Raw genomic sequence first — 144,179 nt, 5'->3', positions numbered from 1 at the left:
TTTCATAAATTGCAATGAGACTTTAGCTTGAGAAAAAGAGGATTTAAAGACCACAAGGAAACTGAAATTCATGTTTCTTTTTATGAAAAGTGGATTGGTCATTTTGCCTGCTTTAGAAACCACTCAAATATAGTGAATCAATTTGTGTAGTTATAGGAGAAACCATAAAATTATTTAGAAGGAAAGTAAGAGTGTTGTAAGGGGAAAAAAGAAGAAAAAAAGACCCAAACAAACTTAAAAATACATTACTAGTATCCACTCGACAGTATCTAACTTTTTGGAAACTCTTTTACGCTTAATACATACTACTGATTTCTTTTTAGGCTGAAATACTCTGTGCCCTTGAAACAGTTCTCTTCAAATCTCCATTTACAGAATATGGCAGCACAAAAGAATTTGAGAAAAACCTGGAAGGTATCTTAACTTGTCAGTCCACTAAAAATCTTTGGTACAAAAACAAACAAACAAACAAACAAAACCCAACAAAAAAAAAAAAACAAACCCAAAACTTTTTGGTTTAGGGTGTTATATACTGCTTTATATTGCTGGAGTACCTGAAGGGGTAGCTACCTGGAAAAATACCATTTATCCAGCTTGGATCCTCAAAATATTACAGAAGCATTTACTCAGAGAGCACATTCAGAATGAGAAAAATGAAAGTTCTGCATTGTTCATTGCAGACTTACCCGAACTGTTACTGGGCTGAATTCATGCATCACCATGATATATGAGATGTTACCATGAAGTCAGGGACAAGACTCAAGAATACCAAATACAAAGAAGTTAACTTTAAAACACTTTAGGTATTATCTGGAAGCCAACAGGTTATCAATGACTGAGAAACCTAAAACAAATACAGAGACAAGTTGGAATGAGGGAATCTTCCCCTTACAAAAAAAAAGGCTGAAATGGAATATGATTATATTTTATAAATTAAATGAAGCTACAAGCACTGGAGAACAAGAAGATCTATTCAAGTTAGAGGCCAGTTTTGGCACTGACATTTTCAGATTTCACTTGAAAGAATATTCATCCTTGGAGATATTCAAAACTTGATGGACCAGGCCCGGAACAGCCTGATCTAGGCTGGCCTTGCTCCAAGTGGGGTCTCAACCAGATGACCTACAGAGGCTCCTTCCAGTCAACTATTCTAGGATTCTATTTTAAGGTTTATAAGTATTAAAGCCAATGGTTTTTAGAATAGCCTTATAACAGAAGGAATGAGGATAAGAACTTCACTGTGTCAAAACAGTAAATTCAGGAAAGAGACTGTAGATGACAATGCCATCAATAGCAAAGAGCATGACTCAATGCCCAAGAAGGTCTCTTCCAGTCTTGTATTCCTAAAAAAGATGTTAAAAAAAACAATTCCAGAACAGCAGATATTAATATCCAACAGACTTATTCATTTCACTGCCATCTGGCCTAAATTTCTTTCCATTCCATTGAATTACTTGCATTAGTAACTGGCAAAGGGAGACTTTCCACACAAATGCTCTATGTCACTATGATTAGTTCAGCTTTTACACTTTAAAAAGTCTGGTTTTTGTCTGGAAAAATGTGAATGCTAACTTAACAGCTAATACCTGTAAGGCAAGGAAAAATAGTAAATGGTAAGATAGTGTCTGGACAGATGCTGTTGAGGAGTTCAACTTAAATCACTGCAAGGCCAATATATTTTATGCCTATAATTGCTGCTCAAAGTTCACGGTGGCATTTTGCTGATGTGCCTAAAATAGTCTTCATGGGTGCTGTTAGAGTTGATTTGACAGTAGTTAAGGTATAAGGGGCAATGATCCAACTGAATGCCTGTCCGAGTCATTTTGATAAGTGTACAGCCTGTGCAGAAACTTCTTAATTGCTCCAATATTCTTCAGTTGTTTCTGTTCACAGAGTGTATGAGAAAGGTCATCAATCATGGAGTATGTGAAGTTTTTATGTTTTGCTTGCTTAACAAAATACATTTTAAAGAAAGTAAAATCAGTTAATAAGAACTTAAGGAGGTTATGATGTTCCCTTTCCTAAGAGCAAATTTGGAACATGAATCATTTAGTATCTGTATTACAGGGGAGGCACATGGTTAGTACTAAACCTTGCTCTTACCTTACTCTTGCTTTGCAACAGAAAACATTATCTGTCTTATTTAGATGTGATAATAGTAGTAAATAGATCTACAGTAATTAAAAACTTGTGATATACTGAAAGGGGCAGATTACCTGGTTAAGCATGAGACAGGATGCCAGGAAATCCCGTATTCTTGTCCTGGGCTTGCCACTGACTCAAGCGGATTTGGAGAAGCCATTTAGTAGTTTTACATTTTTGACTAGCCATGAAAGAACACAGCCTACGTATAGCGGTATGCAATACGTCTGTAGAAGTCTGAAAACACAGAGCAAGTTCACAGGTTTAAGGATGCTGTCATCACTGCCACATGACCAAGACACTACTGGCTCCTAATCTGGGGGCAAAAAGAAAGATAAGCCTAGGCGCATGTCACTTTTTTCCTGGCTATAATTCAAATATAGCTGTGAAGAAGGTGACAAAAAGGTTAGTGGGTTGACTTTATTTCACTGGTCAGTCCCTTTGCTTTGGAATCATCTTGGTGCATCAGAAGGTACTTTCACCCCATGAAAGATACCAGGTCTGAATCTGACCCTTTGTATCTAATACTGTGTACATTTCAGGTCATATCAAGGTTGCTATAGTAACAAAAAGATTTGTAATGAATGGCAGAAAATTCAAAAAATATGATGTATGAATCCTGCATAGTTTGTTGACACTAAATATTCATTGCCTGAGGCCTATATCACTTAAAAATTACACATTTTTGCTAAGAAAGAAATTGAAACCTTGATAAAACACTTAAAATTTTACAGAATATTCACATTTTTTCCACTTGCTGCTTTTGGAAATACTTATTTTTTTATACCATCTCCGGTTAGGGAGCTCTCCCTGGTTCTGCCAGTGGGGATTTTAAACAGAAAGAAATCTGTAATTTATGTAAAAAGATAGATGACATTAACCTCTACCTTCCCACTTCCCCTTTATATTTGCCCTTCCCGTCCAGTCTCACATTTTAAGAACTTCTGAGATATTACCTCCAAAGACTCTCAGTTTTTAGCATTTTTCTATTCCCTAACGTTAAGTAGCCCCAAAGCTAAACTTTCATTATATTGCCTTTTGCTGCAAATATTTTCATATCTGCAGTTACAATGTTTCAACCTCAATGCCTTTCCTTATAAGCCAAAAACATACCACTAAGTTCTTTCCCCCAGTCTTTATTTGATATAGTAACAGATGGATCCCAAACTGTAGAAAGACACCCACTGACTTCAAATCTGTAAAGTTTTAAAGTGCATCTGTAATCTGCCAATCCCCACTGCTTTCCACATTCCTATGGAAAATTATAAAGGAGAGAATTTTAGGCCCCTGATATAAGCATCCTGAAAAATACCCCTTTCAGCTGTAGGATTTCTTCTCTAAAATGAGAGAGAAGTAGTACCTGCACATTACCAGTTTTCCAGCTGCTAACTGCAGTTATGAAAGTAGAGATTGTGTGAGTAGGTGCAACCCTGACCTGATGGTACTGCACCTCCACTGCATCACTCCTCCCTGACACGAAAATCTGCCCCATTAAAGATCTTATATTCTCCTTCCCCATTTGCTTCTGCGTCAGCATCCGGCCCCATGAGAAAACCCACAGCACTACACACTGAAATTCCTGTAACTGCTCAAGAGAGCAATTGCTTGGTTTTTGGGAAAGGAACTCTTATCTGATGTTTGAATACGAATAAATGAAAAGCTTCAGCATCACAGTGGATTAAAATTGTGGTTTATATGTGGAAAACTGGAAAGTGTCCCTTAATTCCTGTATACATTTATCAGCAGTTCTTTTTATGTGCTTTTCAGACACTGACTCATCTAACAGCATTGACACTGGAAGAGGATTACCAACACTTTTAGAATGCATACTGCATTTCCACAACTGCAGGATCAGGTTTACTATATGATAAACAACAATGGAACAGTCTCAAGTAGTTTTATGACAGGAAGAACATGGAAGTCTCCCCCATTCCACAATCAGTCCTAATTAATTAGTAATATTTCATCTCTCCTTGCAATGCAGATGTAACAGGCTATGTGTTTTTCTATTAAACTTCGCAAATACCTACATAGTTTTCTCCAAAAGATACTATTTAATTTGTTTCATTTTCAGGACAGGAACTATTTTTTGAAGAAGTATCCTGAAAGTCACTCTTAGAACTGGCTTTATTGTTCTTTGGACTTGAAATATCCTCGGGAGCATTGTGAAATAGTGCAAGAGAAAGAGACATTTTCATATCTATAAAGAAATTCTACTGAATAGGAGATATGGTGCATTTTTGTTCCTCTGAACAAAATAAGAAACAGAATTATGTAATTGGAACAGATTCAATGCAACTTTCATTATACAGAGACCAGATTAAAAAAATTATGCATATCTGGAAAGTCTGGTGCAACAATTGTTTCAGCAATTAAGGAACCGAGGAATTTGCTATAGTCATTGACAACTAGGAATAACAGACACACAACATGCCTTCCCGTTACTCACAGCTGTTATTACATATCACTAGGTGATAGCAGCTCCACTACTTACTATGATTCAGGATTATCATATTGCTGGCATGTGCAAACACAGTTTTTCAAATTCTACTCTGTTACAGCTCTTTGATGAGTTTTGCAAAAATTTGGATTCTCCTGCACATTTTTATATTAATAACTGCTGTAGTCCTGTTTCTATTTGGATAATATTATATTAGTAAGATAAATGATATTGAGATGAACATCCAGACCTTTGTCATGCAGGGCTAAGAACTAATTATTAAAATAATGGAGGTCAAGATCACCTAGGGTTCACTCTTGCCTCTTCATGAGTTAATTTTAAGGACTGCAAGTCGGAATGTTTGATGACCTGTGCTCCAGCTGACTGACATTCTCTTACATGAGTTACATCCACTCTATTCTAGACACCGAGTAGTCCTCATAGTACTTCTTTCAGCAATATTAGAGAAAATGTTCACATATCCACCAAGATTAAGCTGATGGAACAAGGACCACAGATACAGGGAGTTTGGTTTTGGTTCAATGATTGGGCAAAATATTCTATTGTACCATAATATCTCCTAGTTCTTAAGTGAGGATACTTGTCCCTCTCAGCTGTGTAGGAAAACAGAAGCTATTCTGATAGTTTATTAAATTTGAGCATTCCTTTCACTAGCAAACATTTCTGCTTCAGAGCATTTGTATCTTGGCCTATGCTATTCACAGGAGGCACTATTTATTTTTAACTTTACAAACAAATAATTACATTTTTTAAAAGCTCTTTAAAATATTATACTGGGTTGAACTTTGCCTCTTGGCTGATCAAGAATGTCACCTAATTAAACAGTTTTGTGTTACTGCCATAGGCTTGGCAAGAAATGAAATAAACAAATACCAAGCAATTGTATTTCCATAAAGTGCATGACAATGCTGACTTCCCTGCATTTAAAGAAAGAAGTCATTACTCAAAGCAAAGGTGGAAAAGATTTTCTTTGAATTAATGAAATTTTGCATTCTACACCAGAAAAAATAATGTCAAGCATAGTTGGTAGAAGGTGATCTGCGTATAGAGGTGAGTGAAGCCACATTCTGAGGGAGATATAAAAATTCTGTCAATTAATATTTTTAACTTTTCTATGTAGATGGCAGTTTAACTCAGGGATCAGTGCCAAATAATTTACATGTATTGCAGGATAACATGAATAGATGAAGAGTGGAGAACAGCATCAGAGAAAAATAGAAATGGCTCCCACTACCTACGTAAAAGCCAAAACAGTCTAGAAGAGAGAAAAACAATTCATTGATGTTCTCTATCCTGGATAGTGCACGGAGGGAAGAAAAAAAAAAAAGAAAAACAGAAAAAAAAAGAATTTTTTTCTGCATCCATTTCTAGACATGCTGAAAAGCTTATTTGGAGAGACATTTGGAGAGGAAATACCCAGTGAATTCAGAGGCTATTTCAGCTATAGGTCTATGGATATCTACATATAAGTTTGAATCCCCAATTAACCACACCAGCTTTTTGAATCCTCTATACCTATAGGGACTTGCCTACAATCTCATCCAATATTGAGACAGTATCTCATGCTGCTCTTTTTTGTATCACATCTACATATGCAGCATATGGTGTTTCTAATCTAGTTTTTGAATTTTCAAAACATCGGGGCTTACTCCCCGAAGAATGATCCAAATTAATCTTCACTTGTGCTCTCAATTCTTATGGCAACAGAAAGACATAACAAAAACAAACCTCTAATGCATGTTTTATCTGTGTTTAAAATAACAATATTCACTTTTTTTTCCCTTTCCATAACAGCATCACACAAATGTTTTGAAAACTTGAATAGCGTTGTTTTACGTATTCTTACCATAGTGCTTAAAAAGAACCAGTCAGGTTCCCAACATGGTTAAGATGTTATCTCATATTTAAAAGGTGTAACTGAGCAGAGACATTTGGCATAAAGATACACCTCCCCCCCCAAGTAAAGTATTATACATGGCATTAACAAGAAAAACTATAGCACTGGTTATCTGGCTTTTACCAATTCACTGCAAATAATCTCTTAGCTTGTCAAAACCATAAATTCTTATTGTATTCCAGAAGCAACTTCGAAAATTCTTATTCTAGCAAAGAAAACACTTCACAGTCAATGTACATTGACCTGCATTGTTTCCTAAGACTGAAGATTTTAACAAATGCTCCCCACGTGAAGGCAGCACCATCATGTGTTCTATTAGACAAAAAGGCAAAGCCAAGCCAATAGAACCCATGGAAACGTTGCTCTCTGCAGTTATGGTTTGTAAACAAACACCAACAGATTCCTTTGGTCTGAGTGTTTTATCAAACAATGCTAATATCTGAATTGCTGTCCTGTTGGAGACGTATGCATCTGAAGCATGCCTGGAGATGAAAACAAAACGTGGATTAACCCTTTCAACTCTGCAGTCATTTCAGTGCTAAGAAAGTTTCTGCCTTTGCAAGACTACCCTACCTACTTAATACATTCAAGATGAGGATTTGTAGCAATAGCTTGACATACTAAAGGAATCTCGACACCTCTGCAGCAGCCCTGGCAGCGAAGCGCCAACAGATCTAAAGTGTCAGACACTGCTATGCCTGCATCTCACCTGAAACCTTCCCTCCTGCTATGGAGAATCCCCTGCAGAGATGCAAGGATAATCTGCTGCTGCAAAGCCCTGCTAGCCTTGGCTTCCCTGCCTCAGCCCACCCTTCCTGCCCTCCCCTTTGCATCGGTACTGTGTAGTCTAAAGGGAAGGGCTGGGATAATACATTTCAGCTATACAGAAAAGAATGCAGCAATGACCAAAATGATTAGCAATATTAGTGTGTGGTATTTTCTCAACACCAAGCATTTTAAATTCATTATCTCTTACATTTTAAACAACGTTATCATATATAATTACTATTATTATTGCTTTAGTTAATTCTCTAGTTAACTCATGCTTCAGTCAAGTCAAAATTTTACTTGATAATTAGTCTTCTATTCTACCTATTAACCTCTTAACATTTTTGCAAGTAGTTAAATACAAAGAATCTGTTCTTTCTTCATAATTAGGAAGAATTTTAGTTTCAAGTCCAACCTGGGCCAGCAGGGGAGCTCAACAGACCTTCAGAGGTTTGTTGGAAGTGAATTTCAGTCTCACATTCAGAGAAGCAGAAGTAACTTCACATGCAACAGCCTGCTGCTCCAGTGCAGCAGTAAAATCTCATGACAGATCTTTTGCAAAAACACCAGTAAGTGATCTCCCTATTTACTAACCCTAACAAAAACATGTTTTTCACATGAAGGAGTCAGCAAATGAAGTTATTTTTCACTATTAACTATGAAGGTCACAGGAAATTGCAGAGGTTCACAGGCAATACCTCAGAGAGATTTTGGACAGATTGAACTTCTGTTGTGCTGGCTGCAGAGAAGAGAAGGGATTCCCCAAAAAAACTTTCTATCAGATACCTCACTGACAAGTACATCAAATCATAAAATCATTCCTCTTACTTGCATTGGATAAGTAAATGGAAAGAAGAAACAATATTACGTGATCGGTCATTACCAACCAGCATTTGCAGCACTGACTTTGCAGCAAACCCCTTCCACAATCAACAGAATTAGAACAAAATAAACTGCAAACTTTGAGTAAATTATACTACCAAATGAAATAATTTTGATCTTTTTGTGGACATTCTAGAAATGGAAAATAATTTATTCGCTAACGTCCTTGAATGATGAATATTTGGATTTATTTCAGAAGGAATCAAAAGAGTCAGAGAGTGTGTGAATGTAATGAATTTTGTTGCTGATACTGGGTAGCAGTGCAAATGGATCATCTTCTTCTTGCCCATTAATGCTAATGCATGTGCATTGAAAAGAGAATATAATCCATAATATATGCACAAAATCTGCATTATTGTTGGTACAAGAGTTACGCTTGTCCTTGGGCTTCAGTAATATTCACTGCTGGTGCTCTCTTGTTTAATAAAAGCTTCATTATTTTTCCTTTTAATTGAATATTTATACTTCAGAGCAGCATTAGTAAGACCATTTTCAACTTAATTTTTACTGTAACTCAACTACCCTCCTGTTTATATCTCTTTAAAGATGAGTGAATCTGCCTCCAAAACTTGATAGGAGCCAAATATGATTGCTTTTGAAGGTTCAGAAAAGTTGAAAAACTTCTCTTATGAAATAATTTTCTAATTTCTTCACTTCTTCAGCCTTGCATAAAAGATACAAATATCCTGCTGAAGGAAGTGATTTCCAAGAATACCACTTTCCATGTAGGCAAAATTCTCACCAACATCAGCTGGGCCAAGATCCTACTCCTTAAAATTTCCCGTAAAACAGATTAAAAATTAATAATTAAAACAAAACAAAACAAAACCCCAAACAAACAACCCAACAAAAAAAGAGATTTCCAGATCATGTTTCAAGCCTGAGAGGATTAGACAGATACTACTATATGCATTCAGGTGTTTCCCTTACTATTTTTTATGTCACCTGCTGTGTGTACTGTATCAGTTTTCACTGGTGCAGCTGTAACAAGTGTTGCCAATTTAAGGTTGTAGGATGCTTTTCTCTGCAGAATTAGACTGAATTTGGTAAAGCTGATCCTTCTATGAGAGATATTACTCACATCTGTCTGTCGTAACTGCACAGGTGCAGTTACTCTGATTAAATAGGGAAGCAGTGTTTCTGGAAGAACTCAACCATTCATGGAAACGTGAATATCCACAGTATCAGTTTAAAAATTGCAGCAATAAAGCTATAGCCCTAGTTGTTACCTCATAGATATAAAAATGACAAACATATGCATTCAACAAGCACATTTCTAGCTTGTCCTATTCCTGCTGCAGCCCCCAGAGCTCCACTTTCAACCGCAAACTGCAGTACTCTGTCACAGTATCCAGAGACGACTTGTATGAGAGTCAAACTTGCTCTTCCAGGAATGCTTAGCCAGGATAAACAAAACCAATGAGTTTTGCTTAAAAAGCAAAAAACCCCCAAGAATTAAAACAAAAACCCCAAGAATAACAGCTAGGATAAAAAGGGAGAGACCATTTTAGAGTTGGGAATACAAAAAATATGAAGTGCTACTACACACTTCAAGCTTTCCTCTGTCACCAATATACTATTATTTAGTAGTTAAAGTTGAATTTCTTACATGATTCTATGACTCCAGGAACTGGAACATTAAAAACTACTGGTCCTGTAAACACTGTCTGGTTTTCTCCCTGCATGTGCCCCCATCTGCCGACACATGCAACATTTAGATGTTCTACAGCATACCCCTGGCTTGCTCAGAGCAAACCCAATGCAGTGAATAGAGCATTAGCCATGGCCTTTGCTGCTTTTGTTTTATAGAGAGAAAACTAGCAGCTATTTCTAGTACCTGAATGCAGAATCTGCACTAAATTGGAAAGGCCACAAAAATGAGGAGTTAGTCTCAATAAATAAAGATTTCAAACAAAAAAAACCCCACTATTGGCAACATACAGAAAGAAAGGAAAAATCTGTGCTTGTTCTTCCTGTTTTGTCAGACCTACTAATTACAAATGGGATCTTGATAGTCCACAGCAAACTTTTTATTCTATCATAGTCTTCAAGCTAAGGTGGAAATGCACTTCGGCTTGTTCTAGTCTCATTTTCCATTCCTTATTCTTTTGCAAAACAAAATTGTTGTTTTCTGCAACAACAAAAAAGTAAAATGTTTCTGACTGTACAGGGGAAAAAAAAAACCCTGATAGAGCTCAACAATTCATGGGCAGAGTATGCCATCTGGGAAAAGTGTTTCTAAAAGCAACAGTGGTTGATACATTCAGGTGAATTACTATATGGCTTCCCCAAACAATTTTACGTGTTTCCTTTCCTCCAGTTGAGGTACCCCAGGGGGAAGTGTCTGCATTTGGTAACAAGTAAGTATATCAAGTAGTGTTTTCACCGATTTCCCTATATAGATTTCTATTACAAATATTCTATAGCAGCCATTATTTAACAATTCACTCAATGACAGGTAGTCACCTGAGCCAAATACCTCCCATCTGCTGAGCTCTTCCAACTTCCAGCTTGTAAGTCTTAGATGGGAACATTTCATTTGAATGCTTTTCTAACACACCTGCACAGTTAAATTGCCTTGGTTTCTCTCCTTGGATGGATTTGGAAACAAAGAAACAAACAACCCCCCCACGGCACACCCCAAACTGTTCTGAGTGTAGGGGCAGGTTGAGACTGATGTTGCAACCGAAAGGGAACAGGGTGGTGGAGGGAACCTCCAAAATAAATCTTAAAAATTAAATTATTTTCAAGCTACTTAAGTATTGCTTCCTACTCAATCATAATGCTAGGTTCGGAAAGGACTCTGAACATGATTGTGTCTTGTGATATGAATTCAATTTTCATTTCAGGTCCCATAATGGAAATGACCCTAATTCAGATTCTCTAGAGAAGATGTTTGCCCCTTGTCATCAGCTTAGATTTAATTTAAGAGAACATGAAAAAAAAAAATTAAAAGGTATAAATCACATCCCTGTGTTTGCTGTACTAACATGATTTGTGTGAGGGAATGCTGGAGAAACAAAGAGCAAAGAGAGCACTTGAAATGTTTTGACTGCAAAAGCTTGCAAAAATGTTTTTTTCCTGTCAAAATAAGATGTTGGTAATAGCCAACTTTCCTAAAAATGAGACTTAAGGACATAATGGCCACTATATAAATGAATGGGGCAGTTGGATCCTTGCAATTTAATGGGTAAGGACTCCAAGATTTGATTCCCCATTTTGCCAGAGTATAAAAACAAGCCTAACAGACAAGAACAGATTGTTTTTCTTAAGAAATTAATAAAACCACCCCAAGAAAATACAAGCAAAAGCCAGGTGACTTATATTAGAGGAGAATCACATGTAGCAGTTTTGTGCTTCATCATAAACATCCTGTTCCCTCTATTTTCTTCCATCATATTCCCCAGATAAAGCCCCAGCTGGGCTCTCCTTCCTTTAGGCCAGGCCACAGCTCATGAGGTGCTGCAAAAATTTTACATGAGTGGAAATTTTACTAGCAGAGAGTGGTGACACTTTGCACCAGGTTGGTGCAATAGCAAGCAGCTCAGTAATGCTAATAAATTGACCTCAAAGCTTGAAGGGCTAGTTACTTATTTCAGTTACTCAGCACATGAAAATCTGAGGCACATTTTTGCATGGTTATGAATTGCAAAGCTATACAAAAGTCTGTGAAATTCTTCTTGTGCTCTCATATGCATGTGGTTGAGAGGGCACATACATGTGTAAGGACATAGTCAAATGTGCTCTTATCAATCAGGTTAAATAATTCAGTTGTTCAAGGTCTACTCCCTCCTTGAAGATGTTTTTCAGCAACTAAAACGACATTTGGTGACCGATTGATCTGCTAGTCATTCGGGATGCAAAATAAAACTGGTTTGCTTCAAATATCTCCAATTGAGCACCTCTGTGTTTAGGAGTGTGTACCTGCATAAGCTATAAGAACAATTGGTTTAGTGAGGGAAAACAATAAAATCTATGTGAGCACAAACACCAGAAGGGCAGTTAAATGTTTTAGTAGGTATTAATCCCACAAACAGCAGAACCAATGTTGTATTTGCACAGTCCTCCTAGAATCTGATTGTCAAGAGCTCCTGTATTGTGTCTTAAATTGTGACATTATTAAAAACAGGGTGACATTCTTAAAATCTGCATTTAGATGAATAAATACAGGTTGAGTGGTTGCACTTGAGGCAACCATTTTGGGAGAACTCTGTCATGATTTTTTTTCACTAGCAAGTTCCAGTTCTTACTCTCAAGTTTAGCAAAAGTGTACCGAAAGGATGCCAACAAACACACAATTAGAGATGATCAGAGTAATCAAATACAAAAAGTTTTGATTCCTTATATTGCTACCTTAAAGTAATACAAATGAAAAATCATTCTGGTACCCCACTTCCAAAATACATTAAAGAGAATAAAATCTCCTTCCACAAGCTTCCTGTCAGTAATAAGCATTCTGTGCCCAGATGTACAGCACAGTAACACAATTTATTCTATTTAAATGTAAAAAACATGTACAAAATGCAGCTATTACCCAGTTGCTGAAAGGTATTTTCTCCCAATTCAAAAACCCTTAAAGATGTTTTAGGGCAATTAGTTAACAAGCAAGTTCTGATTTTCAGATTTCAATGAATGCAGGCAGCATTTTAGAAGTAAAATAGGAACATTAAGGCCCATCAGCATAGGTGTGACTTCAGGGAAGGTGGATGGCTTTTCTCTTCCACATTTCTGCTGGAGTCTCACCAAAAGGGGAGGGAAAGAGGCATCAGAATAGAGCAGTTTCTTTCCCCAGCAGCACGGGGTCTGCCCATACTGCTTAAACCTCCTCTCGCTGATGAATTTAACAGTTATCCTTGGAGGCTTAAGCCATATTTGAGGTCTCCTGTCAGTCAGCTGTGTTCCCATTATGTCAGGCAGTAGCCAAATCTCCAGGGCGGCTTTGCAGTGGCTCTACAAGCCTGCCATTTATTCATGGCATACTAGCAGCTAGATTATTTCTAAAAGGTAGCCCTTATGGAACACAGTCCTTATTGATGGGAAAATAAAGTTGACTGGCCAATACTGAAGTATTTGATTGTGTTCAATATACAAGGGACAGAATACACACTTCCATGATATATTGTGATTAGTCTCGTATCCTGCTAAATGACAGTATTATATTTAACTCTGGTCAAATAGGGGTGGGGTGGAGTGACATGGTGTTTACAAGTATCTCAAATGAATATATCCCTTTAGAAGCACCAGGGTTATTTTAACCTCTCTTTTCCCACTATCACTCCTCTTAGGTTTGAGTTAGCCCTTGTGCCTTTTCGGTGGGTGGCAGAAGCACAGACAGTGTCTGCTCTGAATACAAGTAACACCAGTTCTGTTCAGCATGAAGTTCAGTGCAGATCTGTACAGATATCATTTACTGGGAAAGTTGATAAAACACTTATGAATTTGTCTCCCAAGTACGAATTGAGATGAAGTCTTTCAACACATGCTTACAAGCTTGGCTACTGATATTTTCCATTTAAAAAAAAAAAAAGAAAAAGAGAATTTAAAGATGGCACTCAGTTCTCATAGGCTGCTGTTCCAATGCACAAGGAAAACAAAATACAAGTGAAAAAACATATTTGTAACTGAATAGTACAGAATAAAATAATAAATTGCATCAGACAGTGTACAAGTCACTGTCCCTTTCTATTAGTGGTAGTTGTAGGCAGACCCAATGTTACAGAATGCTTCATTCTGCAGTTTTCCTTTAGGTGTCACATAAATTAGCCAGAAAAAATATTTAACTTTCCTCAGGAACAAGCTGTCTTTGTCACTTTGTCTTGACTTTATCTGTGTGCAGTAGACTCTGCCTGAAGAATTCTTGAAGGCTCCTCAACATCAGCAACAGAAGCTTCTCGCTTCAAATCATAGTAACAGCAGTGCCCAACTTAGCTGGCAAAACAGAAGGAAAACTGTCTCAACTGCAACGTTCCTGAGGTCTACACTATGAAATCCTGGATGCATGAAAAATAGGAGGATTTTTCCACTCTCCCATTCCAATGGAAAGCCAGGGAGAAGTGACTGAAGAACAGAAATTTTTCAGTGACTGGTTTTTTTTTAAATAACAAATATCCATTTGTCAAAACTAAAAGTATTTACAGAAATGCAATGACAACTATGAAATGTTTTGGGGAATACAATTTGTAACAACTTCAGAAGCTTTTCTTGTATACCAAGTTCTTGCATGTCTTTGCAATGTTATGAATAGGAAAAAAATATTGAGCCAGGCTTTTATATAGTAAGGTGAACATAAAAAACACTGAGTTAGTACTATCTTACTGTGATTCAAGACAATTAAAGTCGTTGAAAACATCCTCACAGAAGTGAATGATAAAAAGGATCTAGATGTCTCTGATGAAAGGTGTTTCTCATTGAATCAGATATGAATGTTAAGAACCTTTAAAATTACCCTTTAGAAAGTAGTTTCAAAAAAAAAAAATTTTGGCACCCACAAAATATAGGTAATTCTGACTTAGCAAGACATCTTCAAGTACATTGGCTTTACAAGACTAATCATTCATCAAAAGAAGAGGGCTTTTTGGGAATGGATTTGCAGAGCAGGGTGTGTGGGTGAGTGGGGGCATGCTCATGTTGATGTTACATCATCACAATGTGTTATTTATCATGTGATGTGTTATCATCACAATGTGTTATTTTAGTTCTAGTATAATGCTTCTTCTTAGAAAAATGTCAAATACAAGATTTTTCTTGCAATTATAGTCTGTTTCAATAGATAAAAGGGATTTGTCTTAACAAGAAAGGAGTTTGTAAAAGGAAAAATAGTCTCCAAAGTTTAGTATATATACTTACATACGTCTGTATAGGAATATAAGTGGCAAAAAACCCTATCTGAACATTGCCTCCTTAAAACAATACTGTATTGACCTGAAATATTTCAAATTGTATGTACCTCTATGAGCTAAGAGATGACCAAATGCATTATTTATGTGAGTACATTCCAAAAAGGACTTTGAGCGAAAAGACAAAAAACAAACACTTGCAGTTTCTTCACTCTACTTACTTAAGCATTCATTGAGTCAGAACCTGAAAGACTACTACTCACTGTTCACACACGTTTCAGATGTAGAAGACCTAAGTTAAAATCTCTACTAAGTATATGATGCAATAAACTCTGACGGCAGCCGCCCACACCCCTGGTCAGTGCTCTGCACACTAGAGTCTTTCTTCTGCTCTCTCCCTCTCATCTTCCCCACCCCACAGCAGAACAGAGTTCAAACCCAGTACAAAAGCTTAGGTTTCTCTGCAAAAACACTTATGTCATTCCATCTGCCGTGACAGATGCACTGTCATCTTGGCAGCTAGCAAAATGTGGCAGCTACAAACAAGGCCAGAAAGACACCAACATGAACCATGTAACCTTCCACTGGTCCATGTGCCAGAACATAGCAGTGTGTCCTCCAAGTCCCAACAAATTGCACCACAAATTCAAACCTTATAGCCTCTTAGGCTACGCATTTTAAGTGTTGAAACAGAATACATTTAAGGGACATACTGAAGATTACTTGATGATAACAGCCTATCATACAAAGACAGGCACCAAATCTTACAGTTACCCACATACTGTTTTAATGCCACCTGCTAACATGTCAACATTTTACTGTACGCTGAACTGAGATAAACAATAGTGACCAAAATCTAGTGTTGGGGGATACACTGCATCAGGATATTTGTATTTCAATGATCTGGATTGCATTACGTGTCTAACAGGTAAAGAAGTTTAAAGTGAACTATGCATGCATGTGAGTAATAGGGGTTAGGAAGAACACTCCCAGCAGCTCACCCCACACCACCACCACTGGGAATAGCTTGCTCTGTGCTATTGCTCTGTTTGGAGGCATTAGCAACCAAAAAATTACCCTCTCCACTTAACTGCTTGCATGAACATTGTTAGTTCCTTTTGTGGCTGGATTTTGGATATACAGAAACCTATCTTTAAATACAGAGGATCTACTGCGTTTGAATGAAAGACCTTTTGTGTGCGACGATCTATGCGTTAGATGCACTGTTCAAAAAATTGCACATGATAACTGGGGTATACAGGAGGCTTATTTCAGCTGAAGCTGTTTTACAAGAAGCATTTTTTTTCTGATTGTGCTCCACTTCGACAGTCCATACATAATTTAAAAACAATATATTTTCAATTATTTTGAGCTCCCTAAACAAGAGAATTTTTATGGATGTTAAATATAACCAGGTAATCATTAAAATGTTGCTTGTGTTGCAATTTTTTTGCAGTTCAAAAGCAATGTTAAAATTTCTTAGTAGTAAATGAGACCTCTAGGGAGGAGTGGTTAGAAAGAGGTTTAATCAGATTTTCCAGAAGGAAGAGGAGGAAAAAATCCAGCAAAATAGCCTTCAATTTTCCTACTCGTTTGTAATCAAAGTCAAGCCCAATAACCCATCCATACTAAAGTTATTCCAACAGCAGTATGTTCCTAATTTCATGGAAAAGCACTGTCCAGGTGAAGTTAACTGCAGAAGTGTTTGGGCTGCATTGTCCAAAATGTTCAGGTTTGTATTTGACATGACCTCATTATTACTAAATTAAATCAGAGCCTTGTAGGATGTTTTAAAATGCCTGCCAGAAGTTACTGAACTGACAGCCTAGTAAATCATATCTCAGTGACACCTCAGTAAGAAGTCAAAAGAAATCGGCTTTATCTTCCTCGACTAATAGTTCGGTGTCCAAACTACTAGTAGGCTGCAAATATTGTGCATGCAAAAATACATCATCTATCAAAGATGGACAGACATGTTGAGTCTTACAGTTTTCTTGTGGGTATAAATGATTTTCTCTTTAAAATCCTGTATTCACATTTAGCATTTCCTGGAAGTTGATTGCTTTTTACTACAGGGGAAGAAGTTGTGCATCATGCATTCAGATCACCTGCTGCTCCAATTCTGAACCACCAAGTTTTCTCTTCGCGGTTCCCTTTTACATTTTTTGGGGTAGTATTTTCAAAAGCACTGAAGTATTGAAAATTCCTTGGTTGTTGAAGTACTTCTAAAAATGCTTCTTTTTTCATTTAAATGGCATTGATGCACTACGAAAAGCTTGAGATAAGCTCTCAGTTTTCACAGCACACTTTGAGGCTGTTAGATCTCCAACCTTGTGAAAGAGTCTTATTTGCTCATAGGAGCCCCCTGAGACTAGAGAGCATTATTTAAATAGATGCAACACATCCAAGAATTTTTCTAGTTTTGGAGCCTATGCAAGTTTTCTTATCTCCGCTTTATGCATGGGTATATCAAAAGCCAGATATGTTAAACAGTATGTCTTCAAAAGTCTGACTCAGAGAATCCCTTACCTCTTGGTAGTATTAGACACACAAAAAGTGTGCAGCTATTTTCTTATCCACAGTATGAATGGTGAACTCCAGGCCTTTGCTGTCAAACAACTTGATATAGTCAACCAGTACTTGAAAGCAAAATACACTTTTAAAGAAATAAAAGAAGGAAGAAAAATTATATGAATACATGCCAAAACACCTCCTTGCTGTCTCAGCATATTTAAGACGACAGCTTTTACCTGCTTTCTTCAGAAAAGGGAGGAATTAGGAAAACATATCTTACGACACATAGTAACATGGTGCATAAATTACATTTTATGTATTCAGGGTTAAGCTAAACACAGGGGGAACAAGAAGTGGCTCCACACTTTCAGAGGTGTTCCTGAAAATCCTACAGTCTTTATGCAAGGACTGTGCTTCTGCAGGGAGGGAGTTTTGTTTCATTTTCCTCTGCTGAAAATGAAACCTCTCTTTCTCTGAAGAAAACAACCTAACAGCATCTTGATTTTGAAAAGTTATTCAAACTGCAATTCTATGTGCCAGCCAACACTATTATACAATCATGGGGCTTTGCGTCTACCCTGTGCTTTCTTGACATTTAAAAGCAAGTGTGTAGGAGTATTTGGCCAAATTTTACAGATTGTATTAAAACAAACCATTAAAGACAAGACCAGCATTATTAAATGAATGCAGATATATCAGGAATGCCCTCTTAGCGTGGAACTCTCCATTTCTGTCACCTGAAAGAAGAGGAAGAAAACATGAGCTCCATGAGACAAGATGATTGTCAGGTTGCTCAGAAGATAAGAGATAAGCGTTTGCTGTCAAAATAAATTAAACTGTCTAGAGTTCCTATTAATTTGTTTCTTGTACATTGAAGGAATTACATCTGAGAGGCATTCAAAAGAAGAAACCTGATCAACAATATTAATTTTGGTGTGTAAATAGCTTGAGGATAAACAGTGATAATCTCCAGAGTCAGCAGAACAGTTTTATTTATTTACTGAAGAAAACAATATATAGTTGTATAAAGCCTACTCGTAGCAAATTAATTTACACTTGATGAAGCGCATATGGACTTCACTTATCGCCAGTGCTCATCGCTATTGGTGAGCGCCCTTTTTAACCACACCACACCCCCTTCCTTTTAGGAGAACAAACCAGAAGTGGCAGAATTCAAACTACCACTGTAACTCAGATCCTTTTTGTAGCGTTTGCCATTTTACATGTGTATTTCCAGGTAAATTGTGTAAGAGGACTCAGTGTGCCATCTTCTATTTAAAGAAATTATTTCTAACCAAAAAGTCTGCCAAATTTGAGAGAAGGAGTAAACATTTTATTTGGTGCAATCCAAAAATTGCACAATCAGGTATTTTCACATCATTTTAATGTTTAAGCAGTATATTGGCACTAATTATCATCACAGAATTTGACAGCCAAATTCTCTGCTGCCATAAGCAGTGGCATCGGCTTCTGGACTACATTACTTCTGCTGCTGTCCAAGCAGGGATGATAAAACACAGAACCAAAAAACAGATCCAAAAATATATCCAAAGTCTAGGTTATTTAATAGTTTTAGTTTTGCTTATCATATCCATGAATGATATTGATGAACTCTATCAATTAGAGTCAGGAAGTCACCTTCTTTTCCAATTATTTCCAGACAGAAAATTTTCCAGGCAAAGAAATCTTCATGCAAACACACTTTTCTATATCTATGTACTATTTCAAACAGTAAGAATTCTCTCTCCTATGGAAAATTGATGCCACCATTTGACTGAAGACGTTCATCTGCTAGCAGGATGGTCAAACTTCTCCAAGCATGTTATATATGTCAGAACAAAACTTGCAGTTAAAATTCTTCCCATTTTTTAGAATCCTCTTCAGTGCTTTCCCCTATTGAACACAGGGATCATAGTAGACATTTAGTCCATTACATTAGCTGTTGCCTTCCTCTCTTAATATTGCATTGGTAAATTTGGTGAGCATGAAATGTTCTCGTAAAGATTCCCAGCAGTGACACTTGGCATTGGGATTTGCTGATGTGAAATCAGCTTTACTACATGCACTCAGTTTTAAGACTGGATCTTATGAAATTAGCTGGAGATATGCCCTGCAGTTTCATGCTGGTTGATTTATTTATTCTTTAAAAAGCTTAACACACCATTCTGAAAAGTAATAGTCGGCATGGCAACTTCTTACTCAACAGATCTCTTCTCTGTGTGCATTCAATCAGTTCTGCTGACTAACTTGCCAAAACCAAGTTTTGCTGGTCTAGTGTTCCAAGTCCCAAGAGCATACCTGCAACAAGCCAAGCTAAGGTGTATTGGGTTTGCGTGGCAAGGTTTTGGCAGTGAGGGGGCTACGGGGTGGCTTCTGTGAGAAGCTGCTAGAAGCTTCCCCTGTGTCCGACAGAGCCAATGCCAGCCGGCTCCAAGACAGACCCGCCGCTGGCCAAGGCCGAGCCCATCGGCGACGGTGGTAGCGCCTCTGGGATAACAGATTTAAGAAAGGGAAAAGAAGTTACAGAGGAGTAGCAGTTGCAGCGAGAGAGAACGGAGTGAGAAGATGTGAGGAACAACTCCACAGATACCAAGGTCACTGGAGAAGGAGGGGCAGGAGGTGCTCCAGGCGCCAGAGCAGAGATTCCCCTGCAGCCCGTGGGGAAGCCCATGGTGAGGCAGGCTGTCCCCCTGCAGCCCATGGAGGTCCACAGTGGAGCAGATCTCCACCTGCAGCCCCTGGAGGACCCCACGCCGGAGCAGGGGGATGCCCGAAGGATGCTGTGACCCCGTGGGAAGCCCACGCTGGAGCAGGCTCCTGGCAGGACCTGTGGCCCCGTGGAGAGAGGAGCCCAGGCTGGAGCAGGTTTGCTGGCAGGGCTTGTGACCCCCCCGGGGGACCCACGCTGGAGCAGTCTGCTCCTGAAGGACTGCACCCCGTGGAAGGGACCCACGCTGGAGCAGCTCGGGAAGAACTGCAGCCCGTGGGAAGGACTCACGTTGGAGAAGTTCGTGGAGGACTGTCTCCCGTGGGAGGGACCCCACGCTGGAGCAAGTGGGAAGAGTGTGAGGAGTCCTCTCCCTCAGGAGGAAGGAGCAGCAGAAAGAACGTGTGATGAACTGACCGCAACCCCCATTCCCCGTCCCCCTGTGCCGCTCGGGGGGAGGAGGTAGAGAAAATCAGGAGTAAAGTTAAGCCTGGGAAGAAGGGAGGGGTGGGGGGAAGGTGTTTTAAGATTTGGTTTTATGTCTCATTATCCTGCTCTGATTTGACTACTAATAAATTAAACTAATTTTTCCCCAAGTCGAGTCTGTTTTGCCTGTGATGGTAATTGGCGAGTGATCTCCCTGTCCTTATCTCTACCCACGAGCCTTTCGTTTTATTTTCTCTCCCCTGTCCAGTTGAGGAGGGGGAGTGATAGAGCGGCTTTGGTGGACACCTGGCGTCCAGCCAGGGTCAACCCACCACATAAGGCTAGACCCATTTCATACTGAGGACAAGGGAAATCTCAATTCAGTGAAAGGATGAAGAAAAAGATTAGGAGGTCAGGATAGGAAAAGAGTATTTAGGGAGGAACTGTGAGGAGTGGACAGAGAGAGAATTGTGAATCAGGGCCTGGTTAAAACCCAGAGTGAAGACATTAGAAAGAGAATAACAAATCTGGAAGAATGTATAATTTAAAGGAAAAAAACAGAGGTGAGAAACAAAGGAACACTTTATTACATTCTTCAAATACAGTGATAAACCAAAGTGACATATATCTATCTATCTAGCACAGAAGAAACAGGAGAACTGGAAAGAGAAAAAACAACATGCAAAGAGTCCGTAAATTATTTTGCAAGCTATGGTATTATTTGATAGGAAATTTAGTGCTAGAATGTTACAACAAATAATCCAATAAATATTAACATTACTATCTGGGATAGAACAAGCTGGGATTGGAACATATACTGAAGTTCATGGAGGGCAGGGAAATGCCTAAAGCAGGGCTGATGCTGTGCACCATTTTGGGGAGAGATGAAAAGAGCCAGAAAGCTATCTTCAGTATTGTAAATGACATGAGTTTCTGGTATTCCATTTGATGCATATTTTAGAGAGATAAAAAAGGCCCCTCTTCAGCAGTAAACTCTAGTCTTGGTGCTGAGACAGAATGCTAGGGAAACAGCTACATATGGGTAGCTGACTGCAGAGCTGGCTTCTCTTCTTTGCCTTCAGGGATGCTTCCCTATCGATGAGCACCATTTATTTTTCATCTAGCCTCAATGAGCAGAAAGTGATATCCTAAACAGGCAGTATAATTCGTTCCACTAAGACACAGAAGATTTGCTCCATGAGTACTAAGGGTTATACTCCTAAATTACCTGATTTAATTTTTATTTTACCAAAAATCAGGCACCTCAGTGGAAATAAGGCAGTGAATGTAAGTCTCCTGAATGTCTTGCAGAAAGTTTTTTCAGGCTGCGAGTATGACCTGAAAGGACCTGTACAGTTACAACTGGTGAAACACTACAGTATTTGTTTCTATTATAATGGAACTCCTGTATTTGATTTAATACCACTTAGGACTCTGTTTAATCCTTATTTCTGAATATTAGAACAACTGTTAGCTATCTGTCATGTTAATAGGAAATAAATGCTTCCCATGCTTGCACGAAATTATAACCTAGATAAACATTTTTCTAGGAGTTGCTATTAGAAGACACTGTGTCCTGTATGTTATGCGCTATGTTACACTGTTTATGGTGTTAGGTGCAACTGAAACTTAAAACCACAGGAAAAAAACCATCCAAAGCAAGAAAGAGTCATATGACTTGTCTTCAAAGCTCATGTTCCAAAAGCAAGCTGGCCAATAGTAGATTTTGTAAACAAGCCGTGAGCCAAATACTAATTCTAATGTACTTGGCAAAAGCTTGTAATTGCAAAGTATATTAAAAAAAACTCAAAATCATTAGGTGTATGTATAGATGTGTGCATGTGGACTGTACCTAAAACCCACCCAAAAATAGTGGTGTTATCACTCAATAACAATTAAAACATTAAGGAATTTTGTGTTATTATTTTTAATCAAACACTAATAAGTCATCAGAAGACATGTAAATGGCTATATATGTGTGTATGTATATATATAAAAATGAACTCATGCTTCGTGAAACAAGCCCCAAGATGTAAATCATGTATCTTTTTTAAACTTTCTAATTTGTTTTGTAATTTTTGTAATCCATTTTCTCAGAATTGAAGCAGAAAAAAGCAGATATGGATAAAGAACAATGAACCTAAAATAATTCATATCGAGCCTCTGCTTAAAGAAAACAATTCAAAACTCATTTTGAGAAACATGGAGGTGTTGCCCAAGTTTTACCTTGTATGTCAAGCTGATTTGATATTTAACATTCAAAGTAAACCAAACAGTGCAAACAAGCTTCCTTTAGAACTGGAGATGAAAAGTAGATAGAAGCTTATTGATTCAACGAAACTACTATTTTAGTACAAAGTTCAGGTTTAAACTTCAACCAGAATGACTGCAATAGGAAAAAGGTTATTTATTTAAAACATACACATGAGTTTATTTTTTGGGGTGAGAGGGGGTGATGACAAGTTGGGGACACATGAGTGGTGAATTCTGATTTTATCAAAAAGGAAAAAAGTGGGGGGAAAAATCCAAAACACCAAACATGAGAAAATGCCTTTTCCTTAAGAGTCTTTTCTTCTATTTACTTGACATATCTAGACCAAATTTGTTTGGATGAGTTCTATATAATAAGCAAGCCCTCAAACGTTTAGCAGCTCACCTTGAACTGCTTCCTCCAAACTACCTGAACAGCTTTGCTTCTTGAAGGCAAGGAAGCAAATGCTATGAATTTGCCAACATTGTAAGTTTCCAAGGGGAGAATGGGGGGCAAGAGAAGGAGGTTAGTCTATAACACTCTGATTCTAGCAAGATTTTAAATTCCACTGCTACCAACTTTACATGCAACAGCCAGAAAACAAACACACAAAAAAACCCAAACCACAAGGCCTACCAAAGATATCAGTACCCAAAGTTACAGCAGTGAATAAGTACTACCTATAAATTGCTCTGCTGAATACAATGACAAGTAATTTAGTGTTATGAATCAGTAAGTACTTTCCACATAGGAATTATTATTTTTAATGAAATTTCCTAAGCTGGTTATGTAGATATCAGGCTACAGGACTACCTGAACACGGTAGAGACATAAGCAGACAATTCGATCATCATTGCAGCACTTTCAAAGTCTTTTTTCTGGGTACGGATTATACAGACGCAGAAGTACTCCCTCTCGCACAAGCAATTTCAGATGGAAACACTGCGGAATGCATACAGAAAACCCAATCACCCACAGATTATTTCAGATTCAAGTTGTGTGTTCCAAACATTGATTCACTCTATTTTTCAATTTTAGAGCAATATATTGGTTATTTAAAAGGCGAGAAGTCAATGTATGCATATCTATGTATGTACAATCTGTTTTAAAAATCTTGCTCAGAGAAATGAAACAAATTGAAACACTAAACCAAATGTAACACAACTTAAGCATTACTAGATTTCTTGTCTTTTCTGCATAACAGTGACATAAGTGGGAGTCACTGGATACGTGTGCACTTGAGTAACTTGGCAGATACTCGCTCTAGGCTTAGTGTCTGACACAAAAATCTCACAGCCCTCCCTCTCAGATGTTCTTTAAGTTGAGACAAATGTCCATGACAATAGAGTTCATGAAAACTCAAATAACAAGGACTGGAATAGTCCCTCCTGAGACAGGTCATTGTTTCACGGAGTTCACGGCCCACACTTTACAATAGATGGCTAGCAAACCTTGCATTTCAAGAGTTTGTTTTGCTTCATATTTAGAAGGCAAGTGTTTTCCAATTCATACTGTCCTCTTTTGGGTCTGTACACAGCAGAACACAATAGCTTTCAACTCCCAATTGTGGATCAAAAATTACTGACAAATAAGAACATATGTTCAATATTACACCTGTGAAAATGCACAATATTAAGTTATGAGTTGTAGTATCAGAAAAATTAAATCAGTTTATGCATAAGCTGGAGAAGATTCTAGCAGTTTTTCCTGTATACAGTTTTGAAAAAAGCAACATGAGGAAAATTACCAGTGCATTACCAAGTCTTTCAGCTTCCCACTATACTCCACAGTATATTTCTCAAGAACCTAGTATGCCCTGTCAGTGCTACCCCAAACTGGCAGCTATATTTCTAATGTACAATTGCCAACTCGGCGAGATAGAGCATTGGAAAGTCAATGAAAGCTATAGGTACTCATCAGTCCTCAAGAACAAGTTTTAATATGAATTTGCACACAAAAACCATGATATATCTTCTTGAAGAATGAAGTCTGTACAGGAAATTATGGGTCTACACATTTGAAGAGCAGAATGACTGCCCTGACAACAACATTTTTTTTATGAAAAAAAGGTAACAGAAGGGACAAATTTCGTTAGCAACTAGCACAATGGGAAAGTATTTTGGGAATCAAAGTCCATTTCAAAGAGAACGTAACCTTTTGTACTATCAAATTCAGTGAGGAAGGGGGTAGTCTACTGAGCAGCCATCGACAGAGCAATTGAAAGCTGACACAGGGTCAGTTGTAGTAACTTCTGTATCCAGTTTGCCTCAGACAAAAATAAATTTCTGGCATGATTTTTGTGTGTGTGTGCATGCGCTATATTTACTGCTTTTGCTGCTTACTTAGGTCCTTTTTCTTTTCATACAAGGCATATATTCTAGACACAAGAAGATTTCTTCCATTAAAAAAATAAGACAGCTAGGCATTCCAATCACATTACATAGAAACCTGAGATATGGACAGTAAATAATATTATTTCAGAGCTTTCAAATCTATAAATGAAGGTTATATATTCAGCTCCTGTTTTAAGAAGATAGGATAGCTTTCTTCACTACTTCTCTTAGTGCTTCTGAGATTACAAACAGGGAACTTGTTTCCTGAGCTGCACTGCAGTAAAAAAAAAAAAAAAAAAAAAAAATCTTTTAAAGGTATTGCAGTATAGAAAGAGCATGCCTGATCACGTGGCAGGTTTTGTCACTAAAAATTTGAAGTGAACGCAAAATTCAGGAATGGTGGTAATTAGAATCCGTCACATAGGTCACTGCAGATCATGCCAGATGATCTTATCAAACCACTGAGCCCCAGTGAAGCAGAGAGAAACAAGAACTCAAAATGAAGAACCAACTCCTTTGATGAAAAGCTCTTGGCCGACCTAAAATCTGTCAAGACACCTACAAGGGAGGACTGCCTGTGTAACTTCAGATCATGTGCTTAACCTTTAATGACTTGCTCACAGTCTTAAATTAACCTTTTCAGTATTTTACCTGGGATTGATGCCAGACTAGTCCCTAGATCCCTGGACACTTACCATTTAAGGCTATTAATACTTATCTTTTAAGGACTTCAAGGCTTCCCCAACCCCTTACCCCTATTCCCCCCCTCCTCGGGTTTTTTTATTTGTTTTAAATAACAAATGATACTGATTCCAAGAGCTTTCAGCTTACTCCTACAACTAATTTGGTCCTGCTGATTTAAACATGTTCAATTTTACCAGGCTTATGCCTCACTTTTTCCTTTCCTAGAGATGGCACGTTTATTCATAACGTAATGAGAAATGCACTCTTCACCATTGGATATAAAGGACTGAAATAGCAACTTATACCTTTGCTTGTTCTGCATTGCTATTCTTTTTCCTTTTATGGTTTGTTGCTTCATTTTAGAACAAAAAGTGCTGAAACCAAGTATCCACAAAAAACTTCATTCTATAAAGTTTACTCCAAAATTATATCACAGACTAGTTATAGCAATGTTACAGACTAATTACAGCCATTATTGTAGAAAGTTTTGCTTTTTCCAGGGATCATCTGCTCCAGCAAAGAAGGCTACCAACCAAGGGCAGCCAGAGAAAAAGGACACCCTAGTAAAATAGTTCAACAATAGGTAGATAAAATATGTGAAAATAGATTGTAACTAGCATATATGAAAATCTTAAACCACATCTCATTAGGTATTTTTGCTTATGAAGTGAAAGGAACAAAAGCCCATCTGTTAAGTAATAACCTATTGTTCATGAAATACATGCATATTTTGTCTGATTAAAGTGGACTAATTTTTTTGAGATAAAAAGAGAGAAAATTTGGAGTGAGCCACAGAAGACATTTTGAACCACAAGAAAATAAAACAGATGTAGCCAATAATGAGATTGTGTTGTAACCAGTTCTATAACATTATTGCTGAACTTTCCTAAGAGACTACAGTGCTTACACTGCTTACCATTAATAACACTAGAAGAAAATCTTACGTTAAAATCAGGCAATTAAAAACAGAAGTCGCATGCAAGGAATAAACACACTCCTTTCATTTTAGATGCTCAATTGCCAATCGAGAAAGATTTTCCTAACACATACACCTGAATTGCCTCTGTAAATTTTCTGCATAGTTAGAACATGTATCTGACCACGTGATTAATCTTGCACTACCCACAGTGTGTCAGACAGCTAGCGATGCCTGAGGACACAGACAATTTATTATTTTATGTCCACATTTTAAGCAAGCACCTCTATGTCCTGGTAAAGACAGAATCTTTTCTAGGAAAGTTCCTTCAAATCCTAGCAGCCCTTTCGAGGTTTTGGAAAAACTTATGTCCTAATTGGGAGTGGGGGTGGGGAATACAGTGTGGTAAAGTAAGATATTGCATGTTTTGAAATGAAGATTAATATTTGCCTTATGAGTTATTCAAAATTTGCTTCCATTTTTGAACAAACTGGTTTTCTGATTAAGCTCTCCTCCACTAGAAGAAACAAGTTCAAACAAGTCAATGTGCAGCATCTCCTTATTGTGTTTTGCTTCCTTTTTGTTCAGGCACCTAACTTCAATGATTAGATGCAAACGAGCAGCCACATTTGATGAAGAGGAATCTGTAACTGAAAATTCTACTTTCAGAACTGAGTACATGCACAGATAAAGGTTAAGTCCAAGACCAAGTATTTCTTTAACCCATGGTGTGTTACAATTTTACCTGTCTGCCTGGATGACTGCTTCATTTAGAAAGCTTAGCACTCTCATGTTTTTAGATCTGCAGACATTATCTTTTCTCACTCAAAATAGTGCCTATACAGAAGCTCAAATTACTCAGAATAACCTTCTCTTGCCCAAACAAGGTGTATAATTCATAGTTCATCAAGTATTACAAACCAGCTCTATCCATTCCAAACAGAATGGGACTATATTGCAGTTTGGATGACTTGCATGCAAGGGCTTAACCGCTCCTAGATGTTGAAAATACATTTTGGCAAGTCAATTAGCTTCTTCCCTCAGTTCTTCCTTCACTGAAGACCGATAAATACTGCCATAGCTTGCAAATATATATATTTTTAAAATTATAAATGCAGTTATAAAATGTGAAGTGCTTATGGACTGTACTTGGAAGAAAAGAGGACATAAAAATCCCTCAGATAATTTGGATTTTATCACTTAAGTTTGTTCTGTTCGGGACCTATAAAAACCATATTCAACAAAAATGGAAGAATCTTAACCTTTACAGTCAACTAGACAAGTACATTGCTGTTCACCTGACAGCAGTGCTACCGTGCCATGCACTCTCAACAACAATAATCATTAAACAGTCATTGTTCATATTGTCTAAATGCCAGCAGAAACATTACCATGCTTTCATTTGATCTGACAATGTATCACCTGCAGGTATCGTCGTATCTCTCAAAACAAATCTCAAAGACAAGTTCAGGGTTATGAATCATTCTTATAACTAGATAAATACTGCCCTGAATATATCTAACAAATACAATGCACCATATTAAGACATGTGTGGGCTGAGGACTGATTGGCTTCAAAATAAGATGTATTTTCAAATTACAAAATGTATTCATTGTTAAGACTCCTGTTATTTTAAAATATCACAGTTTTCAATTATTTAAAAAATTTTACATGAATGGGATTCTCAAAAGCAATCCATTAATCTCTTCTAGATCATAACATTCAAACACATTTAAAACACAACGTAATCAAAATATAAACACCTTATTAGCCAGGTCACTAAAACTACAGTAAGCTCAGCAAGATATCTCTCTTAGGTTCCATTTAATTCATGTTCATCTACAATAAGCAAATTATTGATTAGATGTAGGCAAGTTATTTATATTATTGTTGTTCAAGAGAATTTCTTAAATGCAGCCTGTCATCCATTATCTCACAAACATTCACACTTCCATATTCTATATGAATGCTGACAAAAGGACTGCTTTGTCTTTGTCAGACTGCAGCAAATACAGAAAAGCACATGATAGTGGTCTCATTTTGTAAAGAGAGAAGCAATAACATGATCTTGGCTATTAATAAATCCAGTCTACCAGTCTTTCACATTACATAAATAATTCCATTCCATTTTTATCAAACAGTAAACATGAGGTGGTGTCCTGGTTTCGGCTGGGGTAGAGTTAATTTTCTTCCTAGTAGCTGGTACAGTGCTGTGTCTTGGATTTAGTGTGAGAATACTGTTGATAACACTCTGATGTTTTAGTTGTTGCTAAGTAGTGCTTAAGTTAAGGATTTTTCAGTTCCCCATGCTCTGCCAGCAAGCAGGTGTGCAAGAAGCTGGGAGGGAGCAGAGCCGGGGCAGCTGACCCGAACTAGCCAAAGGGGTATTCCATACCATAGAACATCATGCTCAGTATATAAACTGGGGGGAGCTGGCCAGGAGGGGCGGATCACTGCTCAGACATCGGTCAGCAGGTGGTGAGCAATTGGATTGGTGAGCATCACTGTTGGGGTTTTTTTCTTTTTTTTTAATATTTCTTTTCATTACAATTATTTTATTATTATTATTATTGTATTATATTTTATTTTACTTTAGTTATTAAACTGCTCTTATCCCAACCCACGAGTTTTACTTTTCTCCGATTCTCCTCCCCATCCCACTGGGAGGGGGGAGGAGTGAGGGAGCGGCTGCGCGGTGCTTCGTTGCTGGCTGGGGTTAAACCACGACAGGTGGAGAGATGAAACTGATGTTTGTCAAGAAAGGATCAATGAAGATGAAAGTGTTCCATTTATTGATTACTAGATGTTCCTTTGAATTAAAACACCACTAGATGTCTCGGTGTTTAAAAAGTAATGATTTGCCATTTTTTCCTGTAGTGTGAGATAGTTGCTGGATGAAATTTTCCTTTAGCAAAAAAGCACGTATTCAGGAGAAGTTATGTGTTTTGCTAATTCACCTTTGTTAAGCTGTGTTCTAAGTTACTGCTGTCAAAAACATAGTTCAGTTTTATGTAAACACTTGAATTGGGAATCTATGTGTTTGACCCAAAACTAGTTTAAAAGATTTGCTCAAAGTTCTTTAAAACCATATAAAAACTAAGACACCCGGGCTATCTAATACCATGGGAGTTTTATATCATTTGAACATTCAGAAGATAGTAATATGTTCAGTTCCTTGTGTAGACCTAAATAGCACCTTGTGGAGACCTATATAGTTAGAATGATGTAGATAATCTTTGATTTCATCCCTCAGACTCCTTCTGTATTTGGTCCATTGATATGAAAATGCATTTCTGTTTAGGTGCTCAGCTCACTCCCTCCTCTTAGGGGTCTGAAGGAATATTTTGTATGAGCAGATCTAAGAGTTCTTCATGCCACGGTACCTCTTAGAAGTGCCATCTGCTCTAGAAGAGCATGAGGGGGGGGTTTGTACCAATATTTACACACAGTAATTTTAGATCAAGTGGTAAAACTCTGTCACAAAACACATACGTGACATGGACTGAAAAAAGATCAGTCAGGAAATGCTGGAGTTACTGCCTAGGCCATTTGCAATTTGTACTGAAGCAAGATGAAAAAAAGAGAAGAGATCATTGTGGTTTAGTTATTCAAGTCTTGCAGTTTTGCTGCCACAATTCATTTCCTTAATTATACTGAAAATCATTTGCCCTGAGTGTTAACAGATTTTTTTTTTTTATATTTTTTTCCAAATGGTAATATATGTAAAAGGCCTTTGGGGCTTAATGAATTATGTAACATATGTTTTTCCTTCACTAGGACTGGAGATCACTTGTGGAAATTTCATAAATATAGAAAATTATTATTATAAGAACTTGGGGAAGTCAGGTTAGTAAAGTGCCTGCTCTGCTGCCCTTTTTTTTTTAAAATTCCTCATCCTTGTTAAACAAACCTACCCGACAAAACAAAAATGGTACAGCAAATCCAGTATGGCTTTTAGATCACACTGGGGAGAAGACTTACATATCTGTAATAGCACATCAATATATTCACATATTTTCAAGGATCATGCTGCACTTCCTGCAAATCTGAGAGCTAGACAATATGTGAGATTCTGAGATGCACATATAGCAGGGAAATAAATCTGGAGAAGTAAGCAAAACAAATGCCAGCAACCCCCATATCTTGCAATTCAGTCCCCTTGTAAATATGTCTCCAAAAACCTTTTAAGACCACAGTTCCTTCACAAACTTTGAGTCTGGAAGCTTTCTTTATTTAAAAGGGAAGCTTATCGTTCTGCATTTGCATTAAATTATAAGAGCTAGGGGCTTTGAGAGAACTATGGATAAAATTAGAGGAGACAGAAAATAAAAACTTGTGTCTTGATATAAAAAATGGGTACCTAAATGCTATTGTTATCAGCATTTAATCAGAGATTATACACTTTTCTGGATTTTCTATCAACACTAGAATTCCTGGAAATACAGCTTTCTGACTAATCATCAAAACAGAGTTAACTTCAAATGTCTCATGCTCTTTTTCTGCTCTACAGTATCCCAACTTCATTCTTCCCAGGAGGTGGAACATGTCACGTAAAGGGATGCACAGTCAGGGCAGAGGCATCTGCCAGTAAGAACAGTCACTTCAACAGCCCAGACTACAACTCCCACATACACCTTTATACTATCGTAGTACCAGAATGTTTCAGGTTTTACGTGAAACTTTTCAGATTTTGATTTCCAGTGAAAAGGCAGATTTTTAAAGTAGCTCTATCCACAGGTAACGATAAGGATAATTGGGGGAACTTTGCACATTATCTCATTGAGTAGAAACAGCAAAATACTACTCCTCTCAAGGAGACAGAAAATACATACAAATTCAAAACATACAAAGGCCTGAAGTGTCAGAGTTTTCAAATCTGATTGTGACAGTATCAGGCAATTGCAAGCATTATGTTGAATGCTACTCACCGATGCAATTATGGAATGAAAAAAATTGATGTTTATGGGCCACAGATAGTGAACTTCTGCTAGTGCTCCCTTCCTTCAGTACTAGCAACGATAACTACATGTGGATAAGCACATTAGCTTAGTACACTATATGAGTCAAAAAAAAAAAAGTCTTTCAATCTCACTGAGATTTTGAAACTGCTAGACTAGTCAACTGCTAGACAAAGGCATAGGAACAGAAAACGTTTAGTAAGGATTTCCTTTCACCTGAGATAATTCTGGTTTTATAATTTAAAAATCTGTGATATTTAAATACTCTAGAAAATAACCAAAATGAATGATGAAATGTAACAAACAAATTGCCATTAAAAAAGCAAGCTATTTCAGCTGTATCAAGTTCAGCAAGATTATACTTTCTCCATGACAAATTCATCATGGATGTGAAGAAAGTAGAGTTTGAAAGTAATACCAAGTAGGTCTCAGGTGTTGCAAATAAGGAATGAAAACACGCAAGACGGAAGAAAAAGGGAAACACTGTAGCAACTGAGACTAGGTGGGGTTTTTTTTCCCCGAGTTGCTTCTTACCATTGTCCTGAAGACATAAGCGGTCTCAGCATAAGACCGCCTCAGTGACTGGTACCCACTGGAGACATGGTATGTTTCCCTTCTCAGAACTATACATTTTCCCTAACTCCACATTTATAGAATGGTTAAAACATTAAACACTTGTAACAGTCACTTTAAATACACAACCTCTTCTTTAAAAAGGCAAGGGACCATGTTTTTCTCTCTGGAAAACAGAATTGATTGGTGTTATGGTAAGTCCCAGTCACCTCATTTTTTCTTTCTAATCTCCAAGGACCTTGATGTTGTACTTAACTCAACTTACAACCTATCCCCACTCCCCAAGAGCCACACATTTTAAAGCCTATGAATATTTGTTTGTGCCTTTAGTGAACATGCAAAAAAAAAAAAAGCTTAATTTGCAAGTGTCATGAGGTTCATATTGTCACTTCACTTTCTTAATATTCTTAGTCTTGCACTTGTTCATTCTACTGTGCTAATTACATAAAAAACACTCAAAAATAGCTGTGCAAATGAAGCTGCCTATGGGAGCAGAGAAAAGGAAAACTGGCAGGATATCAGCAAAAACATATGAAATAAATAATACAGTGCATTCTTGTGTTCTCTCACAGTAACTGGACACCAATACTTTAATCCATTTTCACAAAATCTCGGCAAAGTTTGATTTTACAGCTCTGTAAAGTCACTCTCATTTCCAGAAATCCTCTCTTGTCCTCACTCCCCCAGAAGAGCAATGGCCAATGAGCTGGATTATCATAAGTTCAGGAATCAAATTTACACAGCTCTGGAGATGCAAGTAAAATGAGTATTGTATCTTCATTTCCTTTGTGGCACTTTATCAACCTCTTCCTCTGCTGATGGTAGAAGTCAATAAAATCCTATTAACACTAAGATCTTGTATTAAGTTTGACAGTTTACAAATTGCAGGGGTTTTCATTTCAAATATGAGCAGCTTGAGATACTCTGGAGTTTCACTGTATAAAATTGTTAAAGTTTGAATAAAGTTGATAAAATAATTTGGGTGCATTTTTTCCTCTCCTTTCAAAGAGGGCACCAGAAGCAAATCAAACAAAAAAACCCCTATAAACCTTCCTGGGAGATTCACATTAGTCTAACCAGAAGATCAGAAGAATCATAACAGATCTATATTTAGAGCAAAACATTCACCTAATCTCTCCGTGGGCCTGATCCAACTGCTATTTGAAAATAACACAGTCCTTCCTATGGACTCCACGGGCTTTGTATCAGGCTCTGTTGCTCTCTGTAATCACAAGTAACCACTCTTGCAAAATGAGCAACACATCCTAAGAGAAAAAGGCTTAAAGCAACTGGACCTTTAAATAGGTAAATAAATAGAGATACCAGCAGCAGGGATGGAGTTGGCACCTGCAGAAACAGCAATCAAGGGTATGGCTGACCAGCTGGTAAATGAATTAGGAATAATGCCAGAACAAACTTGGGGACAAATCTAAAGCTATTGCTGCAACTGGGCAAATTGCCATAACTTCTGCACTTATCCACCTGGTGATTTAAATTCCTGTTAAATATTATTTGAAGAAAACAAACACCAGTCCCAGCTGGTGTTATTCTTCCAGTACTAACTTTCTTCATCGAAGAATGTTCTCTCAGAGAGGAACATGGTAGCAGAAGGCATTTAAGCAAGATCTAGAAAGCTCTCCTAAACAAGAAATGTAAATCCAAAGCAGGTGACTGGAAACATGAATGAAGGGAGAAGGGAAAAAGGGACCAAATTTGGCCCAATTTCAGGAAAGCATGCAAGAATATGCAATATACAAATCTCAGTGATTTCCTGAATAGCCTAGGAGGGTAAAAAGGCTACGTCAAAAAAAAAAAAAAAAAGGCAACTGGAAAGTGACAATGTAAACAGTAGTAGAGGGAAACGTAGAAGAAAGTGGAAAGACAGAGAAATGTAATAACAGCAAAAGAGAAAACGGGGTGCAGGACACTGATAAGAATCAGCAGAGAACGAGGCTAAGCAGAGAAGAAATAAGTGAAGCAGTGGCTAAGAGGGCAGCTTCCCTTTACACTGTTGCTTTAGCCTTTTTTTAAAAAAAGTCTTTGGCCTCATTTGACATGGACTGGGAGCTGTGGAAAAGTTGCTATTAGAATGAATGGCAAGTAGAGTTTAACACAGCTTGAGGCTGGATTCTGATATTCTTTTCAAAACCTTCCCTACAGTACCATTTCTGAACAAGTCTGAAATATCCTTTATTCCTAGTAAAAGATAGTGCAGAATTACGGGTTTTGGGGTTTTTTTTGTTTTTTTAAGAATAAGGACTTCCCAAATATTGACCCCCCCCATACTTTGATGGCTTTGAGATTCAGGGAGAATCCTCACTCAAATTTCATTTCTAATTGTCTTTACTCTTGCTTTTCCGCTTAATGAAGGAGATCCGTTCAAAGCTTTTTTTCTTGTTTTGCCCCTTTTCTTTTTTTAAATACACTTCTCTTAAGTATACAGTCTCAAAGCCTGTCAAAAATTTAGTACTTACTGGACACCCAAAGGATATGGATTCTTCTGATTATGGATTAATTTACTGAATCAGGATAGCACCACTCAAATAGATGATCCAATCAGAAAATAATTACGGGTTTTATATCAAGTCCCTTTTCAATACCAACAATTCAAAACATCACAGAGTTTGTGGCTATACGTAGATTCCTCAGATCACCACTCTCACCACATAAGACAGTCTTGGACTGCTCACAAGACAGAGTGGGAGGCTTTATTTTGAAGCAAACATTGCCTCTAGTAAGGATGCTTGTACACAGCAATAACTTGCCAGCGTTTAAGGCCAGAAGCATTCCTAACACCCACTTAGAAACATTCAAATACATCTTTTTTGCCTAGAAACTGTACTTTATGACAGAAAACTTTTCCTGCTTCAAGTAATTATGTCCAGATATGATACCAGGTAGATCATATTTAGCCATCTATCCATCACACTGACTATATACATATTCACATATACTAATAGTGCATCATGTATCCATGGACACTCTAAAGTTTCTGCCCTGACATCTGATGCTGTCTACTCTTGTTTTGCTGTTCTTGAGCTCAGGGTACAAGGACAGAGTGGCAGAATTCTGTGAATTCAGCACCACAGTTAATTTATTAGCACTATGACTTCGCTGTTTTAAGTGGTTAGAAGTACAATCTTGCAGGCTTAAATTTCCCCCTAAACAGCAGAATAAAAAGATGCCTTTCTATGGCACTTAGAGAAAATAATCTGCTTATGCAGGCAGAATTTCAGAGGTGAAAACTGAACAATATATGTAAGTATTTTTTTTTATTTGTAATGGATGACCTGTCTAAATTGCCAGTTAAAGCTTAGAGTAGGCCAAGTGAAACCTTTATACTGCCAGTCTACACCCCAGTACCAACCATAGTTAAGGTCAGGATTCGAAAATAAAAATCATAAACTCAGGAAAATAAAAGCATCTGAAAGCCTTTCTTCACAAAACATTGGTTGAGATTTGTACTATGTCACCTGATCAAACCTTTGCATTCAAAGGTACACATTCAACATGTAAGATCTGGTGAGCCACATTCCTTTACTTTAGGTACAGTGTATTTTTGAGCAACTGATGCATACTGAGAATAGATTGTGTTAAGTGCCCAAATTTCTGAAGAAAGGAAGAGATCTTAATATTGTTCCCCAACCAAAACTGAAATAATTGTATGCTGTCAAGTCAGCAGTGAAATATAAATACAGTGCATAGGACTAACCTTCTCTCTGCCTTCTTGTGATATCGTTATGAGTGATGCATTTTTAGCTTTATATCAGGAGACATCATCTCAACATCCTTTGGTATTTTACTGCTGTGCTGACTAACAAAATACAGCATGTGACCCCTTTTATTTTCTGGTTCATCAGTTTTATGTTCTTATTTACTTGCCATACATTTTAAATCTGATGGTACCCAACACAGGCAGCTCAGAATATGCTGTATTTAAAAGATATTGGCTCTCAGTGTCTTTGATTTCATAAAAGCCTATTTTCAGAAAATTGGCTGTGTACATGTGTATTTTTTTAATGCATAATGTAACAGTCAATCAAACAAAGGAGAGGCAAAGAAGACAGAATTACAGATTCTTCTGCGTTTTCCAACCTGGGGAAACACCCCATTGTGCCCTTGCAAAAGTTTATTTTGTACGCTCTGCTGGAACAGGCATGGACTTTGTTTCCTTGCTGCAAAACCTGACAATGCAACGGCCTCACATCGAGGGCCAGATGCTCAGCTAGCACAAAATGATAGAAGCTGATTCATCTTCACATCTGACTGTGCGTGCATCTAATTGCACTCCTAAGTTCTACCAAGGAGAGACAAAGTCTCCAGCATGTTCCACTATTCTACCAAACTCTGCTTTTGCTCATCCTGTGATTTCAAATGATGCTGGGAGGCCCTAACTGCACTGTTGCTTTGCAGTAAATGACAAATCAGAATCTTTTCACAGTTTGTCACTATCATAACTTGAATGATTTTGCTTCACTTACCAGAGTAATTGATTTTGTATGATAATCAACAACTGTCATATCAACCGCTAGACTTCTTACTGTTTAGCAGTGTCCTTCTGTGCGTGGCTGACAACATACTATTAGGTTACTAAAGAGGTAAGAGAGTCATGTTTTCAAATGGGAGAGAACAGTATCTAATAACTGGTTTTTGTTCTTCTCACTGAAATAGTTAGCATGTTGTAGATACCTCAAAATAACGAAGTTGAGCCCAAACCACCGTTTCCTGCCATTAATCATGTGGACCTGGGAATAACTACCACTTACAGATGGAAAGAAACTCCACACCAATCAGAAAATTTTGCTACCTGTAGATGACAAACTGTAACTTCAAAAGTATGATTTTTTTTTTAATAAAAAAATTATGAAATAAAAGCTATAAGTATACTTCAAAATTGTGGGGTTTTTTTTAAATTAAATTTAATTTAAGACTTTATTCTTTCTTCATGGTTAGGCTTTTTTATCTATACAACATATATTTTATTAGAATTTAAGAGAAAAGTGTGTATTCAAACAATCTCCATCCTGTCTAGATTAGTTGATTAAATGAAAGCTTTTGTTCCATGTGAATCTAGTATGTTGGAATCCTTGACTTTATCTCCTCTATATAATAAAAAATAAGAATGTTTTATAAATATAGGCCTTTAAAAGGGAAATACTCTGCAAGGTAACAGAAAAGTATTTAGGTATATATCGGCCTGCCTTCATTTCTTAGTTTTTTTTTTTTTTCCCCACCAACACATCTCCCTCCTCAACCAACAGAACTAATTTAAGTCTTTGACTTCCTTAGCCCCTTATGTTTTCACTGATTCAGCAGGAACACTGTCAAACACCTGGTGCTTTGCTGTTCCTGAGTAGTCCAATTATCACTTGGATTGCATCAAAATTAGGTTCTTTTTACAAATGGCTCAGCTGCCCTCTCTTGAGATTATTTTCATGCTCAAACAGTGGCTCTCGAACAAGGGGTGGCGCACGATGTAGCTAAAGCAAATTTCATCTGCCTCTCTTTTTGTTTTCATCTTTCCCAGGCTTACAACTACGCAGAGTAACTGAGCCTGGGAAACAGAGGCAAATAGGAGCAAAGATGTGAGAAGCTGAAACACAAAGGAGACAGAAAGCCACCATTACAGAAAATAAGAGACAACAGGGCAGCTCTAAAATAGCTGAGAATCACTGCAGTAGAACTGCAGTACAGGTCAATCTTCTATAGATCAACAGCTAGGGGCACTGTAGTTCAATATACTACTTCCCACTGCCCCTTTCCCTCCCTATACTACTGTCAACGTAGGCAACACTCACTAGCACACAGCTCTACTCCTCCCCAGATGCTTTCCAGCAGTAATCCTAAAAGTGTTCAGAGAAGGACTTTACCCTTATTCTAATCATGCTGTCACATATAACACCTTAAGGCAAATACAGAGCTTGTTCCAGGCTGTCATGTAAAAATCAGTTCTGGCTACTAGTCAATATAGTATGAACAGACAATGGCAAACTTTTCTAAACGTGGCATTATTTTAAAATATATTTTTTCCACTTAAAAAAACTCAACTACTTTATCCAGAATCAGTTTTTAGAGGCAGCTGATGATCTGAACAGCATTCTTCAAGCAAACGCTAAGTATAACTCAAACACGTTTGTCAACAGAACAGAATGTGCACAAGACAAACACTAACAAATAACTCAGCAGCCTTAGGTTACCTGTAGCACTTCTTTTAAGCAAGTCTCATCAGATAAGCAAGAACAGTTTACTGCTGGAATTGGATAAAATGGTAAGGCATCTAGTTTAATAAAGTGTTTATGTTCTTGATCAAAATATTATATTAAAGCTGTGGTCAGGTTAAATTGAATTCTTTAAAAGAATAATGAAAGAGATTTGGCCACAGTACTGAGAAAAATGATTTCATAATAAACCAAAGTACAGAGAATGTATTTGAGGTAATGCTAGGAATCACTAAATTCATGTGCTTCTCCCTTTAAGAAATACAATTTGCTATTACACTAATCTGATGCTTTTAGTTTTCTTTATGAATTAAATTGTCCTCTCTTTAGAAGCTCAAGTTCAATAAAAGTCTCCTCTAAGCATTAAGCAGCCATAACATTTCCTCATAAAAACACTGTCTTTTCAATCTGAAGAGACTTTAGCCTAATTTGAGTAATACACAAAGTAAGATAGGCACAGGAATAGTTGCCCTAATTTTCTCTAAAACAATCAAGATAACCAGCCATGACAATTATGGGGTCGCTGGAGTTATGAAATCTGCTAATCTGAATATCAAGACAAAAATCAAACAACAAAAAATAAACTATAAGTTTGTTTTTAGATATTTGCTATATTTGTTTTCAGGTATTGTGCTGGGACAGGCTAGTTAAATCCTATCTGTGAGTTCACAATCAAAACCTCTATCTTAACTACAAATACAATTAGTAAAATGCTGCCCTCAGAAGCCTTACATTTTTTTAAATCTCAAACCATTACAAAAGACTTTGAGGCTGATATTATAGAACATTCAAATACTTATTTCAGGCTTTGTCCATAATCACACATTTTGTTTGAATAACTTCAAGTATAGAGCTCATGTCACATCCAATGATGTACTACAATAGCCACTTTTTTTTTCAATTAATTTAACTCTCCCATTCAGTCATTTTGCGTCCCTCCCCCGTGACTAATTATTTTTGAGGCAACATGAAGTGTATGAAAATCATGTTACACAAACACTTTTCAAAGTATAGTGGACAGAAGAAATGATGCCACTGACAAAAGTGAAAGGCAAATAATTATCCAGAAGTTAACCAATTATCTCGAATAAAAGCAAACTTTAGTTTCTACAAAATACAAATTAGATTTCTCATATAGAAATATTTCTCTCTTAGTCATAGTAGCAAAAAGGACCTAGAAAAAAAACCCTGCAAAATAAAAAAAAAAATCATTGGAAAACCAATAGTTATGCAAAATAACTTTATAATTTAACACAATGCTGCAAATATTAAGAGCGCCATTCTTCTACTAAACTCAGTGGAAGTTTTGCTACTTCCACCCCCACCCCCCCAACTGGAAATAGGAATAGAAAAAAACAAACAAAAAAACCCCTGTACACAGGAACTCTTATATAGCCAGTTTGGGCTATTAGTAAAACAAAGTTTTAACCAAAAAATTCAGGGCTTTTACTATGTCCCTTTAGGAGTCCATGTCTATTTAGGAGTGTACTTCAAGAAAATTTTACATAATAATACAATATAAAATGTGCAGCAAATATGCCGCTTGATAAAGTCACCAGCTACAGCAAGTTTTTGCTTATCAACAGCTATTTTACAACACTGACCAGGATTAAAAAGGCAGCTCTTGTTACAAAAGAACATCTCTGCTTTCAACCTCTATTCCCATATGTTTACACTATCTGTTCAAAGACCTATTAGATCTAAACTCTTTGATATATGACCGGCTACTTCTGCACAGCTTTTTGTTAACCGAAATTTAAACCCAGTAGGGAAAAGAACAAATCAGTTCTTTTATCAAGTGTTTTCAGTATCAATTTACTATGACCAGGCATGTTCTTTGCTTTGTTTTTCAGTGCTCCAGTACATCATGAGTTTAGAAGAAGGACAAGTGAAGAATAGAATTCAGCTCTTTACATTTTAAAATTTATTATTTCTGAGTTACATAAATATGAATGATTATATTTTTGAACAAAGATTCCAGTGAAAAGTTCTGGACACACATGTTCGATATGGATACTTATTTCTCCTGACAAATACCACTCCTGAAGTGAGTGCCAGTCTGTTGGGACCTGTTCACAGAGAGGTAACTTCTGGATTCACATCCTCCTTATGCCAAATACTTAATTTTAAGAACCAAGAAACAAGCTTCAGATTTAGTTCAGACATCTACCATTTATACAAGGAATGAGAGGTACATTACGTCAGGAATTAGTAAATAAGAAACATCCAGCAAATCTTCATTCATTCTTTGAATGAAAAGAGATAGCTTCTCTTTCAAAACCTAAGAACTCATGAATTTTGGTGTGACTATGCTTTGTTGTGTGTACAATATCCCAGAGACAGCCTAGAATGACAATATACTACTACATTTAAAAAAAAAAACACAAACAAAAACCACCAAAAAAACCACCCCACAAAACCAAACCACCGCCAAAACAAAAAAAAAAACAAACCACCTCCCCCCCAAACTCTCATTCCAAAGCCTTATTTCAAAATGAGAAAAGTAATCTTCCAACTTAAAGGCAAAAATAGAATCAGGATCTATGCAGAGCTGAGAAGTGGGTCTTAAGTATACATACACAGTATTAACTACCAATCACTGACAGTGTTAAAAACAAAGCCAAACACTGACCAAAAGAGTTCTTCAGTGCATTAAAATTAAAAATTCTTCAGTATTAAATTTAGATTTTGTTTTATTAAATAAGGTGCAGTTCTGACAGCAAAACGAGCACTTAATATAAATTGCTTGTCTTGCCAATAGTCCTAAACCACATCCACAAAACAGCATTTAAAACCTGTATTATTTCTTCACGAAAGGGGTCCTCACACAGATCTCTCTACCTCTCAGCTCTGAATTTTAATTGAGCGGAGTTCTGCACACTAACTAAATGATGCATGAATGTGTATAGTTTCAAAGTTCAATTTCTCCAATCAAAAATCCAGCAGGCACTGCCAAAGTAGGCTGGGGGGGGGGGGGGGGGGGGGGAGTTAAACCAGCATCTGCTAATATTAAACTCAGACTTTGCCACTCCAAACAGAATTACAAAACTTCATCTAATGACAGAATAATTAGGCATACATAAAGCAATCATTGGCACATTGTCAGAAATAGAGTCTTTAGAAAAAATAAAAAAGGTACAAATATCAGCACTTTCACTAGCATTCACTAAGTCTCTAGCTTTTGCTTCCCCTGACTAACTCCAATCAATGAGTCAACTGCAGCAGGTCGAAAGCAACTGTGATAAAATGCCACCTTATGAAGTAACTGCCTTCATAGATCTTACCAAATGAGTCATAAAACTATTCATCAATATCACACCTTGTGCAGTACAGCACAGTTATGAGGTAACCTCAGGGAGTTCTCTGATCAGAAAAGCTTACTCTGTTATTCCATTTGCAGGCTATAAATCATGATTTCTTACATTCCGTACCACCATTAAGTAAGGAATGAAAACCTCCACTATCATTAGTCGACAGCTAACAAGGCATTAACATTTTCATTAACAGTGTTGACAAATTCAAATTGATTTTAAAAGCTCATTTGCATCATATCCCAAAAATGTGAAGTAGAAGGGAACAGCCTGACAACTTGATTATATGCTATAGCTTAAATTTTTGTTTTTCTACGTGTGTATAGATGTGAAGTATACATCACATCTGGTTATGTTCTAGTGCCCTCAGATTTTTAATTTGCAACTGCTGTATTAAACTTATAAACTTACGGCCAGCAGCTACGTGATGTTCCAACTTCAACTTGCTTAAATAACTACTTACCACCAATCATAAAAGATGGTACATATAAAGGAAATGCCAAAAACTTTGGCTTTTTTTAACCCGAGGAACAGAGAAAAAAGGGAAGAACATGGAAAAAAATGACAGTATAGTACTCAGATAACAACATCAGATATGCAACATCCAGAAACACAAAACTATAGTCATTTCAAAATGTAGAAATCCCATTTCATTCCAGCTTGGAGTGGCCCTTATAGAATATTAAATTACCTCTGACAGCAATGACTGTTCTCCATTACTGTTATCAAACTTAAGATTACACAGAAATTATACATCAAAAAGGGTATAATGAGGAACACTGCAAGTGCAGAGATAAATGCTCTTGTGCACACAAAGACCTGAAATATGTAAAGGTGATAGCCTTTGACTATATTTTGCTCGTGAGAGACCCCAGTCTGAGCCCTCATTTCACCTATACTGGACTAGAGACAGGAACTAGTTCCTCCCACACTTTATCTCCTGGCTTTTTGGATGGGTAGAACGTTTTTCATGGAATTAGGAAGCTACTGTCCAGGGTCAGTCCTAAAGAGAGACCTGCATTGCTATTGACTAAAAATTCTAGACTGCCCATGTTCAGCGCAAACTCATATTGTCCAAATTGGGTGTGCTGTGCTTTCATTTGTCTCTCTAGAGGAACACACAAGCAGGGATCAGCGGTGCATTTACCTTCTCCCATTTCCATCTGTAGTCATCAGGTTCAAAGATGAAAGAAAAACTGATACTAATTAAATGGGCTTTGAATTAGACACTGCTTCCCCAGAACAACTGCTTCATAATTAATTTCCTATAAATTAATCTTTACAGTCAAAGCTAACACGCTTCGCCATTTTGGCAGCAGGAAGCTGAAGAGCATCCAGTGCATGGTGTGGAAGTTTATATCTTCCCCTCACTGAGTAAAAAAACCTCTCAAACAGACTTCTCTCTTTCTGGCTCCACTGACAGTAACAAGCAAAGGCTTATCTGCGCTGCCTTGCAAAGCACATATAATGCTTTAAGATTGCACCCATAACATCTATGTCCCTTAAGCTGGACAAGTTCTTATGTAGGGTGCAGGACGGTACAAAAAACCAAAACAAACAAACAAAAAAACCAAAAAACCAGAAAAATATGTTTTAAAATACCAGCAGCTCAACATACTATTTGAAGATATTTCAGAGGATTTATGCCAAAAGCAATGTTCTTGATAAATAATCAGTATTCATTTGAAGTTTCTGATTTTTTAATATTCTTCAAAGTCACACTAGTAAATCTCTTTCAAGATCCAGACAGTTCTACCAGAACTAGCCAATTCTGAAGTGTTTATTTCATACTGGTTTCCTAATTGCTTCAATTTCCAAAATTTTTTTCCTAAGTAATCTTCCAAAAAATTACTTTTTTAAAAAACACTTCAGAAATTTTAATTTTCTATTTGCCAGTGCTTCTGCACCATGCAATCTTATATATGTTGATATTTTAATAACTTACATAAGTCAGTGTGTGCCTTTCCTTACATTTCTGTAATTAAAATTAATAGGATCCTTGCTAAAACTGATTTTCTGAAACTGCAAGGGATAAATAATTTTGGAAGGTAACTAGTTTCTTAAGTTAGCTGTCCATGTAATCAGACACAAATTTCAAAAACTACACCTTCCCTTTTCTTAATGTATCCTTAGGTAATAATATGCCTTCCTCCCACCCACCCCCAAACCCCTGTAGTTTCAACAGAATATACAATGCAATAAAAATAATCCAAGTTGTTTTTAACTTTTTGCTTGAGACTTAGAAGGAAGACTAATACAGAGTAAAAACGAGTGGGAACACACTAAACCCCACACTGCACGAGTTTCTCAAGGAAACACTTGGAGAATTAGCCAATAAAACTCAGATTAAGATATTTGAGACTGTAGAGATACTGCCAGCTGGAGCTGAACTTCTAAAATAGCAAATGTGTCTATGTGTTTAGGTATCCAGTTGTCTTTAAAAAAGTTGGCCCACAGCTCTGAGTAAATTTTTTTTCTATTTGGACTGTCACATTTTTGAATACTTTGGAAGAACTTCAGCTGTAAGGTCTACATGGCAGTATTTTTCTAACGACAGTGAAATTTAAAAGGAAGAAAAGTTGTGCAGAAACATGAACAAAGACAAAACTTCACTTAAAGAATAAAGTATTTTTTCAGCTAGCTCTAATACTGATTTCATTATTGTTGACTACTAGTCCTGCCTGGCTTATAATACAATTTGACACACGTAATTAGTGTTAATGCCAGATGAGAAACAATGTCTAACTAGTCAGTTATTTCATATATATGTACACATACAGACACACATTATTTCTCTATATAAGGAAATGGTGCCTTAAGTTGTCCCAAAAAGTAAAAGATCAGGTCTACTAAAATAAATTAAAGCAAAAAGAAATGACAGATTTTTCCAGAAAAACTGACATGGACTACCAATTTATTTTTTTAAAGAAGCCATTCTCTGTAAAAAGGCTTGTAATGATTAAATAGTAATGTAAACATATGAGACACATAGTTAATTCTGATCAGAATCTCTGAGCTCATGGATCAGTTTAATGCCAGCTGCCCCAAAATGTTTTCCATAACTTGCAATGCATCATTCCTCCCAACAACTCCTAGATAAAAAACAAGTACAGGCACAAAAATAAATTATATACTGAACACACATTCAGTTTGGGTGCATAAAAAGAGCGTTTATGAATTACTTTCTCTGTAGTAAATCCAAAGTCTACCTCAATTCACATCATTTAACATTCAAGAGAATGAACATTTTCCCAGATCTAACTTGCCATAAAATGGAAGTATCTAATAAAACTTGAAGAATTGCATGTTCAACTAGTTAGAGAAATACAGATCATCTACATTGGTAGATTTACAGCAATCTGAGACAAATAACATCATTTGTTAAACAAAGACTTTGCAGTCCGGGATTTTTTTATACCTAAACATTGTAGGAAAGCTGCTGCTAATACCTGTTCTACAGCCATTAAATTGCCTGAGGTACAGTCAGCCTCTGCACATGCTCCATGGTCAGATTTACTTAGGCTCTAATCAATATGTTCCATGCATCTTGTCTATATTGGAGCTCTTCTTATTACATGCTCAATTGATTCACTGAACAACAGCAAGCTGTAAAAGTCTGTACTCCCATGGATAAAGCAGATGTTGTTCTGACCTCCACCCACTGGCTCAGATAGCTATTTTTCTGTCTGCCTTCAGCAAAGAAAAATATCCCAGCTACACATTTTGCCCTTGAACAACAGATATTACATTCATTATACGAAAGTTCTTGCTAACTTTCCCTTTATTTTATTTAAAAAAACCAAACACCCACACAAACACCCACCATGAAAATCATAGTAAACCACTTATTCCTAAGAGTTTTAGAGAAATATCCTCTATTTTGAAAAATCTGAAAATTTTGGAAACATGCACACCAAATTCTAGAAGGCAACACTAAAACAAAACAAAGAGTCAGTTTTCTGAAATTAACCTGTAGACTAACACAGAAATACCACCATATTATGAATGCCATGGAATGATATTGACCTAGGAAAGCTTCTGTTACTTGAATTAATTGTTATCTTTAAAATTAAGGCAGCATGAAAAGCAGAAATAAAATCCATCAAATAATAAATGAAAATTGAAACAAAAAATACCCTTCTTGGGAGAACAAGGCAATCTGATAAAAAACCAGAAAAAAATTTAAGCAGGAGGTACAAAAACGATCCTAAAGATAGCAGTGATAAAGGAAATGGAGGTATAAAGAGAGAATTGTGATCTGAAAGGATGGGATATTGCTTTTGAGAATATCTGATATAAAGAAGACCAAGTTGAGATATTGATATCTCAAATATTCGTTATATTTAGAAGACTATTTAATAGGTTAACCTGAATGCTGGGAAAGCTGAGGGGCAGACATAAAACACTAAGATCTCCCAATACACACATAAAAAGTGAAAGAACTTTTAAGCACACTACTGTGAAACAATAACGCCCATATCTGCACTACAAGGGTCACTGCTAGTATCTTTGAGTGACAGACAAAACAGATCTGTGAGAAAAAAAAGGTTTCTAAGACAACAATACACGAGAGAGCAAAATACATGAAATTGCGTATCCCTATTAGTATCACAGGATTTAGTAAATACCTTACAAAACTGGATAAAGTTTCATTGCCTTAAAGAATTTGTGGTCTGTTTACACCAAGACATACACTCTCCCAGTCAAAATACTGCTAGCTAAATGCTTAGTACCCACAGCAATCTCCCCAATCCATCTGCTGATTCAAGCAGAGCAAACAATTCCAGAGATGAAAAGCACTCACCAGTTAACTTTAATAGGACACCTGTGAACTTAAGGACTTTACAAGAAGCTTGGCTGTTATCATTAGTAAAGTACTTAACACAATTCTTTACCAGATCAGGGTTTAATTCCTGACAGATTTCTCTTACCATGTTTGAGGAGTTTAGAGTATCAGGCAGTTATTGTGCTAAAACCAAACCGAAGCATTTGGTTAGTGGCCTTTCTAGGCTGATGAACATGACCCAGGTACTTTAATTCCATTTATTCAGGATTTAGGTTTAAGCTTGTTTCTAGTGAAGTCAATGGAGTTGTACCTGTAAATATGCATTTCAGGCCCTTGCTTCTCATTAAAAAAATCATTTGATAGAGATAAAATTAGAAAAAAAATAATCTGGTTTCTTCATCCCTAATACATATCGACAGTATATTCCTTTCTCATGTGTTTTGATCTGTCTTCTATCAGATCCCACTGTGTCTCACCCTTCCAGCTTCTAGAGTACAGAGTATCTAATGTAAAGAATCAGAGCACTTTCACCTGGTGTCTCTGCAAGGAACGAGTGCACCTGTGAAGATTCTGGCCAGCAGGACTAGGGCAGCGATCGTCCCTCTGTACTCGGCACTGGTGAGGCCGCACCTCGAATACTGCATTCAGTTTTGGGCCCCTCACTACAAGAAAGACATTGAGGTGCTGGAGCACATCCAAAGAAGAGCAATGAAGCTGGTGAAGGGTCTGGAGCACAAGTCTTACGAGGAGCAGCTGAGGGAACTGGGCTTGTTTAGCCTGGAGAAAAGGAGGCTGAGGGGAGACCTTATCGCTCTCTACAGCTACCTGAAAGGAGGCTGTAGTGAGGTGGGTGTCAGTCTCTTCTCCCAGGTAACAAGCAATAGGACAAGAGGAAACGGCCTCAAGTTGCACCAGGGGAGGTTTAGATTAGACGTTAGGAAAAATTTCTTCACCGAAAGGGTTGTCAAGCATTGGAACAGGCTGCCCAGGGAAGTGGTTGAGTGCTGCCATTCACAATAGGTCTCCCTCCAACCCTGATGGAGTAGCAGTATTAAACACCAGCCAGGCAGGCTGGCAGCAAAGTCTTGTGGCTTTTTTTTTTTTGTTGTTTTTTTAAATTGGCTGGAAACAGAAGTGCTGAGGTACTGACAGCCTGACTCCTGTTCTTACCTCTGCTGTCAGAGTGGTTCCAAAGTATGTATCAATATGGTAATAGGCACTTTATATGTATGAATATAAATATATACATAACCTCATCAAAATACCTCACCATCCCTGGAGGTATTTAAAAGACATGTAGATGTGGTGCTTAGGGTCACAGTTTAGTGGTGGACTTGGCAGTGTTAACAGTTGGACTCAATGATCTTAAAGGTCTTTTCCAACCTAAATAATTCTGTGATTCTATGATTCTAACAATCTAGCACTACAAAGCCAATGGAACAGGAAACATTATTTTAGGATCAAGGTGCCTCACCAGAAATTGAAAGGAAGTAAATGGTAAAATATAACTGCCTAAGTCTTTCTCTGACGAACCCCGTACTTAGATTCCCCCCCCCCCGGATGGCTACAGTAGTTTCATCTATTCCTTAGCTATTGCATTATCAGCAAAAGAAAAAGAAACACACTGCTACAATTACTTGTCACTCCTGCCATTTCTCAATGCTATTAAGTAGTTCTGTGATTCATTCAAGTGGGCTGTAGCTTAGATCAGGATGTGAAAAATAGTCTTGTCTTAAGCTTAAGAAAATTCTTGTGTTTACAGATGACAAAATCCAGGTTCCATCTCTGGAACATACATGTTACTCCTTATTAAATTTGAGAGAGAATGTCTATAGTTGCATTATGTTCCTTCTGCAGGTGTAGGTGTAGATGATCTTATTCACTCCAGTGGAGGATTAGAGAAAGAAGTACAGAAGAAAAATGTATAGTTGAGGATATTGCGGAAGCAATAGGTATAATTATACTGCCTGATGGGATGTTTGTCACTTTTGCCTTGTTTAATGTTGCTACAGAGATATAAATGCATTTTTCCCCTCCACAAAACATTTGGAGCATTGATGTTTGCTAAAGACCAAATGAATTTTGGTTTAATAAAACCAAGAGAGTGGAAAAATGAGTGAAAAATCTTCATTCTTTAGATGTTCTTAATCTCTTGCACTTGCATTAAGCGGGGGGGGGGGGGGGGGACGGGACGGGGACGGACCCAAACCGAAAACCAACCCAAAAAAAACCCAGAGAAAACTGGGTTCAAGGGGATGTTAAAACATCTCTTTCTATACTACGCGTATAGAAAGTAATGTAAAAGTCATGTCTGATACTATTTTCAAACCATGTTCCCTAAGCTTTGCCAGAGTGTGCTCTAGAAAGAGCACAAGAATTGTTAGTAGTTTGGAAGTATGGCAGATGAAACAATAAACCCAAGGAAGTAGCCAGGGCCTGAATTAGAAGAATGGAGGGGTTGATGAGAAGATAAAATTCCTAAATACACTAGTCTCTGCTTTTGCTTTGCATTTTGACACACCCTCTGTGGTCGAGTTGAAAAGGTTATGATTTACACTTAAGCCATGAGAAGAAAGATTTCGCCTTTATAAGATGTTACAAATATATATGCCATGGACAACTTGCCATCAAGTTGCTACATTTATCTTGATCTCTTTAATCTCCTGTGCTTTCCCCTGAGTCTGTGTCCGTTAGTCATCTTGCACTGTTCATTACATTATAATCTCTTTGTGACAAACCCTGTTCTTTAAAAGCAAAGACAGAGTTCAGTGAAATGAAGGCCTGACACCTGGCTGAAGTCTCTCTGTGCTATTGCATTTTAAACAATCATGATAATAAGCAAGATGAGATATGTCTGAAAGAAACTTGATAACATTATAGTAGTTTATACATTCTGTTTCTACTCACCTACTATTTTAAATTAGAAGTATCATATTTAGTATATTTGATCTATTCTCTGGATTTGAAATGGCATTAACTGATGATTCTCCTTTGATTTTTTAATTTTTTATTCAAAGGACAAATGGCTTTTTCCAGCTGGGGTCAAGAAGGGGAAATGTTCCTTTATAGAGCAAAGGGAGAAGGAACTCCCAGATAATTACTTATTATTCTCTTGTCAAGTGCTATCATTGTCCTGCCTACAAAGTGAGAAGAGAAGCAGCACTGAACTGGCATTTTACGATAAAATAATAACTAAAATAATAATTGATACAGGGTGGGATGTATTCTTGAGCTTTGTTACAAGATCTGGGGATCCAGGGACTCTACTTCAAACCCTTAATCGCTTTTGAAAATAAGTCAGTATACGCTTAATTATCAGGAAATTAGTCATGAAAAACAGAGTTCTTTTCTATTTAAACTTTCTAATTTAAAGGATGCACTACGCAAAAGAGATCATACATAATTTAATGTAATTGAAGAAGGGAATTAAAATACAATTTTCAACTCTTCCATCTAATAACACTGCTCTTTCAAGCTCTGGGGATGTTGTTTAAGCCAAAGGTGGTGGTTTCCTTGACAATTGTAGGTAAGAATAGATACCCTTAAAAGAAATGAATAGAATAAGAGGGCATGAATAAGCAGCATTTACTAAATTGAGGGTTAAGGAAATTATAAGAGATCCCTGAAGAAGACTTAACATTGAAGATATTATATTAGAATGAAGAATAAAATGAAGGTTAATCTTGATAATGAAGGACTTGAACCCAGAGAAAATGTCATTATCAACATGTTAACATGTGCAGAGTTGGGGTGAGAATTGGATGGCTTGAGACAGCCAATGATATATGTAGCTTTTCATCTGCTGCTCATTAGGACTAATGTAAAACTGCTAGTAGAGAGTGGCTGCTTGAGAGAGAGCACCTTTGTGAAGGTGGCAGTCTATTCCAAGCGAAATGGGGATAGGAGAGTTTAGCAGACCGACCAATGGCTCCCTTATAGTACCCTGGGGAATAGGTTTACTTTTTGGTGAAAGTTGTTATTTATTTTCCAGTTATTAAAAGCCCTGACCACAACTCTGATCTAATATAAACATTAGCCCATTACCCTGCAATGCAGACCAAGCTTGAGAAGACAAATACTGACAATTTTAAGAACAGCAAAACACCACAGGCCCTAACAGATACCTGACTAAAAAGCCCTAGATAACAAAGTTTTACAAGCAGCTCATTGCACCCACTGTGTGTAATCATGAGGCAGTATGGAATACTGTTTAATTCTATTAATAAACAGCAACATTGGTCTTAACTGTTATCAACCGTTATCTTTGAGCTGGAGTTCAAGGATTTCTTGAAACAGTAGGTGTTATCTGTTTGAAAATTGTTGTTGTTTTTCTGCAAATGTCCAAGTGAAATCTTCATTTTGTGTCCAGTGACTTGCATCCAATTTCTTATTATCTTGTATTTTGTTCTCCATTTACTGCTGAGTTCACAAGTCTTACTCAGAGAAGCACCTGATAGGCTCATATGAAAGAAATATGAAAGAAAGGCAAGGAAAATGACTTGGAATAATTGCACCTTCTGTGTTTCAGTTTAGGCTTTATATTTTGGAAATTTGGATATTTATGAATAAAAGCTGAGGTTTTGTTAAAAAATGGCTAAGAACTTTTAAGGTTCTTTTTGTGCAGGAAGACACAGAACAACCTCACTGCTGTCATGACTGTGGAGAGCTCTGGTGGTAGGTCAAAGATTCACAGTGAAAGGATGAAGGAAATAAATGGACTCCACTTGAAAATAAAAAAAATAAGGAATACTTTTGTTAGAACAAAGAAACACCAAAATTATATATGAAATTAAATTTGAAATTTAACAAATGCCTGATCAAAGAAATGCTAAGCCTGAATGATTAAGATTCAGCAACAGAGGAAGACAACAAAAATATTAGATTTTCAAGACTGGCAAAATCAAATAGGTGTATGCAGTAAGATCTTGGATAACACAAAATGAGCAACTGGCGAGGAAAATTGCCTATCGATTGCTTGCTTGCTGTTCTGTTCTGTGAACTGGAATTATAAATTATTGGTCTTTTAAATTCAATGTTGTTTCTTACCTTCCTTTTCTTTTCCTAAGATTTTTATTGCATTTTAAAGCAGATTTGTGGTACTCTGACATAGTTCCAGTAAATTGAAGCCAACCAGGAAGATACTCAAATATTTCTCAGAAGTTTGAAAATATTCTTTCTGGCCTTCCTCAGTAAAATACATGGTATAATTTTCCCCACTTTTAAGAGGAATTAAATAAATTCAGTGTCAAAAGCATCATCACTTATATCTTTAACTAAGTTTATAAAAATTCTTTAAAAAAGGTTTCATTGTTATGATTTTTTTGATTATTGATGAAAGCCTCTGTAGCTTAGAGGAGCTTTGCTAGAGAGAATGATATTATTCTTCTGTTGTACTCTGGTCTCCATTTGACCTAATATATTTCTATTCAACAACAGCAACTATAAAAAAAAAAAGGAACATGACAATCAATTGATTCTGAAAACACACCTACTGATAAGAAAGTGTTTCTGCGTATATATATATATATATTGCATTGTCAAGCCCCATTTTCTGTTAAAAATACATAGGCAGTGCTCTTTGCATTCTGCTGGAAATCAAATAGCTTGTAATGTTTGTGCTATTTGGGATGCAGTTTCTGTATCTCTATTGCAACATCCTTTTAACTAATCATGTGAGTTGAAAAAAAAATGTTGTTCTGGGATTTACATCAGTTATTTTGGCCTGCCAGGTTTATAAACAGCTTGCAGTATGTCGCAGTTTCAAGACAGACCTAAGGTAACAATAAACGTAAAATTTGTCTCCGTGCCACTCATGGTTTTGACTTTGGAACACAATGCAACATACACTTTTGGCTACTTGAGCAAAACCACTGTGATTTTTTACCCCATGATGTTAAAAACAATATAATGCAGTCTTGCATTTCAGTAATGCCCTCTCTAAAAAGTGCCTCCAGATATGGCGTGGGGATCATTTTTGTGATCAATAAGAGATATAAAATTAGGAATCTGAGGAAAAAGGAACATTTACAAATCTCCCAAGAAGCCTATAAACTAAGCATATATTATACTGAAAAGCAGAAGTGGTGAATAAACATCTTTGGCTTCTACCAGTGCAGTGTCCCTAAATCTCATGATGAGAACAGAGAAGGGAGAATATTCCTTTGACCTGCATTCCTGCAGTAAATAGGGCTCCTGGCTTTTGTCCAGTAAACAGTGCACTTCTCCCGATTTCTGATGTTTCCCTTCATTTCTTTGTTAAAATAAAAATACTGATTCTGAAGTTTTTTTCTTTTCCCAAACCTTTTCCTGACTTGTTAATCAATATTAGAATTAGTTCAAATTTGGAGAGAATATATGAGATAATTTGTAATTTCTGGTGCACTGTTCGTTACTACCTAGTGAGCGCTCCTGAATTATATCAGGAAGGAAAACATACAGAACTCTAATCATTTGTAGAAATATCTGTACAGCCCCTTAAACAGCTTTGCAACTTGGTGATGGACTCTTCAAAAAAGTAAAAGAATACCACATTAAGATACATACTAAAGCAGTGATACTTTCACAATTTTAATTTGGCAATAACAACACAATTCTATTAAAAATCCTTTTGAAGGGAAAGCTCTGCCACCTTCTATTGAATAGTACCTGAATTCACAAAGAGACTGATCTGAAATCTAGGAGTGAGAAAACTCAGTAGTTTTCTAGGCTTTTTTTGAAGCCTTCTGCTAGGATGGATATATCCTTGCTATTGCTTCATGGCATTAGAGCAAGGACACACAGCATGGACTACTTACAAAAGTGGAGTTCATTAATATCTGTCTCATAGACCCTACCCCATATTTTTTATTCACATTTTTAAAAATAGTCTTTAGAATACAGACACAGAAAAATAACTGAATTAATACTGGCAATATCAGAGAAGCATCGTAATAAACTGGCATTGCTAAGATAGTGAAGATGGGAGCTAGGACTCCAAAAAGCCTTTAGAAGTTTGAGATTATTGTCATGATCAAACACTTCTAAAGCTATTGGCAACTCAGGAAAAAAAAGAAAAAAAAAATCAAGGCTGACTCGATTGATTAAGTTCTATTGCAAATTTTGATCATTACTGGCCATTAAAATGGACAAAACCTTTCCATCTCAAGAACTGGCAACAGCAAAACCCTAATATCTCAAATATAGCCTTTTCAAGTAATTTTTGTCCAAAAAAAGAACTTTGTCAGGACCTTGACTGTGCTAATTAGGTCTTACTGGCCTCCACTTACACCGCTGCCCATGGGTCCAGGGCCATCAGTCCCTGTCTCAGCAACACCACAGGTGTGCTGGTCTCAAGCTCAGCCACAGCTAGGCCCTCCCTAGGCATCGGCCTCGCTGAGCCAGGCTCAACCTGTGGGCTGATGTCCCAGCCTGGCCTCGTCACCACAAACTTGCCTGGTGACCTGGGCTTTTGGTTGAACTCAGCTAACATACTTGACCTGTCGCGGCAGCCCCGTTATCTCCCTCAGCTCCCTGTCCCTTGGGAGCGGCCAGCTCCCACTGTGTCCTGACAATTAGCTTTCAGTTTAAAATCTTTTGAAAAATTATGTTCTCATTACCATTAAATTTTGCACATAACATTTTCTGCATTTTGATAACGTCACTGAAACAAAGTGGGGTGACATGCCTAGGCTTTAGACAAGTAAGAAAAGGATTTCCGAATGGAAAGAGGTCAGTTTTATTGTACTTATGGCCAAGAATATATTTCCTTAACACAAAATAGTAGAGAACTACTTTGAATTTCAGAGTAACATCCTAACAAGACAGACCAATTTTCACATTCACTCCTATATGCTGTTTTTCATGGACCAGTGACAGATGCTTCACAACAAGGACTATGAAATAACATCCCAATTATATACTATATTTAACTGTCCTTAGAGAAAATCTTCTAACCTGCAATATTATGGGTCAAAAATTTTGGAGTTTCATAGCTCAAGCTTTCTAAACACTAGTCATTCTGGGTGGAGTTTTAAATGGTATAAACTGAAACATAGCTTGGTTTATTGTTTTTAATGATGTGGCAGCGTAGGGAACCTATGCAATTCAGAAACTGTTGAGTACCAGAAAGATAAAAAAAAACTTTTAACAATGATACAACTGCCTTGTAATGATCAAAAGTGTTGTCATGGATCAGATTGTGCCTTCACATTCTAGGTTGACCTCTTTACTGATCTCACCAGGGAGCTCTACTCAAAAAGGTTTGTGAAATATCCCGGCCAACAGCAAATTAAGATGTTCTACCACTTAATTCTATACCGGCATCTTAAGATAAGCCATATTACCCGTAAAAAATTGTAAAGCAGTATGAATTCTGCCCTTATTTGTGTCTGCTTTTTCTTTTTTTTATATATATATTTTGTATATTTCTGTTTCTTCATATCTGAGGACAGTAAAGCTTCACTGATCCACTGTGACCATCTGGTGTTTTCAGCAACACAAAAGACAGGTGAAAGCAGACTTTTATCTGAAGCAAAGGCGGAGTCTAAATTATTGATACCCGTCCTTTATCAGTGACATGAGAAACAGCAAATAATGTGACAATTCCAAAGCGTAAATCATCAAAACAGTAGCATTCTGTGATTAAAATCTTTATAAATTGCACTGTACTGTTTTTGAAATTAATAAACTGCATGGGTGCAATTAAATATTTAAAAACTGTGAAGAATCTGCAAATATCACTGTCCCTACAGGTTCTTCAAGTGCATGGTTCACTCTATAGAAGTGGAAGGCAAATCCTGTCATTTCAAATCATATATGTTCTATTTTGTCTACAGCATAATGCATGAAGATAACATATGAACTAGCCATTCTTTTAAAACTACACAACAGGATATGAGTATGAGAATTGTATAATAGAGGGGTTTTTTTATTCCACTGAACAGTGGCAAAGGACAAAGAGGATTAAATATCCATTTGGAAAAAAAATGAACATATTTTTTCCTCCAGAGTACCTGGTTAATGAACAGAATTGATTTGAAATCCAAGGATAATTTTAATTCTCTGAAATATATAGTTTTTCTTCATCATTCTTAATAAAAAGATATTCAAAATAGGACACCTACAATACTTTTACAGACTAGTATTTTTAAAATTCATTTGGATGTAGAATGCCCATGTTCAAACACCACTTCCCAAATCAGAACAGAGATGCAAATTTCAGGCACTCAATGAGTACCTTGATCAGAGTGGTCTCTAAAGAAAATGTAACTAGTTCACCTCAGGACAAATACAGACAGATCTTCCAAATTCTCCTGTATCATGCAACCAAAGATAAACTGAAGAGATACTGTGATTGACTACAGTACATAACTGATGATGAGTTATTTATCCAATAGCCAAGTGATTAAGAAGATTCAGTTCCTCATCCTCCTCCTGGTTTATTTCTTCATCTTGAGACATTTAGTACATCTGTTTTGATGTTTTTATTTAATTTTCTAACATTTTTCTTTAAATAAATGCTCGAGCGGGTTTTCCAAATACTAACTGACAATATGTTATCAAAGAAGGATTGGATGTAGGAAGAGGTTCATAATTTATTCAAATGTCTCTTTCATTTAGACTTGAGGAAAAAAGCATTAGAGATCTGAACTGCATCTGACTTCCATAAAGCAAAACCTGGTCATGTTTTCCAAGTGTACTGACAATGCTAATCATCCATTTTCTTGCTATAGTGTGATTTGAATGGTCTAACAGTCAAAACATTTTAAGAGATTGAAGATTTAAATCAACCATACTTATTGAAAAAAGATCTCCTGAAAACCAAATTTACAAAAGTGGTCTTGTATTGTGATAAGTAAAGTCTATGTAATTATTTCCCTTGAATTCTCAAGGAAGTAGTTCTTTTTTCTTTACAGAGGAATAAAATTCCATAAAACAAACAGACACTTTTCAAGTTATATTCTTTTATCCCACAGCAAAAACATATGTCTTGTGTTGAAGAACAATCTTTTGTTTAATCTGTCTCACCCCACTCCCACACTTATTTATAAATCTGCCTATTACTTCTTCTAGAAAATTGCTACAATTTATCTTTTACTCTTCCTTTGGTTTGTAGAGTTCTCTTTTGTTTTCCTTCCTTAATTACTTCTTGCCTCAAAAAACATAATTCCCTCTTTTTCTGTTCTTCCCAAATCTCTGATATCTAGATATCAGAGTCAATGGTAGGTCATGTGAGACCACTTTTGTGCATTGCTTCCAACATCAATGACTCTGCATTACTCATTCAGATGTAATGAGCTCCTACTAACTTATGTTCTTACTTCAGTACTGATAACCACACACAGCTTTTCAGAATAGGGACAGATGTCTTGCTTCTGCTGCCTCATCTCTTTAGAATCCTTTCCCCTCTGCCTCTCTGGTCATCTGTTTCCTTTGACTTGAAACCTGCTTTCTCATACAGTAAGAAATTAATGTGTATTGAACATTCTGAAAAAGATGCTTCATTTTTATCTATTATTTGACATGCAATTGCATGAGCAAAAATTTCATGTAGCTGCTCATTCTGTTGTTTGCAGTTAGCGTGATGACTTATGCACACAAATTGGGCAACTGTGTAAATTCAGTATCTTAAATGTATTACTGCCATAATATTTTTTGTCTTCTACAGCATATACTGCAAGTTTTACTGGTATTGACAAGCTGTAAAGTGTAAAATATGCAAAAAAATACATCCAGAAGTTTGCAACCCTGCCCACCTACGGCTGCCAGCATTTTTAATTTGCTTCCTCCCCCACCCTGACAAATCAAGGTATTCAAAAGTAACAGATAAAGAAATTAGGCTATGTAAAAAAATTTTTTTAACTGTAATTCATGTACTCCTAATTGTTAGGAAAATCTTGGAAGTATTAAGTGATATAACTAAAGTTTCAGAAACCAGAAGGAAAACAGAAAACTTTTTTAAAGGTTAAATTTTGAAAATCCAATATTTTACTTCTGAACATGAGGCTTACAATACTGCAAAATGTCAACTCTAAGCCGCAAGAATAAAGTCAAAACCAAAAAATTCCTCTCTCCAAAATGATCACTGATAAGGCATCTTTCAGCTTATAAGAATGAATGTATTTTCAGGCTATGTAGAATGTTGCTAGCAGCCATTAATATGGAAAATGCTACTCATCTTCCTCTTAAAATTGTGTGTTTTGAGTCCCCCTCCTGAATGCAGCTGCCACTGTATTGCAGGGGAAGAGGCAGGTCCTCAAGCAGCAATACTTGGTGGGTTATGGTTTTCATTTTGTTTGTTTAGTTTCTAATTTTGGATTCCTTCAATCCATCCAAAACCCAAATGACAACCCTTGTGACTGAACCATCAATTTATTAATTTTTTTTCACTCTGTTGCATTTTGCCTATACCATCATGACTAATTTGTTTTAAAATCATACCCTTGTATTTCAGATATTCTGTTAGAGCAGGTAGGTTTTAGTATTTTCCTGTACTATATTATTTACCTGTCCTTTCAGAAATATGCAGAGCATAGCTGAGATAACAATTCCTGTATTTTCTCAGCAATGTTGTTAACATATGATAGACGATATTTGGGCTTGGGGAACGGGAGGAGAGGAGGAGCACTGCAAAATATTCCTTATGTTGAAGAAGTCTGTAGAGTTCAGCAGATATAAGGAAATATTCCTTAAATTGTAAGTGAAAATAATCTGTCATTTAAGTGTGTGACAAAAGAGCAAGTCATTATGGGTTACTCTTGTTTAGACTAATCATAGGAAACAACTTTTCACACTGACCTGTCAGCTATCACTAACTACTTTACTAGATGTTATTTAGCCAGGTAATTTTGAGCTCTGAGCAATGTCTCCACCAACACAAACATGACTATCCAGTTTTTCAACAAATATCTGAAGTTTTCAGCAGCTGAAAATTATTGATTTATCTCTCTCTCTCCTTAAAAAAATTAATGCAAATGTGCAGTTAAGACTCTCAGCATGCTGGAAATAGTGAGCAAGCGCAATGTCTTTCACTTTATCAGCCATTCCACCATGGAAATCTTCACAAGTGTTGGATAAAAGTTTCCTGCTATATAATAATTGTTTACAGCAGTGTTCAATACATAGGAAATCCACCTTATATAGTATAACAAACATCCCTTCTTTGCTCCATTTAGGAAAAAGGCTAGGATCTCCTGTTGGTCTGAAGTTCATATCAGTTTTATTCATCATCATGAATGGTTTTAAGTTGATGATGTTTAATGAGATCTACATCATTCAGACAGCTTTCAAGCTGTGACTCAGCAAGACTTCACCAATTCAGCCTTTCTAAACATACCTTTACCTTCCTTTCTGTGACTACTTCATGACACATAAATTAATGTTTCATTGAGCTAATTGGATCCTTGCAGCTCTTAATTTTTTGCAGATATACTATTTTGAAAATAAACCATGAAGCTTCATCTTTGAATATGAAAGCAAATGTTCATTCATGTTCGTTCTATTTATCTGCTCAAAGTAATGTGAAACTACATCTCTACCATGTGAGGGAAGGTACGAGCTCTTTACTTTCTGGTACTCCAATCTAGATATTCTTGGTTCGTTAAGTCAATTTCTGTTAATCAGTATAAACAGGCGAACCCATGCAAATGATTTACTGGGCCCAGAAAATGAACACAGGTAAATGTAAGTACTTTGCTGCCGAACCTTGCACTTCCATACACAACCATCACATACAATGGCACAATTCACACCACTTTGTGTTTCTTCTTTTTTTCCCCCCAGTTTTGTAAGGTATTTGTATCCAATATCTTTTAGGATATGTCTTCAAGGTGTATTCTGTAGACCAAGTACAAGCCTCTGTACATGCCTCAAGCTGCCTGGTTAGGAGTCAGTTCTGACCCAGAAGCTATGGAAGTCACGTTAGCACAGTACTCAGCTCAACCTACGTTCACATCTCAGTCTATTAGGTTCAGCAACCAGCTACCTGCATGTGCCCAACTTCTGATATGTAGTTGGCTCCCATCTAACTGACTTCAAGCAACAGTCAGATCAAGTCAATGAAGGCAGAGCTCTGTTCTGTTTCCAACGTAAAATCCTACCTTGGGATATGGAGGAATTTAAGAAGGAAGTCTTTGATTTTAAGATGATATTCCTTCTTTGATATGATATGCTTACCTGCAGAACAGTCTGCAACACTACTTGTTCATTCTTGATATAAGCAGACTATCACTTCTCCTGCAGGACAAGCCATCTCTGTTCAGCTCTGGACAATGTTCTAACACAACAAAACCATACAAATCTCCTAGCTATTTTTATAGTTTGTTGACACTTTGTGAGCTGGGAAGACATTCTGGATCTGCCCGAAACAAAGGAAACCCATGTAGACAATTGTCGGGAAAAAAACAGACTGACAGCTCTAACAGACAGATGGAAGTCTTCACAGAGAGGCATCTGAAATAAAATTTACACCCATCATCTTCACTCCCTTTGTTTTCTAACATAGACAGAACCACCCAACTCACTGTGGCACGTGATGCAAATAAAACACATACTTAACTGCACAGCATCTCCCTATATTTAGAGACAGGAACAAACATAATAGCCAGACTTCTAAAACAGGCAAAGAACATAGTTGACTGGGCTCTAATATCTGCTAGCGCTCAATCCACTGGTTTCAGTATTTTACTAAACAGTATTTAAATCAAGACTGTATTAACAACCATAATCAGTGGTCTAGTGAAGAATTTGTAGGATTTTCTCTTTTGACCTGTCATGCAAGATGTTAGGCTGGATGACTGTATTAATCACTTACGTATCTCAATCTTAAGCTTTGGAATTACGCCTTTCTGAAAACTGCATTTTAATAGTAAACATTTTTCAAACTGTCCACAATACTCACGTTGAGCCCCCAGTTTTCGTAACTTTGTGATCAGTTTGGCAAATACTTCCTGTTCTCCAGACAAAACTACTAGGGATTCTAACCATCAAGAGCACAGAAAATTTGTTAGCTTTTAAGTCAACTAATTGAATCACACATCTTTCTTTACAATTGGGACTTCAGAGTAAAGGTATGTCCATTTCAACAAACTAAAAACAGTTCATGGTGTTCCAATGCTTGTAAACAGAGCTACCATTCAAGAAAGGGAACAGCGAATTCTGTATTTCAAGGGTGTCTCAGCTCTCTGCATCTCCACAGGAGTAAAGAAGTTAGCAAAAACTTTTTCATGTCCTGAAAAGTTTCTGCTGAATAGCTGTGTATAGAAACGTTAGGTCTCTAACCTTCCTCTGAAGAGAGCACTCAGCATGATCCACTGCAGCATGAGAACATTTAGAATACCACTATTCTGAAATCCTTCATATGCTATACTGAAATACTTCAGATGTTATGCACAACAGCATAGCTTAGGAGCAAAAATGTTTGCTGAATAAGCAAAAGTATAATATTCAATGATCAAGAGATCACATTGAATAAGTAACAACTTCACATAAAATTTGGAATTCACTTTAGTCACTGTAAAATCTGAGAAGCAAAACTTTTTTCTGCAAGTTGAGAATTTGGTTCATTTTGATATAACAATGCTTAATGGCATACTCCCCCCCCCAGTAAAAATGTACCAATTTTATGAAAGCAATAGACTGTTTCTGAGGTAAAACTGGCTGAACTAACAGTTTTCCAAGCAGAGTGTTTTAGAACCATGATAGAAAGAGCCATCTCCCTATATTTCTGAATAGAGCAAACCTGATGCCTAGAAAACACAACATAGAAATATAAAGTCCATAATTTGACAGTATTCTGTTAAACTCCATTGCAAAGTATGCTCCTTGGCATATTTGCAGGAGATTTTCATACTCCCATTCTGCACTCTTACCAATTCTTCAGAAATGTTTCAGATAAGCCTTCAGCTGTCCAAAGCCTTTGTAGATCGAACCTTTCTCCTACAGAGTATTTAAAACATACAATGAAATTAACTAGTGAAAGACTTAGGGGTTCTTATCCTATTTTTATTGGACAGATGACTGCATCCCTAAAGCCTGGATCATATTGATCCCAAAAAGCTGTTCATAGGTGAAGGCAGTAAACTGATAACAGTTCTTAGGATATGTGGCTTGTGCACACAACAGTGCTACAAACAGGCAAAAATAAAGGTAGATTTTTAGGTTTCTGTTTTTAATTGCTACGCTAAGTCTCTATGCAGTTTTTTCTTACTATATCAGTTGGAGAAATGACTATATTTAACTTTTTTCCAGTCTCTTTAAAATGTAATGCATTTCAGAATAGCATTGACAACTTTGTAGTTACATCCCCAATTATCAAGCCTTTAAGATATATATACATATATATATACACACACACTGGTGATTATAAATGTGATTTCACTGTTATCACAATCAAATGAAGAACATGTTCCTAGTGCAGGATGACATAATGTCTGCTTTCTTTTCAGACACTATAACCTTAAAGGTACTAGCAAAAAGCCTGTCAAATTTTTCAACCGTCTTTTGGCCTTCAACACTCCTGTTATGACATCAATTATCTTTGATGGCAATTTAGCTTTTGTATGTCCTAAATAATGCAAAACACTAATAGAACTCTCTATCAGCAGGGAAATTGCTTTGGGGTTTTTTTGCTGTGGAGCATCTCTGTCTCTTAGAAGTATCTCTTTTCATTTCAGTGCTGAAAGTCATTCACTATTGTTTCAGTGAAAAATTAATATCCTCCATGATGTAACAATCCTTCAAGGGAGCAGAGAAGAATACACATATACTAAAAGCCACTATATACTTGTCATCCTCAAAGGATTGCAATGCATAAGGGACTGGCATCTTTTCATTAGCACTGTACCATCTTATTAAAGAGATATGTCCAGAGACAGTTTTCATATAAAATATTCAACTTTTAGGATCTGAAGGCATTCCCACATTTTTATGAGTCAAACTTCAAACCAGTATGAAATGTATGTTGAGTACTTTTGCAATACTGTAAATACTGTTCCTCCCCCAAAACTCTATCAGAATTTTTTGTTTTTAGTAACACAGAAGAGGAACAAGTAGCTTTTGGGAAACTATTGAAAGACAATTAACGGAGACATGGAAAAGGCTACTCACTGATACATCTAATGAAACTACAGATGTATAAGGTAGACTAAATCATAACTTCTGGCTCCTTGGTAACAATAAGATATACAAACTTGGGCATCTTTCCACATGGTTAGGGAGCGTTAGCAGAGCTGCATCCTTTCAAATCTGCTTCTGAATTTGGTTCTTGAATCCAAAGTTTTCTTAAGTCTGACAGAAGAAACACTGAAGAGGGGTAGTTTTTTTCATGGTTTTTATCAGCTTTGCTGCCCTTTCACAGAATTCAATGGGGTTTTTTAAATCATAATTTTCAAACCCCATGAGGTAGTACAGTAACATTTCTAAGCTAAAATATTTCAAACTTCAGTATTCAAAGTATTATACAAATTAAAAATTAAAACCTTAAATGTATATGAAAATCTTAGATTAAAAACTATTTTTATGTTTTTTTAATTCTGACCACTTAATCAGACCTAATAAAATGCAGTTAACAGTAGAAGGTGACATTCTTTAAACCAGCATCACAGGATCACATTCATCTTTTTATTTTCCTTTATAACCTACAGAAAGGAGCTATTTTATTGAGTTGTTTTTTAAAGAGTCTCCGTTGTACGAATACCGCTGTGCTAGCTACAATCTCATCAACTTGAGAGCTGTTCTTCAGACACTTCAAATGTTCGTAGTGTAAACCATCTCTTCCCACATCTACCTGCCAGATGACTCAAAGCCTGAACATATTGCTAAAAGTCTGGCTAACCTGAGTATTACAAGTAACATTTGTATTTATGCCTGAATGCTCATATGGGAAGAATGAAGTCTACTATTCTCTATACACTTTGACATACTATCAGATGTACTTCCTTGTTGCATCACTGCATAAAAAGGTGTCGATCAGAAAATATTTGGTTACTGGAAGGTTCTGAAAGCTCTGATTGACTTATGGTCCAGTGTATCACAGCAAACCAGATCTTCAGATACACACAGTTTTTCTACAGTACACTACATTACTTTGCCTATTTTAATATGATTAGTTTTCAAAAGATTTCACACACATTTGCAATTTAGATTGTTAGAACAAACTGACATGATGTCCTGGTTCCGGCTGGGATAGAATTAATTTTCTTCCTAGTAGCTGGTACAGTGCTGTGTTTTGGATTTAGTGTGAGAATAATGTTGATAACACGCTGGTGTTTTAGTTGTTGCTAAGTAGCGCCTATCCTAAGTTAAGGATTTTTCAGTTTCCCATGCTCTGCCAGCAAGCAGGTGTGCAAGAAGCTGGGAGGGAGCAGAGCCAGGACAGCTGACCCAAACCAGCCCAAGGGATATTCCACACCATCGAACATCATTTCCAGTATATAAACGGTGAGTGGGGGAGTTGGCCAGGAGGGGTGGATCACTGCTCAGGCATCAGTCAGCAGGTGGTGAGCAATTGCATTGTGCATCACTGGGTCCCCCCCCCCCCCCCTTTTTTTTAATATTCCTTTCATTACAATTATTATATTTCATTGTTTTATTGTTAGTATATTTTACTTTAGTTATTAAACTGTTCTTATCTCAACCAATGAGTTTTACCTTTTTTCCCTGATTCTCCTCCCTATCCCACTGGGAACAGGGTGGGGAGTGAGGGAGCAGCTGTGTGTTGCTTAGCTGCTGGCTGGGGTTAAACCATGACACATGATTGTTAAAAGGGTTTTTTTTTTAATTAATTTAAAAAAAATCATAATGCAAATCATCATTAGCAGTTTTCAGTTGCATTAAAATATACCATAGACATTGTTTGTTCAGTCTTCTCTTTCCAAATCTGCTAATGGATTTCTTTGACAAATCTTAAAATGGCAGGTTTTATTTTTGGCCCTTGTTAACACACTGAATTCATCAAATTCATTCATGTGAATGCAACGTATTTTCAGAATAAGATAATGTAACCTCTATTTTGGAGTTTTGAAACTTTAAATTACAGGAATATACTAGTAACAGTTTGCTAGAGCTCCATAAGAAAAGACAGAGCTAGCATAAGCAAACCAAGGAATATCCTCTTTATGAGGCACTCTCCTAGACAAGGAGACAGATATTACAAGTTCCTCTGCTCCAAGCAATCACCTTTTCTGTCAGTATAGCAGATCAAATGAGAAACAAAGATACAGACTCTTGTTAACACTTGAATCATTGGTGACACTTGAGCTTTAACCAAAGGTGGGTACCAATCCATCCTATTTATTGAAATCTGCATAATCACAAAGCATCAAAATATTCAACTACAGCAATCAGAAGTCCTCTTTTAACATGTGTTATTTGCAGCAAGAGCAATATGATACAGCCATATTTTGCAGGATTAAATCTCCACTCTGGAATGATTAATGAATCAATAAAACCTAACAAAAACTAATTTTAGGGGGCAATACTTCAAAAAATTATGTTCACAACGAAAAAAACAGAAGTAAAACTAATTACCCTAGTGCAGTATTCCATTTAGCTATAATTCTACAGTCATTTAGTATTGTTTAATTGTACAGTTAATGAATTTAAATAAATTTCATAGTTTATTTCAACTACCAAATTTATTTACTCATTTAAATTGCCCGTTTAAAAAAATGCAAACAAATTCACAAACATACAACTCAATTCACATATTACTAGAATTACATTTGTTATCTACATTTTTGGAATTTCTTAATTGTTAAACAACTACTTCTGCATTTTAAGATGCTGCTGATGGAAACTACTGTGATTTTTTTTTTTCCCCAGAAAATAAACAGGTATGAGTTCTACATGTACACGTCCCTCCACAAATTGAAATCATTCTACCAAGAAATCCTAAACTACCTATAATATTAATTTCTTTTTCTCCTCCCCACCCCCCCCAACTTATTTGCCATCCAGTGGGGGTTTTGTTTGTTTTGATTTGGGTTTCTGCTTTTATTTACTTCTGGAAAAAAGGAACCTTAACTTCACCTGCATTGATGTACACTGGTTATATCTCATCCTTTTCATAACACAATATGCAATTCAATTTCAGCTCTTTGCAATGCATTGGTCACTCTACTGTATCAACAGTACTACCTAAATGGTTATTATTTAGGGCCACATTAGCCACTGTTCTACCATTAATCAGCTTCCTTCTTTACTTAATGTTTCCCCATATCCTATCGCTCTGAACAGAGGTCTGAAAATAGCTGGCTTTTATGCAGTGAATCACTGGGTGTCCAGCCCTCATTTCTGTACGTATAGATCTAAAGACCAGGTATATTTTTTTCCTCTATATATACTGTACTGATCCAGCTATACAGAACTCTTAAAATAGTATTAAGTTGCACGTAAAACAGCCAAAAAGACTTTTTTTATTTTCACAATAAGATAAAGCAACTTAATGTAAATCTAAAGGAACCTTTCAATTTAAGCACATAATAAAATACATATTGTGGATATTTATTCAGCACATGGCACTTCTGAGACTCCTTTGTGCCCTGATTTTTTTTTTTTTTTTATTAGAGTGCAGCTAAGCAGTATGCTTTATATTCTCACCAATAACTTCAGTCCTTTGGTTTTTCTAGGGAGACAACCTGACCCATGAATCTGCATATATAATCTGGCTAATGTCCACACTTGCCAGAGCTAGCACATTCTGGACAGTATGGCCACATCCACATCACACAGGATTTGACCAGGTTCTCTTTCAACCCCAGATGCTGCTCCTGAGGCCCTGAGACAGTTTTTTTTGGTGTGGGTTTCAGTTCAGAACGCTTGCAGATTACCAGTTTGAGAGGTTTCTTATTGACTGTGCCATGCCTAGGTTCAACAGAGAGAGTTAGTTGATCGGGAAGTCTAGAAATAAATTAGCAGTAGACTAGGGCCTGGGAGCAAAATGAGAGTCAAATTTACAGCCTAGGTACATTTATATAGTACTGTTTTGAAAAACCCAGGGAGCAGACAATCAAAGAAAATACTAGCAGTTTGGGATCCTGATACTGAAGAAAAGTCTTCAAAGAGCAGTGCCACTCTCCATATCCTTCCCAGATCCCCCACATTAGGCACTGATTATTTACAAAGCAGACAAAGGAGGCCTTTGAAAGTATAAAAATCCTAAGATGACCTGAACAAGGGTTTCTGCTCCCAAAAGTACATCTGATTTTTCTAACTATATCAGATGTTCCAATAAAAGAGATTTCCTCTTGTCCTGTCAATGACCTTTAGATCATAACATCTAAAGCAAAATACCACTGGAATGATTCAGTTCATCATAGTATGCCAGTATTCAATCTCCAATCTTTCTATTTAGGTGACAAGAGGGGGGTTGGGGGGTACTGTTCATTTTAGCCTTCACTTTAACCTTTTTTCTCTGTTAGGTGTTATGTGAAAACAGTGCTCTTTCAATGTTTATCATGCTGTTTTGTATTGTGTTAGTCCCAGGAAAGTATTTCTATACAACATACTCTCAAGGGTTATGTGTGTTCCCAGACTATACGTTTGCCTACAGCAAGCACTTTAGGGAAGTGATGATGAAAAGGTGAAGGAAAAACAGGAAGACTTGAAGGTATGAAAATAACACAGTCCTTGAGGAACAGGTAAGTCACAGGCTGAGGTTCACAGGAATTTTAACACAATAAGGCAAAAATACAGAATTAAAAGGATTGAGGTTTAAAGATATTTTTCAAGTACATAAGGAACAAGATGCTGACAAAGGAGAGAATAATGCCTCTGAAGGACAGCAAGAAATATTTACTGCTGAAAGCAATAAGTTTTAAAATTAATTTTAAGAAAGTAAGATGTGCAATAGATACAGAGCAACTGCATTTGGTCAAGTTTAGATTATATGAACACCAAGATTATATAAACACCAAGTTTAATCCTTTTCAATGCCCAATCTATAATATCTCCAACACAAGATCCCTTGCTAGTAGTGGGATCTAGCAGCATCCCATAGGAAGTCAGATGACCCATTTTCAAAGAGTTAAAAACTGCTATGCTCTTCAGCATACAAATACAAGCAGTATTAATAAATTCTATGCTCAGAAAACAAGTAGAACCTGAAAAACCATATGTTTTAAAAACTGTGGAAATTCAATTTTTTTGTTCTTTTATCTTTCTTCTTCACTTGTTTTTAAGTGTTTGTTTGGGTTTTAAACTTCAGAGTATGCTTGGGTTCATGCTTCATGCTTTTCTCTGCAGCCATGACAGCCAGATACTTACCTGGAAAGGAAGCTATGATTCATAGTCATTTAATGACTCCTGAAGGTAAACCTTTAGGAATATCACCAATTATTGCAAGACAAGAGCTAGGAGCCTATAGTAATAAACATGTATTTCTACACTTACTAGCTCATACAACAGATCTCTTACAAATTCCTTAGTTTTCTTTTCCTCTGTTTGAGAAATGCTGTTTGCTTTGTGGTACAGGAGTTGCTACACAGGTAGATCAGAACAGATAATGTAAAATACTTGCAAAATTTTAAGCATTTGCTTCATTGGTGTTCCTGACTCCAGTATTCATTTCCTAGAAAAACTCTAATGAACAGATATGGGAGGAATATTTTTGGATGTGCTAGAAAGTGTTCAAACCGTAAATACGGAGTTGCTTTTCTGTGAAAATTTCACACTGTTATCCTATTTCTAATTGGAATAAAGTTACAACATGCAACATAAATGACCAATCTAGTCAAATATTCCCAACTCACTTACAAAAATGCATTATAAACCAATAATTGTTGATACTGAAGTGTATGAAAAAATACTGCAAGCCATTTTTGTGAACAGAAATGGAAGGCATAAAGACAGTTACTTGTCAGGAATTACTTTTCCACAGATACTAGCATGCATTTAAAACCCCTTACCTGCTGTGCAGCAGCTAGAGAGTGAAAGGAGAAAGAAGTTAAAGATGGGCTTGGAGCATCTTTTGTAAAAGACCTACAATTGATGGCTAAAAAAGCCTAAAGCAAAACAGAGATATTTTCCTCAGGGTGTAAGAGTTCAGCTGGAAAGGGTTTTCTGAGATTGGAGCTGGGCCTTTATAATCTTCAACAGAAACTCAGGATAAATTTGAAGTGAGTTGTGGTAGAAGGGTAAAATGTTGTCATACAACCAACCTTGGGAAAAAAAGACTTCAGATACAGGCAAATTTCATCAGTGTTAAAATAGACATAGTACAAAGCATACAAATATTTGTCATCTTGTGTGTGTTGGTGTATTGCTTAAGTTTGCATTTTCTGTTTGAAAACTTGGAAGAAAGGAAATTAACAGCAGGTATTACACTGTCCCTTTTACTGACTGATTTTTTTTCCTGCAGCCCTTTCAAAGCAATAAAGTGTTTAAAAGCAAATTGGAGAAACCATATATTTCTATGACACCTTGATATTACAACATTGCAGTTCCACAGAGACAATTTTGGACTCTTAAAACATCTGTGTCTGTTAAAGGCAGCCATTACTGACTACAAAAGTTCATTAATTGAGCTGAGCACTCTGTTCACTTTATTTGCAGGACTCTGTACAGTGCTGGCAAATCTATTGCAGCAGTTCAGTACCAGTGCCACTAACCACACTTCCAAAAAAGCACTAGGGATTTCTTCAGCTTATTCTCAACAAATACAGTTTGGATGATCAGTAGCACTGTGGCTATAGGATGACCATTTAAAATGCAACATTGCAATGTTTTTTCGAGGAACTCATCTTTGTAAAGAGAAGCATATAAAGTTAAAGATATATTTTAACCTATCTCCTACCTTCAGCATGTTAAGTAAGTGCCTTAGTCAAATCTAAGCACAAAGGACCGTGAACTTCAGGTGAGCAAGATCTGTTCATGTAAGTAAATTTCCTTGAACTAGTATTTTGTTAAACTTGACATAACTTTCTATATGGACAAAATTACTGAAGACATCAGCAAGAGTAAGAACTTGTAAATAAGACTGAGAAAAAATACAAGTCAGGTATTGGTGAACAGCAGTTATCCTTAATAACCAGTGTACAATCCATTATTAAGAAAATATATAATTTGATTTTCTCCTTAACAGTACTCAGTTACCTCATTAAGGTTAATTGAGTTTTACACTCCTCTCAACCCCTTTTTTCTTCTTTAATGAGAAAGGGGCAGAATCTCAAAACACCTAGTTCTTCTCCCATTGTATTCAAGAATCAAAAATTATGAGTTATTCCTCCTCTCCTGAAGAGCACAGTTCAAATTTGAGAGAAAGCTTCTTATCCTTTGGTGTTAGAGGATTAAACTCATCTAAAATCTTCAAGAGAAGCGTCTGGTGAAGCAGCTCTGAAATCTCAGAACTGCACATTCAGTCCACGACAGCACTAAAAGATTAAAATTCAAAATTGAGAAGACCTAGGATACAAAGTGTGCACATTTATCTGTGGGCATTATTTAGAAGCCTGTTTGAAGTCAGCTGATGACTTTCCAGTTAATATGATGAATTTTAGAGTAGGACACATGAACATATGATACAATAAACATTTTATACAGTTACTGCCACACCTGTCAGTAAAATGAGAGTTTCTAACCATTCATTCATGTGGCTCAAACCAAATCAGCCCTGTTATAGGAAGAAATCTTAAAATAATCCAAATATAGACAATCTTGTACACATGAAGACTGTTGTAGCCTCGGTAAGATGCTGTATATTTGAAAAATGTTAACATTAAGTTTTTGATGTAGGTACTATCCTGATTTTACGCTAATTGAACAGAACAATTTTTGCTGATAAAATTAGGTCAATGATATTTAATTGGGCCCATTAAACCAACTACAAACATATTAATAATTTGTAAACTTCAGTTACCAGATCTTTCTTCATCTCAAAGTTCCTTGGTTTTGTTCCATTGCCTCACCTCCTATCCTGCAATCCTAGTCAACAATAAAGACTCCTCTGTCAACACCTCTTTCAAAGTTTCACCCAGTATGCATTGCTTCTCCAGTGAAGTGAAGACAAGATGATCTGGGGGTCACTTGACATGAAGCATATGAACATAGCTGAGCAAAGGACTGCAGTTAGCTTAACTAAAATTGTATGTTTCTTTCATTACGCAGTCTGAACATCCTACTTCAATCTTGATAATATACCAGCATTATAAGTCTTGACATTTAATGTAATCATATGTCATCACTATGACTGACAACCATAATTGTCTACCTTAACTTAGTCTCCTTCTACAGCCAGTAAAATCACTTTAGAACAATCTTTCCTCTTGCCTTTCAACTGTCTGTTTACTTTCATCAGAACTTGAATATGCTTGATCTTGAACTTTCTCATTATCATATATGAAATTTATCCTAGGTCTTTTAAGTGTCTTGGATAAAAACATCATGCTACCAAAAAACATTGAGAGAACCATGGATACTAAAGAAACACTTGTACCATGCACATCTTTTCCTTTTGAAAAAACTCCAAAATCTCCAGAAGCACCTGAATCAAAAACAGGCTATCAACAGCTATCCATAAACACAGTTCTCATGATTTTAACTGTTATGCCTGTTCACACTTTAAATGAAGATTAAAAACATCAAAAGAAAGTACATCTTATCTTCAGTTACTCTAAAATTAGTACAAGTTTTCTTTTGGCCAATATTTTCTCTCTGTTTTTTTAAAGGAGAAGGCTTACAGTCCTGAACTCCTAAGTAACGTGTAAACATTTTAAGGTGAAAGAGGATTTACGAACTAGACTGAGAGTCTCAGATCTCTTAGTCTCAAATCAAATTACAAGTCTAAAAAATGTAACCAAGCTATTGGTACTCAAGATGCATGAAAGTTTAACATTAGAAAAGAGCAGTGAATTATGATAGTAAGAAATTAGTTTTGATGTTGTACATCTGTTCCTTTCTAGTTGTCCTGTTATGTAGGAGCAATGTCTTAGAACTTTCAAATGTTATGAAATTTCTACATATTTATATTTTGGCTTTCATTTCATAGCAGCAGCAGCAAAAACACCATGTAATTGTGCTCAGGTATATGGAATCTAGCCAGCAGTTGTCCACAAATGTTTCAAAACTCTTTGGTACAAAATTGTCCCTATCTGTAAATCAATTACAAATCAAAGCATTGTGGTCCATCAAAAGGAAAAATTTCTTCTGATCAACTTAATTTTTGTTAGGATATTTAACTCCAGCAGAAATATGGGGCATTATATCACATGAGAATTAGGTACCTGAAAACAACATGCCTTTTATCAAAAAGTCAGTTTTGATTATTTGCATGTTATTTTTTATACCCCCACCATTAAGATAATTTCTTTAAAGCTCTGGCCTCAATGAGACTGTTCAGTGGAGGTCTGAGTGACAGAAATGCAACTTCTGCATGCGTTTTTTTGCCTGATGTGACATGATATACTTCCACTCTTTTACCAAGTACCATGTCATTTCAGAGCTTGAGAAATGGATACAATGTGGATATTGTATCCAAGAAGCAGTAAGTATATACAGATATTAAAGGAAACAATCTTGGAAGAAAGGCTCAGAAGTAAAAATTTAAATCTGTCTGAATCAATACTTTTCCAAAGTATTTTGGACTTGCATGTTTATGTTAAATACATAGTGCAAGTGATAATAAATTAAAAATTGCTCCTAAAAGTTCCACTGTATTCTATTTCTTATTGAAAGCTCATAAATATACCTTCCCAAAAATATGGTATATATGAGGTATATGATTTCATTTCAGACTATGTTTATATTACATTTCTAGCTCATAATTTGATTTTTCCAGCAGCTTTCCTCAAATTTATATGACCTTACAGTGTACACAGAAAAAATGTTCTAATTTAAAATGATCTAAATAAGTTTCAACTTTACACTCATGGCCATATTCAATATGAGCATGCCTTAACTCCTGATAGTGTCTGTTATCTGTAAAAAAAGATATGAGACCATTTTGGTATAATCTTTTCCTAGACTATTAGTCTCAGAATGTGTCATTTTTGCCAGCTATCCAGCAGCAAAAGGCACATGGGAATAACTGCTTTTTTCTAATCATTCAACCATTAAAAATTAGAAGAAAAGCTGGTTTTCTTTGAGTTATGAAGATGCAAGAGTAGATCTTCATAGTGTATCTGAATGTTGATATTGATTCCTCCTACTGTTCCCTTCCAAGGATGAATTTTGTCCATAACTATCTCCTATAATAGATAATGTACTTAGAAGAAGGTTTGGTCATAAATCTTTAAGCTTTTCAAAACAAATGCTTACACCATTAGATCTCTACTCCATAGATGCACAAGATATTGCAAAACATCCTTTCATCCATAATTATTTTGCAAGGTTTTTTCATTTGCTCTCCTGCTCTCATGACATCCTGTTAAGAAATAGCAGTTACTTGAGAACTTTGAATTCCACACATAAAATATCTAGATCAGAGGGAGAGAGGAGGGTTGGGGATTTTTTTAGTTATAATTATACCCTTATAGAATGATATGCAGCATTGATATTCCTTCTTAGCAGTTATCAATTTGACCTCTAATGAATAGAACAGATTTATGGGAAACTCATTTAGGAGTCAGGTTATGACTTCAGTGATTCATACTGGCTGATAGCTAACAGCATATACTGAACTATTTATGAGAGCTCTAAAAATTGAACTTCTGCACTGTAAACTATAGTATACTACAGAGACAAGATGGTTTGGGTAGTATTTACTATTAGCTGTTCACAGGAACAACAGGAGAAAGCTGTGGTCAGTCTCATTTCCCAGAAAGGTTGGTTTGTGCCGAGTACTCCTTTTTACACAGTTACTACAAGAATGCACAGTAAATGACAACCAGTAGGCAAGTATCAAACTCTGAAGGTTCAATATAACTACTAATTTTATTTATAATTGTTATATAACAATTAAAGTTGTTTACTGTAGTATTATTTCAAATACTTTAGCCAAACAGAGATCCAAAATTCTAGTTAACTATTTGCAGAAAAAAGTAGTGGTTGGTTCCTTTTTCCGTTCATGTTGCAGATTGATGCATGCACAGTGTGACTGCTTTCTATACTCTCCTCTACCTAAACTTTCCTGTGACAATAAACCAAATTGTCACTTGAGTATTCTTCATATATATATAATCATTTTGTATACGTAAATAAGCATATACAAACACAAGAGCTGCAAATATAAGGAAGCATGGGTTCCTACAGATTTGTGGCCTGCATTCCCTACTTTTCCACAATAGCCTTAGCTACCTACCTACCACATCCCCTAGAGGTCACCCAGGATCTTATTTTTCCATTGCCTACCAACATGCCTTGACAGAAGGGAGCTTTTACTCACCTTTCTGTATAAAAACGTGCTAAGAAAAATGTAACAAGATATGACAAGCAAAATCCAGGCTTCTGGTTGGATGCTGTTCTTCATGCTAACAACTCACAACCTTTCATGAAAGATCTTCAGTGAGTGCTTCTTTAAAACAGTGATGTTTCACTGTGTTTCAATATTTGAACTGGAATAAAAATTTTAAATATGCTGAGGATCAGGAGGAAGTTGGAACTTCTAGATTTCAGTTCAGTCTTTTCCTCAGTTTCCCAAGTGTCCTTCAGGTTTCTGCACTACTCAAGATCTTTCTTGTAAAGTAGCTCCTGAAGCTGAAATTTCTATTTTCATCAGCAAGCCCACTGCAACCTGTGAGATACAACTTTCACGAGTGGTACCCAAACTGCTCTAAAACTGTATTCAAGCTGGCCACTCCTGACTGAGTAGAGACTAGTATTTTCACCAAAGGCTTTAGTTTTTCTCCACTGCCTTTTTTCCTCAACTCTAGAAGTACAAATAAATACATCTACTTTAAGCAATGCAAATGCAGAGTTAGTGGCATCCCATGTGGCAGCAATGCACATTACAAGACAGGCTTAAAAAGAAAACTTCAGTTTTCACTGAAAATTGATCAACTGAACACTGAAAATTGTAAAAGCGCTACTACCTTATCCAGACTGAAAATATACTACTGTCCTTTTCTAATAAGATGTTTAGAGTGTATTATTCATAAATTGCCCTAGAGTAAAGTATGACGGTTAAAAAAATGAAAAAGTTATTTATTATTGCTGTAGAAAAATTTGAGACCTTCTGGAGGACGTGGCCCCACTGAAATCACTGAGAATCCAATTTTTATAAAGTTTTATATTAACTACTATGTCATTTTCTTACACAGAACCACCTAGATAGTTCCAGTGAGGGACTGGAGCCCTAGCTCTGTGCTACTGCTCAGTCTTATAAAAATTAAAAACCTACCTTTATTTATGTGAACAATCTCATTGATGTCTCACATGCAGAAAGCTAAAAGATTGATTGATTCATTTTTTTTATTTTGAAGCAAGATTAGAACTAATGCTAATTCACTCCTGCAGTATTATTCCAGTTCCTGTTATAAGAAAAATACATTATATTGCATTTTTCCAATTGTGAAGTACAGAAATAGTTCCTTATGATAACACTTTAAGAGCAGAAGAAAATCAGTTTCAAAGTTTTCTCCAAATTGCACAGCAAAATTATATTTGATCATCTTGCAGGAGCACTTTTTCTTCAGAACAGAACAGCAAGATATGCACACAAAAAAGTGTGCAACACATCATTAAGGAAAAATTATTCCAAGTACTAATCAGGGGAAGGAAAGAGATCGTTCATTAGCATGAATTGGGTAGACCTATCTTTCAACAGTTTCTGTTGTTTTTTCTTCAGAGGGAGATAGTGGAAAGGCATTAAAGATTACTGACTACCTGTGTATTTGTTCTCCTTTTTTCTACTTCAAACACACACTGACTCCTCTATACATGTTTTCCTGAGACAAGCTACAGATCTAATGAACTGCTCTATTTTTATTTCCTTTTTGTGAGAACGTTCTTCCACATGAACAGCTTTTTTAAAAAGATAGTCTTTTTAATTTCCATTGTTGGAAAATGTGACAATTACACTATGTAGACAACTACAGCTGGATTCAGAGCAAAGTTACTTTGAATATTCTTTGTATCCTGAATTCCTTACTCCATTACATACTAAAAGTGCTGTGGGAAGATAACTATAGTTGGATCCAAATTCCAATTTGAGACCCAATGTAAAGCATCTTTCCAAGAATGCATAATTAAGCAGCATTTGTTAGAGTCAATTTGAGTGCATAAATTATTGAACATAGGTTAATTTTGGTTGGATTAAAAGCACCACCTGTTCGCTCCTATAAAAAAGTACCATAATTTCTGTTTCAGTGAAGTATTTAATTCTTACATATTTGGTTTCATCCTTTCAGTATGCAGTTGGTTTATGAATACTTCTCAGTACTGAGAGAGTCAACATGTGCCCCATTTATTTGCTCTTCACGTGCCTGATAGTGAAGCACTACAATTCCAAAATGTGCTTTCCAGGTAGGGAAAGCAACATAGATCAGAGTAGCTCAGACATGTACCAGTGTGTGTAAAGGCTTAAATGGCTGCAAGGCAAACTGCTGTTCATCAATGAAGTTCAGAGCAGCAGTGGTAGTTACTACTTTATATGGCAGCTCTTGAGATGCAAGACTTAATGACTGCTAGAAAACAGCTACTTACCAAAGCCTTTCACAGCAGTTGTAGCATTCTGCTCTTCTCAATAGCTGTTATATACCAGACTGCTGTGGAAAATGCTCCTTTCGCCTTCTCATGTAGAGTCGTTTCCAAACGACAAGCTTAAAAATGGTTTTACAACTGTGAAGTTTAAAAAGTGGCTCAATAGACTGCAGTGAGTCACAAGCAATCACTATAAAGGTTTCAATGCAAATCTTTTTCCACTAAATCTTTCATCTCTGATGGTAGGATGAACCCTTGACTTGCTTAGCATCTGATGACAAGACATGAAAATTCACAACTTTGGAGGAGGAACAGAGGATTACAAGTCACCTAAAAATCTATGTGGATCCACAGGACATGGATCCTGTGGTACTTTTACCCCATTGATTTTGTAAGCAGACATTCACAGCCATACCTTAAAAAACAGACCTGTCATACTCTATCATTTTTATCTTTAATTAGGGCAGAGTGTCTATCCTATACAGTCCTGTGTACCTGAAAGAAGCTATTCTATCAAGGTACAGGGTTAAAAGTTTATAAGGTAACATTTGTTGAAATAAGCTGTTCAAGGAAAATATTCATAAGATGCAGTTTGGGGGGAAAAAAAAACCACAGTGGAAGAATTTATCCAAGAAGTTCTCCTTTTCAAAGTATTCTAGGGACACTGTCAGTTCTTAGAATAAGATAAAGTCAGTTGTAGACACTACAAAAGCATTACTGTCAGCAGCATGAGATGTTCAAAGGAGAGATACATTTAAAGCCTTTCAATGTAGGGGGCACTGTGGGAATTCTGTGGAGGCTGGGATCAGAGACACCCTTTCTCTTCTTCTAGCTGTTAAATTTAAAACCCCAAGTGTTCAATTTCATCAGTAGAGATGTTGAAAAAGGAACCCATGAAAACAAGCCCAGCACAACAAAAGCAAGGCTGCAATACATGAACACAGTGACAAGGTAGCAACAAGATTAAAATGTTGCTCAGAAAAGGAAAATAGTAATTTTAAGTTCCCAACAGAACAGAGTGAGAGCACAAGGGAGCATGCATGTGTAGGAACCCTCAGAGTAGCTGGCAAGGCACCCCATCTTCCTCCTGCCTTTTTTCCCCCTCCATCTTTATATCCAAATTTAATTCTACATCTTGAATGTTTAACTGGCAGAGAAGTACAAAGAAAGTAAAAGCTGTATGAAGCATGTGTATGACAGAAGTAACAGGGACACAAATGCAATGAGAACTAAATTTTGAACAAAGGTGAGTCACTCAGTTTTTCTTTGCAGGAGTTTGGGCCCTTGTGCTTAAATATATTACTGCAGGTAGCTTTATTGCCATAAGCTTAAACTTATTATTACAGCTCTGGGACCTCAGTCTGAATTCAACAAACTGATATGTAAAGTATTGGTCTCTCAGATCCCAGAAGTCTTGCCAGAATTACATATCCTTATTCATAAAAACTCTGTTATCCCATGGAATTCACTTCAAGTCATGATCTTCTAGAAACTCACTCAGCTGAACAAAGAGTATAGACCTTTCTTACAGTATGTGGTAGGGACTGGCACTAAACACTAAAGATATGTGACTCTGTGATATCATCCTGTAGTTGTTCATGCACAAAATTGTTTTTCTCTTTCACTTCCCTCAGATCCAGACCTTTTGATTTTGGTTTGATGTGCATATTCAAAAACATAACTGTGAAATCTACTTGGTTTCACCTGGCTTGAAGTCAAAACCAGTCACTTTTATACACTTCCCATAACACTTAGAAGCCTGTTCAGGTGAGCCAATCTTTTCTTCTTGACCCTCATGCAAGTTTCCAACTTGTTACTGAATGGAATGCAAACCTCATTGATGTAGGAGGCCTACACAGCCTCCAGTTACTCCAGGTCTAATTTACCTAATCAGCACTACAGCTTACAAGCTCCAGCATTTGTAAAGCATTTACCACCTAGTTAAAAACTGTATAGTATGTTTGTTAAGAATATTTTTATTTCTATAAGGTACCAGGAGAATATTTTAGCTTTTTTCTTTTGATGTCAAGTGCTATCTACCAAACAAATCCACACTTTTTTTTTTAATTCAAGAGAATGCAAAATAGGTGGAGAGACTGCATTTGTAGGTTTATGATTCTTATTTAAGTAGCTGCTTACATAAATCCTCAGGTATGTATGATTAATTATTTGCTTTCTAATCCCTGTTCAAAAGAATGCATCTGCTTTTATGTTAAATCAGGTTTTACCATTCTTTTTAAAGCATTTGACAAATTAAAAATGCAGACACCTGTACATTCAAAAGAATTCTTGTAATGCTATTGATAATCATCTGCTACTTAGCACGCCTTTGCGAAAGCTGCGATGAGCTGTCACACATTATCTGTTTGCTATGATATTTGCCTTGGAGTTAAGTATATTTTCCACTAAGGTTTACAATCATGCATTTCACAGGGAGAGACTGGCATTCCAAGCACTAACACAGATCTTTGATATTAGGCTAAAAACTTGGATATTAGTAAAAAAACTAAATCTATGGGAACATACTAGAAGTTTAACCATTATGTTTAGAGAATCACCTAACCAGCCAGCCTATGAAAGTTGTATTTGGAGTAAAAAAAAAACCCTTGACAAGGCAAATTTGCGTACATGGACAAGGCTACTTAGATGAACAGTCAAGACCTCCCTAAAAAATACTTAAGTCCACTATCCTACAAACCTAGTTCAAGATGAAAAAACTATTAGCTTAAAAACACACATACATCCAGACTTCCAACTCATGCAAACCATTCTGTTGATTTCTTTTAGCCATTACCTTCCTGAGCTGACTCAAGTTCACGGCATTTCTAATCACTGTAATCCAAAAACAATAGCTGCTCCAGCCTTAGAACTGCTTCTGCAAAGGCCAGCAAGCTATCTTCCAATCTAGGCTGCCCTGAGCAGGAAGCCCTTTTGGAGTAAAGGCCCTAATTATGATTTAGTACATGTTCATGAAGAGACACATGTATGTAAAATACTCTTGCAGCCACATAGCCTCCAAACCACTGGAGGCTCAGAGAGCATTTGTGGACTTTTTCTAAAAGATATTCTAGATAAAGTTATATCAAGGAATTTAAGTATTGCTTGATACCATTTACTTTGGGGGAGTTATCTTTAGCCTGAACCAAAAAATCAGGTCTAGAATTAAATCCCTTTCAAAAGTCTTCATATTTAAGCCTTGAGACTGACTTTAGAACCTTATCTATGCATTAAGTGCCCCAAAAGCCTGTTCCTTGGACGGGTAGTTCCCTTGTCTTGTACTTGGATGAGACAAGGCTGAACCTCACCTTTTCCTCAGCAGAATGCTTGAACAAGAAATGAACTGCCTATTGTAAAGTGTTGCAGTCATATCATGCAGAAGGTAAATTTCTGCTGTTTGCAGTCAAACTGCATGCTAGGCCAGCGTAAGACAAGCAAGGTGCTGCAGAGAAGTACATTTACTAGCCATTTTATCAGGTGAGTTATCTTTCAGAGGACATTTATCACTCTGCTTCTTCCACTCAAATTCATGCTGGATGTTGATGTGAATGTTGTCATCTAACAACCACAGAAGTGTAAAAAAGAGATTGATAAGGACCTAGAAACATTGTCTAACCATCTCATATCCCAAGGCAGAATCAACTACGTCTAAATTGAAACTCCATACCTGAAACATTGTTTGTATCAATACTTCCTAGCTTCTGCCTAAATTGGGACCTTTTGTATTGGATTTGGGTCATGAAGTTTTCTTTAGTACTTAATTAATCCACCTTTTATTGTGCTTCATTATCTGAAATAAATGTAATACTTGTCAAACCGTTAAGTCTCCTCATGGCACATGTAATACAAAGGCTTGTTACATCGAGCTCACTGCCAGCAATAACTCAACTATTTTCCATTCAATTATAGAACACACTGATTTTCCTGCTGAGTCACCTCAAATTCAATTTCTCATTGAGAATTCAACTAAATTACTCGCCCATGAATTAACAATGCTGAATGCTAACACAGACATTGAATTATATTACATTTCAGTGACTAGAAGATGTACTTGCAGCTGACAAGGTCTGCTTCAGTTTTTTCTTCTTTTCCAATTTTGACTTACTGATCCTGCCTTTTAAATACAACCCACAATCCTGGATATTCATAGTATCTAACCACACCTGATGAGCTATGAAAATTAAGCTGTAATTCATTAGAACAGTATTTCTGGCAAAACAGAAATAACAGAAGATTGTTATCTGCTACAGTATTTTGAACATATTTACAGTAACTCAACTAAAGATGCACACAATTGAATGCAATTGTTACCCAGAAATTTCAAAAAGCAAGATGTTTAGTTTTGGGGTTTGATTTTGTTTTTATTTAATAAAAATTGTCTACTTAAAGCAAATTCTGTGTTTACCTCATAGTGGAAGAGAAACCAAAGACTTTATAGCTGCATGTATATTTCAGAACAGTTGAACCTGTGATGGCCTATCTTGCAGGAGATTTTCTTCTGAAGAAACCAGGAGAACAGGCATGGAGAGCACTGCTGTGTATATCAAAGAGCCTCCAATGAGACTGATGAGGAACTAAGACTATGGAGTACAGTTGATTAAGTCTGGTAGGGATTTTTCAGTTGCTATCTATTTTACACTGGAGTCATTAGTATATAGTGCTGATGATTACTTGAATAACAGTAAAATAATACACAGGTATTGAGAGCTTGAATAACAATAAAATAATATACCGGTATTGAGAGCTTAAAACATACTTGTCCATTAGTATCAGCAGCTTTCTTTGGTAATGATGTCAAATTCGGGGCAAACAGACTAATATATGGACTTTGCATTTAGTTGAAAATTCCAACAAAATACTCTGCAACAGCATTTGCTGTGTCATCAAAATTCAAACATCTTTGCAGAGTAGCTCAGTTTCAAGCAGAAAAAACCCACCTGGCTTCCTGGCAGTTAGCCCAGTTACACAGTTTCAGTACAATTGCCTAGAAATTGTGGACTCTAGAGTATTTGCAAAGAATTTCATGTTTTAGTTCTCCCAAGAATCAGACAAGATTTCAGAATACTGAAATCTGAGACAGGGATATATATTGTACACAAGGTTAGCCAAAGTTAATTATTCAAACAGGAATTTTCAGGCACAATTACTAAGAAGGTACATTCACACATGCAGTTCCTCAATTTCTAACTACATTTCCCTATACTGTACATGAAAAGTGCATTTCTAAATAGCAGAAGAAATGTGCCCACAACATACTGAGGAAGTCATTCTTCCATATAGATTACAAATGCAGATAACTTCAAAAAGAAAACTAGAAACATTTTAAAAGTGTGTATGGTTTCTTTTATGTTAATATTGTTCTGGATTTTAGCATATTCAGCCTCTAAATAAGTTAGTGCCTGAAATGCTTTATCTGCTGCATTCTTAAATTAATGTGTTACTATAAATGGCTAAAGTACTATTTTTAATGACATTTAGCAATAGATGTCAAGACATGTTACTGCTGACTATGACACTCCTTTTTGTACATTTTCTGGCTTTGTTTTCCTCATGGCATAAACTCTCTTTCCCTGTTCTTACTCCTTAATATTAATGGATCATTTAGTAATCAGAGAGGAAATTCCAATCTATTTTTATTGGGGTTTCAATTTTAATGGGGGGATCTGCAATTTTAATAGTTTAAGTACATTCTTCCATTCCTAGTTCTGGTTATATCAGCTTTGCTTCTAAGTGATATCTTCCAATACAGGTAAGTCATTGATACAATTCTCCAGATGAAGTTAGAGTTGAAAGCTGGGTTATGGCAAGAGACTCCAGGACCCATTCAAGCTACATTATAAAATGGATCCTTTAAGAGCCTGCTGTTGATTCCAGAAACCAACTTAAATACTGTCTGCATGGGTAGCTGCTACTAATACGCTGAACTGGCAACCATCTCTGCTCCTACCCTGCTGCAATAGTGTTGGCAGAGGTTCCCAGAGCAATTGATCTTGGAGATTTCCAGAAAACTGGTAAAATAATAAACAAATACATGAGCAAAATGCTGTTAATGCTACTGTCCAAACATGGATGTGTACCTATCAGAATGTCAGCTAAAATTGCATAGGTCTTAAGCCAGGAGGTAGAAAAGTAACGTTCCATCAAGATATATCTTCTTGTGGTCTTTCTGCATTCAAGTATTACAAGCTTGTGAGTTATTACAAATGCTGGCACTTGAGGACTGACTAAGCTTGTGGGAACGATGTACTTCTCTAGATGATTACCAACCATTCATCTGGCTAATGTGAGGCCAGATCTGGCCTGACTGCCTGGCTCAAGGGAATATAATTAACTCTGCAGTCAGGTTGCATTTGCAAAGCAGGATGAGCCCCAGGAAGTGCACGCATATGAGAGAGCGCTAATGCTGCCACCCAGCGTACAAAAATGGACTTGCAATTAAAATCATTACTTTTTTCTTATCAAAAGTGTGTGCATATCAAACACCCTCTTATGGCAATCAATATTAAAAAATAGAAATACACATAAATGGATTTTAAAAATTCCCCTACATCTGTGACCAGTTGAAAAATGATTCCTTACATTCTTCCACTGAAACATCCTCACCAGTAAGGGCTGACCTTAGGAAACCATGTTTGAAAACAGCTAAGTACATTTAAGTATTATTGATTGCACAAGTAATAGCGCCAAAAGTGATTACACAGTGTGGTACTTAAAAAAATAATTACACTTCAGAAAATCAAAATTAATTTGTACACTTCTGCTACACTTTTAAAGTTGTTGACATTTCATTGTAGTGCTCCTAATGAAATGAAAATTATTAATAATTGTTTCTACTTCAGTGTGACAAATGTCATTTTGGTTAGGATGTGAATTTGTCAGTACCTCATGAGATCACTAAGTTGACTTTTGGCTCATGTAAGTATTTGAAAGGGGGGTTATTCGTATTTATCAGATGCAAGTTTACACAGGTCAACCATATTACGATCAATATGTATGCTGATTCCTAATCGTGAAGCATCTTGTGTGGTGCAGCCCTCTTTTCTTAGTGATTACTCTGAAAAAGTGTAAAAACAATGGAAAATGAAGTTGCCTGGATAAAAGATAAAAATTTTTCTTCTTCAAACCACTTTAACAGTGAAATAGTATAAAATAAACTAGTGCAATTAGCATAACACTAGGGCCACTGCCCGAAGTATCATTTCCTTTTTATTCCCCTACCAAGTAAATTTAGTCTTATTTTGCCATATAGTGAATCACATGGTTCAAGTATAGAAAATTATCAAATGAATAGCAAGAGTGCTGAGTATGAAAAAAGAGATCTACTGTGTAAAGTAAATCATATTATGCCTCTGTGTTTGTCTCAGACAACATACCACTCCTGTAAACAGTTTTATAATTAGTACAAATAAGATAATTAAGCTTTTAAAATACTGCAATAAAAATACCAAAGGCTCTTAGAGTACTTTAAAAGCATTAAATAATTAAAATTCACACAAACAATATCTGAAGACCCTTACTATTCTAATTTTATAGTTAGGTGAACTGACAACCAGATCATTTGTCTAGGCAATTACAGCAAACAAATCAAAAAGCTGCAAACAGAGTTTTGGAAGACCTGTCTCCAGGTTGCACAGACAGTTCTCATCTACAGCCCTCAGCTTTGACAGGAGTCTTTGCCTCAGGACGCCCTATCAAGATTCAAGTTACTTTCCAATAGCTATCTAAAAGTGCATAGAATGAAACATCTGGGTTTTGACTATTTAAAAAAATCCATGATAAGAATATAGAGCTTTCATTATTTGGAAAACCCCTTACATTTTGCACCACTGCCATTAATTCATGGATGGACAAAAGTGGGTAATTTCTATCCAAAGACCAATACCATTGTTTTGTCTCAGTGCTGTTTGAGCAGTACTTTCAGTCATATGAAAATGATTATGTTAGGCTAAGATAACTGGCCTGGATATGCAGTGGTTTCCTCAGAAAGAAGTATTATCAAGAGCCAGTTTTGTAAAATCAAAGCCTCATGCAATGATGGCTGTATTAATATTTTAGAAGTTTTCTCATTTATCCAGAGCTTATTTCACTAGCTCTGATTGATGATAAAATCTTGGTTGTAGATGCCACACAGAATATAGGAGCCTGCTAGAGATCTGCTTTGCCTGTACTTGGGGAATGGGTACTCCTGCCTTTCCAGTTGTTACTGTAAATCCAAATGGCATATTGACAGGTTTGAAAGAACAGCTTGCATAAAGCCACCCATTCAGTAAACATATCTTTGTTTACAAAACAAACAACAAAACAAAACCAAAAAAAGTAACAGCATATGTTTTTAACACCTTTCTCCTAGATCTGGGTAGAATTTTTATTCCTTTCTTAACATTGCTGGCACATCATCAACATGATATGCTTTGATCTGATTTCTATTATATTTTGTTTGCAATTAGAGACAGCAAAGGGCTATTTAAGGAACTTATTTTCTCAGAGATACAAGCAGATATTCAATATGGTGACAAAAACAGTTTAAGTGGCCAAACTACAGCAGCAACTAAGCAGCCAAATAGTCTGGCACAGCCAGCTATCTTTTGATTGTAAGAATGATCCACTTCTCACCCATTCTGATAATAAGCTGTTTCACTTTCAATAGATACGCATAAACCTCCCCAAATAAAATGCTTGCCTCAGTTCTCCCTTTACATTCTCATCAGTAGCTTCCCACTTTGACTTTTTAGCTAATCAATAAGTGAAAAAGAAAAATTAAATAGACTAGAAAGTTACATTTTTATTTTCATCTTATGCTTTCTTCTTTTATCCCATTCACCTATAAATCTCTGGTTTATCCCTGTTCAGTGTTATCACACTCATGATATTTAGATTGGTGATGTTTATTTCTCCTACAGTCCCAGTTCTCAGGCTGTTAAGATTATTTGAGAATCCCAACTTCAATTTAAAAATCCTTATATTGCTAGCTCTCAGGTTCCGGAGAACAGTATGAAAGTATGACTCAGGTGTACTCTAAAAGCTCTATGTGAAAGGCAAAGAAAAGGTTTATTCTGAACAAAACAAAAACCAGAGAGTACATTCTTAACGTATTCTCAGAACTGCTTGTTGGAGATTTTTTTAATTGCTAGGTTTCATGAAGCAATTATGTGTAAGTGCTGTATTCTGATAATAAACATGTATTTTATACAAGTGTCACAAACCTGGTGCAGTGTGTAACAGGCCTAGTATTTCTGAGGAGCACTGTCGGGATGAGCAGAGAGTTGATATTAAATGGCTAGTAAAATCATCTCACTTGTATCACATTCTCATAACAGTGATGGATAAAGGGTGACAAAATAGGGTAGGTTTTGCTCTAGTGACATAGCCCACTTGCTCACACAAATTTTGCAACCTGGCAATGCTATTCACATACAGTGTCCCCCACCAAAATCACCCTTGAATTTTCATTTTGTCCTTGGGGTGATTTAACATGCCCCTGTCCCTCAGGAGACCAACAAACACTCCACAGGAAAGAATACTCCAGACAACACTCTTATGCATTTCCCATCACAGGAAAATAACTGCCAGGGCAATATCTGCTTTGCCCTAGCTGTACCAAACCTATTTGACAGCACTACCTTTACCACAGCATAGCTGTACTGAAGAATGCTCCTATGTGCTTTTCTACAATAAAATCTAAAGCATCACCTGAATTTTTGCTTAATCAATGCACTCTAAGTAGAACACTGACTGAAATTACAGCTGGCTAGCAGCCTCTCCCTCTCCCTCCCCCAAGAGGAAACCCTCTCAGACTTACCTCAGCCAGCTGCTCTCACTTTCTGGGTAGGAATTAGCCTGGTTTCTCCCTCCAGGATTTATAGATGCAGAGACAGGGGAAACAGGACATAAAAGGGCGGGAAATCAAACCCCAAAGAGCTTTAGGGATAGAGTAGGGGTTGCTTGTGCCAGTAGCCCTCACTGCTGGGGGGAAGGGGAGTTCCCACAGGCTGGGGCCTGTCTGTGAGGAAGTGCTAACTATATTCCCTCAGGTGCAGCTCCAGCTTTGGCTGAGTACCAGCTGCTTCTAATTCAAGGGAAAGTATGATTTTTTTTTTTTTTTCAGAACAGTTGTTGCTATTTACCCCATTACCTCACAGGCTGTGAGAAGGTAATACAGCTAAGAGTCTCTGTGGGGGTTCCTGGGGGCTAGCAGGGGTTTCTCCTGGTTCTAGGCTAGTTTGAGTAGGCCAGGCCAGGCCTTGCTGAGCCACAGCCTCCTATGGCTTGGTTGTTCAGCCTTCAGCCATACCTGTGTGTGGTAGTGCCCTAAATCCAGATGACTCTGTCTTTGAGCCTAGCAGACTGTAAGTGCTCTGTTCCTGGCTGACACGACTGCAGTGTTCCTGGGGAGGGTGTGCTGCCCCAGGGGGTGTTAGTGGTTGGGGGTACACACTGCTGTGGGCGAGAGGTAGGCAGCCAGAGCCCTCAAATATTATATCAGGTATTTGTCTGGCTTTTGGTAAGCCTCTGCCCTGGGGGAGTTGGTTTGTGAATTCCTGGCTGTAGGCTGCAGAGTCTGGAGAAACAAAGGAGTTTGGATTTTGACCTAAAAGCCCTGGTTTCACCAGCCCAGAGAAATAATACAGATGGTGGTTGCATGTCCAGTTGCATGTCCAGTCCCATGTGTGGCTTGTAATGCTTTCAGGTAAGTCTAACTCTCACATCCTCCTTGCAGAAGGTATTGGTCCTGGTTTCAGTTTGCTTCTAAAGGAGCTGAGGTGTGAGGGAAGCTGCTTTTGTCTGTAGCTGTGTTCAAAAGGGGTGTGTATCTGGTTTATTCTGCTGAGTGTGGAGCACAAAATAAAAAGAAACATATGATTTTATTTTAAGAATTGAGCTGTGTGAGAAATTTGAAAGGTAAAAAGGCCTATATTTTATCTTCTTAAAAGCTGTGGCCTGATAAGCAAGAGGGAGGGGAAAAAAATCTAAATTGCCACAAATGGGAGACAGGTAGACAGGTGCTGTATGTAGTATTGCTGTTTCTCTGGTTCAGAATTGCTTTACTTTCTTGGGGTGGTTGTTCCAGAGTTTGCAAAGAAGCTTTGAGCTCTACACAAATGCCTATGTCTGGAGAACTTACAAGCTGGTTCACTAATTGCAGAACGGGGTGGAAAGGTTACAGTTAGAAAGCTACAATATAGGCAGATCTGCAAATCTTAATTGTACTTTAGTTTTATTCCTGTTCAGGCTACAGTTGGAATATCATTTAGAGGTTAGTATATTGCTTAGAGGTATGAATAAAAATCTTTAATTAACACAATAGCAAAGAACTTTGGTTTCTTATTTGGTTTGAAATAAAAAAAGCTGGTTAACTGAGTAATGATATATTCCCCTGAAGTGAAAAATTAGTACCTTACTAATATTTCTCTCAAAACCTCTTGATTTTAAATTAAGAATAGTAGTTTTGTGATTAAATCCCTGGGTAGAAATTCAGTAGGTTTGAGTTCCATTCTCAGATCTGAGCCAGACTCATTATGTGACCCTGGGTTATGTGTTAGTTACCAGGGCTAGCTTTTCAGCACCCATCTGCTTTTAATTATGAGTACAGTGCAGTTGAGATATTGCCAGTGGGACTAGCAGGACTTTTTCCATTAGCTGCAGTTGACTTTGGATCAGACCCTTTTATCTGTTTGTTTCCTAAATGTATATGTATGGAGAACCAGGCTCTCTACTAAACTGGGATATTGGAAGAGTGTATTAATTAGCACTGTGCACTGCTGAGATATTATAGAGAAGGGAATTGTATAAGTAGCTATGTAGAGAAACACATTTATTACAATAAATTAGCATCATGTTAATACTACTGTCCTGTTTTCTTAATCTGTTAGGGTAACAATTTTGCAACTTTCTAAAGTTGTCTCTAAAGTATGAGACACCATCTCTTAGTTTTAAAATCTTTAACTTTCTATGCCTTTATGAGAAGACAATAAAATATATCCAAATATTTCCAGTTATTGGAGTGAAGGATTTGAAGAGAGCTTAAGTATTTTGGAAGCAAAAAAAAGTAATTTGAAAAAAAGAAAGAAAACCAAAAACAGGAAAGCAATTCTAGAGTGTATCTTCCTGTTGTTTAAGACAGGGTCTGGTTTCTGCTATACAAAAAGATACTTTAGAGTTTCCATGGTTTACAGCTTTTCCTTTCCAAACTTAGGACATCTATATATGAAGAAACTCATTGCATGACTACTGCAAGAGCAGAGAATGTGGACAGCAAATTATACCTATTCCTAGGTGATGCAGGTTTCGAGAAATTCCAGAAGTTAAATTTTTACCACTTTCTGAAAGGTAAAATTCATTTAAGTGTTATTGACAAGCTTTCGATACTCCTAACTGCATGTAATAGCTCTGGTTCCTGGGATGAAGTGATTGGATGAAAAATAATCTTTAAACTTTGTAAACTACTGTTGTCATATGGTACTTGAAGAAAAAAATTACTTTGCTACAAGATTTCTGTTGAAGGTGTGGGAATTTTATTTCTGTCTTCAAGCTGCACACTTGACTAGACAGAATATGGTAAAATGCAACTGAGCTGAAATTTAGCTAAGTAGCAAAGGTGCTTGTAATGATTGGTAATACATGGGCATGGAGCAAGCATGCTTTGTAAGGTCTGAACAGCTCCCTGGCTTTTCTTACCATCACCTTGAGACAGGCTACAGCAATGAGCCTTCTAAATTAAGTGGCTCTATTTTGGGCCAAAGATTGGCCCTAGTGACACACCTGTAGTACCTTAAGAAGGCAGTTTGATTTGCATGCCAACATCAGGTCAGCACCTTCTAGGCTATCTGTTCTCTCCTGAATGCTCTGATTAAAAAAAACAGTGAGGTAAAGTTCTAGGCTATGAACGGGGCATTTGTTTCAGGCTGAGTTCAACAACATTTGTTAATGAACAAAACTGAAATTATTTTGTGGGATTTTAATTACCTTGAGTATTTATTCTCTTACTACTTAATTTGCTGTTGCTTTTTACTGTTTACTGTGTAATGTTTTGTTACATGGTAAGTATTTCAGTGTAGTATGATGAACTGGTACTGTTACATCCATGCTAGAGAAAGCAAGTGTGAATCTCGTTGTGTGAAGTGATGAGCAACTTGTAGGGTGCATTCCAGTTCCTCCTATGTATAAAGTCCCATCAGTCTGATGGGTTGGATGAAGAGAGAGATAAAGTAAATTAGGAAGTAATGACTGGAGGAAAAAATGTATTAAGACAAGTTATTTTCACATTTAGGTCAGGATCATTATAACCAGAATCTCAGGAGGCATTATTTTAAGCATTAGTGTATAATGCAGTACACTACATTAAGTTTTATGTACAGCAGTTGGAACCTCAGGATGACTACTGTAAACTTTCCATCACTGCTAGTTTTCACAATGACCTTTTATCTTCATTAGGCAATACTCTGAAATTGCTTTAAGTATACCAGTATGGATTCTTTAGTAGTGTAAACTAGAATATGTATTGATGTTAATGGAGCCATTCACATTTATTAGTATAAATTAGTTTTAGTATTCTCTCACATCATAAATCATAATGGACATCAGGAAAGTCATTTGGCAGCACTGATGTAAAAACAGTGAAGATGAGAAAACCATTGACTCCATTACTCAATGTTTAGTAGCAGAAATGTGTGTGAAGCATGTATGTGTATATGTATTTCCCAAGCTTCACCTTTACATGATATGAAGCAATGAATGGACAAGAACAGGGACAGAGGAAGAGTGATTTTTTCATCACAAGAAGAGGACAGCATTCACCACTGTCTGACCCTTCAGTCTAAAGTCTTTCTGTTCTTTCTGGTTCTTGCATTTGTCCTACATGTAAAAATTAGGTATAATGACACTAATCACCTATGCATGCACATATTTTGGTTTTGTCTATAAAGTGTACTTATAGCTCAGGTAACGTCTATATTGATGAATAAATTAGTGAATTGTGTTACAAGGTCACTTCTGGCTGCTACGTCATGACATCTGCTCATAGAGTATGATAACTATTAGTCGTGGATTATTTGAGAAGTAAAATGATCTTTAGATTTTTAGGCTCTAATTCTAATAGAGAAAGTTGTTGGGACAGGAAAGGATATCCCAAATCTAAATCTGGAACCCCTATTGTTACTGACAACCAGATTAAATAGTTTGAATTTTTGAGGTGTTACTGTAAAACAAATGCATAATACAAATAATTCATAGGTAAATGACAGCTAGTCAGGCAAGCCGGAACATCTGTTTTATAGTGAATGAACATCAAACACTTCTAGCATCTAGTGCTCTATTTTTACGCAAAAAATCCATACAATATTGAAACCCTTTTCATGCTGCATTTTGATGACTCGTTATTCCATATTGATATCATACAAAGCTGTGATTTCCTTATGTATAAAAAAGACTTGCTGGGTTTATTTGTCAAGGGAATTTGTAAGGAAAACTTTTATAGAATATAGAAATTGTGAGATAGCAGAAACTATTTAATCATGGCGATGGCTTCTTCAAGTGATTTTTCTTTGTGGCAAACCAAATATGTATTGTATTATTTGTGGATCAGTATATCTAATGTCAGTATGCATTTCTGTTTATTGACTCATTTTATCATGCTGAACTGTCACAAGCTTCTTATTAATCTGTCTCTGAAGGATCAAAATGCTTTAATAAATAAGTTAGTTCCTTTAGATCTTAGGCTGAAATGGAACTGTTACTTAAATGTACTGTGACTTTGAGTGAAGATACCTTTAGAGAGATTTGAAATGGGAGCATGTTATATAAATCTAAGACTGACAAAGGAGAATGCATCTTTCTCTTAATAGCCAATTAGGACTCAAATAAAAAAAAAATCTAAAAAGCCCTTTTCTATACAAAATGTGAGACTTCTTTGTTATATGGTACAATTGATTTATCAAAGGGATAATTAATTTTGCAGTTTCATAGTGAAAACTCATTGCTTGTGTGGACTATTCATTTACATGAACAGATTGATGTGCTTTAAAGTCCGTATACATAATGTATGCATGTATGACACAAGGGCTCAGGAAGGTGTCCACTTTTCATTGCTATGAAGAGACACATGTAGTTAAGAAGTTGAATTTTTACTTTATTCAAGGATATGAAAGTGCATACTACTTTCTTCAGCTGGCAGGGACAAAAAGGAGGGGGCCTGAAGGAAAAACAGTCCTTTTAGCGTCTGCAAGACCTTATGTACTTCCGCAGAGGAGAGCGAGCGTACTTGACTAATGGCAGAAAGCTAATTTTTTGCATAGTCAAAATAAGTGTGCCCTTCTGAGCGAAGAGCAGGAAATGCTTGGCTTCTATCAAGGGATCAAAATGTCATGCAAGATGCAGGAGTGGTTGATGCATGCCATTTCAAAGGGGAAAGGCATTTGAAGAACAGCATCAGATTTAAGAAAAAGAAATGAATTAAGATCATCCATGTGATATTGTCATTGGTCACTGTAATACAACTTCAGGTTCCTTGATAGTTCTCACTATATGAACCTACAAACCTTTGAGTGTGAACCCACTGCAGCATGACCAAGTCTTTTATTGTATCTGTGTACTAAGTTAACCAGTATTCCTGAGTATACATTTCACCATTTAAAAGAATTATACCTTAGATCTTTCCTTTTGTTGGTCAAGTTTTTTAGCTGGCGAAGATCTTAGCATCAAGAGTTTATTTTTTTATTTTATACATAGGTTTGGAAAGTAAACACCCATCTTTATTTGGAAGTCCCTGAATCTTTCTATATATCCCTCTTAATTTAAGAGTTGACATGTCTTGAGTTTAACATAAATATTTTTATTGTATGTAATGTTGGTTAATTCAGCCTTCTTCTGGAAATGCCCCACAAGTATCAGAAGCTTGTCTTTTTGTAATAAACTGGTCTTTGATATTATACTCACATTGAAATGTTTGTACTAGTTAGCAAGTCAGATAATTTTAGATGAACATCCAAATGTGGAAACAGAATTTTATTGATGTGTACAGCTGTGAACATATTGCAGATGATCATGTGTGCATAGCCATGCCTGTAAAACTTCTCAGTATCACTTCTGAAAAGCAAGCCCCCAATGGCTGAAATTAATTTGTTTTCAAGCGCAAGTGTATGTGTTTGTGCAGCTGCAGAAGAATGCCTGTTGTATCCAGTAGGGGCTAGTTTGCACAGACCACCCATCCATCAGTCTGCTTCCTTAGAAATGTTAACAGTTTGGTGCTACTTTCTTTCCCTTAAATCTTAGCATCAGTCCATGATATTGTTACAGTACATTACGTGGCTTTTCCTCTGTGCCATCGTATATTGCCATTGGGAAATGAAGCGTAAAAAGGCTGCCATTAGAGCACATCATTAAATAAGACTGCATGAATTCCAACTGCTGAACAACTGATCAGTTCCATTTTGAGCCAGAGAGATCTTTTATCCCTATTTGAGTTCTTTTAGTAAAAAAAAAAAAAAAAATCCATGTTTTAGTGGTGCCTTTAATTTCCTTTAATTTTTCTTTTAGAAATTGTGCAGTATAATATCAGTCCCTATCTTGTAAAGGAAAAGATCAAAGCACACCAGAACTTATGTGCATGTGCTAAATGTGAGAAAGTTAGAAAGTAACTCCCAAGTGCTGTAAATTTTCTGAACTCTCTGAAAGTAATTCATGTTGAGGGGTTGTTTTAAGATGTCCTCTTCTAGTTGGATGCAGAGACAGTCACAATTGTTCAATTAACTGCAGCAAGAACAACTGGATATACCTTCCACAGCATTTTTTGGTTGTGCTGAAGTTGTTCAGTTACTGTATTCAGTTTGCTAGTTCACTCATTTTGAAGCTTTGGTGTTTTGCAGTGGTGTATTTATTAAGTTCTTCAACTATTTGTCTGGTAGCCTATTCCACAGAGACTGAAATGTGCATGTTGTAAGAGTAGATCATCAAGAGTAGATAGTGTAGACAGGTATGCATACAGGTATGCTTAAGCACTGACTTTTCTGGGGTTTTTTCTCTCCATGTTTGAAGATGACCTGAGCTATCTATATCCTCTGGCTTTCACTTAGGTGACCTAGTGTCACTACTTAGTCAATAGCAACAAAGTCAGTTGTACTGCATTGTGGCTGCAACATGAAAAAATAAATAGCTTCTTTCTCTGATTGTATTTTAGCATAGCTACAATAGTGAGCTAAGTCTGAGACAATCCAGCATAGCCTGGAGTTGTTTGAAGAGTTGGATGGTGCAGGGGAGAGTTCACACCACTAGTGGTATGGCTAAAAAGATCTTTTCATGGTATGCCTGATAAAACGAAATGAGCAGTAAAATTGAAGTGTTTTGCAATAGACAAAACTGACTTCAGAACTGGACCCTAATTAAAACATTTTTCTTTAACAGCATAGTAGCTGAAAGGTATATCCATAAGGCTATAATACATGTAAAATGCGTATTGAAAAAAAAAAAATCAAGCTATGATGTTAAGACCTGTACTTGATTTTTTTTCTTAGTTTGGACCTGTCCTTGCATGTATCTGGGACATAGACATCTGCCAATTGAATGCACACAGAAGCCTATGATTAGTTAAATACAGATTTTGCTGTTTAAGTAGTTTCTCTTTGGAGATGTTTCACATAGACAATTTTGATTCAAATCTATGGGTTTTTCAGTACCTTAAAGTTCTTCAATGCTGAAAATAAGAATTTAGTATTAGACACCTACATGAAGAAACTGGTTTCAGTGAAGAGGGTATAGCCTATAGTGCTACATTGTTAGTGGTGGCACAAAATTCATGCTTCTCCTTAAAAACTGAGAACCAGTGCAATGTCAAATCAGCTTCTTCTGTAGGTAAACATGATTAATGTCCTACATCACTGAATCATTAGTGTTTTGGCAAACATAGATAACATGTATCCATAAACGATTGTTTAACACAGCTCATAGACCTCAAATTTTTATCTCTGCTTTGGAGCAAGTGAACGTTCACCAAATTTAAATCATTCACCAAAGGATTAAGCTTCAAACATGTAATTTAAGCTAGACAAAAAGGATTTTCAGGTGTTTAAGTAGTGTAAATTAGGTAGTAGCACTAAGGGTGACAAATGAGTCGCATTCCACGCCACTGATGATCATTAGGTCACTGTGTACTGTTAGTTATTTTGTCATGAAGTGTATTGTGACATTTTTGACCATGAAGACTGTGGATCAGGATTCTTGCCAAAATTACTGTACTTTGGAACCCTAAATCCATCTTCTTTCATGCTGCATGGCAGTTGTCTTGTTGCATTGTTGATGAGACCCAGTGACTCAAGAAATAATAGGAAGTAGGGAGCTAGTAGAATATTCTCTTCTCAAAAATTCCAGCAAGTACTTAAGAATGTCATCTACCTGTCTCCTGGTCCTCAGAATGAGCTTATCACAGTAATTAGAGTGCACAGCAGTTTGTTTACTAAAGTGAATAAGGTTACAGAGCTGCTGCTGTTCTCAGATACCACTGTATCTTTAAAATATCCTTACGTTTTCTTTCTCATAGGTATCATCAAATAGAAAAGCAATTCACAGTAGTAAAATAATGAGTATTGAATGCATTCTAATGGAATACTGTGTGATTATGGAGTTAAACTAGGTGATTTTTGAAGTAAATAGTTACCAGAGGCCTAATCCAAGCTTCATTACTGGTTTCTGCCTAAGTGATCATCAAACAGTGAAAACTGCTGTAGAATCCTATGACCCTTGCTTTGTCTCTTATGGCTGGGGAATGGAAGGTCCAAATGTTAGTATGCATTCTCAAGGGCTGTAGTAGAAATATAAGCCCTTTCTCACTGTGGGAGAATGTAAAAGCTGAATATATGTGAAGTAGTTTCATTATAGTCCTCCTGAAGCCAGATGGTTGAGTTCAGGTAAAACCACTCTACTTTTTTGCTTTGTAAACCGGTCACCATTCAATTAGAGTCAAATTTGAATAGATAGTTTTCTTTTGAAAGCTGCAATATCTGTGTCTACTTGAATTGCATTCACAGGAAGAAAATCTAAAGCTCTGCCCTTGGAAACTCTACCTGTTCTTGTCAAAGCAGAATTTGCAGTTCCTAGAATTAGCATTCACATAACTTGAAGGACAGAAAGTCTGCATCATAGTATTCCTTTTGCTTTATGTTGATGCTTCCACTGATATTTTTTTTGCATATTCTCTCAAATGTATCATGATGTTTCACATCAGTCAGAATTCTTTCACAGTTCCTCACTAATAGCAATCCGTCCACAGTCTCCTGTTGGATTGTTTTGCAACCCAGTCTTATGAAACCACATGCTGCATAAGAAGCTGTCTAAAGGAGGCTGCTGTCTCCTCTGAGGAGAGCAAATAGGCCTTTTTCACTAAAGACAGTCTCTCCATTTCCTTACTAAGCCAACTCCTTTTTTATCACTACATGCATGGCTTCATCTTCACTTCAAGTCAATAAGAAACGTCCTCTTGATTTTGGTGGTTGGGAATCAAATGCTGAAATTTTAAATTCCTGTTTGAAGGTTTAATTTCTTTGGAAAACTGTATTAATTTGGGTTAACTTGCCAGTAACCTTTTCAAAAACCTTTTCCCCATTTACCCACCATGCTGTGTTCATTGTCTGCATTTTGTTTCCTAGCTATTTGTAAATCTATAGCAACAGCATTAGGATTCTTCTCTCGCGGAATCACTATTTTCTCTTCAACATCTGATGTTTGTACACTTGAAGAGAAAGTACTGAGAGAAGTAGTGATACACATTGGACATTCAGTCCCATGGTAGGCTACACATTCTATCAAGCTTAATTTGAAAACAATTGGTTTTTTATGGGCACAGCGAAGTTAGTATGAGCTGGGATTTTTTGTAGCACAGGAAGAAGTTTGAAGCTTGAACATCAACAATACTTGAAAAATAGTTGAAAGTTAAATACCAGCAATACTTGAAAAATAGTTAGTCTTGAAAAACAGTTAATAGTATTGCACTACTTGATGTAATGTAAGACATAGAAAGTTGAGCTGGCTTGTGCAATGAGCCTGACTGAACAAACAAAATAATCTTTTAGACATAGGGAAACAGGTACTACTTAAGGAGTCAAAAAAAGTTGGCACCATGGAGATGACAAAGCTGTAAGATGTGTTTTGTTACAGAAGATGAAATACTGTTTGAAGTGGAAGCTGTATCTGTTGACCTAATCAGAAAAAGCAGCTACCTAGTCAACTTCAAGATGATTCTCTCTAGTGAAAACTTCAAAGAGCCAGGAGGCCATTTAATCTAGATCATTTAATAGTTTGGGTTAGAGCAAATTTACCTCAGATTATATTTAACTGAAGCTCTTGCAAAAAAAACCTTGGAGGATGTGGGTCAATGTTTGATTGTATAAAATACATTAAATATTAAGGCCCAAATCTTGCCAGTTAGGTACATGGCTGCTAAATTTAAATGTGTACATAGGTCTGAACAGTCAGATACAGGAAGTTTCTTAGTAGTCCAAGCCTGTCCATGCAGAAGTTGCACCTAAGGTATCAATGCAAATGACAGGACATGTACACTTAGTTCTGAGCACTTGCCAAAAGGAATGCTACAACTGGTAAAAGATTTTTTTTAGAAGTTAAAATAAACTGGAACTGAATAGTATAATTGACCAACACCACCTCTACCAATGTTCTAATAATTCCCAAACAAGAAACAAGATCTCTCCTGTATTTCCCTTGTTTTCTTTGTTGCTTACAATCTCTCCAGTGCTCTGTATTCATGTTTCATGTTATAGAAATTCCACACCTTTGTCTGCCTTCCAATCTAAAAACTGATATGAATTTAATATTCTTTCTAAAAGCTGTGTAATCTTGATGAGAGGTATTTAAATGTCTGCTTATCTGTTTCTCCTTCATGAAGATCTTCTGCTGTGTGAATGCCTCTGAAATGATACCTTGTTCTTCCAATACTGACACATGAATCAATGATCTCAGATCAGTGAAAAGACACTGGAACCAGTTGTTCTACTGTCTTTGATCTATTCTGCAGCATTATAGTGCTTATGAGACTATTTATGCCTATAGATGTCAAGAGGACCTGCCCATTTTGTCAGGCTGTAGCAGAGTATTGGTAATGTATCATGTGAGGCTTTTGGCCTTATCTTCATTGTGACAAGAAGTTCTGTGAACACTCTGAAGCTGGAGTGTAATACTACCCAAAGAATGTTATTCTTTCTGTGGAATGTTGCATTTATTAATGTTTGTCCCATAAACAATAAAAGTTATTGAGGCACAAAATACATTTGTGTGAAAGTGCTCATTGCTATGATATTGAGGCAAAAGGAATATATTCTGGATTCACAGTGATATATCATTATTATGACTGTTGCCTTTGTTAGAACAAATATTAGCAGAGGTTAAAGGGAAAAGAGTGTAATTCAACCACATCTACAATGTATGCAAGGTATTTAAATTGAATCTTTATTTTCGCTGAACATTTTGATCTTTTGGCATATGAAAAGTAACTACCATATTTTTTACTATATGGAAAGTTCCTCTTTAGGGTTTAGAAGGAAGCTGCAGGAGAAAAAAGATGGTCCATTGTTAAATCTTCAAAGAAAAAGATTCAAGGATGAAAGCAAAATTGAGATACAAAAGGTGTTTTAAGGTATTTAATGTTTCAAAATGTAGTTCTGGCCCCTGCCTAGTGGCCAGTTTCAAATTTACTGTGTAAGAACGGAAATTTCAAAGGTGATTTGGAAATGCCTTTTTTCCTGCATTAACTAATGTGAGGGCATATGGCCCTTTAGTCTGAACATATGGCACTAAAAATATACATGTGTGGAGTGCTTTGTTTCACAGAGTCACATTTTTCCTTTCATTTGTTTCTGAAATCAAAGTTTTTGTGTTCTTGAAAAGACTGAGCCTGTGTAATGTCATGCTTTGAAATACTGTTCTCTTGACATTATAAGACCATGAAAGGTAGAACTTTGACTAACTGTATTATTCCTTCACCTTAAAGAGACATTGTCAAGTTTGCTAGGCTCTAAATATCACCCACCTAGTTTTGTTTCCTTTACCTCTTATTCTATTACAAAGCTTATTTGATTCTTTTCTACATACAGTGCTTCAAAGCTTGCTTTTCTTCATAAAATTAAACAAATAAAAATCCAGAAACTTATATTTCAAGTGACTTCTGCATAATTCAGATCAATGTAGGCAGGTGACTGCAGTGTGTAAACTTCATTTCAACTGACTAGTGCTTATCAAACAATGAGCAAAACTGATTTAGAATCAGTTATGTCTTTTGATGTGTGGATATAGTGCTGATCAAAGTCAGTGATAGCTGTTCATGGGAATCCCAGGACAGGCTTTGTCCCCATTAAAAATATATTCCATTACAATAATTGTCAGACAACCTCCCTCCTTCTTAAGTGAAAATAATTTTAATTTGACGCCTGTAAATCACAGATGCAAATCAAAAAGCCAAAATTGAAACACATACTTTTGTTTTAAAACTGAGTGTCTCCATCCAACAAAACTAAATCCCTAATGTTTTAATTACCTATAATGATCTCCTTCACAAATATTCTGTTTATTATGGCCCAGAAAATGGTCTTATTGAAAACCATGCAACCACCTTTGTGCATAATAAAGTCAGTATGATATATACACACACTCTTGCTCAATAGGTTCTGCAACTGTGAAAGATACTTATTTTTAATCAATCCCATTGTCACCTTTATCTGAATATCTAACTGAAAGCGCGGTTTAGATCTTGGTACTTACCTGAGTTCACTTAAGTAAATAGCTGTATACAGCTGACAAATTGGTTTTTACTGATCAGAAAGTTGTAAAAGCTCAGTTTTGCCCATACTTGCTATATATGTTGAAAATGAATTTTGGAAACTTAATGTGATAAGAAAACTCCTGACCTCAGTAAAAACCATTTTCTGCCTAATAGAAACAGGAAACGCCCAAGGCTTCACTTTGAAGTCCCTGAAACCCAAAGATCTGCATGAGTCTAAAATATCCAGAGTCCTGTATAAATACAATTATATACCTCAGTGTCTGTGGTAGGCTTAAGTTCCTGGCTGAATATGTATTAAATCAATGGTTAGAGAACACTATGCATTTCAAAAAAAATGTGCCAATGGGCCGATCTGTGGAATATTCCTTTCCCATTGCCTTCTTGAATAGCCAACCAAGAGTGTTATTTGCCTCAGTGTTTTTTGTGAGAGTGCATGAATATTGTGTTTGATGGGGGAGCTCCATGATTTGCCAAGTCTTTAAAAAAAAAATCCTACCAGCGGGATGTGGTTTAGGGAGTTGTAATAGATAGGCAGACAATTGAGAAATTAATCTCATTTCATAAATTACAGATTTACTCCCAGATTGGAGGGAGCCTTACCACAGTTTAGTGATGAATGAGGAAGAAGTAGAAACAATCTTCTTTGGTTCTACTATCTAAAATAAAATTGAAGTGACATTTTTCAAATGAGAATACATTGTCTGCTGCTTTGTCTGGTTCTTTCATTTCAGCTTTGTTAGATCTTTTGTTTCTTTGATGCTCAGAATATTGCACCATTTGGCTCTAAAACCTACATTAGAAGAGCATTAATTAAAGGCAGACACAGTGCAATGGAGACACTGTTAAAATTATGCTTGAAGGTACAATGTAATTAATTTTGTACAAGCGAAACATAAAAGAGAGAATGAAACCAGAGGAAATAGCAGCATATCCTCACAAAATGGTAATGAGAACTACAATTGCAAATCAGACAAAATATGAAAGGACATATGGAATAATTAGACTTCAAGAAAAATCAAAACAAAGGGTAACCTGCTAAGTGCTCATAAAAATTAAGTGAAGAATATATAATTAATGTTCAAGGTTCTTGGGTTTTGTTTTGGGCTACTTCTCTGTGGACTGTAAGATTTGTATGAAGTATCTGCCAGTAACATGAGGATGTAAATTTTACGTCATAATTTCCTGACAGGTATGTAAAGAATTGAGTATATAGCTTCACTTAAGAACAAGTTCTCTGTTATAAGCTCTCTAAGAAGATAATGGGTTGGGATCTGGGTTATGGTTCCCAGGTTGAAAATGAGGGCACATGACAGTATTAGTTAATTATGTCTGTATAGTAGAAGAAAAAGGCTTTAGGAAACTGCTTTATTTTAGTTGGTCATTTTAAGTAACAATTAAACTTCTCCAGTTCTTTTTAGAACCCATGTAGTTCACTTTCAGTTGTAAGTGTTCTTCAGTAAAGCAGTTTAAAAGGTACAAAAATGTAGCTTGAATGTTCATCCTGTACTCTTCCAAAGGTCTGATGGCAATCTTTTAAGTTTAGCATAAAGCAACATAAAACAGAATGAAAGATTATCGTATATTTAAAGATCTCTGTTGCACATGATGAAATTCTTTTGATGGCTGGGATTGCAAAATTGTTGGTTTGTCTGCAGAGCTTTCATTCTAATTGTATGGAAATTATGGAAGCTGTTTATATGTTGGGATGACCGTTACGTTACCAACTATGGAAGGACGGTACCACTTGTGTGTTAGTGGGACTGGATTATAGATGATTATCAAAGCCTTTGTTTTCTTCTGCTTTAGGTTTAAACAAAAAATACAACAAAAGTGTCAGAACATTGTTCCACACATACACCCACACCCATTTGTGTGGTGGCACAGTTTAGCTCCATTAAAAGTTATGCAACATATGGGCTTCTGTCATCTGGGAGAAAGCAGTGCTACTAGAAATTCTCCTAGCAAGTACTTCAGTGTTTCCATTGCTGATGAGCAAACATAGTAGATGTTTATAATGATTGAGGGAGAAACTCTGAAACTTCTTTTAAAACATTGTATGGATTTCTAGTACATTGTCTTCCTGAAGACTGTATAGATTATAACTTGCCAATTTCAAAACTTTCAAAAATGTGGTACCTACCTAACTAGATTCTAATAGTTGCGTTTTTTCATTTTAAGTTGGGGGTCCTCTTTTTCATTGTCTGGATAAGTCAGTTTATTACTGTCCTGCAATTCATTAGAACCAAAATGAAAAATGGACATTAGGAGCCAGTGGGAAGGATTTCTAGGTGAGGATCAGCTGAAGTATTGTGCAGTCCTCCAACTGTGGGTTAGAAAGGTGCACGCTGTTTTCTCCAGAACAGCAACTGAATAAGAGCATTCCCAGGTGATCTAGAAGGCTTCTTGGAAGAGTGAGATCATTAATTGCCCACAACTTGAAACTATGCACAAAAAGCAAAACTGATCCCTTAACATCCTGTGCGATGTTATTGGCCTTTCTACATTTCTAAAGCTTTCTTAATTAGTCACAAACTCCTGAGCTTGAAAGCGATGTAATTTATAGCATAATAATGCCTTCTCTATTGTGTGCACTTTGTCATTTGTTGGGATTTTAAAGAGTTTTAAATAAATCCAGATCCATTATTACCCTTTTTTAGTATTATATAGTACAGTGCAATAAACTCATTTAAAATATGTTACTTACAAGGTGGTCTGTGTTTTGCAGCAATGCAAAGGACAATATAGATTTCAAAACAGAGTATGTTTTAAAGTAAAACACATTGTACTGTTTCCAGTGTGTGTAATTATATTGGCCAGTCCATACTTTTTTCTCTGAAATGTCAAACCACACAATTTCAAAATCAAACTAAAGGAAAAATACATACTGCATTTTTTTGGCCTCCGTGACAAAACTCTTAACTGTTACAATGCAAAAATGTCTGATTAAAAGGAGGGCTTTATGAAGTGTGGTATACAGTAAAAATCTGAAGATCCTTGATCTCCTAAGTTGTCTATTTTGTCACGATTTGCACAAAATTGTAGGAAGATAGGAACTTCAGAAGGGCAGAGAATGTTCACCCATTAATTTTTATAACAACTTTAGAGGCAACTCATTTAACTGAAGTTTAATCTTTATTGCAGTGTCAAGACTTTCTAAATTGTCTGCTATAGTAATTATCAATGCGTTGTTGGGCAGTTATTTTTCTTAAAAAATATCTTTCAAAGTTGATTATTACACCCATAAAAATTGTCCTACTAAGTAGCGTAACCCTCCAAGATAATATATTCTTTACAGCTTATTTCTACAAATATGCTCCTGTTGTTTGGATAAAACATATGTAGGAAATTGATTCTCTGATTCGCTTCAGGTTTCAGTTTACAGGATTTTTATTAAGAGCAAATTTTGTCTCTACCAATTAATCTTTGCAAATTTTTTTCTCTGCTACATGAATGCTCACAGAATTTTGATAACAAGTAGCTCTAATTCATTGCTTCATGAAAGGGCCTTTTAATCTGTTATGTTTTACACTATTTCCCTGAAGAAACCTACTGAATTTCAAAGCAGTTATGTTTTAATGCCATACAGATAATATTTTGAAGGGTAAATATATTTTGCTACTATTAGTGATGGGGGAATATCTCTTCCTAAAAAAATGCCGCTCTTAGTGTTGCACTAAGGTTTTACAGACCAGTTGTGGAAAGTTATGTGAAACTCCGGTCTTGTGCAAGTATAATCAGAAGAGCTGGATTGCAGGGGAACATGCCTTCACCCATGTCTCCATTCCAGCCACATTTGAGAGAGATATTTTACATAGCCTGTTGAATTACACAATAAAGGCCGTTAGCTTAAATAGCCCTCTAAAATTACACCTTTCTTCATTGCCTCTAACCTCCTGAATGTGCTAGTGCTTCGGTGGCTGCTGCTATTGTGGAATCTGAGATGCAGAGAAGGATTATCTCCATGTTACAAAGTTGAGGCAGAGAAACATGAAAGACATCTCATGACTTCAGAGCCTCTTTTGCCTAGCAGAGTGTTAAATTCTGGCCCTCTGAATATTTGAGTAATGCCTTTACTACTGAATGATTCTTTTTGTCTTCACTGCGATTAAGCTTAGAAACAGTGTATACTATTTCTGAAGTGTATAACTGTGTGCAAAAAAACTAGGTATTTCCTTACATAACAAACCCATAATATTTTGAAAGCCTCATCTACTGTGAAACTTTGAAGTAGATGAGCAATTTTTATTACACCTTGTAATTTTAGCTTCTAGCTCATGTAATTAATCTTTTCCTGTTTTGGCAATCTTACAGTTATGGTAACAGACTTTGCTAAAGAAGAATTTCCAAAGTAGACTACTTACAAAAAGTAACGGCAGAAAATGTATTTTCGTTATTTCTCGTTAAAGTGGATGCTTGTGATTTTTCCTATCCAGTAAGGAAAATCCAGCGTGTCCAGTGATGAGGGCATGGCAAAGAAAGCCACACCATTGCAGCTGATGGCATTGTGTTTATCCTAATTCAGTTTCTCAAGAGCCCATGCCCAGTTGCTAATGCAGTTGTGTGATGTCTTGTAGAATTCTTCCAATGACAGTTTTCATTCATCCTCTTGAATTAACAGAAAGTGAGTGCTAAACAAGCAGCAATATTATTGCTGCTGTTGAATAATACACTCACTGAAGCAGCTGCTAAAGGCAGTGTCAGTGGGGAAGGTATATCAAGCACAGTACTCAAAATTTACTGTAGTCTGGTCTCAATTGAATTTCTCACTTCATTCAAAGAAATATGCTTCACAGAATTCAGAGAGTTACGTGTCTTCAACATTGCAGCTTGTTTCAAATTAGGGTGGTGTTGTGGCCACCTGTCATTACACTGCCAGCTACTATTAAACCATCAAAGCAGTATTTTAGTTGCTTTGATGTAGACTGGAATTGTATCTACTGCTGAATGATGATGAGATTAAATGTTACAAATGTATCCAAAGGGAATAGAAGCACTAGTCTACTCTTGATCCACCACAATTTAGTTTTAAGTGTTTCCTTATGTTTCTATTATTACTGATGCATTCCTTTGTATTTATACATGCTAGTACAGCAGAAACAGCCTCTTGGAATATCATTAAAAAGCTGCCATTAACAAAGTCTTTCTTATTAACGTGGTGTTTCATACATCACAACTTCCAGAAATAGATCCGTAGATAAGATTAAATGTGATTTCGATTTGTTTTGGTTTGGTTTGGTTTTTTATTCCTGGGAAGACTAGCTAAATCAGAAAGCTCTAGAAAATGGATAGCAGAAATGTTATTTCCCCCTTTTTAAATGAAAGTCTGTTTTTTAATAGATATGGAGAAAAATACAGAAGTAAAATGAAGTTCTTTTGTTCAGGTTTGGTAGAGAAGTCTAGCTTCTACTTGAAACTTATTGACTACATTCTATGCCGTGCCTGCTTGGTCAGTTAATATTCGAGTATGTTATTTAGGCTTGGCCCCAGGCATCCATTTTATCCTTTGACAGTCTATGAGTGCCCTCTTGCCCACAAGTCAGCTTATATCAGACTCCTTTTGAGGATACTAGGGCATCCACAAGGGCTGTTCCCATTGACACTTCCTGGAAAGGGAAGATGGAGTAGCTGGCAGCTCAGACTCTCCGCAGAATAGATAAGCATGTCTGAAAAAATGGACCAAATGTCAGATGTACCTCAGGTTTCCTCTACAGGATAACAGCATAGCCCCAGAACCACCTTCCAGTGCTCCTGCACGTGGGTAAGGTAGACAAGTGATATTCTGTCTTTGAGACAGCCTTGAAGGACGGCACTTCATAGTGTACAACAGCTAGATCTAATCTCACTCCAGTGTCTTCATCAGGACACTGATTTCATGCCTTTGGAGTTATTAAATTAACCAGGAAAGTCCTTAATAAACTTCTTGGGTAAGGTTCCCAGAAGAAGGTACAGATAACTTCTGTCAGGGAACACTGGAAGAGATGGTCTACTTGCCAAGTGTAAAATGTAAACCAGAAGCCTAAGTGTAAAACAAGACAATAGAACAGGATACAGGAGCAATACAATCCTAATTAACATAATAAGCATTGTTATATCAGCATGTGGTTGGCCTGAACAAGATCAATATTTTTATGCAGTAAGTCTTGATCAATATTTTATATTCAGATTTTTACAATAATTTCAGATTCAGGTAGTTATTAAGGCAGATTGCTGAAATTTTCCCCAAAATCAGTGTGTACAAATCCTTTCTGTTTTCAGATTTTCAGGTTTTGATAACAATTCAGTCAGGAATTTCAAGATCACTAAAATTAGAGTTGGCTGTACTGTTTTGCCACCAGCCAGTTTGGTACTAATGACAGCAGACTTTCTGTACATATGTAAATCACTCTTGGATTCACTTCCATTGTACAGGTTTTGACTACTATCCACTAACTTAGACTGTCAGGGGAATCCTTTCTGAAAAATGGAGTTTACATAAAAATCCACTGAAACAATGGCAACTGTATAATTTACCTGCAGAATTATATGGTGACATCTTGACAGTATATTCATACAAGATCCCTTAACATGCCTGGAGTAATGTTGGTAGCAGCCAAAATAGTAATACTCGGACCATTGTTATTGGAAGAAGTGCTGAGAAGAGCATTGGTATGTTTCAGCAGAAAACATCTTTTCCCTCAATGTGTGAAATTTTCCCATTTTTAGGGCAAAGAAAATGGTCTTTGAAAATTTTGTGGCTACATGGAGAAAGAACTAATTTTTTTGAGATGTATATGAGAAATCTGGATTCAAGGTATAGATTCAGACAGGGTTTTGAACCTTTATCTCATATGAGCATCTGGTAAGTTTCTCTGTCCCAGACTAAATACTCAGCTTGTTATAAAGTAAGGAAAACTTCAGCAGGAGAGACTGAGAGAAATGCACTTTACATCGTAGTGGTGAGACTCATACACAAGTGTAGACCACAAAACATTGCAGGAGAGAATTATTCCAAATCTGAATGGTTCTGACTGAACCCCCCACCACCACTGCAGTAATGAAAAAACAATTTTTACAAATTAGCTTTCATAGTAATAAGATAATTAAACTAACCAATTCACAGAAGCAGCCTTTTAGCTGTTCCAGAATTGCTTTGTAGCCAAAAAACCCCCCCAAATCTTATCTGAATATGTATTTGGTATTTATTTGAGCATGTGTCTAGACCCCGACCATGGTCTAATGGTTCACGTCTTCCTAGCAAATATAATTCAAAATTGGATGCTGACAGCTCCTTCTTCTGGGAGTGCTACCTGCATCCGGGTTAATGGAAGGAAGACATCCATTAGTATCTAATGCTGGACTTGATGCTTTTAGCAGAAAATCAGTCTGAGATCAGAGCCAGCAAACATCTGGCTTTTTGTTTGAGGAGAAATTAATGTTGTATAATTACAGAAGGGCAAAGATCCAAAGAGAAAAAGAGAGAAGAAAAATACTACTATAATGAAATGTCTGATGCTGCATGATGCATTTCCTTTTAGATAAGCAAGAAAATTTTTGAGCTCAATTTCATGTTTCAATGTTTCTGATTTTCAGCAAATTGCAATAATACAAAAAGGTTAAGTATAGGCTTCAAATGAAGGCTGTTTTTATGATTAGGAGTATAGAAAAGACAAATATGTTTTTCTCTTGTTTGTTTCTGGCTGATTGCAATAAAATGTAGACACAGAGCTATTTCTATTTAGACATTTTCATTTTATTTTCTACAGCAAGAGTCAAGTGTACTTCAAATCACCCTTCCAAGTAGAACATCTACATGATGTTTCGCAAGTGGCAACATTTTAATTGTGGTAGGTCATGGAAATCTTTCAAAATGATACATGAATAGGACTAAGCAGTTCGTGCCGTGCTTTGTCTAAGTGGATTCCTCTCAAATGAAAATGGGTCAATTTAAATTGTGAAAAATTAAGAATTGTCATTGACATCAGTGCAGCTTCAACCTAAGTGTTCCTGATTCAGTACAGTCCAAAACAGTGTGGACAAGATATTTAGGGCTAGATGAACTGGATTTCCCTATGAAAGTCTTGTAACTGACTTCAAAAGGATTTGGAATGGTTGTCTTGTAGTGAGGCATGTAATCATATATCTCAAACATGCTGAAGTAAAGATATGATTTTACACAGATCTTTGTGTAAGCAGCCTGCAATGGGGTGCATCTTTTGTGAAGGTGGTCAGTGCCTAATTCACATGTGAGAGGAGCCTATGAGAAGCCCTATCATTATTTGTTTTGTAGAACTACATGGGAACTGAAACTGTAAAGTTGCATTTGCTTTTGAAGAAGAAATAAATGAGTTAAAATATCTATTCTGAAAAAATGTGTGGCAAAACCTCATCACAATTACATATTTAAAAGGAATAGGTGTGAGTTTAAAGTAGTTAAAACTTGTAAGATGGGAGATTTTTAAAACAAATTATCTCAGATTTTCTTAAGCTCTACATAGGATTGTCATCAAATATTTTTCTTTACAATACAAAGAGATAAGTAAATTCCAGCTGCAAAACTTACCCTGTTTACATTATCCTGAGGTTACAAGAAATCTCGATAAACAGTAAATTTTCCTGCAAAGGTTTAAAGAGTAATGTTAACTGCTGCTACTGTCTTTTCTACATAGTTAGAAGCTTTAGTCTGTTACTTATACAAAGGATAATGATGGTCCATCCCATAATTCCCTAGGGCAGATTTGCATGGTGTACTAGATAACTGATTTTGTGCAAGAATCCCAGGTCTGAAAACATCGCCACCACTCTAGCACTGAAAGGAATAAAAAATAAGCTGTGTTTGTCCTTAAATTAAGGTGAAACAATGCCTTTCTCCATATAGAGTAGGCTTAGTAGACCCACTACTGGCAATTGTTGCATGTACACATGAAGCTAATGAGCAGTATTAGGAAAATATAAAGGACCTACTAGTGACTAACTCTTTCCATAGAGACCTGTGGAAGGCAAGCACGGGTATATGAAGTGTTTCTCATGTATTCCAGTGTAGCAATCAGGCTTCTGTTCAGAGAAAGCATTTAGTTCAGCTAGGGGTGGCAGGCGGTAAAGATATTTAATATATACATATAGATTTTATACCAACCACAGTGGGGCCAATCTTGTTGCCTGAGCTTAGGAGTTACATCAGTAAATAATAAGCAGTATCCCTTGGACTCACCCAATCTTTAATATGGCTCTGTTCTGCTACGTGCTATATTTTAACCATATAGATATTTCATCTGTGTTTTCAAAATAAGTAAATATGTAAGAAAATGAACAGTTAGTCTCAGTAGCCCTAATCCAATGGGATTTTAGTATTTATGTAATTTACAGGAGGAAAAATAAAAAATAGTTCATTATTTTAAACAGGAAAAATAATGACTCCTTTATGAGAATTTAGATTTCCTTCATTGCATTTACTTTCCCTGTATAAGTCTGGTATCTATGGCTCAACCACTGTTGAAAATAAGGATATCTGATACCTATATTTTAAAGTAAGACAGAAATTCACTGCTTGCTCCTCCTCATTTCCACTTCACAAGAGAAAGGTTTTTTGAGTTTCTTTTCACAAATTTGATGCCATAATAATGTCTCTTTGGATAGCTCCAGTCTATTATGGCCTTCACTTTAACAGTCAAACTCAGCCTTGAACAGTTTGTTTGTTACCCATCAGTAAAGCTTATACAAGTGTTCAACTGAAGTGGATATATTTTCTCTCACTACGGAAATCTTATCACTATTTAAAAAATGTAAAGACATCTTGGTGTACTAAGACCTTGCCTGAATGACTCTTTTCTACAGTAAGCAGTGAATGTATGGTATACTTGAAATAATGGTATTTAAAGGCTAGAATATTAGCTGCTGTGAAGGCAGACAATGGAAGGAGAGTGCCCTGGTTAAATGAGATGTTAGCATAAGAAAGGTGGCTCAGAGCAATGGAAATGTTAGGAGATTCACACTATTCTGCTCGCTTCATGATGTAAGGCTTCCTTCTTACACATCATCAGAACTAATTTTGATTGTCAAAAGAAAATGTGTTGCTTAGTAGCTATAGGACAGTTGTTCATGAGTGATGCATGGCCTCAGCTGTTGAGCTTTCTTACCCTTTTCTGGGATAATGTGGGTTTCTCAATCTGATGTGATCTCTGCTATAAAATATATTTGATTTTCTCACTTTGAATGGGAAAGATATTTGAAAAGAAAAGTCCCAAGTAGCTGGACTTTAGTAGTGGGTCTGTCATATTGAGTTCCTCATACTTTAAGAAAGCTAAAAATACGAAGAATAGCCTGCTAAAACTAGGGAATTTCAAGTTATTAACCAATAATGAGAGGAAGAAAAGGCTTATTATCCAAAAACAATGGAAATGTGTGTAGGTTAGGCATTAAAAAAAAGGATTTGTGATAGCTGGAGAATAAAAAAAACAATGGGTTGTCAATTTTAAAGCATGATAATGAACAGAAAAGTAACTATAAAAATGACAGCTTAGTGCCTTGTATTCATTCCCTGTCAGTGACCTCCATATCAGATCTATAGCATTTACAAGTCAAGATTTTTGTCACAGTTGTACAAACTGAAATGTACATCTAAAAATTAAGGTATGTTCTTCCTGCTTCATATTCGGATTGATGGGACAAAGTGAAAAATGCTTTGTGTCAGTTTTCCAGTTTGCGGGGGTAGAAAAGGCTGATTTTTTAGATTTATTTTTTTTTTTTTTTTTTTTTGGTAACCAGGAGGTTATAAATGACTATAAAACCTAGAAGGTTTTTGTAATCGCTAAAACTGGAAGTCAGAATATAGAGTCTAACAACCAGGTAGAAGGGAACAGAACATGTATTTTAATTGCCTCACAGGAGCAAACACTAACCAAATGTTCAGTTGATATAACCAGTTTTATTTACATCTGTGTGTGATTAAATCTGCTAAGGCTCTGGTTTTTTGTTTTGGGAGGTCAACTATAAAATCTTAAAAAAAAAAAAAAAAAAAAAGTCAGAAGATTCAAGTGTTAAGAGATTCGGAGACTCAGCTGCTAAGGATTTTGATGCCTGCTTCTTCAGGAGATCTGAAGCCTGAAAGTCTTCAGCTACATTGTAATCATCTTCAGATCAGTAATGCTTTTTTCCCCTGTCTTGTTCCAGACATTTTTACCACCTTGCATATTATAAACTGTTCATTTTTGTTCACGGAAACCTTGGATTATAAATAGCAATACTCAGCACTTTTACTTTGGAGTAAATTGTTGGGGGAGAAAGAGTCGTGGCAATTTTAATCATATTGTCAAAACCAGAATAAGCTAATGTATCAAGTTGAGAGTTTTTCCAGTTTTATGACATAATTACTTGTGTATTAGGCCCACAAAAAAAATAATAGCTCTGCAGTAACAATGTTTTTAAAACTTCATTAGTACTGTTTGCCTTAAGATAAAATGAGTAATTATCAGCCCATTAAAAACTGACAGGTAACCAGTTACAAGGAAGACATTGTCAAGTTATTTCAGCTAAGTAAAATCAATCTTTTACTGTTATTCTTAATTAAGGTAATTCCAGCTTGGCTCTTATGTAAAGCTCATTTGGAATTCAGAAAAAATAAGCCTTGGAAAAGAAACAATACTGCTATAGCGTACAGCATTTTGCAACTGAATAGTTAGTAGTTAATTGTTTATGGCCATTCATAATAAGGTGTAAGGCATCAGATGACAAATGTTTCTGAAAATCTTCCCATTTTATTTAGGCACTCTATATGAGCTAGAATTTTGAAGATCTGGCTACATGAGTAGATTTATGACTGAGGGCTGCCAAATTCTAAAATTTTCAAAAATCTGGTGTTTGAATGTGGGTGGGTTTCTTTGATTCTGAAAGAACTAGAGACTGGAAATGAGCTACCACTAATGCGTAACACAACATCAGTGACTTCAGTCCAAATTTGCATAAGTAGTCACTGATTACACTTCCAGCTTTCATAATGCTGGACTTCTACTTTTGTGATGAAAATAACATGACTCCAGAATTCACTGTGAATGCCTAATGCACATGCCTTAATGTCTAATTTTCAGCACCTACCATAACTGTAAACTACTTAAAAATGGAGATAAATTAATTCATAGCTAAGTTGTTGTAAGTATGAAGATACAATCTGTGTCTCTTCCAGTGGAAGCTTATGTTTTAATTCTTGCCCTGAGTTTGTTCCATCTTTGAGATGTGTTTTATAGTGTCTAGAGTAATAAACAAGTAAACAATATCTCATTTCTTAAATGCTGGAAAACTTTGTTTACATAAAAATCACATGATTGGGTTTTTAAGTCATTTTATAATAAAACTAACTCTTGCATGCACTTGTGTGGAAGGGCCAAACATTTAACTGGATGGAGGGATGAATTATTTAATGCAATGCTTGGGTGACTGTTTCAACCCTACACAGCCTGCAGAGTGCAGTCAGAAGGAGAGAGCTCTGCCAGGGAATTGTGGCACAACAGTTGAATCCAATTTGGAGCTTACTTAAGGTTGTCAATGAATATTGCAGTATCATGGATGAAAAAAAGCATTACCTGCTCTGGTATGCAGAGATTTCACAACTTGTTGGAATAAGTGGAAGAGCTACATATGCGAACTCAAAGATGATTTTACTTTGTTTCTCGTGGAAAGAAAGTAGTTACACTGGTGGACTCTAGATTGTAGTAGGAGACTCGGTGAATAGGTAGATGTTGGTATAACTAGAAGCACTTTTCATAGGACAACAAAGCGATAATGTACATGTAAAAGGTTTATGCTTGAGGGGATTAACTTTTTTTTTTCTAATATAAGATCAATGATCCTCTTTCACAATATATTACGTGTACAGAAAAAAGCATTTAAATATTTTGGGGTTTGGCAACCAGTTTGACTCTAAGACTTCACAATCAGTATGCTACTATATTATTACATTGCATGTTAAATAATGTAATTAGCATAATGTATAGTTCATGATCTTCACAGCAGCTAATTAACAATTTTGGGTTTATATTTAAAAGTATTTCTAACTTATTTTGTCTTTCCTTCTCCCCCACCCCTTGCGATGCTGATGTGTTTGCTTGTTGCAGCATATTCTTTAGCATTTGTCTTTATTCTGTTATTTACACAGCACCATGTTCAGTGAATCCACTGGGTCTTCTGTGATGTAACATATATCACTGCTAGGAAGCTTTCTCTTCAAAATAATTATATTCATGGATAATTGTTTATTTTCAGAGACTGTTCCATATTGTGTCTGCTTACCCCCAATCTAATTTTATTTTGATGGACTAGAATATCAGCCATGCTGTTCTCAAGCCTGAAGTTAATGTATTCATTAGTTATAATTGCTTCCAATGTGTCCTCACCAATCTTAGTCTTCTGGTTACTTAATGATTCTGATTGGATGTTCAACACTTTTATCTGGGTTAATTTACTATTCATAGTACAATGATGGATTATTCATTTTGTTACCCAGATTACAACTGTAAATGGAGTTATACATCATCAATGAGAGCACCACAGAATCATTTAGCTAAAAAATACCTTCTGGTTATCTTGAAGCAGCAAAGATAGTCACATAAAAACTTTGTGGCTGGCAGTGCTTCCTGCCCAAAGATGGCTGAATTCATTAGCCTGCTATGAATTGCCATAAAATTCTGTAAATGCTACTTTTAAACACTGTTTTATGTGCCTAAGTGTGCCACGTGCATATAAATTACGTTGAGGGAAACTTAATAAAATGTAAAACTAAGTGAATGGTAGTAGGGAGTTTATAAAGGGCGGTGGATTGGATCTTAGAACTCTGAAACTCTGTTCAATACTTTGGCGGATTTAAGGAGGTGAAAAAAACATTTAAACCTTTAGATTGGAGCCACAGAAGGAAAGATGCCTCAAGTCTAATCACTATTGTCATTAATGTAACAAGCCCCCTAGCTATAGTAGTGCTGGCAGCTGATCTATTGAAGATATATATCAGACTTATTCTGGACTAGTCTGTATTGGGTTTCAGAGTAATATGTGAGCACCTTTGAGTGATGTAAGTAGTATCTTGCAAGTATGTTTTGGCATTTCTTGCTCTCAGAAAAACAGAGCTTTGTACTTACTGCAGAAGATGGTGAAATTGTGACATTTGTTTATCTTCATGACTGAATTTTTTTTTTTTTTTGAGATTGAAGATTTTATAGATTGAAGTAAGAAAGAAACTAGTTGACTGCAAGATCAGGCTCAAATAAATGTGGCCCAGGCAGTTTTGAATCCAACTTAGCTTCTGTGAATTGTACAGATTAGAGTCAAGTGAGGAGTGACAGGACAAACCAGTGAGACATGCCAAGTTAATGCGTAAATTCTTGTTGGTCCTGCACTGAGAGCACTGTTGAACTTCAATCTTCCAAGAAGCTTGAATGTCCAAAAGAGGGCAATGCATATTGATTATAATGTGTAAAAAAAAAAAAAAAAAAAAAAAATTAAAAAAAAATCAGAAAAGGGTAGTAAGTGAGAAGACATTAAACAAAAGAGCTCATCTTGTGGGGTGTGATTCACATTTCAAAGTATTCTACAAGCCTTCTGCACTTCCAAAATTGTGTAGAAGGGGCTTAGTGGAGGCTTTACATTTTGAAAGTAACTTCCATTTAACCCAAGCCTTTCCATGTGATGTCTGTAGCGTACCTGTGTCACTACTTTCATTTTTCTGCTGTTGTTGTTTGAGATGAGATTCACAAGCTTCTATTCATTCGTGAATGAAAAAAACACAGCAGGTCTCATTGAGATGAAAATAAGCAGCATCTGCTCAAGTATCGAGTAGACATCTGTTCTTTGAAGTGCTATATCAAACAGGAGCCGAGAGCTGGGCAGTTCTGGTCACTGAAGATAATGCAAAGTCCTACAGAAGCAATATCCAAGGCTTAATAAGAATTTGTGCTGTTCACAAGTGTGCAAAGAGATAAACTTCTTTGAAAGTCAGTAAGCACTCCAGTAGCCCTGTGTCAAAGTTAGCTTGATGAGGGAGGGAATAATATTGCTAAATTAAATTTAGGTGAAGCGGCCAAACCAGAAGAATAATTGTGTATATACTACTCTCCCTTTGGGGAGTAATTATTATCATGGAATATATTTCACTTAATTTTTACTGAAGTAAATGTTCTATTTTGTATTTCCTCAGTTAATTGAAGAAAAATAACTAATTATCTTCAGGAAAGAATTATTGTCAAGAATCAACAGAGAGACTTTTTTCCCAGCTAATGACCCAAAGGAAATTCAGGGCAATCAGTATGATATCTAGGCATTATTTCATGTAGTGTGCAACCTGAGTAAACATTTCATGGCCAACAGGTTACTTGTCATGATTTATCAAATAATTACCAACAAAAGTTAGAACTTCTGCTATAGGTTGGATTCATAAATTGATAGTTTTAGTGTAATTGTAACTCCCTAAGTCTTTTTTGGTAAGATAAATTTTCATTGAGTCCAAATAAAAAGAATGTTGTCTAATGATAGGATATTTAAATATGCCAGAAGACATACTTTAAATACACAAGATACAGGAACTTTCAATACGACTTGCAGCTATAATGTGAGATGCATCTTGCATTCACTCATGGTCTCATGTTCTAAAAACACAGGATACTCAGGCCTCATGTCTACAGATAACTTTATATTTATGCTATTCTGTTAGCTCATTTTGCATCTTAATTGTAAACATAAACGATATTTAAGAAAGGTAATAGCTCTACTATATATTTGTGTGGTTCTTAGCTTATTGGGGTGTTGATGCTTAAAATGAAACATTTATTATGATATATGTATGAAATAAAAATACTGGACAATCACTGTCATTAGGAAAATGCCTCAAAGAAAAAGAATATTCAATCATTAAAAACATCCTTGCCTCTTCCCTCATGAAATACACTTCAGTCATTTTGGCTGAAGGAATATGGGGAAATTTGAGTAGCTAAAGATGGAGTTACGGAAACTTAGGGAACTTTTCAAAATCAGGAATTCATCACAAATAAGGAAAAGATCTCTTTCTGTATACTCTGTGCCATTCAATATTTCCTGGCTTCAAACTCTTGTACATGAAGTATTGATTATATGCATTTCCTCTAAAAACAAGGGCTAGAAAATGGAGAAACTGCGCTTGTATATTTCAATATCCAACTTCAAAAACTGTGGGACAAAGGAGCTCTAAGGGAACCAATCTTTTAATTAATAATTCTGAATAAATTATTACGTTTTACTTCTTGGAGGCTCATTGCATCACCATTCTATTAAAAAACCTGTATTGATTCTTCCAAATAATTCTTAAATGTTAGCAGGAAAATACTACTCAGAAAATGAGTATTTTCATTTAATGAATACTGAACCCTCTCTCAGCAATTGTGTACATAGGCATCAGATTTCTTGAATTCCCACATTCCGTAAATATCTGAGCACTTGCACTTGCCTTGAACAGAAGCATTTCCTCCTACTGATTCAGAAGATCAAAACAGATGATCACTATAGTTCTTTGCTCCTAAGACCAATGACAGTATGAACTGAGAATTGGTAAAGACATCACTGAGGAATTGAGAATTTTTAAAAGCTTTTCCAAAGATGCATAAATTTAGCATTGAACAGATGTTCTAAAAATTCAAAAATACTCTCATTAATCCCTACTTTATAATGTCCCCTTTCATGCTTGCAAGAGCTCATGCATTTAATTTATTCTCCAATGTCATCAATTTTCTTCAAAGATGTATTTCTTTAATTAAAATAGTTATTATAGCTGTCAGTGATGCAACATCATCTTTAAGTTCCTCTTGGGTAGCATTTACAGCTGAGCGTTCATTGGAAGTATGACTGTTGTCAGTTTGGCGTTTGAAATCTTGTAGCGTTCTGAGAGCTTTTCAATGCCTTTGCAAGTGAGTCTAGGGGAAAAAAATGTATAAAGGAAGTCTTTCGTTGCTACGCTTCCTAGTAAGTGCCATAGTTTTACCTGACAGTTGGTGAGTGGAAACAACAATTTGATAAATGTGTGGAGATATGGTAGAAGGCAATGGGGGAAAGTAGCAGCAGAGCTAAGGAACTCCCAGTATTTGTGTGTTCTACTCTGACCTGATATCAGGTCCTAGCTATTTAGTGACAAAATAAACTAATGGTTTTTTAATTGAGTTTCAAGGTTGTGGGATCTGATTCTCTTCTTGTGATGTAAATTAGGAATAAATTGGGAGTAACACCATGGTAGCCACAAATAAGTAAGCTAATGGCTGCATCATTGGGTTACACTGGTATTTTTTTCTCTCAGAATCCAGTGGTCAAATGCATTTGTTACTGAGAACTGGATCGGGCCCTGCATCAGCATAATTCATAAAAATCCAAAAGACACAAGAATTGAACCAGCCAGTAAGGGGAAGCAAGAGTAGTGTAGAATATCTTTTACCACCTCTGGAGACTATTTTGAAAGAGGATGTGGAAAAATTCTCACAAAAATCTCTAGCAAGCTAGAATTTAATCAAAATCAAGGAGGATTATAAAAGTGAGAAAAAGTCAGAACTAAAATGTAAAATAATGTGAAACGAATCCTGGAAAACTACAGGGGGTTGATGCCAGTAGTCATTAGTCTGAAAGACAGAACATGTCAAAATAAAGGGAGTATCGTGCGAGAAGAATCAGTGCAGCATGAGGAGTTTCTTGGATTTTTCAGACCTAAATGGATTTATGGTAAATGCTGGACAAACTTACTTTTAGCTGCTTTTTTTTTTTAGTTCTCCAAATACTATTTTAAATTGTCAGATTCTGAAATCCTGTATTTAGTGGTATTCCTCTCAATTTCAAGAGATCTGGTTAAAAAAAAAAAAAAAAGAAAGAAATGGGATCAGAATTCTTGCACTACGTAGGAAGCAACAGAAGAGCTGCCTTTATAACTATGTGTGCTTCACTTTTAGTGCTCACAAGGAAAGCATTCATGTTGCTTGCAAATGCACCCTGCTCGGAAAATCACTGGCTTGATAGAATGTAATAGGCAGAGATGAAGAAAAAGCACGTGCAGAACTTTCAACAAATACCTTCACTGTCCTTTGCATTCAACCTGCTGTGTGTTTGGCAAAGCCCAGGGGATAGTCTCTGATCACTTTGAAGTTGTGCCTGAGGCATGACTGTGTATGGGGACGTTTTACCTGTTTGCTGTATTAGGTGCTAGCAGCCAAACTGGCACAGGTTTTTGGTGGTTTTTTTTTTCCTTTAGCTTCTAACCTTAGGGGTAGTGAGTTTTGATTCAGAAAGAAGCAGTAAACACAGACTTATTAGTGACTTAGAGGGGACATAATTTTACAAGGATGTAAAGGATATCAAGTCTGGTGGATTTGGGGCTCTTGAGCCTTTGCAAAAACATGCTGAAAAGCACCAAAATACAGCAGTTTTCAGTTTTATCAATATCTATTTCTTTTCATTCTGAGATAGATCCTTTGAGAGCCACAGGAGCGTTTAGGAGATGCTCTGAATTGTCTCCCAGACACCCTCCATGCAAGTTCCTGTTGCATTTGTTTGTGTTAGTAAGGGTTTGAATGTCTTGCATCAAGCACAATTTTACTCAAATACGTGAATTACATACATGCTTATGAATTTTCAGGATGAAAGCCCAGATAAGTAGAGTTCTGTTAGCACAGTAGCTACTTCTTCTACTTCTTAGTAATCTGTGATCTGAAAAAGAAACACTCATACTCTGGTTTGGCTAATAACATCCAAAAAAAATTCTGAAACTCAATTACTAGGATTTGGCGACCTTAAAAAAAGGAACAGCACCTGATTAACTGATGAGGAAATAAACAGCAGCAATATAATGTGACCTTTAAAGAGCAGCTCATGAAAATCTTTTGAAACATTTCTACTCCAAGTGTATGTCAAGAATATACTTTCTGTAGTTGTTCTTCTCATTCTATATTACTGCTTATCTGACACCATGGCATTTGGGTTTTGTACTATGAATTCCCTGTAACTCTCTAATGTTTCACAGGCTATGTAACAAAACACAGACTGAGATTACAATTACAGTCTTACTAACCAAACCCCTATATGGGAGATTGTGGTATTCTTGTTTCTTTGAATGGAAACTTTATTGATGTGATTATTTACATCATGAAATATACAATGTTCTACTCAGTTTTTAATTTGATCCATGAAATACTTCTATAATGTAAGTGGTCCCATTAATGGATATGTCATAAAAGTGCTAGAATGGGACCCAGAATTTCTGATAACTTTTCATATCGGCTCTTTCCCTAATTGGATTATGTTATTAATAACAAAAATAATATTAAGAAGCTATACAGTATTGTTCAGCCACAGTTCTTAAATACAGGCATTCAAAAGCAAGCTGGAGATCACTTTTTAATGCTTGTATTCCAAAGGGTTGGAATGTGGGAGCATGAATGTAATCAAAGCAGAAGTATTAGAAAATATTTTGGAATATTTTTTATTTACTATGGGGCAAATTATTATCTATTAAATCTGGCTTCTTTGATATGAGATAGGGCACAAGGAAGCATGTTAAAATGGAACTTGCTTTTGTATAAAAATGGTTTATCAGAATTCAAAAATGTGATATATAACCAGTTCTACCGCAAGTAACAATTTTCTTTGAACCTTTGTTGACTTTCAGCTGTGAAATAAAATTAAAACTACTTTTCCCATGAACAGTAAATTAATTTTCCCATTTTAATTAGATCTATGAGTTTTTGTCTGTATTGAAAAAACAGAGGAAAATAGAAATTCCTCAGATGCTTGAACACACCATCAAAAACTTTCCATTTCCTTGTAATTTTTAATATAAATTCTGTTGAATACTGTAGAATCTATTCTCCATAACATTGTTGTAGTTATGAATAAACGGTAACATTTATCTCTTTCATGTACATTCCTTACACTTTCATTACATTATACTTTTGCGCACTTAATTACTACACACGTCTGTTACTCTGCTCCTGGTTTGTTTCTCTGAACTGATGCTGACCGTCAGCAGTATGCTGGAAGTCAATACCTTCCCATCAGAACTCAAGAAACACCAAAAACTTCAGGAATAATTTAAAGGCCTCCAAAGGTGCAGCCACCTGTGTTCCTTTTCCTTCTCTTTGTTCACACACGAGCAGTTGAGTCAAAAGAACATGACCCAGATCTGAAATGCAGACAGGTCCTTCCTCTAATTTGCATCTAAGTATAAAATATTCGTATATGAAATTTAATTCAATGCAAAGGTAAACCTGGAAAAGGTGGTTACTATCTCACAGATGCCCTTTCTCAAATCAATTTCCCCCCCCCCCCCCATGCTGGAGAGGGATCCAAGACTCCTTCTCCCCCTGGATGTTGCTTTTTTCTCCCCCAGAAAAAAACCCTTATGTGGCCAGTACAAAGAGAATTGTGTATGCTTTTCTGAGTGAATGCCAAGAAAAAAAGAACCAGAAAACAAAGACAAAACCCTTCTTGAATTTGCTACTTTAATTTGCTGACAGTCTGTCACACAGAAGCATAAAAATCATAAAAAATCAGTTCATATATATTTCCTTTAAAACTATTTGGAAAACTGAGTGTGCACTAATCTTTGAAGAGACTGTAATCTAGGTTGAAAGCATAAGAGGAGGCATATGAGAAACTTCTTTCTTCCTTTTGTTTTCTCTTAGAAATTGGGTGGGACAAATCATTACAGTACTGTTCTCTCAAATGCAATTGAACATCTGCCACAGGATGAGGATTGTCAGGCTTTATGCCTGTGTCTGTAGAACTTTCACACAGTAATCTCTACTTTTCCCTGACAGTTACTATTCATAAGAGGATGTTACCTCAGGTTCCCCTCTTTCTCTTTCATTCATCTCCTATCATCCAGCCTTCCTAGCTTCCTTCCTACTTCCGTCTTGTGTAGATCCTAGCTTTTTCAAGACTTTTTTTTTTCACTGTTTTGATAACAGAAGTGGAATTCCCCCAGATATATATTTCTTTTTAAAAGTTTCTTCCAATGTTACCTGGGGTTTTATTGGTCTTTTACTTTTGCTTTCACAAGGAAATTAGGCTGATACTGTTAGTGGTGACTGTCCAGTTACCTGTCTCTATCTGTCAGGTTTCCCCATCAGAACTTCTGAGCTGTTTACTAGTTACAACCAAAGGAGATGAACAGATATTGTAAAAATAAACATAAGTTCATGCTTTCATTTTGGCCAAGTAACATGCACATATTCATCAGCCCATGAGCATGCCTGTAGCTCGGAACTATATATTATATATAATATTATATGTATAAATGTATGTATGTTGGTTTATGTAGTTTTTGTGGTAGACATGTACCACATCACAGTTATCATACATCAAGTATTATAAATGGATAGTCAAATAATAAGAGTATCCATGGCAAAAGTTATGCAAAGTAGATGTTTTAAGTGTAGCGAGTGCTGTTCAGCCAAGCAGCGGTTGCTTAATCACGTTCTCAGCAGACCGAGGTACAATGGCTAAAAAACTTTGCAAAAAAAGGAAACTTGGTGGTATCTGTCACAACATTCCCCAAAAGATTACTACTGGAAATGCTGCTTCCTGGAATAAAATTGCAATAAGGCAGATAATTTAGATATCTAGAACGAGCCTGCTACAGATACAAGGTACAAATATTAAAGTACTCTGCTGCTTCTGTTTAATCAAAACACGTTAATTTAAAATATGCATTTCAATCCCAGTCCTTTCATATTGTATATATATGTATTGGTAAAATAAATATAGGTCTAGTATTGTTTAATAAAAGAATAACAAAATGATTCCTGACATAATCACCTTTAAGCTTACCCCTGACCTCATATATTTTAATTATGTATAAGAGCTAGCAGATCTCCTGTGCAACAAGGAGCCCTTCATTACCTGTAATTCCTATTTTATAACTTTTTTGTTTGATCTGTTCCAGGATTCATTCTGAAGAAATTCAACAGAATAAATTATCATTCTCCCCAACCATTTGACTGTAGCTTTGAATATATAATGTATCCACCCATGTATATTATTTATGAAAGATTGATTATTCTTTCATCTCAATATCCCTTTTATGCCAAGAGAATTTCAGATTTAACACTTTCCTTCCTAGACATAAAGATTAGCTGTCCAAACGTGTGACTGCATCCCACATGGGCTTATCAAAGCTAGCTGAAACCTCATGTCAATATGACTTGCAGTTACGCATTTGACTCATTGTAGGCTACTGAAGATAACTCAAGAGATAGGAAGGTGAATAGGTGAATGGACTTCTTTGTTCTAATCTATGCCCTGATTGATGAAACGTGGGCTTTTAAAGCTGGATCAATACAGAATTTTAAATTAAATCTTTGGCTCTGATTTACTGCTTTGCTGCACCAGTTTTAAACCAGTAAGTGGAGTAGTACTGAGCTGAAACTATCAAGGAAAATGGGGATAAACATGAACTGAAGGTATATAGTTGGAAGCCATTTGGGTTTCACTGGGTTTGCTATGTTTCCGGAAATAGAATGAAGATAAATAAAACAGAATGTTTGAGTTGGGAAAATTCTGCTTTTGCTTTTACCTCCAGGTTTTGGTAAACCTGAGAGATCTGTGTTTCTCAAGAACAGATGGCTTCATTACCACTTACGCTGCACTGCTGTCACTTGACAAATTTCATACTAGACAGAGTAAGATGGTGGCTCCTTATCCAACAATGGTGAGACCTTCTGTCTTGTGAATGCATTATCTTTCTTTAGACTGTTCTTGTGATGGTCTCACAGGAAAGGGTAAATGAAATATGCTTTCTATTGGTACAGCTTTTCAAACATACATGCACAGTTCTCAGCAGCTCAGATCAGATATAATTTCAGTTCCTTTCTTGAAGAGTACTACACCAATTACTGATTCTACATGGATATAAGGAATGAAAAGTTAGGATGGCTGAGAAATTCAGGAGCACTCTTTAGCTATTAATTAAATTGCTCCATCAACCAGAAAAATCTTTATTGTGACTGCAAACTTTTCAAAGTCCTTTCTTCTGTCCACCCCGTAGCCTTTGTCCAGTTTGGATTCAGCTTCTGCTATTTTTTTTATGTAGAAGCAGATCTTATCTAAAAGCCAACTTAGTGACAGTGAGGTGGGTAACATGAAGAACATGGATGGTTAGTGGGTCATCTAATGCCCTATGGTATCAAGTACACTTATTTGTGAGGGTTGGGTTTTTTTATAGGTACATTTTGTGTTTTTCTTCCTGTTTGTTCATTTTTTTTCAGAAACTACATTTTACCTCTAAGCTGTCAAGCTTGACTGGAAAATGGATGGTCAAGGAATAGTTAATCTTCTAATTCAAGGGTTAATGTCAAAGGTATCATTCAGAACACCGCTACTGCTTTTTAAAATATATCTATTCATCCTGTTAGGTATTCCTTCATAGGTGTTTTTTCAAGTGATGAGCTTTGCAAAACATGCAGCTATTTTAATTTTTGATGACTTTTCTAGGGGTCAATTATTTTCACTCCCTTTTTATCTTTTCTCTCCAGTAAAATTATATTTGTTCATACTTTTTTTAGAAAGTCTGTTTCAAGTTATATCCAAAATAATTGGATTTTTTGTTCTAAATGCAATGTGAAAACAAAAAAAAAATTTTTTTCAGATCAAATGAAAGATGGGTTTCCTAAATGATGACTTTTAAAATATAAATAATATAAATATCATAAGGAAACATATTTTGCAAATGGTGGATTAAAACTATGATTTAAAGATATGGAATCAAAATATTTTCATATTATGCTTTTTGGGGGAGTGAGGAGGTTCTTTTGGTCAAAATAACTCGATAGAAAGCTGAAAGGCTGCTGCAGGTTTTGGTTAAAAATGAATCAAAAAGTTTCACCTAAACTTGGTTTTGCATTTTATGATAAAAACATGTTGTCAGGTTGTCCAATAAGGTTATCTTTTAAAACGTGTTGCCTAAGTAATAAGTAGAGTAGAAATTATTCAGTCATCACCCTGTCAAGGACTGCATGATTCCCACTGGCATTTTGGAAGATGACACGTGCGAACCAAGGCCCTAATTCTGTAAAGATATCACATTCTCAAGTTTATACACAAAAACAGCCACAGTAACTTCCATGGGACTACACTGGAAATAAACTAGGTTTACTAGCTGCTTTCCTGCAAGGTGTTGTAGTAAAATTCACTCCCATAAAAGCTCTATGTACGTGTTAATTCCTGCTGATTCTAAGAGCCATGTTCTTATCGATAAAAGAGATAGGAAGACAATACAGTTTGGTAGTCTGTGTGCTCACATGGAGTTCAAAGGAACAGGTTTTCTTTCCAAACCTGCCAAGTAGTTGTTGGTTGACCTTAATAAGTGACTACAGCTCACTGTGCCTCAGTTTCTTCCTCTTGAAAACTACTCTTAACACCTCCTGCACAAAACCACGGAGAGCATCACCTGCAACAAGTATAGGTCTTTCATTGTTTTTCAGCAGCAAATAGTTCAAGAACATCTGTAATATTAATAGCTACTATCACAGGGAATAGAACAGTATTACACTACAAGGGTATGCATTTACCTTTCATATTGGTGCATTGCACCAGAATGTGTGTGTCCGTGGTGAATATATTGTCCGCTAATAAGATTGGTTTGGATCTAGCTTTGTATAGCTCTTGTATCAAAAACCTTTTAATGCTTTTTATTTTTTAAATTTTGTATCCCTTTTTTTCCTTATTCCATCAGTCTAGAAAGCTTTGTCCCATTTCTGTGTCCAGTCATCTAATTTTCTTTGCTTGTTTTGGTTATTTACTTGGGGGAGGGAGGGGGCAGAAAGGAAGGAATGGTTTGGGTTTTTTTCAGGTTTCTGTCCCATTGAAATTCTTACAACTTTTTCCAAGAACAAGAAAATTCCTCTTTCTTTTTGCTCCATGCAATGCAGTTCTGCACTCATATGAAGAAGTTTTCTGTATGAGATTTACAGTGTAAACCAAAGGAAGGCAATCCCTTCATTAGTAATACCTCTGCATGACTTAATCTGATTCACTGGAGTTAAACTTAGCTGAAGTGGTTTGTGGCTAGAGGCTATTATTCCTCCATCACAGAGAGATTCTGAATTGCACTATTTGACATTGCTGGCTGGGGAACTTGTCTTCAGCAAACACAGTTGATGCTCAGACGTAGGCTTTTGGCTGGCTATACTGTTCCCGTCTGTTTCCATGGCATTGTTCCTGCTCACAAGGTGATATGCCAGTTCTAATAGGGCAGAAGTGCCAAGTAAAGATTAGTTTGCATAGGTGGACTCATTTATGCTATAAAAGTGCTGTCTTGTGCAAGAATTACCCCCTCTAGAACCTTAATGTCATGCATGCACTGTGCTTTTTTCCATTTGTTCATGCTAGTTTCTCTCTGTCCAGTACCTGTTCCTCCTAAAGGCTGCTCTCTCAAACACTCTGAAGTCAACGATGCACCCAGGCATTAGTCTGCCTCCATCTGCACACCCTACTGAACTGGAGACGGTGTCTAATTTGGCTCCAGTGAATTATTTCATTTGTGTTAAGAACTAACCAAGAATGCTGTGCTTGATTATGATATCACATCCTGTCAGTTCTTTAGTATATCATACTACTTCTCTTACTATGTGATCATTGTCCTATTTCTTAAATAAATATTGCACTACCATGCATTTAGTTATTCAAAGAGTAACTTTGTAAGTAACTCTGTAAGTAAAGGGCTTTCTTTTTACATGTTTATAATTAAATTGATGTCATTGTTCTAAGGTCCTCAAGCCATTCTAATTGATCCTGAAGCTCTTAAGGTTAAAAGTTCCCTTCTTTCAAAAGATATCCATTTTAATAATTTATCTGTTACTCTTCTAATATACATTTCTTTTTGAACTTGTCTTATCTTTCAGAGGAAAAGGCAGTTAACAATGAGAAAAAAATGTATTTGCAGTCTTAGACTCCTTCGTTTTTTCTAAAGTACTTTCTGTTCTACCCATCCTTTTGGCAAAGCCTGAAGAATTTGTCATTTTGGGTCCACTTTAGTTAAAGTGTCAGCATGCTATTAGATAGCCATGCTAAAGATGTGTAGCTCAAATTTCCATGTGGGTCTGCTCTGTATCTAGATATATTCTGAAGCTACTTGGAAGGTCTCCAGCCATTGTGGTAGCACTGGTGCAGCCTTCAGTAGTGTTTTAACTATGATCGTGAGACTGAAAAATCAGTGAGGATGGAGTCATTTTATAAAAGGAAAGAAAAAAGACTGGCTAGAGAAATTGTTATAAACAAACTGTATCAGTTATTGCGGAAGGAAAATTAACTTGCCTCATGGAAAATGAACTATATACCGGTAGACCAAGAAGGGAGACTAGGGAGTTGCTCAGGTTATATTAGTTTGCAGTAGCTCAGTATCTCTGCCTCCCACTCTGTTAACGACTCTCTCTGTCTCTTAATTTTATTCTTCTACAGAGATTTTTTAATTACCTTTTCTTTATCCTCTCCATTCAAAATTAATGACTGAATAATTATTAATTGTAAATTAGTATGCCTGAAGATGAAGAGACCAGCACTAAAATTTCTCGGGACTGAAGTAAACGCAAGGCTTTATCGCTTTCCCACAACATTTCTGGAGATTTCCAGTTGTGCGCCACAGTTTTCAGCAAGGAGAAATGTAGACTATACCCTTTAAAAACCCAGTCTCTCTGTTAGACTTTTGTGCACATGGAGAAAATGAGCATTCTCCCAAGATACCACGTGTGCTTCAAGAGTTAACAGAGATGATGAGACAAGACCTGGACCGGACTCCAATGTTCCTTTCCAGCTATACTCTGCAAATAAAGCTGGACCAGCAAATTGTTAGTCTCAAGAATGTGTTTTTGCTTAGTCCTTGTTTATACAACATGGGATTAGCTAATCAACCTATAACAAACCAACTGTCTTAACTGACTAATATACAAAATTGCAGAGTGCATTGTTCTGTTATGGACCTTTATGGATGTGAAAGACAATAGCTATCCAGCCATGACTGCTTCTGGAAATTTGAAGCAGGTGTTGGCCCTGAGTTTGGTGGGCAATTTTTAGTTTTATAACCTTTGTCAGGACCATTGAGAAAGTGGGACTCAGCTAAAATAAATGCGCAGAATGGATTTCCTGGTTTTCTCAGACATATAGGTCATGGTAGATCTCAGTTCTGTGGCTCTTCTGGCTTTTTTTTTTTCTCCCGCAATATTATTTGTGTGCAGTGTACGGTAGTCTGAACCAATATTTGATCAGTTGCAAAGACAGATGAAGACCAAAAGGAGCCTATTTAACTTCAAAAATCTGAACCTCTAAAAGTAAGTGTCGATTAACAACATGTAGGAATAAGTAATAAATTGAGAAGAAATTTTGAGAAGCTGTGCTGCACACAGATTTCTTGAGGTATGCACTGTGCACAAGCTAGCTGACAGGTATCTCCTCTGCTGAGTTTTGTTGTCAGATGTCATGCAGGAATTTACTGATAAGTCGTATACACACTCACTTATAAATAACTAATATGCTTGCTGGGAGGAATTGTGAATGATCAACAGAACACAGAATGTCAAGTACTGCATTTCTTTAATAAAACTCCTGATATGCCTCATAGCAGAGTATCAAGTGCCTAAAGAAGTCCTATTGCTCTTTCAGCAACAGAAGAAATTGCTCATGTCATTTGCTGTTAATTTTTATGCAAACTGTGACATTACAGGTTTTTTTGATACTAAGTTCTTTTTCCTTTAATTTATATTATAATAATGTATTATAATTTAATGAATTACCAGAATTGTTAATTATGGTAAGGAAGGAATGGCTCATGGAATACCATCTGAGCACTGCATGCACAGTAGAGTGTAATAAATAACAGTTTTTAAACATGTCCTTCAGATAGTTCCTGTACAAAATGTGCGATTCACATCAGCTTACATTTGCATATTATCCTTTAAATAATACCAAATTAAGAAATTTCAATTAATAGCTCTTGTGCTATGCATCTCAAACGCTTTCTGTTGAGGTTATTGTCATTTGGTCAGCTTAAATACCTGGCAAACAGAGATGGAAATGAAGAAACAGTTAACAAGCCAACTGATGCAGCAGCAAGAAATTATTTTAAAGTGGCACATCCTGCATTTCAAACTGTACAAAATTCAGGTTAAATGCAGAAAAAATCCAATATATTGCCACTCATGGAGAAATTATAAATTCCAAACAGGTTTGATTATTTTGCTCCAGCCATCAAAATGCAGAGTTCCTATACCAGCAGGAATACTGGAATAGTATTTCATTTCCCTAAGTGATGAAATTGGCAAACTCAATACTTAAAATAGCCTATGGATTTTTTTTTTTCCTACGGCAATTGGGAAAATTTTAATTTCATGTATTCTATCAGAATTTCATGCTGGTGGATAACAATTCTGTGACAATGTGGTAGCCTTAACAGAAACTTTAGTACAGATGTTTGGGATGACTACATTAATATACTGAAAAATGCCAATGGAATGTTGTATCAGCCATCATAAATTACTTTATTAAGCAATAATAAATGAAAAACAGAATTAATAACTGAAAGTCTTCTGAGTCAAGGTGATGATTTTAATAAATATTTTCACTGAAATACTTCTCCCTGGGTAGTAGGATGTCAAAAGTCTAGCTGCAGAATAACAGAGCACTTAAGCATTCAATATCTGAAGTTGGAATTCTAAAAATAGATGGATCAAAAATCTCTAGCAATTTCAAGTAAAGAGTGCAGAATGGGCCACAGTTTAGCCCCTATGTATATCTTGTGTGATCTTTCCAGTGTCCTTTATAGCACAGTTTTAATAGCACATTCTGCCCTTCTAAAGCATTTGGAGATCTTTGAAGGAAATAAATTTATTATTATTTATTTAGTTATAGTTTATTAACATTTACAGCCCTAAGTATCTACTTCAAACTGGTATGGGTACTAAACTTTAGATTCCAAATGGCTATCAGAATATTTAGAATATCTGCAGAATATCAGCAAATCTAGAATATCATTTCCTTCTTCTAATGACATTTGTGCTGTATATGTGAATCAAAAAGTCAAATAACATATTTCATTTTCATCACAACATGATTTTGCTGTCTGACATTAATACAAGGTCAAATAAACATCGCATGGGAAGGAAATAAATCCAAATTTGAAGTCTGAAAGGGCAGTCATATTTCTTGAATGTTCTGAATGTCAGCTTTTTGATAGAAAACTAATACAATAGCAAGGAGTGTGTACATATGCCAGCTCGAGTTGTCTTTTGTATTCGTATCGAAGTTTAATTTTTTTGAATCCTTTGTGTTTCCCATTCAGCAGTATCTTATGGCATTTATAATGTTTCTCTTAAACTGCAGCAAATGAAAGGCTTTGAAAGGTCAGACATTCTTTACCATTTAAAATAAAATAAAGCTAAGTTAATAGATATTATTTAATAAAACAGAAAATGATGTTTCACATACATGTGTTGTTAAAGATGAACTTCCCTTAGAGTTTTGGTACCATATAGTGTCTCATAGATTTTAAGTTCTTCTGACAAAATATTGCACTGAGTGTCCTAATAATAAATAAGATTATTTTAAAAAAAAAAAACTGGGCTCCATTGTGCCCTGTGACTGTAATGGTAAAGTTATCATTCAGAGGCAGCCAGATTAATACAGTCATCCTGTGACCTACATGTACTGGAAAATGAAATCTAATGTCAAAAATAAGAACAGTAAATTAATATTTAATTCAGTAGCTGAGAATAGGCAATATTCTCTCACTTACTTTGTAATGTTAGAGTTTTGTTTGATTTTATTTAGTATATATGGTAATAATAAGTAAACATGAACTTCAGTGTAAGATTTCCCCAAAAGATTTTGATTTAGGATTTTCTTGAGGGTGTCCACAGTTATTTCTGATGAAAAGCTGAGACTGCCACTCTTCCTTGCCAAAATGGGTCATAATATTCAGCAAATTTAGCTGGTATTCTTTATAAGGTTACTATGTAATGGCCTGAATTTTGCTACACCTAGTGATGAACTGTAATGAGATTTTTTTTTTTTTTTTCACTTGTTACCTTGTTCCTAAAGAGCTTAGGGCATATTTTTCTGTATAGTGAGGAATAATTTTCTCTAAAATAATCCTCCTAGAATGAACTAATGTGTTCATGATTATAAGCATCTGCTCTTAACAAATAACATAAGGGAAAAGTTGTCAAGAGGAAAAGTAATAAAAACTGTCAACAGTTTAGAAGACAGTGCCGTGTTGTCCTAACACTAGTATCTCCAGTCCTTTTACTACTTACAGGCTAGGTGTTACATAGGGCACTGCTATTTCCATTTCCAAGGTTCAAAGTTCACCCTAATTTAGCACACATTAATTAACTGAGCATTCTAACTTGAAAGTATCTAGATGATTGTTTCCTAAATTTGCAGACAATCTGTAATTTAATAGGAAAGAGAGTTTAGTTCTGCAACTCTGATCTTCAACTGATATAACCAATGAGGCATTTGAAGAAAACAATACATCAAATACATTTTCTGCAAGTTCTTTTAAAATGCAGGACAATAATAAGAATTTTTATTATGCCTACTAAACAAGTAAATGAAAAAACTGAAAGTACTTTCTGGCATAGACAATCTAGTAGACAAAAATATTCCCAAACCCAGAAAAATGTTAGTCCAAATTCTCAGGTGAGCCAAATAAGGTCTGGGAGCACAAAGGAGCTATCGAAGTTGCCCCCAGCCACGGAGCAGCCTCACAGTATGCTAGCCAGGGGCATAAACTGCTCCTCTTCAAAGGAACAGTGATGTGAATCCTTTTGCACAGTGTTGATGCTCACCCTGCCCTGCACTTGCAGGTTGGACCTTATAGTAACAAGGAAGGGGAGGCTGGAGGATGTTAGCTTTAAGGTTTTGGCATAGAGCAACGATTTTTTTAAAGATGTTTCCTACCTTTGAAAGGTAGATGATCACATGTGGAACCATCTATTTCTAATTTCAATTGGTATGTTTTAAAAAAAACCCTAAAACTCATATAGGAAGAAATTGCCTTTGAGATTTTTTTGCTAATTAGACATTGAATACTTTTAATTGTTTTCATTGTTCTGAAAGCAGAGAAACAACTATGAGTGGAAAGAAAATCTTCACAATCCCTAGTTATTTCTTTAAATAAAGACCTAGATAGAAGGGATTTAATCTCATCCTCTTTCATTATTGCCTGTGAAATGAGGTGAGAATATATAATCCTCATACTTCTACCAGTGGCTTAGTCAGGACACTGTGCAAGAACCAATTGTTATAGTAATTGAATTTCAGCAAAATTTATGAATACTCTTCAATAATGTCAAGTTTATTGAAATCTAAAAATAAAGAAACAGAATACTATTCTGAAACATGACTTAAGAAAGAATTATAATATATACAACTTGGAGCACCATTATTAATAAAGAAAACGTACTGTACTTCACAGGAAATTAGTTTTCTGACTATTTGTGCTATTGTGAAATGTTAATGCATGTAATCATTTGTAAGGAATATTTTCCAAAATTTATCTTCAACGCATTATCCAAAACATTAAATGAAGATCAGTGGAGATTTCCATAGCGTCATGATGGCAGTGAACAAGGGAAACTGAAGATAGAACATTAAAACCTTTCTATCATAATCAACTCCTGGTGAGGGGCTGGACAGTTCATTGTGCTCGTATACAACAAGAAATTTGAACATCCTGAAGAAATATACTGTGGTTTATATACAGATTATTATTAGTATCTATTGTGTAAGGATTTGCAATGTTGGAAGAAGGAAGGAGAGAGAGAGAGGAAAGGCTATGATAACATGTAGGATCAGCTGATGGCATGGATGATTTTGAACAGAGGAGTGACTGGAAAGTGGTACCTTGTGGTGAGCAGGGTCAACAGGGAATCTCTGCATTCTCCCTGCACCCGTTTTACTCTCCTGTCCTCTTTTTTACGTATTGTACTTTTCTCTTTCTACCTTCCCTTCCTTATGCCCTATTTCTCCATGCCACCTTTCTAGATTAAAATCTAGAATTTGGCGTCTGTATCTCTTTGATGACTTCAAGAAATGCAACTTTCTTGCAATACAATGTCAATTGCAATGGAACTTCAGGTGGTCAAATGGATTCTTTCCTTAAAATATTAAGTGGATTTCTTCCAGAACGAAAAACTGTCTCCTAGCTCAGGAATGAAAAAAAGACTGTTAAAATAAAAGTAGAATGAGCAGAGTAGGAAGAAGGAAAGCAGAAGAAGTTTCTCACAAAGAGAACCAGGGCTATGGCTGAGGCAATAGTGCAGGGCTGCTTTATCCCAGCAGCCTGCTCATCTGTGAAGCAAGAGGGATTGTTGATAACTTCCTCACATTCCAATTCTCCTCTTTTGTAAATCTTTGGTGACAAAGAAAGTAAGGAAACTTTTATTCCATTCAGAGGCAGAAGCAGCTGTTTGATGCTGTCCAGATTTGGACAGTCACTCTCCCATAGACTTCTTGGTTTTAACACCATCAGAGAGTTGAGCTGTACTCCTATTTCACAATATTTGCAAAGCCTGCCAGTTTGTTTTGTAATAGGTACAGACTAACAGGTAGTATCATAGAGTTGATTCCAAAGGGAAAAGAATGTGAAAGTTCACAGCTCAGGTTGTGTATAGTTTCAGTCTTCCTATCTGAAGACTCAATAAGACACTACTGTACACGCTTATATCTAGGCATCTAGATTTGCAATGAGGTAGGCTATAAAACATGCTTTTTATAAAAACTGAAGTTTAGGGTTTTTTGGAGACCACTGAAAAATCTGACAGCCCATAAATCTGTGAAGTCCACACAGCTTGGGTTCATTCATAAGTTTGCTTCAGTCAAGAGTTCTACTCCTTCTTGGATGGAAAGGTGGATCCACAAACCTGAATTTTAACATAAAAATATAATCAGTTCCTACAAAACAATGATACTGAAAAGTCTAAATCAAATAATGAGGATCGGAAGAAATAAATATAGTGTCTGGGTTTTTGTTTAAGTCGACAAATATTGGAAAGAGAAAATTAGAAAACATGCATTATACCATGGTAATCAATGTATTCCCAGTCATTGCTTGCAGCAGGACTCAACTAGAAACTGGATCATTATTATTTCATCTGATTGATTACCTATACTGTTATACTGTAACAATTACCTATGAAATAATTGACCTTTTTCAGTAGAACAGCCTGAGGTATTTGTCATGTCAATAAAATGCAGCATCATATCAAGTCTGATTTTGTTTCTAGTCTACTATCTTAAATTTAAGAACTAAATATACTAATGTTAGAAGATAATTACAAGAATATGACAGAAATGGCCAGGACTGTCTTTAAACTATAATGTTAAGATAGTTTGCAGCAGTGGGCTTTTCGAAAATGGGCACCACTGAACACATGACGATTTGGTTTATCGAGGACTGTATACAGCTCAGTAAAGAATTACCTTTTGATTTTTGGATGTTTAGAAGAAATGACAGCAGAATCGTATCTTTAGAACATTTAACATTACAGTCATCTACTCTCTGCTGTACCAGAGGAACTAACAATCAGGTTATGAAGACTCAGAGAGAGGATTTAATTTGTTATAGGTATGTTTTCAATGGGCTGAACTGATAACTCCTGCTCCAAGATTGAATCACGATGCTGAGCATTTACACTTCATCGTTCCATTTAGCGAAAGGGTCTGATAGAAAGTCTATCAGTCTTTCAGTAGTAGGTCCAGACCATAAGAGACATAAAGCCAAACTGTATTGGAAGATGGCTGTTACAGTTCTTAAGTCCACCTCAAGTTAAAGTCCTCATCCAAAAGCCTGATTCATTTGTGAACTGCTTAGATTCAAGTTGCTAACACAAAAAACTAAATGCTCTTCTGTGTGCATTGTGCCTGGAGGACAGAGCGCATTCTCATTAATATAGCAGTGTCACCTGGGATTGGGTTGATGGAAATGATTTACAGAGGATTAGGAAATCTTGTTCTGTTTTACCAATAAACAGTGTTACGTTATCACATTTCAATAGCTAATTCTATTGTTGTGCCTTTTCTTTTGAAAATTAACATGATTTTTGGAGGGAAAATAATTACATGTCATTCATAATCTATTAACTAGATAAAAAAAAAGAAATTGGGTGCTTATTTTCAGAGGGAGAAGTCTAGAGTATCTACACTTCCCTCATGTGGTATGTTAGTGTAAAGGCTTCTAGTAACCCTATTAATCAAATGCAATCGGGTAGCTCACATTCCTCTTATTTGAACAGAATTATTTAGGAGCATCAGAAATAGACTTTAAGAAAAGGAGCTTTATTTAAAGACTGTTGCCAGTATCAGTGCTGGTGAATACTGAAGGAGTTTAGATACAGAGTTACTGTGATTTTGCAAGAAAAGCAAGTTGGAGCACATAAACATGGACACTGATTTTTTGTGCAATACAAGCAAATAAACACTAAAAAATACAAGCAAAACCACTAATGTTTGCCCCTTACGCAGAGATTTTCACCAGCATATCTCAGGGGTGTTTTATACGGAAAATATCATCAGTCCCATTTTGCAGATCAGGAAGTTGAAGCACTAGAAAGGCAAGATATTTGCTTGTATTTAAACAGAGGCAATCACAACACTGCTTTGAAATCTCAACGCCAGTCTGTTACCTAACTAGTCAACTTTGCTGTCACTGTAGTAATACAGGTTACTTCTACAGAGACTACGCTAGTTGCTGGGCATTTTTTATAAGGGACAATTTTGTTCCTTTCTTTCTTTTTTCATGTTTTTCAGCTCCCAAACACTTTAGGAGACAATAGCTTTTTTACTTTTTTTTTTTTAAGCTCTAAACTGTACAGGTAAATTTAATGATTTTTTTAAATGCATTTGTTGTTTTTAAACAGCACTTGCCAAAGAACCATTAGAGCTATGATTAATTCCTTCTGTCACAGGAAAAAAAATGAAAATAAGCCATGAAAAAGCTGCAAGGCTTTTAAGTATGAATAATTTGCTGATGGTCTAGGAAGGGATTACAGTGCTGAATACACATCTCTATAAATATTAAAACAGGGGTTTTTTAATAAAACTATACTTCAGGACATGCTTACAACAGCTAAAATAACTATGGAATTGTGTTTTATTCCTATCCTCTGTCATCTTTCAAGAAATTGATGTTTCAGAAGAGCCATCATGCCAAGATATTTAAATCAATCTAACCTACTTTAATTTTAATCTTCAGAAATCAGCCAGACTTCATTTGGTTTCTGTCTTCACGTTGGAAGGTTTACATAATTCTAGGTTGTTATTCAATGCTTCATTTAAACTGAAGTACTGAATTTGTTGGAGATCTGATGACTACTCCGCACATGCCTCTGTTTCTCCACTGATTATAGAGGAGTATAGTCTTCTAATTTGAGTGTATCACTGAATATTTTTGTTTTCCTCCGTGAAGGCCTGACCCACTGAAGCTGATGCAAGTATTATCATTGTTAGCAGCAGACTTTGATCCTTCCAGGCTTATACCATATAGCAGTATTTACAGTCATATTGTAAATATAGCAGTATAGAAGCAATGATAGGAATTTTGCAGAATTTTCTTGCAAAGAGATAGAATCTGTGATAGCAGGCATGCAAGAGTTACAAACTAGGAGAAAAACAGTCACTATTGGTGTTTAGATGATAGTGTGTGTCACAAAGCAGAACAATGTCTGGGTATATATCGTGGGTGGATGTTAGCTTCCACCACATGATATCAATTTATAGCATGTGTTTTGATTTGGAACAGACAGACATTGTGGGGATATTTTTCTCTAATACTTGAAATGCTTTGCTTCCATAACTTAAGTTGCCAATACTTTACTTCTCTGTCCTTCAGAACTGTGACTTATGCCTTTACAATAATGCAGGACTTAATGGGTGAATAGTTCTTGCTTTGGAGTTTGGGTAAGGCTGTGAATATGTGTGAAGTTTGAAACAGAAAGGCAGAAGAGCTGTCTGTTGCTGAATTGTGCTGTTCTTGTGATTTCTGAACACTGAAATAGGTGGTTGTCTCTTGCAGCTAGCTTTGAGGTCTGTTAGGTACATAAACAAATCTTAACTACAGCTATGTGGCCCAAAGCTGGTTTTGTGATAGCTGTTGTTTCTAAACAATGTGACAAACACTTTTTAAATCATTTACCCATTTTCTTCGCCTGTATCCCTTGGAAATCAGTTTTCTTTTCAAGTAAAGTTATTGGTAAAAATAGGGTATTTTATCCCACTGCCTACAACTTTACAGCACCATATGGATCATTAAGGCCGACAAATGCTTAAAGTAGGGCTCGTGAGGAGAGTACAAGTCGACTTTCACACTCACTGAATAGACATTACTCCTGGAATATTATCATACTGGGGATTAGTTTGTGAAGAACAGAACTATACAATGAAAGAACTATTAAATGGCCAGCAATCGATTGCAAGCCAACACAGATATGCTCACTTGATAAGAGTAGGTCTATTTCAGACAAATTATAGTAGTTCATTATGGAGAGGAAAAAAATATTAATGTGACAGTATCTGATGCAACATCCCATTTCACTGCAAGTCACAAACTGAATGAATCAACATGACTGCAAACTTCATCTTCTTGTGACTTACAGACTATGGAACTCTGGGATCCATTCTGCTGTAAGGAAGGTAAGTGGGATTTGCTGTGAAATTTGTGTTCCTGATGCAGATGTTGGCAAGAGGTTGCTATGCAGATTCCCAGTATCCAGCATACCTTCAATTTCTTGGCCATTTTCACCTTTGTTACTGGCTTCCCAACATCTCTGATGCTGCTATTTTCTGGGCTTTTCCTAATACAGGCTATACACTTGTTATTTAATCAGCATGGGGGTTATTTTGTGTTATTTCTTCCATCTTAGTCCTTCAGACTCCCTGACTTTTGCTTAGTGTTCTGTGTCCTAGCTAACACTAGATTAGAAAGCTCACATAAACCAAGTACCAGCGTGATCCAGGCAAAATACTTCCTTTATCTACACCTATAGCCATACTCTTTAACCAGTTAATCTCCAGGTATATGAATTAAGCTTTGTGAATTTTGTAGGTGCATACTTAGCGGCTGGAAGAACATGCACTCAGCATACCACAAAGTAAATAAAGGCTAAATACAATTTTGGTACTCTGTAGGGTTTAGATATTGGATTTGTTAATTATGTTGTTTTCATGACATACAAAAGAACTGAAGCTTGGCTAGTTAAGGCAGAGCATGCAGAATAATCTGTTAATTTGGACTGTTTAATAGAAATAATTCAGTATCTGCAAGAAAGAGAAAATGTAATTACTAGCGTATTGCTATAACCAGCCATTGAGATAAAATCATGGGAAGCAGGTCAACATTTTCATTTTTTAAAAGTATTAAAAAATGCAAAATCATAGCTGTTTGCCCTAAGAATTTCAGCTGGGTTTTAAATAGAATGTAAGTCTGATCTTAAGTGCACTGAATTTAATAGAGTGGTTCCATGAATTTTGATGGCACCTCAATTGAGTTCTACCTGTGTATTGTGCAGTCAGTAATCAACAATTTGGAGCTACATTTTTCACAGTATGCTGAAAGCTGCATGCATGAGTGCATAACAACTGCAAATGCACCTCTCCCCCACCCAGTGAATATTCCTAGGTAACTCCTTCAAGCCAACAGAAAAAACTTTGGCAGAAGCTTTCTGAGGCTTTCAGTTAAAATTATAGGAGTGAAAGACTCTGAATAAATTACCTGCATATATAATTCATGCTCAAAATACAGATCATTCATTCCATCTCCACCCTCTGTATACAATCTCAGTACATAATATATACTGCCTTTTAAAAGTGGAAAATTGACTTGATAAACAGGTGTACCACAAACGAAGTCTGTTATGTGTCTTCAATTTTGTGTGTTAAATGTCTTAATCATGATTCATGACACTTGATAACCTATAGTTAGGTATTATCATAATCAGGTATGATTTTATCATAGATCTATGTACAAATTATGTTAAATAATTGTTTTGAAATCACATCTAATCATGAGAAACAGCATCCTGGAAAATACTTCAAACACAGTTCAGGTTACAGTCCTTGCAGCTACCTAAGTGATAACTAATTCTTCCTGCGTCTAAAGAAATTCTTTCACCTGAAAACACAAAGGCCACACAGGCCTGGTGGACTTGCAGCTTATCCACGAAAAAAATATTTTAATTCATCTGTAAACAGGAGAGATTATTTTATTTTATCTTTTCAGCTGTAGCATTTTTCTTGATGAAGAAGTCACCAAGATCAGGGAAAGCACAGTGGCTCCACAGTTGGACTGGGGCCTGTGTAAAAAAATGACAATACATAAGCTCAGCAAAAGGCAGCAGAAATGAATAAAAGGTCCTACCATGCAAATACCCCTGTGTTTTTAATGAGTCAGTATTTCTGAATGAATAATTTAGAATATAAATTTAACCTCTTTTTCCTGCATTCAGAATAGTATCAAAAGGAACCCTATTTTGTTCACATTTATCTATTATTCATAAGTAAATGCTCCCCTGAGATTGATCACTGTTTGTTCTTTGAAATGTTTGCTGTAATTTTTCCATTGAGGGATATTATGTTTGTATTGGTTTGGATGAGTACTCAGGAAGCCCAGCTGTATGTTCAAATATAACATTTCTCTTAAAGAACCATGTCTGTCTCTTCTACATGGGCTCTTCAGGTATCATTCCTTCTTTTGATTTTTCTTCTCAAATGAGAGTGTTACAAAGTGACATACCGTTCCATAGTACAATATACCACTTGAAGTTTCAAAGTTGCAGAATTAACCATATGGCTAGCTTTTGGAAATCCTCAATCTCACCCAATTCTAGCAGTTCAAACATTACACCTTTGACTGTATTTCCAAATATACTATTTATAATGAAATGACTACAAATACAAAGTTGATCTTTTGAGAGATATAACTAAAAGATCATTAGTTTGCATAATAGATTAGAGGTCACTTGGACCTTGAATTTAAGAACAAAATAAGTATAGGCATTTAACATGGTATAAGGCAGATTACATTGTCTTTATTAATAAAGTAAAAAGCTACTTAGAACTGTATTAGAACAACATGCCAGAGTTAATATATAGCATTAATGTTAGTCTTGACTTTTTAATTTTGTTTTAATAGCATTGTGTCCTTATATATCGCTTAGCTGTATTTTCAAAGGTACTTATGAGACACTTCTTAATATTCAACAACATTGTATGTCTGGAAACTTTATGGGAATAATGTAAATGTTGCTTATGTTAACAAATAAGATACTCCAACTGGAGTGTATTAGGTAGCCATTTCATATGGTTTACGAATGGATTTATAGTGCATATATAAATTAGATGTTTTAGGGAGAAAAACAGCATGTTTGAAGGCTAAGTTAGATCTCTGATAAAAGATCTCTGGTATCTGTAGTTCAGTAGTTCCTGCTGTAGTCCTATAGATCCTATAGACCTTTAGTTCTTGTTTCTACTAAGACAAAGGGATTGTGAATACAGTAACAGACTGTTAAGGTTTGCTCTTAGAATACCTATGAGATGAACAGAATTTGTTGCTTTCTAATCCAAGTGTATGACTTGTTTCTCTTCGAACAACTCAGGAAGAAAAGATATATTAGTGTGTAAAGGTAAACAAAATGTAAGAGTAGATGAAAATTCCATGTACAATTTGGGTACAAAAGTGAATCACGAAAATATTCATTACATAGACTCCAAAATATGTAATACGAAAAAATCCCAAACAACCAAATATGAGAAAGTAGACAACAACATTCTCACCGTAGCCTTATAGACTACAAAACCAATTAAATTAAACGTTCAGATGTTTCTTGCTTTTCAACTGGGAACATATTTGTCAGCAAGGTCTGATTACTTCTCCCTCTATTTTTAAGGGAATTTTCCATTAAATCCAACATAAGAATATCTGACTTTCTAGAAGAAAAATATTCCCACAATCTCTGTTTAGTTATTGATTGTATGTTACTGAGTTCAGCTTTCTAGAATGAGAAACACAGTGTCAATTCCTTCCTAAAATTTTGTAATCAATGTATACATTTTTTTTTAGGTTTGGAGAATAGTATTTAAGCTCTCAGTAATTATTCAACAGGGCGAGTCATGCTGAGACACTGAACTGGTGAACCTAAATTGCTTTGTTTGTGAGACAGAGTCTTTGTATTCTGCTTTTACCACATTAACACCTGATGCTGAGTTTCTAATGCAAAAAGCTGTGGTTATGTTAGCAGTTATTTTAAATACAGAAGAAAATGCTTTTAACCAGTTTGGGAAGATGGGTAGCAGGGGAATGTGGAGAAAAGAAGTGGGAATGGCAAGACAAAAAATTTACGAGATTAACACTTTTCTTTTTTTCTTTTGTTGGATGTGAAAATGTATACATATATTTTCATATCCTTTCTCAGGTTATCAAGCCATTATTCAAAGATAGCTTTTTTAACTTGCATGTCCAATAAGTAATTTACCCTGACAGGCAAGAATACAGAGAGAGCAGTGGGGCAAGCCTTCTTTATTTTCAGATTATTAAAAAAAAAAACAAACCCAACCCATAGAAAAGGCCCTTTGATTACCAGCTGTGAAATTCCATTGGAAAACCTTGAATTAAACAGAAAGATGGAATCTCTTTCTTTTTGTAAATATAATTTTAAGTTTCGGTTCCATATATCCTATGAAAATCAACAAGACTGTGTAATGTCTGGACCTGAATTCCCATTTATTTCACAGTATGAAGAAAATCTCAAGGTTCAAATAGAAACATTTTACAGAGCCAAGTGTTTTCATAATTATGCACTTCAGGTATTTTCTATCTTTTCTGAAGTGTTTGGCACTGACTCTCCCTCAGAAACAGATACAGGGTCTTGGCTGCATGTAGTGCAGTTTTCACATGGCAGTTCCACTGGTTTATTTCCACTGGCTTAAATGAGAGATTTAGTCATGCAAGGAATGCACATTAAGAGGAAAGAACATAGAAGTTTGGTTAATGTCTGGTTATAGAGGCTTTTCCTCTCAGTACTGGTGAGGTGAGGAGTTTTATCACATTATCAAGAAAACACTTAAAATCCATTTTAGGCATTTTATATTTTATTTAAAAAGTTGATATTACTAACAAAACAACTAACATTGCATGTTGTTGCCATTGCCGCTACAATTAATTCACTGAACCAATTAAGGGGGTAAACTTGAGGAGAGATCTAAGAGTGTGTATGCTCAAGACAATTTCTTAAATTCCAGTTGCTATGAAGAATGACAAATGGATCTCCTTGCCTTTTCGATATTGTTCTTCTCCTTCCCCTGGTTTACAGATGGGACTCGTAGTGATTATTTGTAAGGTGGGAAATGTGCAGTCATTTCATTTCTGAAAACTCTAAAAGGATGTCTTGCTCAGGAGTATTGCACACAAATGCAGAGCAGTTCTGCTGATCCATCCTGGCAGCCTCGCATCACAGGATAAAAGGAGGTCATTTCTAAGTAAAGATTATCACTTTTATTTCCACCCAATACATTTTTTTTGAATCACACAAAGTATAGTTCGTTCTTAACGGAAATTTTCCAAAAAGATTTATCTATAGTTCCAGCTGTCTCTCTTAATGTTCCTGTCTTTGAGTGGAAGGAAACGTTAGAAGAAGCTAGGCCAATAGATCTTTCATGAAAAATTAGAAGCAACCACTCAGGAGAATATTTAAATATAAGTTGTAATTTTAAAGTGAAAAATAAAGGAAGCTGTATTTTCAACATTAGCTCAGGAAAGCTGTGCTATATTCAAAACAGGATCAAAATTTTTTATGTGGTGGGATAGCTCACATAACCAGAATGCTGCAATGGATGTATACAGGCTCTTTAGGAAGGACTGGCCGGGCAAGTGAGGAGGCAGGTAGAAAAGGAGAGGGAGCCAGACTCTTCTCAGTGGTGCCCAAAGGACAGGACACAATGGACAAAACCTGAAATACGTAAAATTCCATTCAAACAGTAAAAAAAAAAAAAATTTTTTTTTTTTGCCAAAGAAGATCGTCAAACACTGGAACAGGTTTCCCAGAGAGGTTGTAGAGTCTCCGTGCTGGGATATATTTGAAACCTAACTGGATACAGTCCTGAGCATCTTGTTCAATGTAATCTTTCTTTGATCAGGGAGATTGGACTAGACATTCTCCAGACGTTCCTTGCAGCCTCAGTGAGTCTGTGATTCTGTGATATGCATCATTCCTTAAAGCCGCTAAAAATTATTGGGACCGTTTCTGAGTTCCAGATACGTTTGAGGTAACATTGCATTTTTGGAACATATTTTGTGATTGGTTTTCTTATTTTCTACATCTACATATTGTAGGGGATTTTTTTTCATTGTGGTCTTTACTTCCACTCTAGAACAGGGTATATTTTTGAACAGGTTTATTTCATGACTACAAAACTATGATTTGGGGACATCTCATAAAGGATTTTTAAACAAATCCCAACTATGATTCACATTCTAACCTACTACCCACTTCTTCTCATGATCGCTTTTTCTTTGTCTTCTTTGAAAAGGGTAGTTGTTTACACATAGAAGCTTTCTGATAAGAACATGGGCTTTTTTAAAATTTTTTTCATCAGTTTTTTATTGGAGGGTGCTTTTTCACAAGCCAAGTAGATTTGTTTTATGGGACTTTTATAGAGCAATTACTATTGTGAGGGACTTTCATTGTGCAATTAAGATAAATGTTCTGCCACATTTGTTAATTACTGGAACACTGAAAACACCAAACAAAACAAAGCATTCTGTCTTGAAAATAATTGAAGAATCACTTAAGCTAGAGCACCCTGCATTGGAAAATGTAAGGTACTAACAAGCAGGCTGAACATCTGCTATCTATATGACTTCCTTCTTCTATAACAGAACATGTCAAAATGAAGATATTAGAGGTGCTGCCTACCTCCAAATACATCCTGCTTCTGAAAAAGGCTGCTTCTCAGTAAAAATTCATGAGGTTTGTAGTCACAACTTTATCGTTAAAAGATGTAGTTTCTGTGATGAGGTGGCTCAGAGAGAGGCATCAGATATATGGACCTTTCTTCTGCATACTTCAAATTTGCCCCAAAGCTGGTGACCTCATACTCTTACTGAGTCCAGCCTCCATCTTCCAATCTCAAATGAGACTACTTGGAACCTTCATTTGTCTCAACAAAAGCCAAAACATAGAGAGGTGAGTTGCCTCTCTCCACTCTAGCAGTTATTGTGAGGCCATGAAGATTTTATGAATGCCAAATTTCAAGTTCCCAGTATATCCAGTTTTCACACAAATAAAGTGGTGTTTATCAAATCCAGAGTGACCATCAAATCAGCTTGCCTCACAGGACTGCTGTGAAGATTTTCAATCTTTATGCCATCTTTTGTCCATGTAGTTCATCACAGTGCCTGTGCACCACTTAATATTTAATGTATTTACCATCACAAATCCCTAGTGAGGTAGGGAAGCAGTGTTAAACCCAGTACAGAGGAAGTAACTGAGGTATAAGAAATCTGCAGTGGAACAAAGATTGAATTCTGGTGTCTGAAAGCTGTCACTCTGGCCACTGGATCAACCATAATCTGCAGATTCTGAGGCTCTGGCAAGGCTGTATAACTGCTATGTGAGATTTTAATCATAAAAACTATTTTAGTTAATAGGAAGCTGAGTTTATTTCTCAGGTTTCAGACAGGAGAAATAGTGAAAAGGTATTTCTTTGTGAGCAGTAATCCTTTACAAGCTTTTCTCTCTAACGTTTTGCTTTTCTCCTTGCTCCTCATTAGCTGCATTAGGCATCATAATCCCATTATGGAAATGAGTTGATGAGTTAGGAGACATCCTCCCCAAACAGCATCTTCTCTAGAGAGTTAAAGAAGAGGGGAAGACATCATCTTAAACCTATTTCCAGCCAATCAGAATAGGAAAGTGAGCAATCAGTGACCAAAACCATATTATAATAAAGGAATTAGAACTGAAACCGTAGTGTTCAGAAAATCCATTTTCAGGCTTTAGGAATAATTCTTCCCGGATGACTCCCAGTTTTCAAGGCTTGTTTGTCTGATAACAATGAGAAAATTCACTCTTGTGCTGCATAATGGAGTGCCAAAGTATACAGCACATCCAAAAAATTCATTTCAGTACTGAAATCATCTGTCAAATGCCATAATATCTATCTTAAACAGCTGAACAAATTTGCCAATCTTTTAGTAGAATATGATAATGGTGATGAATGCATTGACAAGATGACGTGCTCCAGGAGCAAGCAATATTTCAAAGAGGGATTTTCTTTCTAAAACAAAGAGATCACAATCAACCCTGTGGGTAAATTGCTGCATAGAAATTGAGGAAGATTCTTGATGATCCTCAGTCAAACATCCTTCACCATGTAATGGTTAATCCTGTGGCAAACATCCTGACTGAGAAGCTATGTATTTCTGTGTCTGCTATGGACCAAGACTGCCCTAATGAAGTTTTTATTGTAGACAAGACTATATTGCGGCACTTGAAGTCAGGGATTTTCTATTCCTACTGGACTGAAACAAAAAATGTGCCGATAGAAGACTTGCCTATTGGAAAGTGCTAATGTTTTATTTTTCAAGCAAAATAAAACAGTGTTTCAATCTTACCCAATTTCTTACTGAAAAAAATTCCCGTTGTGGCTTGCCTATGTAGCCTACATTGTGTTCCTGTCGTGCACATATTTGGTTTTACCAGGCACCAACCCCTGGTCTGTATGAATGAGGAATGGGTAGAGCATTGGTCCCATTGCAGAACATAATGATCTTCAGTGACAAGCTAATTTGGAGAGAGCGTAAGAAAACAGAAGGTTACTTGCTGCTAAAACAAGGAGATTAAAACATTGACATGGCCTGAGCTACTTCCTTCCCTAGACTATTCTAGGGTCCTGCTCAGAATTTGTGCTCCAAACTAAGTAATTGTTTAACCATTAAAGTAGATTTCTTCTCTGTGAAAATGCCTCCCCCTCAAAGTAAGGCATAGGCTTTGATATATGGAATAAACTGGGATAGGATTTTGAAGTATATTGATAGAATTGATTCTCCAGCTGTCTTACATTAGGGATCACTGAGTGGATGAATTTGATTCCAACCAAGAAGGTGTGGGATCTGTTTATTTTAAAGATCTAAACCTCTCAAGTTTAGTTACCATTTTATTATCATAAAATCTTTACTAAAAAGCGGAAATCAAATCA

This window comes from Gymnogyps californianus, chromosome 17 (assembly GCF_018139145.2).
Source record: "Gymnogyps californianus isolate 813 chromosome 17, ASM1813914v2, whole genome shotgun sequence".
Lineage (NCBI taxonomy): Eukaryota > Metazoa > Chordata > Aves > Accipitriformes > Cathartidae > Gymnogyps > Gymnogyps californianus.
This window is presented reverse-complemented; position numbering follows the sequence as displayed.